Here is a 144,179-nt window from a genome sequence, read left to right as displayed (position 1 = left end):
CCAGGACGGTACTTAACCTCGAAATCAAAAACAGACAGTTGCGCTACCCACCTCTGCTCTATAGCACCTAACTTGGCTGTCTTGAGGTGGCAGAGGGGATTGTTATCAGTCAGGACAACAAACTTTGAACCAAGCAAGTAACCCCTGAATTTTTCAGCAACTGCCCATTTTAAGGCAAGCAACTCCAACTTCATGCTACTATAATTTCGGTCATTCTTCTCAGCCTGGCGTAGTCTGCGGCTAGCATATGCTAGGACACGTCTGGTGTCACCTTGCTGCTGACACAATACAGCGCCTAATCCATGCTGACTAGCATCTGTCTCAACTACAAATGGTTGTGTGAAATCGGCAAAACCCAAAATGGGAGCAGAGGTAAGTTTTTCCTTTAACTGCTCAAAGGAAGAGTCACACTCTGGTGTCCACATATTACAAAACTGGTGACCTACTTTCCCTGTTTTTTTCACACCTGAACATTTGTTGACTAGGTCATGCAGTGGCCCGGCAATCTGTGAGAAGCCTCGAATGAATCTCCTGTAGTAACTACAGAAACCCAAGAACGACTGCAGCTCTTTGGCAGTGGTTGGGACCTTCCAGTTCTTAACAGCAGAGACCTTGGAGGGGTCAGTTCCTATACCTTCTGCTGACACCTGATGACCCAAAAACTTTACTGACTGTTGTAGAAAAGCACACTTCTGCAACTTCACCTTAAGGCCCGTCTCTGCCAGTCTCTTAAACACAGTCTCAAGTCTCTCCAAATGCTGCTCAAATGTCTCTGAAAAAACCAAGATGTCATCTAGGTAGACCAGGAGTATCTGAAAAATGAGATCATTCATAGTAACTTGCATAAGTCTCTGAAATGTAGCTGGACCGTTACAAACACCAAAAGGCATTCTCACGTACTCATACAGACCAAACGGTGTAGTAAATGCAGTCTTAGTCCGATCTCTCTCATGCATAGCTACCTGGTGGTATCCGCTCGCCAGATCTATGGTCGAAAAGAACTTTGCCCCTCTCAGCGCATCAAAACTCTCATCAATTCTCGGGAGCGGGAATGCATCACGTCTTGTCTTTGAGTTGAGTTTCCTGTAATCGACACATAGCCTCAGACAACCATCTGCCTTTCTCACTAGTACTATGGGCGAAGCATAAGCACTAGAGCTTTCTTGAATTACCCCTTTTTTAAGCAGCTTGCCAATATGTTCCCTGACTTCACTGTACTGTGTGGGTGGGATTCGTCTGTATGGCTGTGTTACAGGTATGTCATCTGTCAGATGGATCTCATGTTGTACTTTGTCAGTGTGGCCTAGATCTTCATCTTCTGTTGCAAACACAAAAGAGTACTTCTCCAGTAACAAAGTCAGCTGTGCTTGCTGTTCTGGGCTACCACAAAAATTGAGCTTGCCGAGAATTTCCTGCACATCTGTCGGTGTTTCGGGGTGTTCACTGATACTCACTTGTTCAGTGTCTGCTGAGATTCTCTGGAACTGTACCTCACAAAGCTCATCACTTTTCACACAGTCTACCTGAGTCAAAACCCCTAGCCTAGTCCGTGGCCCTAGCCAGATATCTTCATCAGACATGTTCATGACTCGAACTGGAAAAATGTGATTGCCCGATGAAACCAAAGTAGGCACAACAACCAAACCTCCAGGAACGGGGACACCCACAGACTCCAGCAACAAAAAAGAACCATCCTCACTCACGGTCCTGAGTCCCCTAGCCATAACTGTAGCAGCAGATGAAGCAGGTATATGGACTACATCCTTACCAGCTACCCTAGCGAAAGAGAGTCTGTCTGTTGCATGTACTGCATGAAGATGATTAAAAGCCTCTCTCCAGTTTGAGTCAAACCTCTCCTGCAGTGTGGTGTCAAACTCAGTGTGTACTAGCTCTCTGCATTTTTTGACAATGTTCATCCCTATTAGACCTGGAACAGAGGAAGAGTGTTCAGAATCTTTAACTATCAGAAAACCTCGCTCTGGGATAGTCAGACCCATGGCTTCTACATCAAGCTCCACATAGCCCATATAGGGTATGTCTAATCCATTAGCTGCAGTGATCTTTAACCACTCAAATGCCGGGTGAATGTCTTCACCTTTCACTGACAGGTGTTCCCTGAAAAAACTCTCAGAAATTGTACTGACCTGGCTACCAGTGTCAAGTAAGCAGGACACTGTAACACCTCGTAGTTTCACCTCAACAGTTTTACATTCTCCGACTGCACGCTCTAAGATCCTGCTTCTGTCTGGAGTCTCTTTTGGTGAGCCAGCTTCCTCCCCTCGAGTTGTGTGGCTCATGACAACTGAGGGTGCGAGTTTTCCTGCACTACATAAGAACTAGGTGTTGCGTCCCCTTGACCCCCTCTGGCCTGTGAGCATTTTCTTGCAATGTGACCTATGCCTCTACACTTGAAACAGATAGGCTGACCATCTGGTGTGAACTTTGGCTGGGGTCTAGGTCGTGGCTTGGGCTCTAGGAATGTCTGTTGAGTGCTGCGCTTACTCAGTTCACCTACAGCAAAGGCTAGATCAGCGAGTGTTTTGCCTAACTCTGCTAGCTGTTTTTCTTGATGGGCTACTGCTCTCCGAACATCATTTAATGCAATACCTGGGTCATTGTTTGTTTTAATAATAGAGCACTGGGTTTCCGGAACCTCTGATGTAACTTGGTTGCTCTTTATGACCCTGGGACGATGAGACCTGCTGTCCTCCATCTCCCACAGGAGGGCCTCGTTCCTCACATCTAGAAGACTGCTCTCTGGTTTGTCCCTAACCATTTTCCTGAGTTCACGCCTGAGTGCTGCTTCTCTTAAACCCTCAATAAACCGGTCTCTGAGCACAGTTTTCTCATTAGGTATTACATCTGTGGACTGTTTCACTACAGAGCTCAAAATCTGGGATAGTGCATGGGAGTAGTCACGGAGGTCTTCTCCATCAGTTTGGTTACAGTTGTAAAAGGTCTGCAAAAGCTGTGTGGAACTGCGCTTTTCCCCAAATGCATTGCTCAGGTAAGAGTATAAATCACTGGGCCCCACTGACTGACCCCTCATGCATAGTCGCACCTCTTCCAATGCAGGGCCATGCAATAGAGATAGTATATAGTCACATTGTTCTTCTGTTGTTTGCTCTCTGTATCTTAAAACCCTTTCAACCTCTTCAATAAACTCTTCGACAGATCTCCTGTCTGTACCACACTCCCCACTAAATGCTTGGATCTGGCGTTCTCTTGGAACGTAGATGTATGAACGTGTGGGTGCACTGTTATCACTTGCTCTCTGAGCCCTTGCTTCACCATTTAACCTGGTGAGCTCATCTCGCAGTCTGGCAAGCTCTTGCATGGTGGTCTGCATTTCTTTTGTAGCACCTTCACCTATACCCATTATGCCACCTGAGGTGTGGCCATTATCATTACGTGAACTCCCTTCATCACCAGAATCACTAGACATAATGATATATTAATCTTTACTCAGTCCAGTATAAATGAGGATATTTAGTTCTAAACCTGGTTCAAGGATACTACAAGGACAGTCTTTAACTTGGAGCCTTGCTGGATCTTGGTCTTTGTAGCTGAAGTTAGCGCTGGAGTCCTCTGCGCTGGTACGGCTGAGTCGTGTGAAACAGGAAGCACCAGAACCTCTTAGATGCCCTCACGTCGTCTCTCGCTGGTCACCACCTCCACAGCAGGATGGCTTCAGACTCAACACCAATGGACGTCACCAGCAATCTTCACCACTGCCGTATTTTTTTTTAAGTAAAAATAAGCCACTCTGTTGCCAATTTTAAAAAAAATGTTTTAGCTACACCCCACTCCTGGTACCAAAATTATGTAGCCCGTGGAATTAGATACCACACAGGACACAATTACTTCCGGGGTTCTTGTAGCTTTAATTTTATTGTTTGAACCTTCGAATGCAGATCGTTTTACTGAGTGCATACATTCCTGTGTCTTTCGAGCAAACAGATCATAAATGTTCACAGATGTGGCAAGTTTAACAGAAAAGATTTTAAAAAAAGGGAAATAATAAATACAAAATACGGTGCAAAATACGGCAGTGGACTATGTACGTTAAACAGGGTTTAACAAAGACATGTGGAACTTCCTGAAGATCGCGCAACTTCTCACTCTGTCAGTTACCTTTAAACAGAATTAAAATGCATATAAAACCTTTACATCCCAAATGCAATGGCATGGTGTGGCTTTATTCACGCCAACATTACCTTGTCATGCCTGCAATGGCGAACAGCGGTCGATGGCTCGCGCCCAAAATCACCGAACATCAACTCCAGTAGCGTCTAAAACAAACCATCTTGTCAAATTACCGACATACAATATTGTTTGGAATAATGTTACAGGTATATTTCACAAGATATTTACCCTTACTTACTACGGAGTCAGAGCACTGTCACACCGCAATCTTCAGGCGCTCCACACAAGAAAAAAAAGAAAGAATACCCAAGATGCACTTGGATAACTTGCACGGAGTTACAATAAAAGTCCGTCACTGCCACTTAGTGGTCAAAACATGCAATGACAACCAAAACTATAAAAATACACTCACAATCTGCCTCACAATTTAAATACATCAAATGACATTTTACATGGCTTGACAGTGTAACAATTACATATATTAACAGTTAAACTATACTAAATTTAAGTGGAAAATCATTTAACATATTTAACAGATTTACCACCCGGCTACATATAGAATGACGTCGTTAAAGTTATTAACCACATCAGAGCACGCGCCCTTAACTCGCGCCTGTTCGAGCAGCTTTGTGAGGAGATGGACGCGGAGTTCAGACACCTTCTCTTATACACAGAAATAAGATGGTTATCCCGAGGGAGATCGCTGGCCAGAGTGTTTGAATTACGAGAGCCGCTGCAGAGATTTCTCTCAGTAAAAAAGTCACCGCTGGCAGCACATTTCAGTGACGAGGAATGGGTCGCAAAACTCGCTTACTTGTGTGACATATTCAGCCTGCTCAATGAACTCAATCGGTTACTTCAGGGGGAAATGACAACTGTCTTCAAGTTGGCAGATAAAGTAGCTGCATTTAAAGCCAAGCTGGATTTGTGGGGACGGCGCGTGAACAGAGGTATATTTGACATGTTTCAAACATTCGCGGGGATTTTGGAAGAGACTGAGACCGAGCCTTCATTCTCCCAGCTGGTGCACGATCACCTGTCTTTGCTTTTAAAAGAGTTTGAGCGCTACTTCCCAACCACAAAAGACCCACGAACTGCCAAGGAATGGATCCGCGACCAATTTGTCAACAAACCAGGTGAATCCAGCATGTCTATGCAAGAAGAAGATCAACTGCTGGAGATCGCAAATGGCGGCGGCCTTAAAAGTATGTTCAAGACAACAACTCTGTCGGTGTTCTGGATTAAAGTCACGGTAGAATACCCTGAGATCGCCACAACAGCACTGAAAACCCTGTTGCCATTTCCGACATCCTATTTGTGTGAAGCGGGATTTTCTGCTGTGACAGCAACCAAAACAAAATTACGGCGTAGACTGGACATAAGCAACACACTTCGGGTGCCATTGTGTCCCATTACCCCTAGATGGGACCGTCTTGTTGCAGAGAAACAAGCTCAGGGCTCCCACTGATTTAGCGTTATGGTGAGTTGTATTTTCATGCAATTTATATTTGTTTTGTGTTGTATCTTATTTTGAAGGCATGTTTAAACGTTACCATGGCGATCAGAGAGTGTTAGGGGGCAGAGAGGATGTTACTCATGTTATGTTGTTGGCGCGATGTTACGAGGACGCTGCTAATAAAGTTGCATACGAGTACACAGTGGATTCACGTTTATTATTATATTTAGAAAATACCACAGTTTTTATGCCGGTCGTATCATTTTATTCTGTGTATTTATCCGCCACACCTTAAAGGCCGGTCTGACATTAAACCGGTCCGTGGCGCAAAAAAGGTTGGGGACCGCTGCCCTACTGCATTCCAACCGTAACAAACTAACCCACTGTCCATCAAATCACACCAGACCCAAGCTTTAACCTTACACCAAACAAGCTATTTATTTATTGTATGAAATTATGGAATCAATTATGAATAATAAACATAGAACATTTATGCAACAGCACTTACACTCCCACCAAAATCACTCATTAACTTGGAATGTGGGATTTACTTTTAAACAAAGATTATGAAAGGAACTGATCAAATGGTTTAAGTCTGAATGAATGTGACCTTATGTATGTGACTTAGTTGGCCTCAAGTAAGGTAACTACCTTGTGAATGGGTCTTTCAAGGTGAACTGATCTAGTAAGTGGTTTTCCTTTATCTAGTGTAGTGTCACTGACTAGTAGCTTCACTTTTGTCTTGACTGTGTGAACATGGGCTGTGCGAAGCTCAGGGTCAGTCATTTCTACTTCTCCCACCATTTCCTCTTCACGTGGAAGATTCTGCTGCCAAAGAAAAGTCAGGTCCTTTCAACCAATTAGACTCTCTCAGCTGAACTGCACTTGGTTTATTATCTGGGAGATTAGGTTTGTCCGTCTTGAAAGGAAGTGGGAGTTCATCGTGGCTATCTTCCTTCTGCCTTATATTGTCTTTCACTTTGGACAAAAAGAGAAGGTCTTCCTCAGAAATTGGATTATCATCTGCAGTGATATCTGTGAAATCAGATTCAAGAGTCTTGATTATGTCTGCTGGATTGAGCTCTTTGACTTGAGTTCTGCACACGAAGTATACTTCTCTCTTTAGCTCAACTGATGGCTGCACAGCAGGTGTTACTTGTCGCACTATGATTCTGTGACTGGTTCCTATTGCATCGCCGTAGTCACTTGCTGGAGTCGCACAGCCAACGATGATCCAGCCGAGATCAGTTTGCTGTGCATATGGATGATTTCCTTCACCCGACAGGATCTCCCTTGGAAGAAGGGCTTGTTGACAGGTATAGCCAATCAGAAAGCCTACTTCCCAATCCAATGGTGGTGGAATCTTGTCTGCCAATTGTTCCAGATGAGGCCATTTTAGAGCCGTTTCAGTAGTTAGAATGTGCAATCTGTCTGCTGGAATGAACTCTCGTGTGAAAACGTTATGGCAATGGAATCCTTTTCTCCAAGTTGTATCCTCTCACTTGTAGATTTGACAGTTTCTGACAAGGTATGACTGTTGACCTTGCAGACATTGTGGATAGCCGCAAACTGGCATTCTCTTTGTTTGTGTTGAGGTCTTGAGCCACTTCATCTAGGATGAAAGTCGTATCACTCTGCGTGTCTAACAGTGCATAGACAAGAACTTCTTGATCTGGATGTTCCATGGATGAGACCCAGACTGGTATGATTGAGGGCGTTTGTGTGCTTAGGCCTTCTTGTATGACTGTTGGTAGTTGCTGTTGCAGCCATTTCTTGGGTGCCTGCTTTATCCTTTGAGTTGTCGTCTCCTGTCATAGGTGTCGACCTTTGATGTCCTTTCAACTTGTCATCATGCAAACATGTAGAGTGTGTCTTCTGACGCTTTTCACATGTGCTCTTGTTATTACACCTTATTGAGTGATGACCAGTCTTCAAAACCCAAAGCAAAGCTTCTCTGCGTGCACAAACTTGACATGATCTTGAACTGTCTTTTCACCGAACCCTTTGCACTTGGTGAGAACATGTCCTGTTCTTCTGCATAAAGTGCATAATGGGATGTTACTCTGTGTGTTTGTGGACAGTGTCTTTGCTTGAATGGGTGGGCTATGAAGATGCTTTGGTTTCTCGCTTTCCACACTCTTGAGCCCTTGTATTGAGGATATGGGATTGCAAGCAAGATCTGCTTCTTTTGATAGGAAGTCTACAAACTCTTTGAATGGTGGGTACCCAGCGTTTGCTTGTCTAGCGTCCATCTGAATACAAACAAATCTGGCAATTTCAGTAGGATGTTTTGACTCTCATTGCAGTCATTGAAAACTTTCAATGTATTAATGTGGGGCGTTGCGGCCTCGCAGCTCTTAAGGAAGTCTGCAAATTCTCTTAGTTCTGAACCATCTTTAGAGCTCATTTTTGGCCATCCATGCAGCTTGTCTCTGAAGGACTTCCCAATAATAAATGGGTCTCCGAAACGTCTTTCCAATAACTGACAGGCTGAGTTGTATGCTGCTTCGGTGCCTAGTAGGAAAAACCCTTCAACGACTTTCTTTGCAGCGCCACCTAAGTACTTTCTTAGGTAATACAATTTTTCATTCTTTTGAATGTTTTTCCTGCCGATCAGTGTTTTGAAAGATAGTCGCTAGTCTTTGAATTTCGAAGGCTCTCCAGTGAATAATGCACACTCTGGTGTTGGAAGAGGATTGGCACTTATAGCTTCTGCTAGTATGTTGACCAAATCAGAGCTGTTCTGCACTTGGGGCATGGGCATCAAAGTTGGTGGAGCTTGAGGTACCAGTTGCAGACTTTGGGGACTAGGAGCTTGACTTGTAACTGGTAGAGATTGAGGAATGAATGGGGAACTTGATGCATGGAGGGCTTGGGTTGTGACTGGCAGAGATTGAGGAATAACTGGAGGAATTGTGAGGTTAAGAACTCGAAGTTCTCCTACTGGTTCAACATCATGCAGCAAATCGATTGGTTAAAATGTTTCTTCGACTTGATTGTAGACCTTTACTCGAGCTCTTGCAACGTTCAACTTCTTGACTTCTAGGCGTTTACGCTTTCTACGCTTGTCTTGCATTGCTTGTTGTCTAGCTAGTTTCTCAGATTCAAACTGTGCCAGCCGTTGTTTATCTTCAGCTTCTACCCTTTGAAGTTCTGTTGCTTCCCTTTGTTGTTCATCCAGCACTGCCAAAACTTCCTGGGATGCAGCAGCTTCAGCCGCAGCTTCCTTTCTATTGACTGAGTGGATGCTAGAGTGGGCAGAACCACATTTTGCTCGATGAGACAATGGCCCTGATAAAGAACTTGTTGAGTCTAGGATCGATCCAACAACAGGCCAAGGTTCTTCCTCTTCGATTGGTTAAAATTTTTCTTCGACTTGATTGTAGACCTTTACTCAAGCTCTTGCAGCGTTCAACTTCTTGACTTCTTCTAGGCGTTTATGCTTTCTACGCTTGTCTTGCATTACTTGTTGTCTAGCTAGTTTCTCAGATTCAAACTGTGCCAGCCGTTGTTTATCTTCAGCCTCTACCCTTTGAAGTTCTGTTGCTTCCCTTTGTTGTTCATCCAGCACTGCCAAAATTTCCTGGGATGCAGCAGCTTCAGCTGCAGCTTCCTTTCTATTGACTGAGTGGATGCTAGAGTGGGCAGAACCACATTTTGCTCGATGAGACAATGGCTTTAATAAAGAACTTGCTGAGTCTAGGATCGATCCAACAACAGGCCAAGGTTCTTCCTCTTCATCTGTTGTATGCCCTTCAAGTTGCCTTTCTGCCTTTTGAATAATGAATGCTAAAAGCGATATGCAAGTGTCAACTCTGCGCCGCTGGTCTGGTTCAGGAGTTTGCATTCGACATAACTCTTAATAAATGACCTTTACATCAGAACAGGTGCTTTCCATATTCTCAATCAGCTCATTCAGTTCGTCCTCGGCCTCATCAGTCAATATTTCCTAACCTATTCTTACATGATACCTCCATTTCTCATAGATGATTCTATACCAACGCTGTACACCCTCCAACCTTTCTTCTTGAAGCTCTTTTCCCTTTTCTGTTAGGGTTCGGGTTCTTTCAATTCTAAGTAGCCTTTCCACTTCTTCTGTAGATTTGGTGTCAGTAGCTTCAGGTTGAGCAGGTGGTTTGGCATTTTTACAGCAGGTCTCAGTGCTCGTGTCAGACATCTTAAGATAACTTGAATGGCTATGGAACGTGTGTAACTATTGAGTTTGAATTGGATTTATATTAGGCTATGTGTAAATGTAAGCTACAGTAGGCCTAAATGTGAGTAACTAGGAAGGTTATTAATAACTGTATGAATTCCTTGACAACTGTGTGAAGACTATGTGAGGAGCATAATTTTCTAAATATAGACTTCAATATTGCATCAAGATAACTACTATTATTTAAATTAGCTTGACTTCGAGTTGACTTCAATTTAAAAAAAAAGTTGTGAATTACTTTGGCGCATATATGCAAGTATAAACATTAATTGCAGAGAGAATGTGCTTATTGTCTACCTCATCACCAGTCAAGCCTCCAACTAGGACAGAATTAGGCACTTTAACATTTTCAGATTGAATTACATCCATATTTTAGGCTTTCTTATTACCACAAAATAAACATAGGTAGCTGGTATCAGTTTTCACAGATACAATGCAACAAAGTGTCAAACTGCTCAACTTTCACGTAACAATGAGCTCAAAACCACTCCTGGCTAGCTCGCCAAGTTTTGTGTAGCGCCTCCAGTGCAAACTAGGGGTAGCAGTAAAGGCGCTAACATCTAAGTAGGTTCGGTGAGGGGTTTGCCTTGACTAACTCACGAGAGGAGTTGATGTGTAGTTGAACAGTTGACAATTTTGTTGCCTTACAACAGCAAAATATACACAACGCTGACTTTTACATAAAAGAATTGAAATAAAACAAAATAGAGCTCTTTCAAATAAATAAAATAATAACCAAAGAAAACCACATTCAAATCACAACCCTCAATGAGTGTTAGCAGTTTGAAATGAAAGAAAAATTCAGTTCCTTGTCCTTGAGAGTATGTGTTGGTCCAAGAGTTCAGTTCCTGATCCTGAGTGTACTGAATATACTTCAACGATGACTATTTCTACCCCGGTAGAGGAAATAGGCTAGTGTGTAGGAGTTCTTATCTGGTGTCTGTATGAATGATTCAGGCTTGTCAGACGTTTCCTGGGACAGATCCTACGGTAGGCCACCGCCTCTATGATCGTCCACAGTCTCACTGGGCTGCTCTCGCCATCACAATCTTTCAAATTCTATCAACAACAAAAAAAATCGGAGTTCCAAATACTTAAAACTCGACAGACCTTCGTCTCGTAAGCTCACAGATGAGATTCTGATTATACATAACACTTTGCAGAATTAAAAAATGTCAATACTCTAACTTTCATAGGCTATGTATAATGAAATTCAGTTGTTGGTTCAGGAGCACAATTTCCCGGATGATCACACAAAGAAAAGAGAAAAAAAAAAGAAAGAAGACAACTGCGTGTAGCAGTCTCTACCCTAGCGAGTGGCATAGTGCGCCACTTAAGGAGCGGCATGTCACTACACCTCTAAATCAATGACTATTAATAGCCATATATATATATATATATATATATATATATATATATATATATATATATATATATATATATATATATCCTGTGAGTCAAGTAAATTATTTATGAGACAGTACAAGCCTGTTTCATGCCATAAGCAATCATCAGCTGTCAATAAAGCTACACGGGAAAGAACATGCCATTTACTGTCTCGTCATGCACATTATGTGCACCACGTCTAATGGGGAAGAGAGAGGTGCGACACTGAAAATTTCAAAAAGATCGCTAACGGTCCAATTGGGGGGGGGGTATTTGTCTATTTGCTACAATATATACATACAGCATTGTTTTTTCGAAACCGTCTACGTCAGGGGTTCCCAAACTTTTCCATGCCAAGGACCCCTTAATAGCCGTAGCCTCTTGCTGGGGCCCCCGTATTGCGACATGGCTTAAAAAAAATTACACTGGCAAATATAAAACATCAAACATACAGCTTCTTAATATTTCCTTATTTTTATGAATGCGATATGAATTCAATTTACATTTCAAATAATTTCTCAGTTGTATTATATTCAATATTATTTCTTTTAGTAACCAAACATTCATTGTCATTTGTGCTTTACAATATTCATCAACAGTTCTTTCTTTTAGTATTTTTTTCTTTCTTATTATTCATTTAATTTCCCTAAATTACTATTCAATATTTCTTTCTTTTTTATTGTAAACATTGGACACGTCCTTGCTCTCGTCCAGCTGAAGGGCAAAATACTGGCTGGCTCTCACCTGTTCCAAAAGCTGAACGGACACGTCGTGGGCCATGTCACCTATCCGCCGACTCACGGAATTGTCGGAGTGGTACAGTGTTGATTTTGCTGGCGGCATCCTCACCAAGCAATTCTCTGACAACATCTTTGGTAGCTGATAGAATTAGTTCTTCTCCAGTTGTGTGCGGTTTCTTAGCACGGGCAATGTGGTATGAAGCCAAAAAGGATACATTCAATGCCCGTTCAGAAACCGTAGCTTGCTGCCCGAAAGTAGCCGACTGCCTGGCCAGATGTTGTTCTTTTCGTTTGAGAAATTCTACTGGTTTGTCGGCCTTTGACGGGTGCTTTTGCTTCAAGTGTCGTTCAAGTTTAGACGGCTTCAAACACTCATTCGAGAGGGTATCGAGGCAGAAAACACATTTAGGAATATCATGTCCATTTTTACTTGCGGATGCAAAGCCATACTTTATGTACGCTTGGTCGTATCTTCGCGTTTTAGTTGGCAAGGAGTTCCGTGTTCGTGCATTTTTTGCAGCTGAGCTGCTGCCTCCAATCTGCTCGTTTCTGTCTCCAGTCTGCTCGTCTGACGTTTTTCTCTTCAAAAATGTCTCCATTATTTTAAGCTAGCACCAGGTAACTAGCTAAATTCCACGACCACAGAAAGAAGCTAACGTTCGCTCGCGAGCGCAAGCAGCAGTCGTAAGCTAACTTGTGATTTGATCAACACGCTCGGGCAGCAGTTAGCAGCTAAACGTAATGCTTTGACTGACAGTCAGATAGTTATTTACTGGCTGTGATTGAAAGAAGGGCGGGGCAAAGACCTCATTTCGGTATGGAAGGCTTTATAACAGTTGATATTTTATTTTAAACCGGCACAATAATTTTATGAAATGAATTTGAATTGAAATTTATTTTTTGATATATTTAATTTTATTTTTATTATTAGTTTTTTTTGACTGCATTTTTTATTTTTCTCTCCCGGACCCTCTAGCGCATCCTGGCGGCCTCGGGGGGCCGCGGCCTCCACTTTGAAAACCCGGGGTCTAAGTGCTCAACTAATGAGGAGCGGAATATCAACACATATAGGGAAAAAAAGTTTTAATGCATACGCCCATTTCACGCCGCGGCCATCTTGGATTTTAAAAAAACCAAGCGGTGGGAACTTAGCCACGTCCCCTTCTTACTTCATTGAAAACACTGCTGGAAGCAACATGTCGTACTGCTGTATACCATCCTAAATTCAACTGACACATTAAGATGCCATATGGCTAAATGTTTACTCCTCCTGCTATAATTAGACAGACATTATGTACATAGGCCTACTGTATGCATTGAGCTGCAGAGGTTGCATGTACATTTAACGTTACTGTATGCATTGAGCTGCAGAAGTTGCACCATGTACAGCCAGTTAAATAATATTGGGGTGACCAGTTTCACTGTGACTAAAACATTAGAAGGGAGACAGAAGTTTGACGTTGAAAAATGTTTGCTCCTGTTTGTAGTCGCATTGGTGACTTAATAGCGGAAGAAGATGAAGAGGAACATGAGGGAGATAGGTGAGTTGTTACTGTCAGTACAATACAATTTTTCAAACATGTAGATTACTGCATTGTATAATATATATATTCACTAATTGTAGCATTCCAGCCGGACTTTATTCAGAGGATGCACTCCAATAACGACTGATGGGTCCGTGGTGCGGTATCAGACCATTTATTGCAGCATTTTACTAGTCACACCGTAGACACACCATAGAACCACCGTAAGAGCTGTTCGCCTTCCAGCTAGGTGCTAAATAAATGATGATGATCAATGAATTATAAGTTGTGAATTCGTTCTGTGCATAGCGAACATGACATCGTGTTCAACTTTCAGTTTTATTCTGCCGTTTTCTCGCAGCGGCGCACAGCATCATGGGAGACCAGAGTTTTTCAAATAAAGGTCACATAACAAAAGGAAGTGTAATTCGCTGTTAATATCAATCAGGACTGTACTTTAGGCACCAAATACAAATCAATAATGAGCACCATACAAATGTAGCCCGTGGAATTAGATACCACACAGGACACAATTACTTCCGGGGTTCTTGTAGCTTTAATTTTATTGTTTGAACCTTCGAATGCAGATCGTTTTACTGAGTGCATACATTCCTGTGTCTTTCGAGCAAACAGCTCATAAATGTTCACAGATGTGGCAAGTTTAACAGAAAAGATTTTAAAAAGGGAAATAATAAATACAAAATACGGTGCAAAATACGGCAGTGGACTATGTACGTTAAACAGGGTTTAACAAAGACATGTGGAACTTCCTGAAGATCGCGCAACTTCTCACTCTGTCAGTTACCTTTAAACAGAATTAAAATGCATATAAAACCTTTACATCCCAAATACAATGGCATGGTGTGGCTTTATTCACGCCAACATTACCTTGTCATGCCTGCAATGGCGAACAGCGGTCGATGGCTCGCGCCCAAAATCACCGAACATCAACTCCAGTAGCGTCTAAATCAAACCATCTTGTCAAATTACCGACATACAATATTGTTTGGAATAATGTTACAGGTATATTTCACAAGATATTTACACCTACTTACTACGGAGTCAGAGCACTGTCACACCGCAATCTTCAGGCGCTCCACACAAGAAAAAAAAAAGAATACCCAAGATGCACTTGGATAACTTGCACGGAGTTACAATAAAAGTCCGCCACTGCCACTTACTGGTCAAAACATGCAATGACAACCAAAACTATAAAAATACACTCACAATCTGCCTCACAATTTAAATACATCAAATGACATTTTACATGGCTTGACAGTGTAACAATTACATATATTAACAGTTAAACTATACTAAATTTAAGTGGAAAATCTTTTAACATATTTAACAGATTTACCACCCGGCTACATACTCCCCTGCAAATATAGTCAACGTCCTCGGTGACTACGAAACATGAACTGACTCAAATACTCCCTGCAAGGCCTTTTCAAAGAGAGCAGCACCCAGGCTTGTCAAAACCTTAGAGACCATGTCTGTGCTGACTGAGACTGCATTACAGGCTGACTTTGGCAGATGAAATGGGTTTGAATGAGATCCAGCCATTTCCCGCTTGCTTTTCCTAATGGCAGGTTTAGGTGCATAGGTTCTACGTCCTGCTCCACCAGCATCCTCTGTTAGTGCGGGCCTGTCCCTGTTTTCAATAATGGGCAAGTCACTGTCGCTAACGTTTGGATGCACATCATTAACACATTCTGTTTCTGTGCCACAATTTCTCATATCTGAATAACCTTCCTCAGGTCCTTCACCGTCACTCTCATCTGTGGGTGCTGTCACAGGTAAACTAACACTTTCTGCTGCAAGAGGCAGGTTAGGTACTTGCACAAGCCGGCGAGGGATGACTTCCTCAACAATAACAAAATCAGCCTCAGGTGACTCAGGCTCATCCTCAGCTACAGGCTGTGTAGTGGTCTGTAACCTAGTTCTAGTTCTTGGTTTGGGAACTGGTTTCGCACAAGGTCGCAACTCTGACCTATGAACTCTTTTAATGGGACCTCCCTCAAAAGGTTCAACAGTGTGTGTGGTACCCTGGATGTCAACTACCTTGTAGACTGTTGAGGTCCATGTGTCCTGAATCTTATGTCTACCTGGGGGTCTGTGACGTAGGAAAACCAACTGACCAATGTCCACAGGAGGACAATACACCTTCTCATTTTGCAGTGAGATCCTCTCAGCTGCCTTCTGCTCTGAGTACTCTCTGGCTCTCTCATGTGCCTGTTGGAGTCTCTCCTGATGAACAGACAACCAATCCTGTTTCCTGTCTGACACACACTCACGCCCTAATAAAGCATCTACTGGGAGATGTGGCTGTACCCCGAAAAGCAAATAATAAGGCGAGTACCCTGTGGTGGAATGAGGAGTGACATTATAGGCATATACTACTTCAGACAGATGCTCTGGCCAACGCTTTTTTTTCTCTGGTGGGAGTGTCCTTAACAAGTCATGGAGTGTGCGATTGTATCTTTCACACTGACCGTTTCCCTGTGGCCTGTAGGGAGTTGTCCGTGTCTTTTTAACCCCATAGAGTTTGCACAGCTCTGCTATAATTTCACTCTCGAAATTTCGACCTTGGTCTGAGTGCAGTCTCTCTGGGACCCCATATTTCATGAACCACTCCCTGAGCAAAACTTTAGCTGTAGTGTCAGCCTTCTGGTCTTTGGTAGCATACGCTTGTGTGAACTTTGTAAACACATCGGTCACAACAAGGACATTTTCACGGCCATCTGAAGCTGCCTCCAACACTGTAAAATCAACAGCCACCACTTCTAGAGGTCGGGAGGCCAGGAATGCCTGAACTGGAGCATGGATTTTTGGCTGAGGCATCTTGGTCAAAATGCACCGCTCGCAGTTTTTAACCCAGCTTTCCACATCCTCGCATAGCCCTACCCAAAAACACCTCCCTCTTAGCAAGTTTACAGTGCGCTCTATGCCCTGATGTCCCATGTTGTTATGTACATTTTCTAGAACTTGGTCCCTCAAACAACTAGGCACGAGTAACTGCCACACTTCTCCATGACGTGGGTCTGTGATAACCCTGTACAACAACCCTTCTCGTTGTTGTATGCATCTCCATTGTTTCAACAATCTTTTCACTTGACTAGACAGGGCTGCTCTCTCTCTGGGACATGGCCTCCTCCCCCGATCCCAAAATGCCCTAAACTCTTTTAGGGTGGGGTCACCGGCCTGAAAACCTACCAGCTCCTCTCTGGTATAACCTGGCAGTGTGGGGGTGTTGCCCTGTTTAGTACCTGTCTCACCAGACCTCGACTCCCCAGCACGGATCTGTCTCACTTTGTAACACTCCAGACCTCTAGAGACAAGACCAGGATCCAGAACTGTTCCTCGCTCAATCAGGTTACACACAGTGATACAGTCGTCAAAATCCGAGTCAGGGTCTGTTTCAGGCTCCCCTGCAAACTCCTGCCTAGAGAGAGCATCTGCGGCGGCATTACTGCAACCAGGACGGTACTTAACCTCGAAATCAAAAACAGACAGTTGCGCTACCCACCTCTGCTCTATAGCACCTAACTTGGCTGTCTTGAGGTGGCAGAGGGGATTGTTATCAGTCAGGACAACAAACTTTGAACCAAGCAAGTAGCCCCTGAATTTTTCAGCAACTGCCCATTTTAAGGCAAGCAGCTCCAACTTCATGCTACTATAATTTCGGTCATTCTTCTCAGCCTGGCGTAGTCTGCGGCTAGCATATGCTAGGACACGTCTGGTGTCACCTTGCTGCTGACACAATACAGTGCCTAATCCATGCTGACTAGCATCTGTCTCAACTACAAATGGTTGTGTGAAGTCGGCAAAACCCAAAATGGGAGCAGAGGTAAGTTTTTCCTTTAACTGCTCAAAGGAAGAGTCACACTCTGGTGTCCACATATTACAAAACTGGTGACCTACTTTCCCTGTTTTTTTCACACCTGAACATTTGTTGACTAGGTCATGCAGTGGCCCGGCAATCTGTGAGAAGCCTCGAATGAATCTCCTGTAGTAACTACAGAAACCCAAGAACGACTGCAGCTCTTTGGCAGTGGTTGGGACCTTCCAGTTCTTAACAGCAGAGACCTTGGAGGGGTCAGTTCCTATACCTTCTGCTGACACCTGATGACCCAAAAACTTTACTGACTGTTGTAGAAAAGCACACTTCTGCAACTTCACCTTAAGGCCCGTCTCTGCCAGTCTCTTAAACACAGTCTCAAGTCTCTCCAAATGCTGCTCAAATGTCTCTGAAAAAACCAAGATGTCATCTAGGTAGACCAGGAGTATCTGAAAAATGAGATCATTCATAGTAACTTGCATAAGTCTCTGAAATGTAGCTGGACCGTTACAAACACCAAAAGGCATTCTCACGTACTCATACAGACCAAACGGTGTAGTAAATGCAGTCTTAGTCCGATCTCTCTCATGCATAGCTACCTGGTGGTATCCGCTCGCCAGATCTATGGTCGAAAAGAACTTTGCCCCTCTCAGCGCATCAAAACTCTCATCAATTCTCGGGAGCGGGAATGCATCACGTCTTGTCTTTGAGTTGAGTTTCCTGTAATCAACACATAGCCTCAGACTACCATCTGCCTTTCTCACTAGTACTATAGGCGAAGCATAAGCACTAGAGCTTTCTTGAATGACCCCTTTTTTAAGCAGCTTGCCAATGTGTTCCCTGACTTCACTGTACTGTGTGGGTGGGATTCGTCTGTATGGCTGTGTTACAGGTATGTCATCTGTCAGATGGATCTCATGTTGTACTTTGTCAGTGTGGCCTAGATCTTCATCTTCTGTTGCAAACACAAAAGAGTACTTCTCCAGTAACAAAGTCAGCTGTGCTTGCTGTTCTGGGCTACCACAAAAATTGAGCTTGCCGAGAATTTCCTGCACATCTGTCGGTGTTTCGGGGTGTTCACTGATACTCACTTGTTCAGTGTCTGCTGAGATTCTCTGGAACTGTACCTCACAAAGCTCATCACTTTTCACACAGTCTACCTGAGTCAAAACCCCTAGCCTAGTCCGTGGCCCTAGCCAGATATCTTCATCAGACAAGTTCATGACTCGGACTGGAAAAATGTGATTGCCCGATGAAACCAAAGTAGGCACAACAACCAAACCTCCAGGAACGGGGACACCCACAGACTCCAGCAACAAAAAAGAACCATCCTCACTCACGGTCCTGAGTCCCCTAGCCATAACTGTAGCAGCAGATGAAGCAGGTATATGGACTACATCCTTACCAGCTACCCTAGCGAAAGAGAGTCTGTCTGTTGCATGTACTGCATGAAGATGATTAAAAGCCTCTCTCCAGTTTGAGTCAAACCTCTCCTGCAGTGTGGTGTCAAACTCAGTGTGTACTAGCTCTCTGCATTTTTTGACAATGTTCATCCCTATTAGACCTGGAACAGAGGAAGAGTGTTCAGAATCTTTAACTATCAGAAAACCTCGCTCTGGGATAGTCAGACCCATGGCTTCTACATCAAGCTCCACATAGCCCATATAGGGTATGTCTAATCCATTAGCTGCAGTGATCTTTAACCACTCAAATGCCGGGTGAATGTCTTCACCTTTCACTGACAGGTGTTCCCTGAAAAAACTCTCAGAAATTGTACTGACCTGGCTACCAGTGTCAAGTAAGCAGGACACTGTAACACCTCGTAGTTTCACCTCAACAGTTTTACATTCTCCGACTGCACGCTCTAAGATCCTGCTTCTGTCTGGAGTCTCTTTTGGTGAGCCAGCTTCCTCCCCTCGAGTTGTGTGGCTCATGACAACTGAGGGTGCGAGTTTTCCTGCACTACATAAGAACTAGGTGTTGCGTCCCCTTGACCCCCTCTGGCCTGTGAGCATTTTCTTGCAATGTGACCTATGCCTCTACACTTGAAACAGATAGGCTGACCATCTGGTGTGAACTTTGGCTGGGGTCTAGGTCGTGGCTTGGGCTCTAGGAATGTCTGTTGAGTGCTGCGCTTACTCAGTTCACCTACAGCAAAGGCTAGATCAGCGAGTGTTTTGCCTAACTCTGCTAGCTGTTTTTCTTGATGGGCTACTGCTCTCCGAACATCATTTAATGCAATACCTTGGTCATTGTTTGTTTTAATAATAGGGCACTGGGTTTCTGGAACCTCTGATGTAACTTGGTTGCTCTTTATGACCCTGGGACGATGAGACCTGCTGTCCTCCATCTCCCACAGGAGGGCCTCGTTCCTCACATCTAGAAGACTGCTCTCTGGTTTGTCCCTAACCATTTTCCTGAGTTCACGCCTGAGTGCTGCTTCTCTTAAACCCTCAATAAACCGGTCTCTGAGCACAGTTTTCTCATTAGGTATTACATCTGTGGACTGTTTCACAACAGAGCTCAAAATCTGGGATAGTGCATGGGAGTAGTCACGGAGGTCTTCTCCATCAGTTTGGTTACGGTTGTAAAAGGTCTGCAAAAGCTGTGTGGAACTGCGCTTTTCCCCAAATGCATTGCTCAGGTAAGAGTATAAATCACTGGGCCCCACTGACTGACCCCTCATGCATAGTCGCACCTCTTCCAATGCAGGGCCATGCAATAGAGATAGTATATAGTCACATTGTTCTTCTGTTGTTTGCTCTCTGTATCTTAAAACCCTTTCAACCTCTTCAATAAACTCTTCGACAGATCTCCTGTCTGTACCACACTCCCCACTAAATGCTTGGATCTGGCGTTCTCTTGGAACGTAGATGTATGAACGTGTGGGTGCACTGTTATCACTTGCTCTCTGAGCCCTTGCTTCACCATTTAACCTGGTGAGCTCATCTCGCAGTCTGGCAAGCTCTTGCATTGTGGTCTGCATTTCTTTTGTAGCACCTTCACCTATACCCATTATGCCACCTGAGGTGTGGCCATTATCATTACGTGAACTCCCTTCATCACCAGAATCACTAGACATAATGATATATTAATCTTTACTCAGTCCAGTATAAATGAGGATATTTAGTTCAAAACCTGGTTCAAGGATACTACAAGGACAGTCTTTAACTTGGAGCCTTGCTGGATCTTGGTCTTTGTAGCTGAAGTTAGCGCTGGAGTCCTCTGCGCTGGTACGGCTGAGTCGTGTGAAACAGGAAGCACCAGAACCTCTTAGATGCCCTCACGTCGTCTCTCGCTGGTCACCACCTCCACAGCAGGATGGCTTCAGACTCAACACCAACGGACGTCACCAGCAATCTTCACCACTGCCGTATTTTTTTTTTAAGTAAAAATAAGCCACTCTGTTGCCAATTTAAAAAAAAAATGTTTTAGCTACACCCCACTCCTGGTACCAAAATTATATAGCCCGTGGAATTAGATACCACACAGGACACAATTACTTCCGGGGTTCTTGTAGCTTTAATTTTATTGTTTGAACCTTCGAATGCAGATCGTTTTACTGAGTGCATACATTCCTGTGTCTTTCGAGCAAACAGCTCATAAATGTTCACAGATGTGGCAAGTTTAACAGAAAAGATTTTAAAAAGGGAAATAATAAATACAAAATACGGTGCAAAATACGGCAGTGGACTATGTACGTTAAACAGGGTTTAACAAAGACATGTGGAACTTCCTGAAGATCGCGCAACTTCTCACTCTGTCAGTTACCTTTAAACAGAATTAAAATGCATATAAAACCTTTACATCCCAAATACAATGGCATGGTGTGGCTTTATTCACGCCAACATTACCTTGTCATGCCTGCAATGGCGAACAGCGGTCGATGGCTCGCGCCCAAAATCACCGAACATCAACTCCAGTAGCGTCTAAATCAAACCATCTTGTCAAATTACCGACATACAATATTGTTTGGAATAATGTTACAGGTATATTTCACAAGATATTTACACCTACTTACTACGGAGTCAGAGCACTGTCACACCGCAATCTTCAGGCGCTCCACACAAGAAAAAAAAGAAAGAATACCCAAGATGCACTTGGATAACTTGCACGGAGTTACAATAAAAGTCCGCCACTGCCACTTACTGGTCAAAACATGCAATGACAACCAAAACTATAAAAATACACTCACAATCTGCCTCACAATTTAAATACATCAAATGACATTTTACATGGCTTGACAGTGTAACAATTACATATATTAACAGTTAAACTATACTAAATTTAAGTGGAAAATCTTTTAACATATTTAACAGATTTACCACCCGGCTACACAAATCAATAATAATAAAAAATGTTATGACAAAAGTATATGGGTCATTTACACTCCCACCAAATCATTAATGTTTCGAATATAGAAAATCAAGCATAAACAAAAACAAATGATTTCTCAACTCAAAATGACCATAAACCATAAGTATCGTGGGAAAGGAGTGTCAAGTATTTTAAAACAAAAAAAACGCATCTCAAGAGATGCAAGGCATGTGTTAGTTAGTAACTAACTAGTCACTATCTAGTAACAAGACCAGTTTTTGAACTGGCCCTTCAAGCACTGTCTGCTTGGATCGGAGAAGTGGTGTAACTCCTGTCTGGTGACCCTCCCAAAGTTTGCAGGTGCATAGCTCCGGGGAATGTCTATCTTCTCCATGTTGGTAAGGTCATTTTTCCATCTCTCCCACCGTGGGCGAAGTTCATCATTCAGAGGATCATCCCAACCCCTTCCATGTCTGCACATTTCCTGCAGTACTCCCTTTCCGATGAGCAAGAATGGTGCGACAAACCCTAGGGGGTCATACAAGGAGGCAACCGTAGGCAGTATACCTCGGCGTTTTGCAGGTTGATCCTTGAGATTGACGTTGAACTTCAAGCAGTCTGACTCGATGTGCCATTGGATCCCCAACGCTCTTTCTGAAGGTAGGTCATCCAAGGTAAGGTTAAGATCTTTGATTTCTGATGCACGTTCAGATGACGGTATGCTTTCTATTACAGCTCTGTCGTTGGACACAAATTTGTGGAGTCTAAGGCCACCCAGGGCACAAAGTTCTCTGGCTTCTCGAGCGAGCTGAATAGCCTTCTCTGTACTGTCCATACTTGCGACACCGTCATCGACATAAAAGTCTCTCAGAATGAACTGTGAACCTAGGGGGTATAGGTCTCTGTTCTCAGTAGCCAGGTACTTCAAGCCGTAGTTTGCGCAACCAGGCAATGAGGCAGCACCGAAGATATGCACCCTCATTCGGTACTCTTGAGGTTGCATGCTGAGATCTCCTTTCTTCCACCACAGGAAGCGCAGGTAATCCTGATCCGTCTCGCTCACGTGGAATTGGTGAAACATCTTTTCTATGTCGCACATCAACGCAGTAGAATGCAGTCGGAAGCGAAGGAGAACACCATTGAGATTGTTCATCAAGTCGGGTCCGGTGAGCAGATGATCGTTTAGACTGGTTCCCTTGTATTTGGCAGAGCAGTCGAATACCACGCGCAGTTTGTCTGGCTTCTTGGCGTGGTAGACATCATGATGAGGTATGTACCATTTTTCTCCTTCCTTCCCATCATCATGTACATCCTCTGCGTCACCCTTTTCTATGACATCCTCCATGAACTTGATGTACTGTTCTTTGTATCTTTCATCCTTTGACAGCTTCCTCTTCAGATGGCTGAGACGAACGATGGCAAGCTGTTTGTTGTCAGGTAGGTTGGGTCTCTCCTTAAAAGGTAAGGGCATTTCGTAGTGACCTTGACTGTTCTTCTGGGTGCCGTTTTTGAGTTTGTCCAGGAACAAGATATCTCCCTGGGACACCGTCTTTTCATTCTCCTTGGCATCTTTGAAGTCGGACTCCAGAATGCGAATAGCATCTGCAGGGGTGACTGGCGGGAGCTCCTTCACAGCTACCCGGAAACACTGTCTCGCCACGCTTGGAGTGTCAAGGCACGGTGAAGAGCAACCCACGATGCTCCATCCAAGGTCGGTTCGGATTGCGTAAGGCTCTTCATTTCCTCCTGCTATTACGTCTCTTGGTGCCATTGCCCTCGCACAGTTGTATCCTATTAAAAGACCAATATCACAATCTTGCAGCGGTGGAATCTCGTCTATGACTGCGGAGAGATGATTCCATTGTCTGGCTGTTTCACTTGTAGGAATGTGGGCGCGGTTCACCGGTATACCGTCCTTAGCGTAGGCAGGAGGAATGTCGATGTGGAGGGAAGATCTGTAACCGCGCACACGAAGCCCCGAGACTCGTTGGCTTTTCACGATGGTGTCACGTCCTATCATTGTCGTTAACTTCAGTTTCACTGGACAGGACTCTGCCTTTAGAGCGCTGCTCACTTCCTGGTCGACGAATGTGGCGTCACTCTGTGTATCCAGCAGGGCGAAGACAAGTTTTTCTGTTCCTGAGTTGTTCTTGGACGACACCCATACGGGCACAATCATCGATGTGTTGGTAGACTGTCCAGTCGTGACGGCATGTGACATTGCAGTCGCGGCAGCTTCTGATTCATTAGCGTTGCTTGGGGGAGTGTTTTCCCGAGCTGCAGACGGTTCCCTTTTCACGTGGTTGTCATTGTGAAGACAGGTGGGGTGTTTGCCTTTGCAGGTGTTGCAGGTATGTCTATGTCGACAGTCCTTCGCGCTATGGCCGGGTTTGGTGCAGCCATAGCAGAGCTTGTTCTCTTTCACGAATTCTCTTCTCTCCTCCAGAGTCTTGGCGATGAACTTGGGACATGCATGTAGCCCGTGTTGACTGTCTTGGCAGAACACACAGGGGGTTTTTTCCGCTGGCTGTTTTTTGCTTGTCACTGTCCGTTACAGTTTGTGTACTCAGAACACTCGCCTTGTTCCTCTTAGGGTCCCTGTTATTCAGTTTTGCTGTGCTAGACTCGGAGTTGCGTAAGGCATAAGGTAAGGTGATCGGATTGCATGCGATCGCTGCCTCCTTTGCCATGAAGGTGGTGAAGTCCTTGAAGCTGGGGAATTCTTGATTCCTGTCCAAGGCTTCCGTAGCCTTCCTGTTCCATCGAGATGCTGCCCAGTCTGGCAGTTTGTGGACCAGCTTCATGTTCTCTTCACAGTCGTTCAATATTTCGAGGCTCTTCACATGAGACATTGCATCTTGGCAGGCGTTCAAGAAGTCGGAAAAGTCTCTAAGTCCCTCTGCATCCCTTGGTTGGATTTTTGGCCACTTTGTGAGCCTGTCTCTGAAGGCTCTCTGTATGACGAAGGCCTGTCCGTATCGGTGATTCAGTTTGCTCCATGCATCCTTGTAGGACTCGCCATCGTTTCTGTAGAAGGTCCCTTCCAGTGTCTTACGAGCTGGGCCGCCTACATATTTCCTCAAGTAGTAAAGCTTGTCTGCTGAGGAGATGGCCTTTGAGTCAATGAGTGACATGAATGAAGTTCTCCACTCAATGAACTGAATGGGGTCGCAATTAAATGCCGATGGCTCTGGCACTGGAAGTCTATTCAGGGCTATACTATCTTGGAGGGCCCGGGCGAGGGACGACACGTTTACATCAGGTGACGATGCCGTTATATTGAGGGTTTGGTTGCTGGTAGCTGGGGAGCCGTGAAGATTTCTTTCAGGATCATTAGAGTGGACACTGCCGCCCTGTGATGTTCCCTGGTTATAGGCTTGAAGTCTGGCCCGTGCAGCCCTTAAGTCCTTTTCTGCCTGTAGACGTTCAAGAGCGCGTTTTTCAACTTCAAGCTGCCATCTTTGTTGCTCCTCTAGCGTCCTTCGTTGCTCCTCTAGTGTCCTTTGTTGCTCCTCCAAACGTTGTATCTTCTCCCTTTGCTTATCTTCTTCAAGCAACCCTTAGAACTCCGCTTCCTTTGCTGCAAGCTCTGCTGCCGCGTCCACACGTTTGACTGTTAAAGTGCTGCCTTCTTGGCTGTGGATTGACTTTGACACTCTTCAGACAGTGGCTCCATAGATTGAGCGCGCATAGCCGCCCTTGAGTAGCTCCTTGAGACGTCGTTGTGCTTGTTCTGCATCAAAATCTAAATCGATGTCTACAATCCTCTCGTAGGCGATTTTCTTAATCTCTGTTGTAGCTGCCTCACATGCATCAACACGGCTTCTCATTTCAGCTGAGGGTGTGAAGTGACCTCGTATGTCATTATAGGTGTTCAACACAGCCTCTTTATCCTTCTCCAAAGTATCAAGCAGAGATGCCAGCTCAGTTTCTTTGAGGTCTTTCTTTAGCCGTTCTCTTGACTCACGAGCTCGACTCTTCCATTTTTCGTACGCTGAGAGGAGCTTTCTCTCCTTCTTCCTCTCCTCCTCTTGTTGCAGTTCAAGCATTTTAGGAGTCGAGATCTTCACTCGAGTCGAGCGTCGGAGGCTATCCCCATGTTGTTCTTCAAGTTGACTTTGGAGGCTACTTAGTGTTTCTTCCTTAGTTTGAATTTCCTTCTCTAAGTGTTCTATCTCGGTAGTCTCTAGCGTTTCGTTGAGAGCCTCTTGTAGTTTACTAATTTTAAGCTGTAGTCTATTTATCTGATTCTCTAGCTCTGACTGTGGGGCAGGATTCTCTGTTTCGGTCATATTCAATTCTGCCATGATAAATGTGATGTAATGAATTGTTTTCCTTTACTATAGACTACCCGAAGAGAGGAGCAGAGAACCTGGTATAGCTACAGACTGCTTAGAGGACTACAGCCTATTACTGTAGGCTGACTCTTATATTACTGACGGCAAGGTTATAATATCAATCTCTCCACTGAATACAACATTCAGTTACCATTCAGACTGTATAAATCATGCATTAAAATTTTTCCCCTTTTTTTTACAGTCAACAGGAAGGATGATCAGTAAATGGATAGTAATAATAATTACAGTCAATAAACAAAGTCACTTGATTCACTTGTTACTTTGTGTGAACTTATTTGTTCTATAAAGTCCCATCAGCTTCACATTGAGAAACATCAAATTCAATAAATGTCCATTGTTGTTGATGTCTTTTTCTTCTTAAACCTTTTCTTCTCAAACCACATGTTTATCAATGTTCTCAGTGAAGATGAATTGTTCCTTATCAGTCAATGAAATGTTCCATACCTTTGTCTGACCGTCGCACCAAACCTTTAGCCAGCTGCCTAATGACCGTAAAGTCTCTTTGACTAGAAGACCCATAGAATGGCGCCGAGTTGCTCGACAAAGTGTCCGTTGTCAGCAACACCAGACGTAGTAGCAACTTGGCCCCGTGATTCGTCGTCGTAGACCTCTCGGTGCAGCGTGGCGGCAGGGTTGATGAAGGGGTTAGCTCTTACTGTAGCATTCCAGCCGGACTTTATTCAGACGATGCACTCCAATAACGACTGATGGGTCCGTGGTGCGGTATCAGACCATTTATTGCAGCATTTTACTAGTCACACCGTAGACACACCATAGAACCACCGTAAGAGCTGTTCGCCTTCCAGCTAGGTGCTAAATAAATGATGATGATCAATGAATTATAAGTTGTGAAATCGTTCTGTGCATAGCGAACATGACCATCGCGTTCAACTTTCAGTTTTGTTCTGCCGTTTTCTCGCAGCGGCGCACAGCATCATGGGAGACCAGAGTTTTTCAAATAAAGGTCACATAACAAAAGAAAGTGTAATTCGCTGTTAATATCAGTCAGGACTGTACTTTAGGCACCAAATACAAATCAATAATGAGCACCATACAAATCAATAATAATAAAAAATATTATGACAAAAGTATATGGGTCATTTACACTAATCTTTCAATAGTGGATAGCTCTGTTCTGACACATCATCTTGATAACAGGAAAATGTGTGGCTTTATATTGCTTCCCACATGCATGGCATATCCTCATGTGTCCAGTGAGGTTTGGGCAACTCTACCTGATCATGACTACGACGTGAAGCCCCTTTCTGTGGAAGACCAGCTTGACGCAGTAAAGAAACGCATCGCTTTCCTGGAGGATGAAAATAAAAAGCTGAAAAGTGAGCGTTTTGGTCTAGAACGCTTCCAGTGTGCGCCCAATCTGATCAGGTTTTACACTGGTTTTAAGGATTATCACACCCTCAAAGCACTCTTCCTAGCTTTACGGCCTACTGCAGAGTCCATGGTGCGATGGACTCAAATGCAAAGGAACAGTCATAACCTAGAACACATTTCTGTGTCTGGCTTCCATGCAGAGCATTTATCGCTGATTGATCAGTTTTTTCTGTTCTTGTGCCGTGTGAGGCAGGGCTATTTTGCTCTGGATTTATCTGTACGATTCAATGTGTCGCCGGCCACAGTCAGCAGGAACTGTACGACGTGGGCCAACTATTTGCTCTTTATGTTAGGGACCCTTCCAATATGGCCTAGTAGAGCAGCAGTAGACGAGCTAATGCCACCAGTATTCAGGGAATTCTACCCAAACACAAGAGTGATACTAGACTGCACAGAGATCAACATCGAGACAGCTAGTTCGAAGGTTTTGAACACCATGACATACTCCCATTATAAAAGTAACTGTAACCAGGTTAAAATTAATGTTTTTATTTTATTTTGTTTGAGTATGAAATATGACCAAATCCTGTCTGTGTGCTGTTATTTGTGTTTACTACATTTTATTTTATGTCATTATTTACTTTTATGTGTTTTACAACGACCGTCATATACGTGTACTGTCGCTTTAAGAGAGAGGTCTTATGGGTACACGGAAGACGGAACGCGGGAGAGGCCATTTTTTTGTTTTGTGGGAGGAGTCTCAAGCAGCGATCGAGTCGAGCGACGCGTGTTTCTTACCGGAGGACAGTTTTGCTGGTTGAGGAGAACGTAACCTTGAGTATCCCTGTAAGAAGATACTGCAAGCTGTGGGATAAAATACTTGTTTATCCTTTCTTACATCGAAGTCCCGTGGACGGTTTCTCCTTCTAACGCACACGAGTGAAGTCCGGGCAGTGGTTGAACTTCGACCCCCACGTCCGTAAGAAACACCGCTCCCGCTGGAGGACTGGACGTTTGTCGAAGGGTTTGAAACCAAAATAAATGGCAAGGTGAGCCAAATAGAGTCCTGTGTGTCCCCCCTCCTTCCTTGATCATGATGATGATGATGATGATGATGATGATGAGAGACTGAGGGCCCCCCACAACATCTGGGACCCCACCGAAAATAGAACACAACGCAGAGCTGATGATGGAAGTGACGGGCATGCAGCAGGCTGACCAGCATAGAACAGCATAGGACTGCCCCCGTTACATTGGTGCCGTGACCCTCCTGGATCCTGAGAGTGACATCAGTTGCTCGCCACGGGAGGCTGCTGTCGTCATCAAGCCCCAGACGTCCTCAGGTATTTCTATAGACTGTACGCTCATGTTACAGTGAACTGGAGTTGAGCTGTGTGGACACTGGACAGTCATAGCTGTGGTTACCATGGACTGGGCTTGTGAACAGGACATTTGTATATATTGAAGGAAGAAAGGTTAATGTTGATGTGATTGAAGGACTCGTGTGAATAATCTATTGATCTAAACTACTGGATATGTGCATATGTGATTAATCTATTGGTGAATTTGTTGATTGTGTGTGATTGTTTCAATCTCTTAGTGATTTCTAGATTCAATTATTTAAATGAATTGAGCTTTTCACTTTTTTATTTTATTTTTTATTTTATCTGAGTGTTAGCGGTAGGAACATGGCAGAGGGTGGTTCGTACGTAGGTGGGGGTAACATTGCTGATCAGGATCTTTTGGATCGCCAGTGTGCTATGGAGAGGGGGTACCAGTTAGATGTGGGTGGGGGTTTACGTCTAGGTGTAGGTAGGAGTTTCGGGCAGCTCTTAGAGGGCGGGGAACCAGACACCAGAGCACCAGGACCTAGAGACCCGACCACATTTGGCACTCCTCAGTTCACCTCCACACGCTACGTAGAACGGGCCAGGCCAGGTATCAGCGAAGGCGCTGTGCTAGGTAACAGCGAGCAGCCAGTGGGTGAGTTAGCCATGCTCATTACTCGGTTAGCAGAGAAGATAGGAGAGTCAATCACTGCTAAGCTGCAGGAAACACAAATGCTTAGAAACACACACACAGACAGTGCTAGGTCTGCTGAACAGCGTTTGGAGACAGCTCCTAGTGTTAGAGTAGTAATGCAGACAGACGCTAGGGAGCCTCCTATTTTCAGGGGCGATAGCTCTGATAAGTTTACAGTTCATGAGTGGGAGAGCCTTATGACTTTGTATTTGAGGAAGCGAGCCATTCCAGTTAGTGAGCAGTCACATGAGATTCTAGCTAAGCTTATGGGGAAAGCAGGGGACGTGGTGAGGATAAAGCTGCGCAACACATCTGTCGATCACATAGCCAACCCCCACATTATTTTTGATGTACTGAAGCAACACTTTAGTGACCTCACATACTCGAGCATGCCCCTGGCGGACTTTTACAGTACGCTGCCCAAGCCAGGTGAGGACGCTATGGAGTATTGGATTAGGCTTAATAAAACAGTGGAGGTGGCTGACGAATGCTTGAAGTGGCAGGGCCGTAGTATTGAAGAGCCAAGCCACGAGGTAAGCATGATGTTTATCAAACACTGTCCGGATCAGTCTCTTGCCAATGTTTTTAAGTTCAAGTCCGCAGGGAAATGGTCTGCTAGCGAGATCCAGGAGAGGCTTGATGAGCACATGCTGGAGAGGAAGTCCCGTGTTGCTGCAGGTGGACAACGTGAAGCAGGCGCGGTAGAGCGTAGGTTCCATTCACAGGTTCATGTCCCTGTAGTCGACATGGCTCCCGACTTGAACACGACCGTGCCAGTGGTGCCATCTTCCGTCCCGGCTCATGCGTCATCTCCTATACCATTTTGTGCAAGGTCTCCTACACCGTCTCCCGCACCGTCTCCCGCACCTGTCTCTGGCGGTGATGACTATATGAGGAGTTTGGTGAGCTTGCTAGACCGTTTGGTCACAATGCAGACTCAGGTTCCAGTTAGCGCTGCAGTCCGGACACCGACGCTGACTCAACCGCCAGCTAACGCCGCAGGGCGGGTGCCAGACGCACCACAGAGGTTGTGCAGGGTTTGTAAGTCTCCGGATCACTCCACATTTTCCCACTGCAGCCGGGAGAACCGATGTATAAACTGTTTGTCTCCTGGTCATTGGAAGAGGGGCTGTCCTCACCCTCAGCCGCCCAACCAGCTCCGTTCTCAGCCTGGTGGAAGAGCTGGTCGTCAGTCTCGTCCGTTAAACTACTAAACCCACACCTAGAGAGGGATGGTGTGGGTAATGTAGATGTATCCCTCACTGATGTCTCCGACCTGGCTCACTTGTATGAAGACAAGTGTGCCAAAGCACCTCAGGGTTCGCGTATGGTCATTCAGGCGACACAGAGGATTCAGGCTTTCAGTGACTTGTTCTATGCTCCTGTTCTTGTCAACCAGAGTGTGCAGCTTAATGGCATGTTGGATACTGGCTCTATGTCATGCAGTATCAGTGAAAATGCAGTAGAGAAGCTCCGCTTTGGGGGTGTTTTACCTGAGAAGCAGCAGCCTGAAGAGAACATTGTCTTGATTGGCTGCGGTGGTCTGGAGACTAGGCCTGATGGTTTTTATGACCTCAACATGCAGCTTTATGGTGTTTCCTTTGTCATACCCACTCTGGTCGTGCCCGGTCAGCATGATGATCTGATAGTCGGCACAAACGTCATTAAACATGTGGCCCATGTACTCAAGAATGGTACTGAGTACTGGGACATCGCGTCCAGACAGGAACATCCGTCTAGTCCTGACGTTGAACAGTTCTTGTCCATGTTCACGAATGTAGAGCGCTGGAGGGGTGGTGCAGTTCCTGAGAAGATAGGTACTGTTAAGCTCACCCAGGCCGTGACACTCTTACCGAGGCACGAGCACTTATTCTGGGGCAGACTTCCTGCTAAGGTGCCTATGTCAGCTGGAAGCACTGTTGTTGTGGAGCCGACAGACTCCAAGGCCATGCCACGCAGTGTCCTCGTAGGTCGACTTGTCACACCGCTCTGGGGTGATAGGTGGGTACCCATGACTGTTGTCAATCCATCTGACAAAGCCATCACACTGAAAAGGAACTGCAAGTTGGCTGATGTGTTTCCATGCTTGGCGATTGAGGACTTTAATGTTTTCCAGGGACTGCAATCAGTTGCAGGGAGGCATGAGTCCAACGCCACAGATAGTGCCTGTCCCCCTGTCCAGCCGGCTAGGAGTTTGTCAGAGCTCGGACTCAGTGACATTGACCTCAGCTCCTGTCAGGTTAGTGAGGCATGCAAGTCCCAGCTCACTCAGCAGCTCACCGAGTACCATGACATCTTCTCCAGGGACTCTCTGGACTGTGGCGAGGTCACAGGATACACACATCGCATCCATCTGGTGGATGAGCGCCCCTTTCGCTTGCCCTACAGGAGGGTTCCCCCAGCCCACTATCAGAAGTTGAGACAGGTTCTCACTGATATGGAGGAGAAAGGGATTATCCGGAAGTCCTCGAGCGCATACACTTCACCGCTGGTTATGGTGTGGAAGAAGGATGGCGGGCTTCGGATCTGCACTGATTTCAGATGGCTGAATGCTCGGACCTTGAAAGACGCTCATCCCTTGCCACACCAGTCGGACTGTCTTGCCGCGCTGGGTGGTAACTGCCTCTTTAGTACGATGGACCTCACCTCTGGCTTCTTCAACATCCCAATGCATGAAGATGACAAGAAATACACTGCTTTCACGACTCCCCTTGGGTTGCATGAATACAATCGCATGCCACAGGGCCTTTGTAATAGCCCTGCAGCCTTCATGAGAATGATGATTGGGATCTTTGGGGATCTGAACTTCACGAAGCTTTTGTGCTATCTTGATGATCTTCTTGTCTTCGCGCCGTCAGAGGTTGAGGCTCTGTCGAGGCTCCGCACTGTGTTTCAGAGGTTGAGGGAGAACAACTTGAAACTGGCTCCGAAAAAGTGTCATCTGCTGCAGAAGCGGTTGCGGTTTTTGGGCCACGTGGTTGATGGCGGAGGTGTGTCTGTCGATCCCTCCAAAGTAGAGGTCATCTCCAACATGACAGTGCAGGATCTCATGGAAGGTGATGGGTGCACGCCTTCTGTTCGTAGGATCAAATCTTTCCTTGGTATGGTATTTTACTACCAGCATTTCCTCCCGAACTGCTCCTCCGTGGCTAAGCCCCTGTTCGCCCTTACAGCTGGACAAAAGAGGAGGGGGAGGTCGGCTAAGGATAAGAAGCCCCATGGCAGCTTCCGTAAGCTTACCTCCGCAGACTGGACGGTGGAATGTGGGGAAGCATTTGATCTGTTGAAGACGATGTTACTGGAGTGTGTGGTGCTTGCCCATCCAGACTTTGAGGTGCCTTTCATTTTGTCGGTCGATGCGTCTTTGGACGGACTCGGCGCGGTGCTGTCTCAAGTGCCCCGAGGAGAGTCCAAGGCCAGACCTGTTGGTTTTGCAAGCAAGTCCCTCAGTGCCTCACAGCGGAAGTATCCAGCTCATAGACTGGAGTTCATGGCGCTGAAGTGGAGTGTTTGTGAAAAGTTCAGCCACTGGCTGAAGGGTCAAAGCTTCACCGTTTGGACAGATAATAATCCGCTGACTTATCTCCTAACGAAGCCGAAGCTTGACGCGTGTGAGATCCGCTGGGTGTCTAAGTTGGCGTCTTATACTTTCGATCTCAAACACCTGCCAGGGAAGAAAAACGTGGTGGCGGATGCCTTGAGTCGCGACCCTTTTTCCAAGCCCGTCAGTCAGAGGCTACTTAGGGAGCCCTACCCGGCCCTTGTTCAGGAAGCCGACGGGGTTGAGGGGGACTCTGTGCAGGATGTTTTCAGACTCAGTTGCCAGTCCCAAACAGTGAGTAGTGCGCGATCTGGGTTTGCTGGTGATGCAGCTGAGGTCAGGGCTTTTTGTCAAGCCAAATGTGACTGGCCTGATGCATCAGTATTCACAGCAATCAGTTTGGTCCAGCACGTTCAGCATCTGTCGGGTGGTCAGGATACACTGCCAATGTTATCCACCGAGGAGCTCAGGTTGAGTCAGGAGCAGGACCCCTGCATCTCCAAGGTGTTGCCCTTTGTCGCTGTTCGGAAGCGGCCATCGAGACGTGAGAGGCATGGTGCTGACCAGAAGGTCCTCAGGCTGCTGAAACAGTGGGAGAAGTTGGAAGTCAATGATGGTGTCTTGTACAGGGTGCCAAAGGACCCAGTGTCCAAGCAGAGGCGGTCTCAGTATGTTTTACCTCTGAGTCTGAAAGACAAGGCACTGTCTGGCATCCACGATCACGCTGGTCATCAGGGCCAGGACCGTACTCTCTCTCTTGCAAGGCAGCGTTTTTATTGGCCTGACATGGAGAGGGATATCAGAGCATATGTCAGATGCTGTCGGAGATGTGTGTTTGGGAAGACCCCAGAGCCAGCTGCTTGCGCGCCCCTGGAGAGCATTAAAACCTCCGCACCGATGCAGCTTGTGTGTATGGATTTCTGGTCCGCTGAGGACAGTAAGCAGCGGTCGGTCGATGTCCTAGTGGTTACTGACCACTTCACTAAGCTTGCTCACGCGTTCCCCTGCGCCAATCAGACAGCGAAGCAGGTCGCCAAGAAACTCTGGGATCATGTATTCTGTGTTTACGGGTTTCCGGAGAGAATACATTCTGACCAGGGCACAAACTTTGAGAGCAACCTGATTGCAGAGCTTCTCAGGTTGGCGGGTGTAGCGAAGTCCCACACGACGGCCTACCATCCTATGGGTAATGGCGGGACAGAGCGGTTTAATCGCACGATCGGGAATATGCTCCGTTCCCTTCCGCTTCAGCAGAAGCAACAGTGGCCTCAGCAGATCCATTCTCTCACGCTCGCGTACAATGCCACTGTTCACGAGACCACGGGTTACGCGCCTTTCTTCCTGATGTATGGGCGTGTCCCAAGACTGCCGGTGGATGTTATGTTCAGGCAGGTTTTGCATGACCCTCACGTTGTTGATTATGACTCTTATGCTCAGTCTCTGCTTTCCTGTCTAAGGAGTGCAATGGAGATCGCTCAGAAGCACTCCACGGCTGAGCAGCAGCATCAGGCGCGACAGTACAACAGACATGCCAAGGGCACTGTCCTGTCTGTCGGGGATCGTGTTTTGGTTGCGAACCAGAGTGAGCGAGGGAAGAGAAAGTTGGCTGACAAATGGGTGAACGGAGTGTACACGGTTGTCGGTGTCAACCCCAATATCCACGTCTACAAGATTCAGGATGCAGAGGGGCACGCCAGGGTGGTGCACAGGAACCGTTTGTTGGAGGTCAACTTCTTGCCCCTTCCTGAGTTAGATCAGGGTGAGGAGTCCAGTACAACCAGTCAGTTGCTTGACTGCGCAGGGTCCGATGAGGAGGACAGTGCAGATGGCCTGACGGTTTCAGGGGATGCAGTGGGGCTAGCAGTCTCATCACTTGGAGACTCACCTAGATCTGAGTGGGCAGAAGCGGAAGAGTTCATTCCGTCTAGTCTGGTAGTCAGTCCTGTGGGGGCCACTGCTCAGTCTCCACCCAACACACACGCACCACACAACACACATGCACCACACATAGAGGCATCACACTCACTCGATGTAGGTGTTATATCTCACACTGATTCGCACACAGGGGCACCACACTCACTCGATACAGATGTTGCAGCTCGCACTGTCTCACGTACACAAGTAGAGAGCGATGGTCGGGTTAGGACACGCACAGGGAGGGTGGTGAGGTCAGTGAACAGGTTAATAGAATCTATGGCTCAGATGCCATTTCTACGGAGTGTGAGGGTTTGAACTTTGATGGAGGTTGGAGTCATTCAAACTAGTTTAATGTGAGTTATTAGGTGTCTATCAGACAGGGTTGTTTTGGGCCAAGTGCATGGTGTGGCGTATCAGGCGTCACATTGATCTAAGGGAATTCTGAGACTTGATCAACCTCATTATTTTCAGGACCTCGTAACCGAGGTAGCTCCTAAGTTGACTGGAGGACTAGGTCCTTCTTTTCACTTGTGCCAGTAGTCAGTGATGGGCTTTTCCTTTCCTCTTTCTCTTTTTATCCTGCTGTCAGGATGTTGGTGAATTTCAGGAGGGGTGAATGTAACCAGGTTAAAATTAATGTTTTTATTTTATTTTGTTTGAGTATGAAATATGACCAAATCCTGTCTGTGTGCTGTTATTTGTGTTTACTACATTTTATTTTATGTCATTATTTACTTTTATGTGTTTTACAACGACCGTCATATACGTGTACTGTCGCTTTAAGAGAGAGGTCTTATGGGTACACGGAAGACGGAACGCGGGAGAGGCCATTTTTTTGTTTTGTGGGAGGAGTCTCAAGCAGCGATCGAGCCGAGCGACGCGTGTTTCTTACCGGAGGACAGTTTTGCTGGTTGAGGAGAACGTAACCTTGAGTATCCCTGTAAGAAGATACTGCAAGCTGTGGGATAAAATACTTGTTTATCCTTTCTTACATCGGAGTCCCGTGGACGGTTTCTCCTTCTAACGCACACGAGTGAAGTCCGGGCAGTGGTTGAACTTCGACCCCCACGTCCGTAAGAAACACCGCTCCCGCTGGAGGACTGGACGTTTGTCGAAGGGTTTGAAACCAAAATAAATGGCAAGGTGAGCCAAATAGAGTCCTGTGTGTCCCCCCTCCTTCCTTGATCATGATGATGATGATGATGATGATGATGATGAGAGACTGAGGGCCCCCCACAACATCTGGGACCCCACCGAAAATAGAACACAACGCAGAGCTGATGATGGAAGTGACGGGCATGCAGCAGGCTGACCAGCATAGAACAGCATAGGACTGCCCCCGTTACATAACACTACACTGAAATCACTCCCTCAGGGTCAGTTAATCTGGTAAGTAATCTATACACAGGATGTATTTCTGATAAGGAGATAACTAAGAGGTCAGGTGTTCTGGACCTCTTAGAGTCAGGTGATGAGGTCATGGCCGATAAGGGCTTCCTTATCAAATACCTGCTCGATGAAATAGATGTAAAACTTGTCATCCCTGCATTTTTAGGCCCAAGTGGACAGTTTAGCTGTGATGAACTCACAGACACACAGAGTATTGCTGGCTTGAGAATACACGTCGAACGGTCAATAAGACGCATAAAGGAGTACCACATTTTTGATGGAGTCATACCCCTTTCACTAAGTGGAACAGTCAACCAACTGTGGACTGTGTGTGCTCTCCTAACAAATTTTCAGGGAACACTGTTTTAAACCTTTGTTAAATTCAGCTGACAAGAAAATAGTGAACACAAACCTTAGATCGATTGAAACATATTTAACTTCATTTCAGTACAGTCCCATTTTTTAGCCCACACCTTGAGATGAGCAATCACTATCTTAGTTTAGTAAACAATTGATGATTTGAGTTGGTAGCGAGTTCCAGTTTATTGCTACAACAGAATGACAGTTGACCGAACATATTTTAGTTTAAAATTAACCAACAGTTTTGTTAAAGTTAAAGGACAAAGAATTAAAATATTGTAGATGGGACAATCTAATGTATAAATATTGGATGTACAGTATAAAAATGAAATGTATCTTATTTTTTATTTTATTGTGATTGTAGCCCAGTGCTTAATTGAGCTACTGTATGAAGCTACAATAAATAAGATAAATAAATAAGTTACAGTTCATCTGATAAATAAGCTATATTCTCTTCATGGTTATATACACTGCTATTTACAATGGTTACAAGTTGAGTGTATCAGTTATACGGTAAGCCCTAATGCCAGTTCGCTCATGGGCCTTGTTTATTTCAAGTGTTTACAGTATGGTTGCTGCCCATTGCTAATCTTTTCCTCTATCTGGATGAATATGTCATTCATCCCTTTTCTTTGTTTTCATTGGTCACTGTTTTTTTGTAACTAGCCAACCCGTATGTATGCTAAGATAAGGGGCGGGACATAGAAGTTTGACGTTGGTGATTTGAGGTAAAGCGGTCAGAAAGCTAGACGACGAAGACGAATGAACCGAAGCTTCGCTGTGTTGTAACGTTAGCTGTTTGTACACAACGTTGGATCAACGGATTGTGACTCCTGTGGACTCGTGTGTACTTATAGGATATCCCGGAGGTAAATACATGTTTCTGGAACTATTGTGTAAAACTGTGACTACTCGTTCTGGTGTTAGAAGAGTGTTATAAGCTAATCGCGGCTAGCGGTTAGCCTAGCCGCTAGGCTAGCTACCGATTCATTCATATTCATGTTAGCTAACGAGTGTTGCTAACGCTAGCTAAGTGACAAGTTGCTGCTAGGTTAAAACGAGCTGGTATTTGGACTTGGTCATTTAGTCTATGCTGTTGATTCAGGATCGACAGTCGTGGTGTGTGGACCAGTGAAGGAAGGAAAGCTCTTCGGGTGGACAACAACGGAAACCGTTTCTCTTCTTGGTGCCTGTGACTGTTCGTGTTGCTGTGTGTGTGAGGATTCTTTGCGCCATTCGTCGCCTCTACTTCTCCGACCTGCGCTCACGGTGGAGCGCCTGTCGCCATCCCCCCCCTCATCTCTGCCTCTTTTCAGCTCTCTTCTCTTCTCCCAGCCTGCTTTGGCTACTCATCACCCTGGCCCGGGTTCCGTGAGTACCGGTACCCATCCCAAGTCTGCACGTGCTTTTATTTATGCTTGGTCGGTCAGTAAACAAGCGAAGTGGCCCGGACAGTTTTTAGGCCAGCGTTCACTTTCAACAACAACAGGCCTGCAACGGTAACCGCGGTGACGGACTGTTACAGTGTGTGAGTGTGTGTGTGAATGGGCCGGCCATTTTCTTTTATTTGTGATACATGTACATATTGATTGTACATTGAGTTGACTTGATTTTGGGAATTACTTTGATTATTGATTAGAATTGGAATAGGCTTGTAGCCTATTTGTTTAATTGGATTTTGTATATTGTAGATTATTGTGATCTTTCTATTATGTTCATTCACTAATTAATACAAATACACTTTCTTTATTAACCTTTGTGTGATTAATAAATATTCGCCATTGGTATTTGTATTTAAAGCAAAAGTGTTGCGTCCTTAATTAAATAGATAAGATCCTAAAATATAATTACATTAAAGGTACACATGGTATATTAAAGGTACACATGGTATATTAAAGGTACATAAGGAAGTTATTCTAACCACTTCCTCTAGTTGATGGAGGCACTAAGCGTCAAATTTACATAGTTTATCACTTCAGGTAATAGCGCCCCGTATTCATTAGAAGAACTCAGGCCCCGCCCACATGGGAGGGGTTACATGATTAAAAAGCTTCTTTGAATACAGCCCTGCGTGTGTGTCTCTCCTCACTGGCACAGGAGAGGCAGAAAGTACTCGAAAAAGAAAAGATCCAGCTTAGTTTTCATATTGTGGTAAATGACGGTAGGTGCTCGAGGTTGGTAGTCCAAACCATGTTTGCTGCTGGCCCCGGCTGCATTGATTTCCGATTGAGTAAGAAGGGGGCGTGGCTAAATTCCCACCACTTGGTTTTTAAAAAAATCCAAGATGGCCGCGGCATGAAATGGGCGTATTGCAGGACAGGCCTGTTTCGTGCGTGTCGCAGTGTTTATATATATATATATATATATATATATATATAATGTGTGTGTGTGTGTGTGTGTGTGTGTGTGTGTGTGTGTGTGTAAAACAACCCATTTTGGATTTTTTATTAGTCCAAAACCGCCGTCCACCTATTTCCTTTTATTTGTTTATGGGGAGTACTACGTGTTTGTTGCTGTAGCGTTATAAAGCTTAGTGGTTATTCTTCAATAAGCCCTGTGATGAACTGGCGGCCTGTCCAGGGTGTCTCCCTGCTTGCCGCCCAATGCCTGCTGGGATAGGTTCCAGCATCCCGCGACCCTGGGTAAGGATAAGCGGTTTGGATAATGGATGGATATTCTAATCCGCTCAGCTCATAGGACCCTTTGGCTCAACTATACGCTAGAAAGCTAACGTTAAGCTAGCAAGATTCAAAGTCAATAGCATTGCGTATGGTGGACAAACAGTAAATATAATTTGACAGTATGTTAAACAACAAGACAACCTAGCTATCCAGCCATGTCCAACCAGCCATTATCCAAACCACTTGTCCTGCTTTCAGCGTCGCGGGGGTGCTGGAATTTATCCCAGCAGTCATATTCCCCAAATCAATATCAGGATTTTCACGAACAACTGATAACCACGTAGAAGACGTGGTTACACGGTACTTCATGCCGCAGTGCATTAATTTAGAACGGTGAACAGACAGTTTCACTGGAACTACTTCCATTATCAGGAATTAATGGACACCCTGCAGCTAATCAGAATCGAGTATTCACATGGTATAATTTATACTATAGAATACAGATACACCTAGAATTATAGCCACTTATAGAATTTTTGGCCACCAAGAATCTTGACATTTGAAATACAATTTCTGTTTGAGGCTATGATTCAAAAAATTGGAAGATACTTGTAATATATAAAATATGAAGTGCTGGAAACGCATTAAACCTTTATCAGCTAATAATTAATATTTGTGTTTAAGCAAATCACACTCTTGATTTATTGGTGATTATGTGTTCAAACTGGAATTTGATAGGATAATTAATGATTCCTTTGCTGGTCTCATGTAGGTGACGCCGGACTTGTGTGATCACGTGATATGCATGAGCCTATCATCCCCCTCAATGTGCTTGTTGAGTGTCCGCAGCCAGTTAGCGCCGGTTAGTCCTGCAGGAAACCAGCAAGTGAAGAAAAAAAAACTCGGGGAGTGAAGAGGGAAGAGAGTAGAGCAGAAAACAGTTTTCTGGTTTATTTAGCAGTCACTTCCCCTTGGATTAACTGTGTGCGTGAAAAAAAACAAAAACAAATACAAAACATACTTACCCAGTCTTGTACCTGCCAATAAACAGGTCAGTGGAATTTCTGCCTCCTCTGTGTTTAATCAACACACCTTGGCGACGGCTATCGCACCGGAACCACTCACCTACACCTTGCCTACAATGTGAATATCATAATCTAACTTTCACATGAGATCAGCTGAGGAATTAAACAGTATGCAATGTATTATACAATATAATATGGTGTCTTTACCTGTATATTAACTTGCGTATTCTGAAATTCCTCTGTGCTTTAAGTGTGCCACTCCTAAGATCTTCCCTGGCCCAATCTGCCCCCTCACTAAATATTTCCTGCAGGCGCCACTGTTTGAAAACAGGATTAAAGTAAAACGTCATTATTGTCTAGATTTCTTCAGTAACAGTAGAAGCCGTTTTAAAAGAAGACATCAGTAAACAAATGTACCAAAGAACTGGCTTTGATGAATCAGAATGTAGCTTTGATTCAAATTTTGCTGGCAGGATATTACGTATGCAAGAAGATAAATGACCCATGTCCAGCCAGCAGAGAGTAATTCTGGCTTCAGGTGTTTCAACAATGGGAAGAGGTGTCTTGTTGATTTACAGCACATTTTGAAATGAATGCGTACCTGTGGGACAGGCTCTCTCTCTCTCTCTCTCTCTCTCTCTCTCTCTCTCTCTCTCTCTCTCTCTCTCTCTCTCTCTCTCTCTCTCTCTCGCTCTCACACACGTAAGAGCAGTTCCCTTTAACCAGGGGCACGCCATGTGATGACATATTGAGGAGGGCTGATGCATCAATCAAGACAATGGAGATGATCCAGAAGCTCATTCATTGTGTAAACAATGGTGTGAATTCCCCTGATGGAAACCAGCAAACGTAATAAACACCTTTTTGGTAACGCAGAGTCAACAGTAACAATGCCATTTGGTATGCTTCCTCTCACAGCAATCTATTTATCTCTTGGACATTTATAAACGCAAACATCTCTTGTAACTCGTCATCGTGCTACTATTTTAGGGTAAGCATCAACGTAGAAACTGAGATTACATGTTTACGAAAATAGTTTGCACAAGACAAGCGTGGCAATGTAACTCTCCCACGGACAATAGTGGTGGTGGTTTCCCATATTTATCTCCTCTATATCTGTTCTCAATATCGAAAGCATGCACACAATACCCTTCCATGACGCTGCTCCTACAGTTGTGCTTACAGCTTGGCAGTGATGAAAAATGGCCAATATTTCTAAATACACCATGTGCGAAACTTCGGGCCACCGAATGTATCAAATATGTCCAAAAATAGATTTTACACTGCTGTATAGAGAACTCTTGTATATATGAAAATGCATTCCTTTGTGTCCAATGTGACCTACAGGAGATGCCTCGAGCCATGCTAATTTTCACTGTTAAAAATCTTTGACCAAATTTATGGTTATTAATTTTCCATCTATAATTTACCAAAATTGTTGTTAGTAATATTCGTGAACACAATAATGAGGTTATTCCCATTGTTTCCTTTATGATATTGAGGGTTCAAACAAAATTCAATAGTATTGTTTTAATTCGCTTAATTCTCCCTCTAATTCTTTTAATTTGTGTTTTACAATTAAACATTTTTCATAACTATTGTGCTTTTAGAGTCGTGATGGGATGCAAAAAAAAATCTTTGCACCTCATAATTTTCCCCGGGAAAGTCGTACTTAACAGAAACCATTAACATGAGCAAGTAGCTACAATAGCGTTCGTAACATACGCGCGCGCGCGCACACACACACACGCACGCACACACACACACACACATACATAGCGGTTTTTTTTGTATTTTTTTCGGAAAACGTCAATGGTGTTGATATAAAAGTACTCAACGGATGAAGAGCGGAATATCAATACCAGTATAGATAGGAGAAAAAAAACGTATACTACATATCAGTACAAGCTCATCAGCTGTCTATATATATTGTAACGATCACGGATAAATAGGTTGGGTAGCCCTTGTCTAAGGGGTCGGACCCATTAGTCGACTGGTTAACGTTGTCGCCCGCGGGGCGGGAGATCAGAGTTCACGTCCCGGCTGTGACGGTACGGCCGGGACGCCCCCGAATTCGCAACATTGGTGTTAGAAGTGGGATGATGAGACCGTAAGGTAATCGGAAGCGTGTGCGCCCAGAGGTGTGAGGGAGCTGATATGCTGAAGCGCGGGGACGCGCTTCCCGGAAGAGGGGGGTAGTGTAACGTACACGAATAAGTAGACACGTTAGCCCTCGGCTAACGGGTCGGACCCTTTAGTCGAGTAGTTAACGCAGTCACCTACGGTCCGGGAGCCCCAGGTTCGCGTCCTGGCTGTGGCGATTCCCGAAGGAAGGGGGCAATGTAACGATCACGGCTAAATAAACTCTCTAGCCCTTGGCTAACGGGTTGGACCCTTAAGTCGACTGGTTAACGTTGTCGCCCGCGGTGAATATCCGAGTCCGCGTCGCGCCCCGGCTGTGACGGTCCGGCCGGGGACGCCCTTCCCGAAGGAAGGGGGCAATGTAACGATGAATTGGCTTGGTAGCCCTTGGCTAGTGGACTGGTTAATGTAGTCGCCCGCGGTGCGTCCTGGCTGTGGCGGTCCCCTCCATCGGATGCGCTTCCCGGGGGGGTTAGTGTAACGACCACGAATAAGTAGACTCGGTCGGATCATTTAGCAGAGTGGTTAACGTTGTCGCTTGCGGTGCGGGAGCCCCAGGTTCGCGTACTGTCTGTGGCGATCAATCCCGAAGGAAGGGGGCAATGTCACGATCACGGACTAATAGGCTTGGTGGCCCTTGGTTAACTGATCCGATCCTTTAGTCGACTGGTTAACGTTGTCACCCGCCGTGCGAAATACACGAGTTCGCGTCCCGGCTGTGATGGTCCGGCTGGGCTGTCCTCTGAATTCGTTAATAGCGTTTTTCTAACACTCAAAGTCGCTTTACAATAAACGGGGGGAAACAAGACAACAGATAAACATAGCACAAACATACAGGGTTGGATGGGAAAGGGGGCTACGAGAGAGAGAGGCGGTAGCCACACACGACGCCAGCAGTACTCGCCGACTTAAACAGATAAAAAGGGCAAGAAAAACCAAAAAGCCACAGCACTGTGGACGTTGATTTTCTGTAGGGGTTTACTCCCTTAGCCTATTCCTCTCTCGAGGTATCCACTAGGCAGTGGCACTATTTAACCCATAGCTGGGGGCTAGTTCATGGGCATCAGTGAATATCCACACACCGCTGGGCCTGCGTACCGCACGTCTAGGGGCCAGACCTCCTCCGAGTCCCTTGTAGTTCAGCCAGGGTCCAAGGTGTACCCAGTTACCATGTGTCGCCACGAGGAGGCACTACATAGGGCTTGGTGTTGGAGAGGCTATGTACTTGCAGGGAGAGACTTACGTGCTCGGCTCCCCTGTTCGCATTTCTGCCAGCAGTGAAGGCTGAGAGTGAGACGTGACAGGCACAGAGCACTACACCAACTAGACGCTTCACAACAACCCCACTTCTTACACAAGAATGACACACACACACACACACGTATATATATGGGCGGGGCGCAGTGGTTAGCGCGGTCGCCTCACAGCAAGAAGGTCCAGGTTTCGAGCCCCGGGGTAGTCCGACCTCGGGGGTCGTCCCGAGTCGTCCTCTGTGCGGCGTTTGCATGCTCTCCCCGTGTCTGCGCTGGTTCTTCCGGGTGCTCAGTTTCCTCCCACAGTACAAAGACATGAAGGTCAGGTGAATCGACCGTACTAAATTGTCCCTAGGGGTGTGTGTGTGTGTGTGTGTGTGTGTGTGTGTGTGTGTGTGTGTGTGTGGGTGTGTGTGGGTGTGAGCGATGACCTGGCGGAGTGTCTCCCCGCCTGCCGCCAATGACTGCCGGGATAGGCTCCGGCATCCACGCGACCCTGATAGCAGGATAAGCAGTTCGGATATTGGATGGATATACGTATATAACTTTGTTTAAAGAAACACTCAACGGTAGGGAAAGTGCTCAACAAATAAAGAGAAAAATAATCCAGTGAGTCAAGTAAATTCTTTATAAGACAGTACAAACCTATTTCATGCCATAAGCAATCATCAGCTGTCAATAAAGCTACACGAGGAAGCATGCCATTCATCAAAAATGGTATGTTCTTTCCCGTGTAGCTTTATTGACAGCTGATGATTGCTTATGGCATGAAACAGGCTTGTACTGTCTCATAAATAATTTACTTGACTCACTGTATATATATATATATGTGTGTGTGTGTGTGTGTGTGTGTGTGTGCGCATATATAGATACATAGATATAGATATTGTGTGGCGGACACTAGGGGCTATGCCTCTCACCCAGCAGGACTGTGAGCTGGGGGCGTGGTTTACGTTCCCGGGCTCGCCGGCGCAGGGTTGTTCCTGCTGCAGTTGGTTTTTGGAGTTGAGGAATAAACATCAAACTCGCCTTGGTCTCCTGTGTTTTTCCTCATTTCTGCCACATTGGTGACCCCGAATTGAACATGTTTGGAGCAGAAGATGTGTGTGAATCCACTTAGGCCACGCCGCCCCAACTCTCACAGCCGGCCGTTCTCGCCGCGGCTGTGAAACTCCCAGAGTTCTGGCAGAGCGACCCGGCCTCGTGGTTCCAGCATGTCGAGGCGCTGTTCCACCTGCGTGGAATCTCCGCGGACGACTCCAGATACTATCTGGTCGTCGCTGCGCTGGACCAGCAGTCCACACGCCGGGCCATGCAGCTGTTGCGCGCCCCTCCGCAACACGATAAATACGTCGCCCTCAAACATCTTCTGCTCCGGAGGTACAGTCTATCTGCCGCAGAGAGGGCAGATAGAATCCTCTCCCTATCCGGTTTGGGCGACGGGACGGCTGTGGATCTCATGGACAATATGCTGTCGCTGCTAGGCTCAGACGAAGGTGGGTTCCTTTTCCCGAACGTTTTCCTGCGCCAGCTCCCGTCTCCTGTGCGCGCGGCTTTGGTTAACTCCCCGTGTCTGGCCGCTGGTGACTGCCGAGGTTTGGGTGAGGAGGCCGATCGGGTCCTGCTGGCTACCAGACGGTTCTCTGTGCAGAGTGTGGCATCGGAGCCTCTGCAGCCGACGTCGGAGGACGCGGACCCGGCAGTGGTGGCTGGAGTGACTGCCCGGAGACGGCGCGGGAGAGGCCTCTGTTTCTTCCACCAGCGGTTCGGCGGCAAAGCGAGGCGCTGCGTCCCTCCGTGCACGTTTGAGGCGCCGGGAAACTCCAGGGCCAGCGCTCAGTAGCAGCTGTGGGCGCTGGCGGACGTAGTGAGCTGCTCTTCATTAAGGACACGATGTCAGGAAGACGGTTTCTGGTGGACTCAGGCTCGCAAAATAGCCTACTCCCTCCTGCTAAGACAGACAGGTCGGCCGAAGGCGGCGGCCCACAGTTAAGTGCAGCTAACGGTTCGTCCATTGCGACGTTTGACACAAGGTTGGTGACTGTTTGCTTCCACAGGCGCCATTTTGAGTGGGACTTTGTAGTGGCCGCCATTACTGTTCCTATTATCGGCGCGGATTTTCTGTGTGCTAATGGTCTGCTGGTTGATGTTGCAAATGTAACCAGGTTAAAATTAATGTTTTATTTTATTTTGTTTGAGTATGAAATATCACCAAATCCTGTCTGTGTGCTGTTATTTGTATTTACTACATTTTATTTTATGTCATTATTTACTTTTATGTATGTTTTATAACGACCGTCATATACATGCACTGTCGCTTTAAGAGAGAGGTCTTGTGGGTACACGGAAGAGGGAACGCGGGAGAGGCCATTTTTTGTTTTGTGGGAGGAGTCTCAAGCAGCAATCGAGCCGAGCCACACGTGTTTCTTACCGTAGGACAGTTTTGCTGGTTGAGGAGAACGTAACCTTGAGTATCCCTGTAAGAAGATACTGCAAGCTGTGGGATAAAATACTTGTTTATCCTTTCTTACATCGGAGTCCCGTGGACGGTTTCTCCTTCTAACGCACACGAGTGAAGTCCGGGCAGTGGTTGAACTTCGACCCCCACGTCCGTAAGAAACACCGCTCCCGCTGGAGGACTGGACGTTTGTCGAAGGGTTTGAAACCAAAATAAATGGCAAGGTGGGCCAAATAGAGTCCTGTGTGTCCCCCCTCCTTCCTTGATCATGATGATGATGATGATGATGATGAGAGACTGAGGGCCCCCCACAACACCTGGGGCCCCACCGAAAATAGAACACAACGCAGAGCTAATGATGAGAGTGACGGGCGTGCAGCAGGCTGACCAGCATAGAAAACCATAGGACTGCCCCCGTTACATTGGTGCCGTGACCCTCCTGGATCCTGAGAGTGACATCAGATGCTCGCCGCGGGAGGCTGCTGTCGTCATCAAGCCCCAGACGTCCTCAGGTATTTCTATAGACTGTACGCTCATGTTACAGTGGACTGGAGTTGAGCTGTGTGGACACTGGACAGTCATAGCTGTGGTTACCATGGACTGGGCTTGTGAACAGGACATTTGTATATACTGAAGGAAGAAAAACACACGAAAAAAAAAGGAAAAAAGGTTAATGTTGATGTGATTGAAGGACTCGTGTGAATAATCTATTGATGTAAACTACTGGATATGTGCATATGTGATTAATCTATTGGTGAATTTGTTGATTGTGTGTGATTGTTTCAATCTCTTAGTGATTTCTAGATTCAATTATTTAAATGAATTGAGCTTTTCACTTTTTTATTTTATTTTTTATTTTATCTGAGTGTCAGAGGTAGGAACATGGCAGACGGTGGTTCGTACGTAGGTGGGGGTAACATTGCTGATCAGGATCTTTTGGATCGCCAGTGTGCTATGGAGAGGGGGTACCAGTTAGATGTGGGTGGGGGTTTACGGCTAGGTGTAGGTAGGAGTTTCGGGCAGCTCTTAGAGGGCGGGGAACCAGACACCAGAGCACCAGGACCTAGAGACCTGACCACATTTGGCACTCCTCAGTTCACCTCCACACGCTACATAGAACGGGCCAGGCCAGGTATCAGCGAAGGGGCTGTGCTAGGTAACAGCGAGCAGCCAGTGGGTGAGTTAGCAATGCTCATTACTCAGTAAGCAGAGAAGATAGGAGAGTCAATCACTGCTAAGCTACAGGAAAAACAAATGCTTAGAAACACACACACAGACAGTGCTAGGTCTGCCGAACAGTGTTCGGAGACAGTGCCTAGTGTTAGAGTAGTAATGCAGACAGACGCTAGGGAGCCTCCTATTTTCAGGGGCGATAGCTCTGATAAGTTTACAGTTCATGAGTGGGAGAGCCTTATGACTTTGTATTTGAGGAAGCGAGCCATTCCAGTTAGTGAGCAGTCACATGAGATTCTAGCTAAGCTTATGGGGAAAGAAAGGGACGTGGTGAGGATAAAGCTGCGCAACACATCTGTCGACCACATAGCGCACCCCCACATTATTTTTGATGCATTGAAGCAACACTTTAGTGACTTCACATACTCGAGCATGCCCCTGGCGGACTTTTACAGTACGCTGCCCAAACCAGGTGAGGACGCTATAGAGTATTGGATTAGGCTTAATAAGACAGTGGAGGTGGCTGATGAATGCTTGAAGCGGCAAGGCCGTACTATTGAAGAGCCAAGCCACGAGGTAAGCATGATGTTTATCAAACACTTTCCAGATCAGTCTCTTGCCAATGTTTTTAAGTTCAAGTCCGCAGAGAAATGGTCTGCTAGCGAGATCCAAGAGAGGCTTGATGAGCACATGCTGGGGAGGAAGTCCCGTGTTGCTGCAGGTGGACAACGTGAAGCAGGCGCGGTAGAGCGTAGGTTCCATTCACAGGTTTATGTCCCTGTAGTCGACGTGGCTCCCGACTTGAACACGACCGTGCCGGTGGTGCCATCTCCCGTCCCGGCTCATGCGTCATCTACACCATTTTGTGCAAGGTGTCCTACACTGTCTCCCGCACCTGTCTTTGGCGGTGATGACTATATGAGGAGTTTGGTGAGCTTGCTAGACCGTTTGGTCACAATGCAGACTCAGGTTCCAGTTAGCGCTGCGGTCCAGACACCGACGCGGACTCAACCGCCAGCTAGCGCCGCAAGGCGGGTGCCAGACGCACCGCAGCGGTTGTGCAGGGTTTGTAAGTCTCCGGATCACTCCACATTTTCCCACTGCAGCCGGGAGAACCGATGTATAAACTGTTTGTCTCCTGGTCATTGGAAGAGGGACTGTCCTCACCCTCAGCCGCCCAACCAGCTCCGTTCTCAGCCTGGTGGAAGAGCTCGTTGTCAGTCTCGTCCGTTAAACTACTAAACCCACACCTAGAGAGGGATGGTGTGGGTAATGTAGATGTATCCCTCACTGATGTCTCCGACTTGGCTAAATGGTATGATGACAAGTGTGGCAAAGCACCTCAGGGTTCGCGTATGGTCATTCAGGCGACACAGAGGATTCAGGCTTTCAGTGACTTGTTCTATGCTGCTGTTCTTGTCAACCAGAGTGTGCAGCTTAATGGCATGTTGGATACTGGCTCTATGTCATGCAGTATCAGTGAAAATGCAGTAGAGAAGCTCCGCTCTGGGGGTGTTTTACCTGAGAAGCAGCAGCCTGAAGAGAACATTGTCTTGATTGGCTGCGGTGGTCTGGAGACTAGGCCTGATGGTTTTTATGACCTCAACATGCAGCTTTATTGTGTTTCCTTTGTCATACCCACTCTGGTCGTGCCCGGTCAGCATGATGATCTGATAGTCGGCACAAACGTCATTAAACATGTGGCCCATGTACTCAAGAGTGGTACTGAGTACTGGGACATCGCGTCCAGACAGGAACATCCGTCTAGTCCTGACGTTGAACAGTTCTTGTCCATGTTCACGAATGTAGAGCGCTGGAGGGGTGGTGCAGTTCCTGAGAAGATAGGTACTGTTAAGCTCACCCAGGCCGTGACACTCTTACCGAGGCACGAGCACTTAGTCTGGGGCAGACTTCCTGCTAAGGTGCCTATGTCAGCTGGAAGCACTGTTGTTGTGGAGCCGACAGACTCCAAGGCCATGCCACGCGGTGTCCTCGTAGGTCGACTTGTCACACCGCTCTGGGGTGATAGGTGGGTACCCATGACTGTTGTCCATCCATCTGACAAAGCCATCACGCTGAAAAGGAACTGCAAGTTGGCTGATGTGTTTCCATGCTTGGCGATTGAGGACTTTAATGTTTTCCAGGGACTGCAATCAGTTGCGGGGAGACATGAGTCCAACGCCACAGGTAGTGCCTGTCCCCCTGTCCAGCCGGCTAGGAGTTTGTCAGAGCTCGGAATCAGTGACATTGACCTCAGCTCCTGTCAGGTTAGTGAGGCATGCAAGTCCCAGCTCACTCAGCTGCTCACCGAGTACCATGACATCTTCTCCGGGGACTCTCTGGACTGTGGCGAGGTCACAGGATACACACATCGCATCCATCTGGTGGATGAGCGCCCCTTTCGCTTGCCCTACAGGAGGGTTCCCCCAGCCCACTATCAGAAATTGAGACAGGTTCTCACTGATATGGAGGAGAAAGGGATTATCCGGAAGTCCTCGAGCGCATACGCTTCACCGCTGGTTATGGTATGGAAGAAGGATGGCGGGCTTCGGATCTGCACTGATTTCACATGGTTGAATGCTCGGACCTTGAAAGACGCTCATCCCTTGCCACACCAGTCGGACTGTCTTGCCGCGCTGGGTGGTAACTGCCTCTTTAGTACGATGGACCTCACCTCTGGCTTCTTCAACATCCCAATGCATGAAGATGACAAGAAGTACACTGCTTTCACGACTCCCCTTGGGTTGCATGAATACAATCGCATGCCACAGGGCCTTTGTAAAAGCCCTGCAGCCTTCATGAGAATGATGATTGGGATCTTTGGGGATCTGAACTTCACGAAGCTTTTGTGCTATTTTGATGATCTTCTTGTCTTCGCGCCGTCAGAGGTTGAGGCTCTGTCGAGGCTCCGCACTGTGTTTCAGAGGTTGAGGGAGAACAACTTGAAACTGGCTCCGAAAAAGTGTCATCTGCTGCAGAAGCGGTTGCGGTTTTTGGGCCACGTGGTTGATAGCGGAGGCGTGTCGGTCGATCCCTCCAAAGTAGAGGTCATCTCCAACATGACAGTGCAGGATCTCATGGAAGGTGATGGGTGCACGCCTTCTGTTCGTAGGATCAAATCTTTCCTTGGTATGGTATTTTACTACCAGCATTTCCTCCCGAACTGCTCCTCCGTGGCTAAGCCCCTGTTCGCCCTTACAGCTGGACAAAAGAGGAGGGGGAGGTCGGCTAAGGATAAGAAGCCCCATGGCAGCTTCCGTAAGCTTACCTCCGCAGACTGGACGGTGGAATGTGGGGAAGCATTTGATCTGTTGAAGACGATGTTACTGGAGTGTGTGGTGCTTGCCCATCCAGACTTTGAGGTGCCTTTCATTTTGTCGGTCGATGCGTCTTTGGACGGACTCGGCGCGGTGCTGTCTCAAGTGCCCCGAGGAGAGTCCAAGGCCAGACCTGTTGGTTTTGCAAGCAAGTCCCTCAGTGCCTCACAGCGGAAGTATCCAGCTCATAGACTGGAGTTCATGGCGCTGAAGTGGAGTGTTTGTGAAAAGTTCAGCCACTGGCTGAAGGGTCAAAGCTTCACCGTTTGGACAGATAATAATCCGCTGACTTATCTCCTAACGAAGCCGAAGCTTGACGCGTGTGAGATCCGCTGGGTGTCTAAGTTGGCGTCTTACACTTTCGATCTCAAACACCTGCCAGGGAAGAAAAACGTGGTGGCGGATGCCTTGAGTCGCGACCCTTTTTCCAAGCCCGTCAGTCAGAGGCTACTTAGGGAGCCCTACCCGGCCCTTGTTCAGGAAGCCGACGGGGTTGAGGGGGACTCTGTGCAGGATGTTTTCAGACTCAGTTGCCAGTCCCAAACAGTGAGTAGTGCGCGATCTGGGTTTGCTGGTGATGCAGCTGAGGTCAGGGCTTTTTGTCAAGCCAAATGTGACTGGCCTGATGCATCAGTATTCACAGCACTCAGTTTGGTCCAGCACGTTCAGCATCTGTCGGGTGGTCAGGATACACTGCCAATGTTATCCACCGAGGAGCTCAGGTTGAGTCAGGAGCAGGACCCCTGCATCTCCAAGGTGTTGCCCTTTGTTGCTGTTCGGAAGCGGCCATCGAGACGTGAGAGGCATGGTGCTGATCAGAAGGTCCTCAGGCTGTTGAAACAGTGGGAGAAGTTGGAAGTCAATGATGGTGTCTTGTACAGGGTGACAAAGGACCCAGTGTCCAAGCAGAGGAGGTCTCAGTATGTTTTACCTCTGAGTCTGAAAGACAAGGCACTGTCTGGCATCCACGATCATGCTGGTCATCAGGGCCATGACCGTGCTCTCTCTCTTGCAAGGCAGCGTTTTTATTGGCCTGACATGGAGAGGGATATCAGAGCATATGTCAGATGCTGTCGGAGATGTGTGTTTGGGAAGACCCCAGAGCCAGCTGCTTGTGCGCCCCTGGAGAGCATTAAAACTTCCGCACCGATGCAGCTTGTGTGTATGGATTTCTGGTCCGCTGAGGACCGTAAGTAGCAGTCAGTCGATGTCTTAGTGGTTACTGACCACTTCACTAAGCTTGCTCACGCGTTCCCCTGCACCAATCAGACAGCGAAGCAGGTCGCCAAGAAACTCTGGGATCATGTATTCTGTGTTTACGGGTTTCCGGAGAGAATACATTCTGACCAGGGCACAAACTTTGAGAGCAACCTGATTGCAGAGCTTCTCAAGTTGGCGGGTGTAGCGAAGTCCCACACGACGGCCTACCATCCTATGGGTAATGGCGGGACAGAGCGTTTTAATCGCACGATGGGGAATATGCTCCGTTCCCTTCCGCTTCAGCAGAAGCAACAGTGGCCTCAGCAGATCCATTCTCTCACGCTCGCGTACAATGCCACTGTTCACGAGACCACGGGTTATGCACCTTTCTTCCTGATGTATGGGCGTGTCCCAAGACTGCCGGTGGATGTTATGTTCAGGCAGGTTTTGCATGATCCTCACGTTGTTGACTATGACTCTTATGCTCAGTCTCTGCTTTCCTGTCTAAGGAGTGCAATGGAGATCGCTCAGAAGCACTCCACGGCTGAGCAGCAGCATCAGGCGCGACAGTACAACAGACACGCCAATGGCACTGTCCTGTCTGTCGGGGATCGTGTTTTGGTTGCGAACCAGAGTGAGCGAGGGAAGAGAAAGTTGGCTGACAAATGGGAGAACGGAGTGTACACGGTTGTCGGTGTCAACCCCAATATCCACGTCTACAAGATTCAGGATGCAGAGGGGCACACCAGGGTGGTGCACAGGAACCGTTTGTTGGAGGTCAACTTCTTGCCCCTTCCTGAGTTAGATCAGGGTGAGGAGTCCAGTACAACCAGTCCGTTGCTTGACTGTGCAGAGTCCGATGAGGAGGACAGTGCAGATGGCCTGACGGTTTCAGGGGATGCAGTGGGGCTAGCAGTCTCATCACTTGGAGACTCGCCTAGACCTGAGTGGGCAGAAGCGGAAGAGTTCATTCCATCTAGTCTGGTAGTCAGTCCTGTGGGGGCCACTGCTCAGACTCCACCCAACACACACGCACCACACAACACACATGCACCACACATAGAGGCATCACACTCACTCGATGTTGGTGTTATGTCTCACACTGATTCGCACACAGAAGCACCACACTCACTCGATACAGATGTTGCAGCTCGCACTGTCTCACGCACACAAGTAGAGAGCGATGGTCGGGTTAGGACACGCACAGGGAGGGTGGTGAGGTCAGTGAACAGGTTAATAGAATCTATGGCTCAGATGCCATTTCTACGGAGTGTGAGGGTTTGAACTTTGATGGAGGTTGGATTCATTCAAACTAGTTTAATGAGTTATTAGGTGTCTATCAGACAGGGTTGTTTTGGGCCAAGTGCATGGTGTGGCGTATCAGGCGTCACATTGATCTAGGGGAATACTGAGACTTGATCAACCTCATTATTTTCTGAACCTCGTAACCGAGGTAGCTCCTAAGTTGACTGGAGGACTAGGTCCTTCTTTTCACTTGTGCCAGTAGTCAGTGATGGGCTTTTCCTTTCCTCTTTCTCTTTTTATCCTGCTGTCAGGATGTTGGTGAATTTCAGGAGGGGTGAATGCAACCAGGTTAAAATTAACGTTTTATTTTATTTTGTTTGAGTATGAAATATCACCAAATCCTGTCTGTGTGCTGTTATTTGTGTTTACTACATTTTATTTTATGTCATTATTTACTTTTATGTATGTTTTATAACGACCGTCATATACCTGTACTGTCACTTTAAGAGAGAGGTCTTGTGGGTACACGGAAGAGGGAACGCGGGAGAGGCCATTTTTTGTTTTGTGGGTGGAGTCTCAAGCAGCAATCGAGCCGAGCCACACGTGTTTCTTACCGTAGGACAGTTTTGCTGGTTGAGGAGAACGTAACCTTGAGTATCCCTGTAAGAAGATACTGCAAGCTGTTGGATAAAATACTTGTTTATCCTTTCTTACATCGGAGTCCCGTGGACGGTTTCTCCTTCTAACGCACACGAGTGAAGTCCGGGCAGTGGTTGAACTTCGACCCCCACGTCCGTAAGAAACACCGCTCCCGCTGGAGGACTGGACGTTTGTCGAAGGGTTTGAAACCAAAATAAATGGCAAGGTGGGCCAAATAGAGTCCTGTGTGCCCCCCCTCCTTCCTTGATCATGATGATGTTGATGATGATGAGAGACTGAGGGCCCCCCACAACACCTGGGGCCCCACCGAAAATAGAACACAACGCAGAGCTAATGATGAGAGTGACGGGCGTGCAGCAGGCTGACCAGCATAGAACACCATAGGACTGCCCCCGTTACACAAACCGCCGTTTAATTGATGCTGTGTCTTTCGCCACTGTTCCGTGCGAGACAGGGGGAGCCGGGCCGTTAACACACGCTAATTTTTTAGCATTAGGTGATGTTTTTCAGCGTTTGCTGGCGGATTTTCCATCGGTGACTACGCCTGCCTTTTCCACCGCGGTTACTAAACACGGGGTAGAACATTTCATTCCCACTCTGATACCGCCAGTTTTTGCGCGCGCGCGGCGCCTCGACGCGGTAAAATTGGCTACAGCCAAGGAGGAGTTCGCCATCATGGAGCGTCTGGGTATACTGAGGCGTTCCAACAGCCCGTGGGCCTCGCCGCTTCACATGGTGCCTAAGGCGGATGGGTCGTGGCGGCCCTGCGGCGATTTTCGCCGCCTGAACAACGTCACCGCCAATGACCGCTATCCCATCCCACACATACAGGACTTTTCCATACGCCTGGCAGGTACCACTATTTTCTCTAAGGTGGACCTGGTGCGCGGCTATCATCAGGTTCCCGTGCGCGCAGAGGACGTGCCCAAGACCGCAGTGATCATCCCGTTTGGGTTTTTTGAGTTCATGCGCATGCCTTTTGGCTTGAAGGGGGCAGCGCAAACCTTTCAGAGGCTGATGGACTCGGTGTTGCGTGACCTTGCTTTCGTGTTCGTTTATCTCGACGACATATTAGTGGCCAGTCCGTCAGCTGAAGAGCACCTGGCGCACCTGAAACAGGTTTTCCGTCGTCTGGACGAACACGGCCTGATAGTCAACCCGGCCAAGTGTCAGTTTGGACTGCCGGTGATTGACTTCTTGGGTCACCGCATTTCGCCGCAAGGCGCGGTCCCGTTGCCTTCTAAGGTGCAAGCGGTGGCGGAATTTCCCCGGCCAGTCTCTGTTAAGGCATTGCAGGAATTCTTGGGCATGGTGAATTTCTGTAACCGTTTCCTCCCTCGCGCTGCCCACCTCCTTCAGCCACTTTACGAAGCCCTGCGGCTTAAGAAGGCTAACGACCCTGTCGACTGGACTCCCGAACAGGTCCAGGCCTTTGACGGAGCTAAGTGCGCCCTGGCTAACGCTGCCCTCCTCCCCCATCCCACACCCACGGCGTCCATAGCTTTAACAACCGATGCGTCTGACATAGCCGTGGGGGCTGTGGTTGAACAGCGTGTGGCGAATGCGTGGCAGCCACTCGCATTGTTTAGCCGCAAACTGCGGGATAGCGAGCGCAAGTACAGCGTTTTTGACCGGGAGTTGCTGGCACTGCACCTTGCAACCCGGCATTTCCGCTTCCTGCTGGAGGGTCACCCATTCACGGCTTATGTGGCTCATAAGCCGCTGAATTTTGCCATGTCCAAGGTGACTGAGCCGTGGTCTGCTCGTCAACAGCGCCACCTAGCGGCGATCTCCGAGTTCACAACGGACATTCAGCATGTGGCCGGGAAGTCCAACCCTGTTGCTGATTGTCTGTCGCGTGTGCTTGTGTGTCCTGTGCACCTCGGTGTGGATTTCTCCGCTATGGCTGCCGACCAGCCCAGCGACCCGGACGTCCTTGCCCTTGGGTCAACGCGTACCGGTCTCAAGCTAGAGGACGCTGTGATGCAGGAAGGCAGTCCTGCCCTCCTCTGCGATGTCTCCACCGGCCGTCCCCGCCCCGTTGTTCCAGTGGCCTGGCGCCGTCGAGTTTTCGATTCGATTCACTCCCTCTCGCACCCTGTATTTCGGGCGTCGGTGAAGTTGGTCGGTTCCAAGTTCGTCTGGCCTGGCCTCCGCAAGGACGTCAAGGGGTGGGCAGCTGCATGTGTAGCGTGCCAGCGCGCTAAGGTCCACCAGCACACTAAATCGCCCCTCGAACCGTTTCCGATCCCGGCCAGACGTTTCGACCACGTGCATGTGGACCTGGTGGGCCCTCTACCTTCTTCACAGGGTTTTACGCACCTGCTCACAATGGTAGATCGGACCACCAGGTGGCCAGAGGCTGTCCCTCTATCCTCCACAACATCCTCGGATGTTGCACGCGCTTTTCTTTCCTCCTGGGTCGCCCGTTTCGGCACTCCGTCAGATATCACCTCAGACAGGGGCCCCCAGGTCGTGTCAGAGCTCTGGTCGGCACTTGCGCGATCCTTGGGTGTGCAGGTACACCGCACTACCGCGTATCACCCTCAGGCTAACGGGTTGTGTGAACGTTTTCACCGGTCGCTCAAGGCAGCGCTGCACTCTCGGATGGTAACTGAGTGGATCGTTTACCTTGGGTTATGCTCGGGTTGCGTTCGGCTTCTAAGGAGGACCTCGACGCGTCACCCGCTGAGCTGGTGCTCGGTCAGCCGCTCCGCGTCCCTGGGGAATTTTTGCCTGGGAGTTCCGCTCCTCGACCCCGTCCGGCCGTTTATCCTTTTTTGTCCGACAGCACTCGGGTTCCAGGCCCCGTTCACCAATGTTTTCCGCGGTCGTTCGTGCCTGCGGAGCTCATGTCGGCTCGTTTTGTTTTTGTACGGCATGATGTTCACCGCTCGCCCCTCCAACCCCCATACGATGGCCCATTTCGGGTTCTTGAGACGGGTCCTAAGGGTTTTGTGCTAGATATGGGTGGGCGTAGGGAGCGTGTCACGCTTGATAGGCTTAAACCGGCGCACAGGGTGGCAGGCGAAGTTGTGTTTCCGGCCCAGGTTCCCTGTCGGGGTCGTCCTCCTTCCAGGACCCCGGCAGTGTCTTCACGGGTTCAGCGTTCTGCTTCTCAGCCGGCTTTGGACTGTGTTTCACCTACTGTTTCGGCTGAGGGACGGCGCAGCCGTTATGGCAGGCTGCTTAAGCCTCCAGTGAGACACTAATTTTCTTTCCAGGAGTCCCTTCTGGGTGTTGGGGGGGGGGCTGTGTGGCGGACACTAGGGGCTATGCCTCTCACCCAGCGGGACTTTGAGCTGGGGGCGTGGTTTACGTTCCCGGGCTCGCCGGCGCAGGGTTGTTCCTGCTGCAGTTGGTTTTTGGAGTTGAGGAATAAACATCAAACTCGCCTTGGTCTCCTGTGTTTTTCCTCATTCCTGCCACAATAGACCCTTTTACAGCCTACGTCATCAAAAGTATGCGCGCGCATTTAGGCAACGGAAGTGAAATGCTACCCCCAAGTCTCCCATTCATTCACAGATTCAGACGAGGAGATTACAAAGTTTATTCAGAAGTATAACCACCATCAAAATGTCCGGTTGTTGTGTGTTTGGCTGTACGAATCGCTACTGTACCAACAGCGGACCGAAGTTTTACCGAATTCCGACGGGATCACGGCCATTTCAGAGCAACCGGAGGCGCCTGTGTTTGCAAGCCATCAAACGTATTGATGAAAACTGGACTGAGGACACGATCCAAAATGCTCGCGTTTGCAGTGGCCATTTTATATCAGGTAAATTATATATACACTCTTTGGTTTCACTGGAATTGCAATTAACACTTAATCTCAGTCAAAATTAGGCTGTGGCTAATTTTGCATTTTTCCACTGCAAATTAATAACATCCACAGCTGGAACTCAATCAACAAGACACTGTGTGTAGTTTATGATAATGTGAATTTCATGCCCCGTTTATCATGACTGAGTTACAGGGAAAGGCACATTTTGATGCGATGAGGGGAGAAAATTACAGTAAAATAGCAGCAGATTTCATGTTTGCACAACTCGGCCGATATCATTAACCCTGAGCAAACTAGAAAAGCAACAGGACAAAAAATACTCACCCTGCCATGCAGGTACAATTGGCTGTGAGGACGTAGTTCTCGGGTTTGTTTATGATGACCCATGCCTCGTACATAGCCGTCTTGTGTTCTTGTCTTTGACCTGGCAGGACTTCGGATTTCAGGACACAAAACTCAGATTCTATGTCATGGTATTTTACATTTTGTACGTGACCACAGACAACATAGGTGTAAGCATCCAGTGACTTGTATGCCCGTAACTTCTCTCTTGTGTATACGCTCGGTTTCTCCACCAAATATGTATTGTAGCGAATTCGGGGGACAACGCAACCACAGGAGCTGCCGCGGCCGGGAAGCGAACCTGTATCGCCCGCACCGCATGAGACATCGCTAACCGCTCGACTAAATGGTCAGAACCGCCAGCCAGCGGCCAGCGTGTCTTCTTATCCATGCACGTTACACTATACATATCTGGCCACTGGATATTAGGCCACTTAGTAACGTCTTCCTCCCACTCGGTAATACCACACGGATCTGGAAGTCGGTTGTCGTTCGCCAAAGTTAATTTATTCAGGTAACTTTCGCGATCTTTTGTCGTTAATCCCCTTGCATAGTCTGACAAACTAGCTTACTCCGCCATACTTCCGTTGCCTAAATGCGCGCGTATCCACACCTAAGTTATCACTGTTTACAAACAATAAAAGGGTATATATTGTAACGTGCATGGATAAGTAGACATGTTGGTCTTTGACTGACGGGTCGGACCCTTAAGTCGACTGGTTAACGTTCTCGCTTGCGGAGTGGGAGCCACGGGTTCGCGTCCCGGTTGTGGCGGTTCCTGGACTGCCCCCCGAATTCGCTACATATAGTATATATACACACACACTGGAAAAGCGGTTTACATAGCAGTACAGGCCTGTTTCGCGCTGATGTGATTCAACAAAGAAAGACACAGTTTACGTTGCCCAGCGTAACGCCCCTAATTTCGGTTGGACAGCAACCAATCAGATGAGGATAAATTCAAACATATCAACCAATGGGGTCGGTAGTTACGATGCACAGCCACCAATGGTGAGGTAGAAAACGTTACAACCAATGGGGCAAGGGACTGGGACTTGTTTTGAAAAGCATTTAAGGACCAGGGCACTGTTGAAATAGCGTACATTTAAAATATAACAAGGTAATTTATGTACATCATAAAGTGAGGTGGTGTTGGGACACAGTTGGAAGGACAGGCAGTTAAAATATACATAAAAAGAAACCGTCTGATAAATGTCACATGTGTATCATCTAATGGGGGGGGGGGAGTAATAAAGACGTTTTACTTATAGTTATAAAGGAGATATTTTTTTCGCTGTCTACAACTGGTGGCCAATTCTTTTCTATTATTCAAGGTGAACATATCAGGTCTGCAAATGATAAAATACCTTTCTTTGTGTATGTGTATATATATATGTATATATATATATATATATATATATATATATATATAGCCAGATATACAAGGTATTACAATAGACATTTATTTGCATTAAAAAAACAAACAAACAAACAAAACCCCAACAAAACACTACTGTCTTTTCTAGTTACCAGGGCCTTCTAAGGACACATTTGGTTCAGTCACACTCACACAACACAGTATATCTACTTAGCAGTAGACCTCAATTAGTTATCGCAGTCTGGTTGGTGACCAAGACCCCCGAGGCATTCCCACGCCCCAGCTGGAGCTTCCACAGACAGCGTGGCTTTCACAGTCATTCAACCGGCAGTGTGTTTTACATCAGAAAGTCCTTACCAAGCAAGGGCTTGAACAAAACTGTGTGTGAAAACACTAGTCACAGAAAACATCGTTTGGAAAACCAACAATGAGTTTACCCCAGATAATCTGCAAAGAAGGCTCTGTTAGCCACACAGTGGTGAATGCTTGGTGAGATCTCATGGTGGAAAGAGAAAACATGTCTCCCCACTATTTTCTATGAAGAGGAGCAGGATATAAAGGGTGTTTACAAGTGTATATAAATATCTTCTGTGGATCTTGTTTTTCACTGTTAAACTCCACTGGACAGTTTGCATTATTGTGTACACCGACTGTTGATTTGGAAGTTTTTAAAATAAACAGGCATCATGTGGTTTTGTCCCCCAGAGCCTGCACAGCGTGGACTGGACTAACCTCTGGGAGACTGCTGATTTATGGGTGTACACTTGGAACAGTTTCTCTTTTAAGGCAGTATTTGATTTGCTTGGGAATGATAATTTAGATCAGTGCACTGCTTTCACCACAACACTGCCAGGAAAATGGAACGATACATCATTTAAAAGGGAGTCCTTTTTTTATAATGCAGGCTTTTGTAAATATTTCATCACCTGATTTGTAAGTAAATCACATTTTCCTGACTTTTATAATGCTCTTCTATTCCAGTTACACAGCGCTGACACACTTTGTGCAGTAATATCTTTTTTTTCTTTTCACTATCATACTGATGTGCACAGTAATATATTGTCTAATAGTGAAACCAATGTCATTCTCACCAACTTAAGACAGTGTTTCAGTGAAAATAGTTTTATCTTGATTTCAGTCAATGCATGAACAGTGTAATCACTAGCTCCATGAAATGTGTTGCTTTATGGATCAATTTGTTTTAACATTTCTGTGTCTTTCAGAAGCAATGGCCCTCTTGTATGAAGTTATCATGCTGCAAGTCCTCTTGCCCTGGGCTGGCAGGGTTAACGCTTCACAGTTTACCCTCTTGTTGTCTTTACCTAATACTTCCATGCCCTTCAGTGTGGGTAGGATTGGGGCAGGAGCTCTCATTGCCATTGATACTGTGAACAGGAGACCGGATGAAAGGTCAGTGCCATATGCCCTCAACCATTTCCTGCAGATACACCAAGCTGTGCTGCTCAGTGTGACAGTTCAAATCTCTGAACGCATTACAGCTTGTCTGGCTCAGCTAGCTTTAGGCAATGCCTACTGGCTGCCATCTGGCAAGCATTTGATTTTTGCTTCGTGTAACCTGTCAGAAGATTTAGGGTACTACTACTACTACTACTGCTTCTACTACTACAACGGCTACTACTACTGCTACTATTACTACCACTACTACAACTACTACTACTACTACTGCTGCTACTACTACCACTACTACTTCTACTACTACTGCTACTAGTGCTACTAGTGCTACTACTGCTACTACTACCACCACTACTACTACTACTACTACTACTACTACTAACAGTACTACTACTAGTGCTACAACAACAACTACTACCACTACTACTACTAATGCTACAACTACTGCTACTACTACTAGTAGTCAAGTCATGTCAAGTCAATTTTATTTGTATAGCCCATTATCACAAATTACAAATTAGCCTCAGGGGGCTTTATATCAACACAACATCCTGTCCTTAGACTCTTGCATTGGATAAGGAACAACTCCCTAAAAAAGAACCCTTTAACAGGGGCAAATAATAATGAGAAACCTCAGGGAGAGCAACAGAGGAGGGATCTCTCTCCCAAGATGACAAACGTCAATGGATGTTGTGTTTACACAATTTACAGAATACAATATTGAAAGAGGATAACAGAATTATAATGGAATTATAAGATATATGAAGAATATGATGAGGAGGATGCCAAGCAGTGTCCAGATGCCACCGGAACAGCCCAGGGCCCGAGCATCACCAGAAACGTATTAGCCAAACGTCTGAGTGGGAGGAGGATATAACATTAATATTCTACTACTATTATTACTGCTGCTATTGTTGCTACTACTATTACTACTACAATCATTACTACTACTACTACTACTACTACTACTACTGATAATAATAATAATAAGAATAATAATGACAATAAATAATATTAATAATAATAATGATAGTGATAATAACACAAATTATAATAATGTAATACTAATGCTTATAAACTTTATTCATATAGCACCACCTTTCATACATGAAATGCAGCCAAAATGCTCTAACAAAGGATACAATTTAAATCCATCACAAACAGAAAATAATACAATAAGAGTCAGTCGGAAAGTGCTTTAGAGTCAGCAACAGGGAATTAATGTTGAAAACAATTTCAGACCATAGAAGATGATAAAAGTTAAATATCACAACAAAAATGAATGTGAAAAATAATGAAATAAATATAATTATGATCACATAGAAGATAGTGCAAATGAGAGGATTAAAGGCAGTTTTAATTAAAAAGAAACATGCAGATACTTTATATCTGTCTCCTCCGACTTCAGCGTGTTACAATTTCAAATGTCATTTCGTTTTTTGCTTTTTTTTGTTTTTTTTTGTTTTTTTTTTGTCTTTCTCAGGTCACAGCCTGGAGTATGACTATGTGGATGATGAGTGTTCAGATGTGACTGGTCCAGGAAAGATTGTTGAGAGGCATCAGAAGAAGAATTACAGTGCGTTCATTGGTCCCAGTTGCTCCCATGTGAGAATCTTCACTGTTATGTATTTGAAAGAGCGAAACTCGCTTCACTGCACACAGGTCTCGCTAACTGACGTGCCTCTTCCCTCACTGCAGGTGTGTGCCGTTGTTGCCAAGCTGGCCGTCTTTTGGAACATACCTGTCATCAGTCCCACGTGTGCCAACCAGCAGCTACTGGACAAAACGGTGACATAACAATGGTCCAGCACTACAGATTTGCAAGAACTTATCTATATCATACTGAAATGATTCCCCCCCCCCCCTCATTTCCTTTGGAAAACAGGGCTATCAAACACTTACCCGAGTCTTTGGCCCTTTCACCAAAATGGGCTCCTTCTTTGTGAAGATCTGTGAGACGTTTGGTTGGAGTCGTATTGGTATCATACACGACCCTGACCGCGTCTGGAGAATCCCAGCTGAAGGAATCAGGTAGATATGATAAGGACAGAGCTACATTAAAAAAAGAATGCAAAATAAAAGTAAATTGTATTATATAGTATGTTACAATTAACAATAATTTCTGTAAGCAACAGATGTTAAGCTCTAGAGACGTTCAATGACTCACCTTGTAACAGTTATCCAACTTCTAATTTGATGCCAACAATTATGCTTTTACAAATCTATCTGATGTGTTTGTTTGTTTTAAAAAAAAAAAAAAATATATATATATATATATATATATATATATATATATATATATATATATATATATATATACACTACCGTTCAAAAGTTTGGGATCACCCAAACAATTTTGTGTTTTCCATGAAAAGTCACACTTATTCACCACCATATGTTGTGAAATGAATAGAAAATAGAGTCAAGACATTGACAAGGTTAGAAATAATGATTTGTATTTGAAATAAGATTTTTTTTACATCAAACTTTGCTTTCGTCAAAGAATCCTCCATTTGCAGCAATTACAGCATTGCAGACCTTTGGCATTCTAGCTGTTAATTTGTTGAGGTAATCTGGAGAAATTGCACCCCACGCTTCCAGAAGCAGCTCCCACAAGTTGGATTGGTTGGATGGGCACTTCTTTGAGCAGATTGAGTTTCTGGAGCATCACATTTGTGGGGTCAATTAAACGCTCAAAATGGCCAGAAAAAGAGAACTTTCATCTGAAACTCGACAGTCTATTCTTGTTCTTAGAAATGAAGGCTATTCCATGCGAGAAATTGCTAAGAAATTGAAGATTTCCTACACCGGTGTGTACTACTCCCTTCAGAGGACAGCACAAACAGGCTCTAACCAGAGTAGAAAAAGAAGTGGGAGGCCGCGTTGCACAACTGAGCAAGAAGATAAGTACATTAGAGTCTCTAGTTTGAGAAACAAACGCCTCACAGGTCCCCAACTGGCATCTTCATTAAATAGTACCTGTTAGAGCCTGTTTGTGCTGTCCTCTGAAGGGAGTAGTACACACCGGTGTAGGAAATCTTCAATTTCTTAGCAATTTCTCGCATGGAATAGCCTTCATTTCTAAGAACAAGAATAGACTGTCGAGTTTCAGATGAAAGTTCTCTTTTTCTGGCCATTTTGAGCGTTTAATTGACCCCACAAATGTGATGCTCCAGAAACTCAATCTGCTCAAAGAAGTGCCCATCCAACCAATCCAACTTGTGGGAGCTGCTTCTGGAAGCGTGGGGTGCAATTTCTCCAGATTACCTCAACAAATTAACAGCTAGAATGCCAAAGGTCTGCAATGCTGTAATTGCTGCAAATGGAGGATTCTTTAACGAAAGCAAAGTTTGATGTAAAAAAAATCTTATTTCAAATAAAAATCATTATTTCTAACCTTGTCAATGTCTTGACTCTATTTTCTATTCATTTCACAACATATGGTGGTGAATAAGTGTGACTTTTCATGGAAAACACGAAATTGTTTGGGTGATCCCAAACTTTTGAACGGTAGTGTATATATATATATATATATGTATATATATATATATATATATATATATATATATATATATATCCGGCACAGTGGTGCAGTGGTTAGCGCGGTCACCTCACAGCTAGAAGTTCCTGGGTTCGCGCCCCGGGGTAGTGCAACCTTGGGGGTCATCCCAGTTCGTCCTTTGTGTGGAGTTTGCACGTTCTCCCTGTGTCTGTAGGAGTTTCCTTCAGGTGCTCCAGTTTCCTCCCACAGTCCAAAGACATGTAGGTCAGGTGAATCGGCCATGCTAAATTGTCCCTAGGTGTGTGTGTGTGTGTGTGTGTGTGTGTTGGCCCTGTGATGGCCTGGCGGGCTGTCCAGGGTGTCTCCCTGCCTGCCGCCTAATGGCTGCTGGGATAGGCTCCAGCATCCTCGCGACCCTGAGAGCAGGATAAGCAGTTTGGGTAATGGATGGATGGATGGATGGATATTCCATTTTGAAAGGGAACCTGTTGGTAAATGTACTCCTTTCTTGTAGGTACCAAGCTCAGGTTAATAACATCACCGTGGCAAAGTTTGTAGAGTTTGATGCTCCTCTGGTCCAGGACCGAACGTACCGTACACACACTCGCATACTGATGGACGTAGCTCAGGTGTCCCGCAGTGAGTAATGCATCTGATATCTGATAAGCACTTACCTTCACTGACCTCTGCTGACCTAAAGTGGTGAGGCTAAGTGTCAACGGTATGGATGGTAGTTGTGGTTAGTTACTGTTATGAATTAATAATAAAAAAAAACGTGTCCTTTTGATCACAAGCACATTTATAGTCTCTAAAAGTGATTGCTGTTAAATGTGACTGATACCAGTGGATGCCTGGTGGGCCCTGCTATGTTTCTCCTGTTCTTCCACAGTTATAGTCATCTCATTGCAAGGAGAGGCCGTTCGGAGGTTTATGATTCAGGCCCACAGGAATGGGCTGATCAACGGGGAGTACATCTTCTTCTGTTTCGAACCTTACCAGCTGGAGGAGATGTTTGGCAGATTTGACTGGAGAAGAAGTTCGCAAACTGAGAACATGGGTTGTAGTTTGTCTAGATATTCTGCCATCTCAATTAAATTCATTTTTGCATCCTTTTTTTATACCCCCTGAATTTTTAAAGTAACATTAAATAAATAATAAAAATAAAAAACCCTAGGTCTTTGTCTTTGTAACCTTTCTTTCAAAGCATTAACTCTATAATGTATGACATATATCGCTCAGCCCTAGAGTTTATTTCAAACACTAGTCTTGGGTTTGCAGGAGATGAGGATGACTCCGTGGCTAAAACAGCATATCAGGCTTTGTTCCTCTTGTCTCTGTATCAGCCTGATGATCAGAGGTACTGGAACTTCTCCGCTGAGGTCATCCGTCGCTCCAAAGAGGATTTTGGTTACAGATGTGCAGCTGGTGAAAAGGGAGGTCTAAAACAACTTGTCACTTTTTCAGTTACTACTAGTTGTTCGGACCGAGATAGGGACAGTCATTATTTGTGACTATCCTTTTGCAGGTGTCCATGTTTGCAGCCATTGCACATGACTCTGTGCAGCTTTATGCTCAGGCTCTGAATGAAACATTGGCTGAGAATGGAGACCCTTATGATGGCGTCACCATTACCCACAAAATGTGGAACAGAACAATTAAAGGTGAGTTACACTACTCTATTACATACAAAGCCAAATTAGGACTTTATCTCCAAATGGTATTGATACAACAACGACATAAAACTGGTTGAATTTGCTTGGTCTGTGTCTTGGCGTGTCTTCAGGTATACAGGGTGAGGTAACCCTAGATAGCAGTGGAGACCGAGAGTCCGCCTACATGATGAAGCACATCCAAGGGCACGAGGGGGAATTCAAAGTCACAGAATGCAGTCTTTTACATTTTATTTATACCTCAGTTTAAAGCTCCACCCCTCTCAATCAACTTTCTTGCCTTCCTCTTCTATAAATTCCTCCAAGGTCAAGGTCAACTTTATTGTCATTATGCAAGATGCATAATGGCATGAGGTAGTAGGCCGTCCAAGTGCTACATCACACAGAGTCATAGTCATAAATAGCAAAAGACAAATATAAGACATAGTGGGGAAAGTATGCAGTAAAAGTACACTACTCACTAGTTACTTGTTATAATAGCATTTTATTCATAGCAAATGTCACTTTTTCCTTTTCTCATATTTTCACTTTTTCCACTTTTTTCTTTTTTTGGGGGGGGGTCCTCCAGGTGCTCCGGTTTCCTCTCACAGTCTAAGGACATGTAGGTCAGGTGAATCGGCCATACTAAATTGTCCCTAGGTATGAATATGTGTGTGTGTGTGTGTGTGTGTGTGTGTGTGTGGGCCCTGTGATGGACTGGTGGCCTGTCCAGGGTGTCTCCCCGCCTGCTGCCCAATGACTGCTGGGATAGGCTCCAGCATTCCTTCGACCCTGAGCAAGGATAAGAGGTTTGGATAATGGATGGATGAATGAATATCACTTTTAATTTAATTTTGTAATAAGCAGTTACCTAAAATTGAAAAATTATTCAATACTTAAGTGCTAATATTAACTGAAGCGGCCGACATGTTAAGTCATTAATGTTCTAACCTTGGTGTAGAACATGTTAATACATGGTTGGTGGTTGGTTTAATGACTGACTCAGTATGCATGCCTGAAGCGAGCTGTCTAGACAACCATTTTCATCATATTGTCACTTTCTTCTCACTAGGTTTCATGGCTTATCATGTTAGTAGAGCGAAAGACATTGTGGGCTATTTGCCTGGATTTTAGTCATTAGCTGAGAGAAAAAAAACAAAACAAAAAACAGGGTTAAAGTAATATTTCAAAGTCATCTGAAATTAAGTATAGCCTAGGTGAGTTTTCATTAAAAAAAGGTTAATTTACTTTATCCTCCAGGGCTCTACAATTTTTCGTATCTATTAAATATCTGTAATATAGGTATCGTTTATATGTATTTTTTATTTGCATTACCATAATTGTATAAATAAATAATAAAAATAAATTGTATAAATTATATTCATCCATCAGAGGCATTGAGACCATAACTATTTCCCATAAAATGCCAAAGTTTTAAATAATTTCTCAATCTGTAGTGTATCTTTCGTTTGAAACTTAATGTGGTAACATCTGCTGTACTTCTACTGAGTATGTTCTTGCTAACCATGCAAAAATAAATACTGAAGCTCTCAAATTTCTCCCCAAATAGGTTATAGCAAACTACTTCTGCACCAAAAAGGAGTATGAACCTGTAATGGGGGTAGAAATCCACTGGCCTGGGGGCAGGAAAAGCCCACCAAAAGACACACCTGAATGTGGCTTCACAGGTGAATCCTGCACAGGTAACATAATGTAATATGTTCTCATATAGCGATATTTACATAGATTGTAATTAATTGTAATAATAATTGATGATGCCAAAGAAAGAAAGAAGCATAGATTGTGCTATCATCATTTACTAGCGAATGAGATAGTACTTTAGGAAAAAAATGTAATAGTTGTCAGTGGTGCTCTTACGGCACCTGGAGTCACTATAGAAACTAGCATATGACATGTAGCTTATATTTTTTCTTTCTATCCACATGCTGACATGCAGGTTTGTCCTACTTGGTCCAAAATAGACATGGCCTTTTGTGTGTGTGTGTGTGTGTGTGTGTGTGTGTGTGTGTGTGTGTGTGTGTGTGTTCATGCAGTTTTTCCAAAGTGTTCCTGCAGTAGTAATAACTTACCAGCAGAGAGCAGTAGTGCAACACGGATCCTTCAGCATATTTGACCGTTTCATTCCCTTTGAAATGTGGCGTTCCGGACAGTGTGTGCTCCAGAAGTCAAAGTCAGTTGTGTGTGCTTGCCTGGCTACAGCCTGACGTGGCTTTCATTACAACAGAAAGGGTGGCGAGTGAATTGAGATACAAACTGGGATAGCATCAGATTAGGAAAGATAGACAGACTGGAAAGCCAGACGATAGGGCAAGGAATAAGAAGGTACAATGAATTATTCACTTGTGCCTCTGCGGCTCAGAAAAACCAATTTTTGTGCTGAAGCGTTTTTTTTTTTTTTTGAATACGGTTTTATTACACTGCCTTAAGCTTTCAGGTTGAACTCAAGGAAGCATGTGTGAGATTACTGCAAAGAGTTTTACCCCTCTTATCATCTCTTATACGAAGAAGAAAAGAAGAGCGCTACTTGGCTGTAGGTGAGCTCCCAAAAAAGTTTTTTTTTTTAAAACTCGCCAATTATCTTTTATATTTGAGGCCTTTGCGGTGGATTTATTATGCGTATAATGGTGCTTGCTATGAGACTTTCACCAGTTTTCGTAATCAGTCCTTATTGTCCTCGAGGAAATGTAGGAAATTACAAAGGTTTGTGTTCTCCATTAAAGCTAATGAGGATTATGGGAAGGCCCCCTTAACTGTGGACAACCACATCGAGTTCATCAGGGAGGATGTGAAACATGACAGGTTAGCCTTCCTAGACTGTGAAAATGCAATTGGTGATGGGGACATTTGATTGTTGATGTTTAGCTTAAACCAACACGTACTGATCAGTACTTAAGGTTTGACTCTCATCATCCACTGGAGCACAAACTAGGAGTCATTAGGACGTTGTACCACCGAGCTGACAACACACAGCAGCCGGGGAAGGGGATAAAGCCCACATTAAGCAGGCCCTGATTAAGTGTGGTTATCCTAATTGGGCATTTGTCGAAGCCAGGAAGACGCCCAAACAGTGTACCAGCCAATCGAAGAGAGGAGAAGGACACCAGCTGCCTAAGTGTTAACCAGAGGTAATTCCGTATGTCGGGGGAGTGTCGGAAAAGTTGAGACGTGTATTTTTCAAACACCGCGTCAGTTGCTTTCAAACCCCAAAACACGCTGTGCCGGAAGTTGGTACACCCCAAGGACTGGGTCCCCCGCCACAAACGGAGCAATATAACGACCAGGATTTCACTCCTACCTAAAACGACCATGGGCGGTCAAAATGACCGCCGGTTTTTAAACTGCCCAATTGAGATATTGTGGCAGGAATGAGGAAAAACACAGGAGACCAAGGCGAGTTTGATGTTTATTCCTCAACTCCAAAAACCAACTGCAGCAGGAACAACCCTGCGCCGGCGAGCCCGGGAACGTAAACCACGCCCCCAGCTCACAGTCGTGCTGAGTGAGAGGCATAGCCCCTAGTGTCCGCCACACAGCCCCCCCCCCCCCCGAACACCCAGAAGGGACTCCTGGAAAGAAAATTAGTGTCTCACTGGAGGCTTAAGCAGCCTGCCATAACGGCTGCGCCGTCCCTCAGCCGAAACAGTAGGTGAAACACAGTCCAAAGCCGGCTGAGAAGCAGAACGCTGAACCCGTGAAGACACTGCCGGGGTCCTGGAAGGAGGACGACCCCGACAGGGAACCTGGACCGGAAACACAACTTCGCCTGCCACCCTGTGCGCCGGTTTAAGCCTATCAAGCGTGACACGCTCCCTACGCCCACCCATATCTAGCACAAAACCCTTAGGACCCGTCTCAAGAACCCGAAATGGGCCATCGTATGGGGGTTGGAGGGGCGAGCGGTGAGCATCATGCCATACAAAAACAAAACAAGCCGACATGAGCTCCGCAGGCACGAACGACCGCGGAAAACAGTGGTGAACGGGGCCTGGAACCCGAGTGCTGTCGGACAAAAAAGGATAAACGGCCGGACGGGGTCGAGGAGCGGGACTCCCAGGCAAAAATTCCCCAGGGACGCGGAGCGGCTGACCGAGCACCAGCTCAGCGGGTGACGCGTCGAGGTCCTCCTTAGGAGCCGAACGCAACCCGAGCATAACCCAAGGTAAACAATCCACCCAGTTACCATCCGAGAGCGCAGCGCACAGCGCTGCCTTGAGCGACCGGTGAAAACGTTCACACAACCCGTTAGCCTGAGGGTGATACGCGGTAGTGCGGTGTACCTGCACACCCAAGGATTGCGCAAGTGCCGACCAGAGCTCTGACACGAACTGGGGGCCCCTGTCTGAGGTGATATCTGACGGAGTGCCGAAACGGGCGACCCAGGAGGAAAGAAAAGCGCGTGCAACATCCGAGGATGTTGTGGAGGATAGAGGGACAGCCTCTGGCCACCTGGTGGTCCGATCTACCATTGTGAGCAGGTGCGTAAAACCCTGTGAAGAAGGTAGAGGGCCCACCAGGTCCACATGCACGTGGTCGAAACGTCTGGCCGGGATCGGAAACGGTTCGAGGGGCGATTTAGTGTGCTGGTGGACCTTAGCGCGCTGGCACGCTACACATGCAGCTGCCCACCCCTTGACGTCCTTGCGGAGGCCAGGCCAGACGAACTTGGAACTGACCAACTTCACCGACGCCCGAAATACAGGGTGCGAGAGGGAGTGAATCGAATCGAGAACTCGACGGCGCCAGGCCACTGGAACAACGGGGCGGGGACGGCCGGTGGAGACATCGCAGAGGAGGGCAGGACTGCCTTCCTGCATCACAGCGTCCTCTAGATTGAGACCGGTACGCGTTGACCTAAGGGCAAGGACGTCCGGGTCGCTGGGCTGGTCGGCAGCCATAGCAGAGAAATCCACACCGAGGTGCACAGGACACACAAGCACACGCGACAGACAATCAGCAACAGGGTTGGACTTCCCGGCCACATGCTGAATGTCCGTTGTGAACTCGGAGATCGCCGCTAGGTGGCGCTGTTGATGAGCAGACCACGGCTCAGTCACCTTGGACATGGCAAAAGTCAGCGGCTTATGATCCACATAAGCCGTGAATGGGCGACCCTCCAGCAGGAAGCGGAAATGCCGGATTGCAAGGTGCAGTGCCAGCAACTCCCGGTCAAAAACGCTGTACTTGCGCTCGCTATCCCGCAGTTTGCAGCTAAACAATGCGAGTGGCTGCCACGCATTCGCCACACGCTGTTCAACCACAGCCCCCACGGCTATGTCAGACGCATCGGTTGTTAAAGCTATGGACGCCGTGGGTGTGGGATGGGCGAGGAGGGCAGCGTTAGCCAGGGCGCACTTAGCTCCGTCAAAGGCCTGGACCTGTTCGGGAGTCCAGTCGACAGGGTAGTTAGCCTTCTTACGCCGCAGGGCTTCGTAAAGTGGCTGAAGGAGGTGGGCAGCGCGAGGGAGGAAACGGTTATAGAAATTCACCATGCCCAAGAATTCCTGCAATGCCTTAACAGAGACTGGCCGGGGAAATTCCGGCAACGGGACCGCGCCTTGCGGCGAAATGCGGTGACCCAAGAAGTCAATCACCGGCAGTCCAAACTGACACTTGGCCGGGTTGACTATCAGGCCGTGTTCGTCCAGACGACGGAAAACCTGTTTCAGGTGCGCCAGGTGCTCTTCAGCTGACGGACTGGCCACTAATATGTCGTCGAGATAAACGAACACGAAAGCAAGGTCACGCAACACCGAGTCCATCAGCCTCTGAAAGGTTTGCGCTTTCCCCTTCAAGCCAAAAGGCATGCGCATGAACTCAAAAAGCCCAAACGGGGTGATCACTGCGGTCTTGGGCACGTCCTCTGCGCGCACGGGAACCTGATGATAGCCGCGCACCAGGTCCACCTTAGAGAAAATAGTGGTACCTGCCAGGCGTATGGAAAAGTCCTGTATGTGTGGGATGGGATAGCGGTCATTGGCGGTGACGTTGTTCAGGCGGCGAACATCGCCGCAAGGCCGCCACGACCCATCCGCCTTGGGCACCATGTGAAGCGGCGAGGCCCACGGGCTGTTGGAACGCCTCACTATACCCAGACGCTCCATGATGGCGAACTCCTCCTTGGCTGTAGCCAATTTTACCGTGTCGACGCGCCGCGCGCGCGCAAAAACTGGCGGTATCAGAGTGGGAATGAAATGTTCTACCCCGTGTTTAGTAACCGCGGTGGAAAAGGCAGGCGTAGTCACCGATGGAAAATCCGCCAGCAAACGCTGAAAAACATCACCTAATGCTAAAAAATTAGCGTGTAGAGCCGAAGTCACGGAGAAGACCGTAGGTTCACACTTTAGCCGTGTAGGCAACTTTCTTTAATCCACGGTAAATCAGCGAGACAAACAAAACCCACAGCTCGACTGAGCGGAGGTGGCAAGAATAACCAGAAAACTGGCTGGACAACCATAACTTAACCCTGCGTTAACCTGCCAGGGCAACCATGACTTAACCCTTAGTTCCTGGGTTGAATTCTGTCCCCAATACGTGTCCACCACATGAGCCCCCCCAGAATTCGCCCTAGTAATCGAAGTCAGGCAGGCGTGGGTGGACGACAGGCCGTCCGCGGCGGCTCCGGATAACAGGGGCCGGAGTGTCTCTGGGAGGCATTGACGCGGGCCTGTGGAGGTCGGCCTGAGGAGCAGACGAGGCAGCTCGGGCCTCCACGGGGGGAGGAGGCGGAGCCGGGGGACGACTGCGACGAGGAGGTTGGGCTAACTCCAACGGCTGCGTCAAGTCCAGGTGTGCGGGTTTAACTCGGTCCACTGAAACATGCTCGGCCGTGCCCCCAAAATCCACCACCAGGTGCTTAGTTCCCCGTTCCAGGACGCGGAAGGGGCCGTCATAAGGGGGTTGCAGAGGGGGGCGGTGTGCGTCGTGACGGATGAACACGTAGTCCGCTGACTGCAGACCTGGGGGCACCTGGGACACCGGAGCGCCGTGTTGGGCGGTAGGGACGGGTGTGAAAGCTCTGACCCCGTCCAGCAAGGAGGCTCGTTGGTCCACAGCTGACCAGGGACGCGTTGCATTGGGCATGAAATCGCCTGGGACTCGCAGCGGCGTGCCGTACACCAGCTCCGCAGAGAAGGCTTGTAGGTCTTCCTTCGGGGCGGTCCGCAGGCCCAGCATGACCCATGGGAGCTTGTCAACCCAGTTGCAGTCCTTGGGAGTAGCCCGAAGCGCAGCCTTCATGGACCGGTGGAAGCGCTCACATAGGCCGTTCGCCTGAGGGTGGTAGGCGGTAGTGCGATGAAGCTTGACGCCCAGAGCCTCACCCACAGCATTCCATAGCTCTGAGGTAAACTGTGGCCCGTGGTCAGATGAAAGGTCGGAAGGCGTACCGAAACGTGAGACCCACGACCCAATAAAAGCCCGGGCCACATCAGCAGACGTCGTGGATGCCAGGGGAACAGCTTCAGGCCAGCGCGTAGTCCTGTCCACCACAGTGAAGAGGTAGGTGAACCCATGGGAGGGGGGTAGGGGACCAACCAGGTCGACGTGGACATGGTCAAATCGTCTCTCCGGCACTGCGAAGCGTTCCAGGGGCGCCTTAATGTGGCGGTGTATCTTAGCCCGCTGACAGGCAACACACGAGTCGGCCCACGCTTTCACGTCTCTCTTAAGTCCCTCCCACACAAACTTAGCAGAGGTCAGGCGCACGGATGGCTTACCGCCTGGATGAGAGAGGCCGTGCACAGCTTCAAATACGGGGCGTCTCCAGCTGTGCGGGACGATGGGCCTGGGCTGTCCTGTGGAGACGTCACACAGGAGGGTGACACCTGTGTCGCTGAAAGGAACGTCCTGCAGGCGGAGCCCCGTGTCGGAGGCCCGGAGACGGAGGATGCTCGGGTCCTTGGCCTGGTCAGCAGCCATCTGTGCATAGTCAAGGCCTAGGTGGACCGCTCCAATCACTGCCCTAGACAGGCAGTCAGCTACCTGGTTAGACTTACCAGCGACGTGCTGGATGTCGGTAGTGAATTCCGAAATGTAGGAGAGTTGTCGCTGCTGGCGAGCGGACCATGGCTCGGCCGTCTTGGACATGGCAAACGTGAGGGGCTTGTGGTCCACGTACGCAGTAAACTCGCGGCCCTCTAGCAGGAAACGGAAATGCCGGACGGCGAGCCAGAGACCGAGGAGTTCCCTGTCAAAAGTACTATACTTGCGCTCTCGGGGTGTAAGCTGGCGACTGAAAAAGGCCAAAGGCTGCCAAGCCCCCCCCACCCACTGTTCGTGAACCGCACCAACAGCATAGTCCGATGCATCCGTGGTTATGGAAATAGGCGCTGTAGGTGAAGGATGCGCTAGCAGGGTAGCCTGGGAGAGCGCAGCTTTAGTCTCGGTGAACGCACGGTCCCGCTCTGCTGTCCAGTCGACCGCCTGGTTGGGGGACATGCCTTTCAGCGCCTCGTACAGTGGCCGGATGATAATGGCGGCTCGAGGAATGAAGCGGTGGTAGAATGTCACCATCCCGATGAACTCCCTGAGCGCACGAGCTGTTTGGGGGCGCGGAAAGGCCGCCACCGCTTCCACCTTTGAGGGCAGGGGGACTGCCCCGTCCCCAGTGATGCGGTGCCCGAGGAAATCCATGGCTGTCAGCCCGAACCGGCACTTCGCCGGGTTGACGATCAGCCCATGCTGGCTGAGGCGTGTGAAGAGGGCATGAAGATGGGACAGGTGTTCTTCCTCGGAGGCGCTGGCGATGAGTATGTCGTCCAAATAGACGAAGATGAAAGGAAGGCCACGGAGCACTGGATCCATCAGCCGCTGAAAGGACTGGGCCGCGTTTTTGAGTCCAAATGGCATTCGTAGGAATTCAAATAGGCCGAATGGGGTTGTCACCGCTGTCTTGGGGATGTCTGAGGGGTGCACGGGAACTTGATGATAACCACGGACCAGGTCGACTTTTGAGAAGACGCATTTGCCAGACAGGTTTGCAGAAAAGTCCTGGATATGCGGGACAGGATAGCGGTCAGGCGTGGTGGCGTCATTTAGTCGGCGGTAGTCCCCGCATGGGCGCCAACCTCCATCAGGCTTAGCGACGATGTGGAGTGGGGACGCCCACGGGCTGTCAGAGCGGCGGATGATCCCCATGCGTTCCAGGTGCTCGAACTCAGACTTGGCAATGGCGAGTTTGGCGGGGTCGAGACGCCTGGCTCTGGCGTAGACCGGGGGCCCCTTCGTAGCAATGTGATGCTCCACCCCATGCTTAGCGGTGGGTGCAGAGAAGGTAGGCTGGGTGAGGTCAGGGAACTCAGCGAGGAGGCGGGTGAACTTGTCTGCCTCTGAGAGAGAGTTGGCTAGACCTGCATAGGCCGCTTCCCTCCGCGTACATGCGAAGGAGGAGAAGGTTAAGGCATCGACCAGACGGCTGTTCTGAATGTCCACTAGTAAACCGTAAGCGCACAAAAAATCAGCTCCGAGGAGGGGAAGCGTTACATTGGCCATGACGAACTCCCACGTGAAACGTTGTCCACCAAAACACAGTTCTACAGACCGCACGCCGTAGGTGTGGATAGGGCTGCCGTCAGCCGTCGCCAACTGGGGGCCCCGCTCCCCGCCCATGATGTCGACGTCAGTAGCAGGGAGCACGCTTCTCTGTGCGCCCGTGTCACAAAGAAATCGCCGACCGGAGATGGTGTCGAGGATGAAGAGTAGCCTGCTCGTATCGCCAACACTCATGGCCACTACTGAGTGTTGGCCCTCTCGTTTCCCGTCGGCCTGTAGTTGCAGGGGGAACGGCACCGTTTAGCTTTCGCACCAAATCGAGCGTGGTACATACAGAGTCCAGAGGGCTTGTAGCGGTCTGATGCTGTGGCGCCACCGTCGGGCCACGCCCGCGATGTCGGCGGGGGGCCAGTGAAGGTAGGAGCCAGCACCCCGGCATGGGAGGAACGTTGTGTAGCGACGAAGAATCGGTCAGCCTCCTTTGCCAGCTCACGGGGATCAGTGATGGTGGAGTTAGCGAGCGCAGTCTGGACGTGGGGCGGCATGTTGCGCAGAAACAGCTCCATAAACAGGAAACATGGCTTTTCTTGACCCAGTAGGTTTAACATCCTGCTCATTAGCTCCGATGGTTTGCCATCTCCCAAGCCCTGAATTGCGAAGAGGCGACGTGCTCTCTCCGTTGCAGACAGTTCAAAAGTTTCAAGGAGGAGATGTTTAAGTGCGGCGTATTTACCATCGGCCGGTGGGTTGGTTATGAAACCGCTAATCCTGGAAGCCGTAGCGCACCCCAGCGCTGCCAATACGTAGTAGTACCTGGTCTCGTCTGCTGTTATGTCTCTGAGCGCGAACTGTGCCTCAGCCTGCGCGAACCATGTAGCCGCGGAAGACTCCCAAAACTCCGGCAGTTTAATTGCAACGGCGTTCGTAGCCATAATGTGTGTGGTTTCAGAAAACTTATCCGAAAACCGACGTCGGGGTCACCAGTGTAGAGCCGAAGTAACGGAGAAGACCGTAGGTTCACACTTTAGCCGTGTAGGCAACTTTCTTTAATCCACGGTAAATCAGCGAGACAAACAAAACCCACAGCTCGACTGAGCGGAGGTGGCAAGAATAACCAGAAAACTGGCTGGACAACCATAACTTAACCCTGCGTTAACCTGCCAGGGCAACCATGACTTAACCCTTAGTTCCTGGGTTGAATTCTGTCCCCAATACGTGTCCACCACAAGCGTGTGTTAACGGCCCGGCCCCCCCTGTCTCGCACGGAACAGAGGCAAAAGACACAGCATCAATTAAACGGCGGTTTGTAACATCAACCAGCAGACCATTAGCACACAGAAAATCCGCGCCGATAATAGGAACAGTAATGGCGGCCACTACAAAGTCCCACTCAAAATGGCGCCTGTGGAAGCAAACAGTCACCAACCTTGTGCCAAACGTCGCAATGGACGAACCGTTAGCTGCACTTAACTGTGGGCCGCCGCCTTCGGCCGAACTGTCTGCCTTAGCAGGAGGGAGTAGGCTCTTTTGCGAGCCTGAGTCCACCAGAAACCGTCTTCCTGACATCGTGTCCTTAATGAAGAGCAGCTCACTACGTCCGCCAGCGCCCACAGCTGCTACTGAGCGCTGGCCCTGGAGTTTCCCGGCGTCTCAAACGTGCACGGAGGGACGCAGCGCATCGCTTTGCCGCCGAACCGCTGGTGGAAGAAACAGAAGCCTCTCCCGTGCCGTCTCCGGGCAGTCACTTCAGCCACCACTGCCGGGTCCGCGTCCTCCGACGTCGGCTGCAGAGGCTCCGATGCCACACTCTGCACAGAGAACCGTCTGGTAGCCAGCAGGACCCGATCGGCCTCCTCAGCCAAACCTCGGTAGTCACCAGCGGCCAGACACGGGGAGTTAACCAAAGCCGCGCGCACAGGAGACGGGAGCTGGCGCAGGAAAACGTGCGGGAAAAGGAACCCACCTTCGTCTGAGCCTAGCAGCGACAGCATACTGTCCATGAGATCCACAGCCGTCCCGTCGCCCAAACCGGATAGGGAGAGGATTCTATCTGCCCTCTCTGCGGCAGATAGACTGTACCTCCGGAGCAGAAGATGTTTGAGGGCGACGTATTTATCGTGTTGCGGAGGGGCGCGCAACAGCTGCATGGCCCGGCGTGTGGACTGCTGGTCCAGCGCAGCGACGACCAGATAGTATCTGGAGTCGTCCGCGGAGATTCCACGCAGGTGGAACAGCGCCTCGACATGCTGGAACCACGAGGCCGGGTCGCTCTGCCAGAACTCTGGGAGCTTCACAGCCGCGGCGAGAATGGCCGACTGTGAGAGTTGGGGCGGCGTGGCCCATGTGGATTCACACTCCTCTTCTGCTCCAAACATGTTCAATTCGGGGTCACCAATGTGGCAGGAATGAGGAAAAACACAGGAGACCAAGGCGAGTTTGATGTTTATTCCTCAACTCCAAAAACCAACTGCAGCAGGAACAACCCTGCACCGGCGAGCCCGGGAACGTAAACCACACCCCCAGCTCACAGTCCTGCTGGGTGAGAGGCATAGCCCCTAGTGTCCGCCACAATATTAATTGATTGCATATGTTAGTATGTCTGTTAGGAAACGACTGACACCAAAATTAACATTTTAACAACTTTAATATTATTTTTACACAATTTAAACTTCAGAGAGATGGTCCAACCTGAATAGCAAAATTGAAAAAATGAAAATATTACCTGAAAAACCAAACGGAAAACACATATTGCTAATCTAACAAACGCAACGAGGCCTACAAAACGTGAAACGCAAAAAAAGAACTTACAATAAATATTGAAACAGTCCCAAACAACGACCGGAACTTATAAACTACTAGAGAGACCATGGGCAACCATGGTTTTAAACTCTACATTCTGTCAAGATAAATACCCAATTGCGATATTAATGCATTGCATATTGTAGCATGTCTGTTAAGAAGTAACTGACACCAAAATTAACATTTTAACAACTTTAATACTAATTTTAAACGATTTAAAATCTCTGCTGTCCAACGCCTTTAAATACTGCAACGCCTCAGTGGTAGTCATGGTGCATCTGAAACGGTGGCTGTGAGCAGACATGTCGGAAATAATCAAAAATCAAGTTTAGACTATTACTCAGCACTGGAGAATGCTAGTGTGATCCTAGGATGGAGCAATTAACTTCGCGAAGGAAATGATGCGACCAACATACGTCATAAATAGTGACATGACACGCATGATGACGCACGGTCATTTTGACCGCTCATGGTCGTTTTAGGTAGAGCTTATCATAACTTTGTGTGTGCAATTGATCTAAAAATAATTTTAATGCAAATACGTGCAATTTTAGGAGCATTCAGGGAGCGGCAGGTCTGTATCGTATTTTTTTACAAAGTTATTAAACTTTGAAAATCCAAAACGATCAAAATGAACACCTTGGTCGTTCTAGGTGCCAGGAGGATTGCCGTGACTTGTACATCGCGGAACTAAACAGACGCTGTCCAAAAGAATGGCACAACACAGAAAGAGCTAACACATCAGGCCAGGACTCCGCAGTCTACACCCATCTACAGGCCAGTGGCCACTCTATCAAGGATGAGGATTTGCACATCCTTGATAGGGAGGGACGCTGATTTGAACGGGGAGTCAAAGAGGCCATCTATGTTAAGAGGGAACGACCTTCCCTGAACGGGGGGGGGGGGGCTAAGCGTACATCTGTCGCCATCTGTGATTGCAACCACGCCCCGATCCTCTGAGAGTAGTACACATGGCTATTGTAACCCTAGTTGAGTTAGTTAGTTATTGTTACTCTAGGTTTGCATATGAAACCGATCATTGGGTTCAGTCTTATGCCACTGTATTGTTTGTAAGGGTAGGGATACCTGCAGTCAGTAAACGCTGTGTCCAGATGAACTGATTCAACATTCTGTGATTTTTTTACCTGGAGGGCATACACAAAGACATTTTCACCCAATATTAAAATTAAAAGAGAAAATGGTAAATAGATTATTTTATTCTACTACTGGGGATAATCAATCCATGTTTTGATGTCAAAATGAAAAAGATAAATGAAAGCTATCAAAACATTTTGCACTTAACATTAGCTTAACATTTTAAGAGAGGACTGGACCGAATCGACTCCATTACAACTACGGTAAAGCATAGCAACGGAGAGCTAATCAGGAAAACATAAGGCTGCTATTCGAAAAGTAGAAACAGGCGGAAACACTGATGAGAGAAGCATCACCACCACTTCCCTTTCCGCTTTGTGCCAGAGTGGTACACATGGAGCCCCCCCCCCCCGGTGTCCATAAGGTGCCTCTGCACTGCAGAGCACTGCAGGCCTGCCCTGCCTGCTTTGATTGAAGGGTGGTCCATGCCTCTCATTACATAGGGCTCAAATATGGCAAATGGAAAACGCAAATGGAAAAGGCAAAACTGTACAATGGAAAGGGAGGGGATAAAATGAAAAAAAAATGCTGCTTTATTTCTTGCAGGTAATTTTCCACTTTCAGTTTTCTTTTAGATGTCTTTTTTTCCATTTTTCACTGCTGTTTTTCAATTCAAGCTTTTCCATTTTCAAACTGCCATTTTATGACACCCATTTGTCATTTTATGATATTTGTTTGTCATTTCAGTATCAATTATCATTTTTCAGTTTTCTTTTTAGTCTTGATGTTTAAATATGGGCTGATTATCTTTAAAAAAATTTATTTATGGTCACCTTTTTCAATGTTCTTAATGGGAGAAAATTTCCTCCATAGAGAGGCTCCAACTGCACTGGGTTATACTCACTTGAACTTGTTTAACTTTCATTTAGCCCAGTGAGCTATCACAGCTATAAAGGTGACTACTACTACTACTTTCGGCTGCTCCCGTTAGGGGTCGCCACAGCTGATCATCCGTTTCCATCGCTTCCTGTATTCTGCATCTTCCTCTGTCACACCAGCCACCTGCATGTCCTCCCTCACCACATCCATAAACATCGTCTTTGGCCTTCCTCTTTTCCTCCCCCCTGGCAGCTCCATATTCAGCATCCTCCTCCCAATATACCCAGCATCTCTCCTCCACACATGTCCAAGCCATCTCAATCTTGCCTCTCTTGCTTTGTCTCCAAACCATCCAACTTGAGCGGTCCCTCTAATATAATCTTTCCTAATCCTGTCCTTCTTCATCACTCCCAATGAAAATCTTAGCATCTTCAACTCTGCCACCTCCAGCCCCGCCTCCTGTGTTTTTGTTAGTGCCGAGTAGACACCTTTATAGCTGACAGCTATAAAGGTGACGACTCATGAGAATTTGACTTTGAAAGGTCATGGAGTGCATCCTTATGTTTCAGAGAGAAGACTTCTTGTCATCATGGGGATGATTGCTGGTTTGTTATTTGCAGGAACAACTGGTGTTTGTTTGCTCTACAGGTACTCCACAAATATGCACACAGACTCTTCTCTCTCTCGCTTTCTCTCTCTCTCTCTCTCTCTCTCTCTCACACACACACACACACACAGGCATGCACACATAATTATACATACAGAGCGCACTCTTGAATATTCATAATATGTTCAATCATTATGAGTTTTTAGGCAATATTCCAATACTAGAGAAAATCTTCAACCAATCATACCACTCTAATTCAGAGTACTTCTGGAAGCCATGTATTTCATTATCTGTTTGGCAGCAATAATTTACCTTTGAACACAGTAGGTATCCTTATTTTTTTGAGGGGAAAAAAACCATTTCCTTTTACAAAGCATCACCTTTAATGTATTCTTTGAAGTAGGAGCAATTTTGCAAGTATATGATTTTGCACCATGGCACAGTTGCATGTTTTCTCCAGATTTATGATTACATGGTGAATTTATTTCACATGGCTGAACATGAAGCAGCCTGAGGTGATGAGAGCTAGTATCGGCTTTAAGCTGTTGATCTGTGCAAACCAAGGATAATATAAAGAGAGTAGCGCTAATCAGATTGTACAACTTTACCTTCATGGATTTTGTTTTGGGCGGGTGAATTATGTAAATGACAGGTTACGGTAAATGCTCTGTAATTCCTCAGGTTTTTTTTTTCTCGTCAAGCATTTTAAGAAGTCTAGGTTTTGAAACAAAGTTTACACGAAAGCAAGTCTCTGTATTAGAGAAACCAAAATTTAATCAATTGCCAGTATACTGCTATATGACGAATTGTCACATCTGATGCTGTTTTAGCACCAAGCAAATCTACCGCGACTATGCAGCATGGAGGTTTAGTAGTTAGCCTCACAGTAGGAGGGCCCTGTGTTCATTTCTTTGCTTTTGCCCAATTCTAGCTGGGATAGACTCCAGCCATCAGTGACATAAGATAAAATAGACTTTATTAATCCCTGTGGGGAAATTTATCCTCTGCATTTCACCAGTCCCAACACACACTGTAGCTAGGGGCAGTGGGCAGCCACCGTGCAGGCCTGGGGACCAACTCCAGATCTTCTTGACATGCCTTGGTCAGGAGTATTAACCTATATATGCATGTATTTTCAACACAAAATATGTAAGCAGGTACAGACAATGGATTGATGGCCCTAACACAAGCACCTTTCTTCCTGTACTACAGGAAATACATTCTACATGAGTCTCCAAGAGAGTTTAATGTTGTGGAAGATTGACCCCAGTGAGGTGACAATCATGGTGTCCTCTTCAACTGACAAGGTGCAGATTATTTGTGCAGGCATGCACTTTGTGCATATCCATTCTTGGCAGCTCCTCCTTTTTTCATTTGGTGCTTTACACTCATTAGTTTCTGTATCAGTTTCTCTCTCTCTGATCAACATGAATGAAAATGACGATCCATTTTTCCTATCTCAAAACCAAGGCTTGTCACACCTCCTTGCAGTCCATGTTTGGCGACACAACAGATGCGCCAGCTTCCCACAAAACGGGCATCTACAAAGTAAAAGAAAGTTTATTTGAAGATTTCATTTTTTTTCATGCTTTGATTCATCCTGATAAGATTGAAGGATGAAGGAGAGTAAAGGATTCATTTAAGTGTGAAATCTGGTTCTTTTGATATTGAAATCCTCAGCAAAGAGCCAGTTAGATCTGTGCTTAAACCATTTATTGCTGTTTGATTTATCATGCTGATTAGTTGCCAGCGTTAATTTTTGTTCTGGTTGCTCCATTTTTCAAAAGCCTTTGCTTCTTGACTATTTAAGGAGAACATTTGCTGGGTGCGTTTCCTGACTGTCAAGAATGTGTGTCTAAATGGGGAGCTACTTAGCGAGCTGAAACAGGTGAGCCAAAATTGTTAAAAGAGCAGAAAGCTTGTAAAAACCTAAGCAGCCGTCTTGAGATTCTGTGTCTACTTAATGTGGCAGACGCACTGTTTGTTTGTGTGTGTGTGTGAGAGGGGGCATACAAATTGTGTTTGCTTATGCGACGTTGTGCAGCTTTTGTGCATGTGCTATTTGTTTTAGTGCAGAGAACTGAGCCATCCAAATGTCTGCAGCTTTATCGGCGCTGGTCTAGAGGCCCCACAGCTTTTTCTTATTACTGAGTACTGCCCTAAAGGAAGCCTGCAGGTGAGCATAAACAACCACCCGCCTCCCCCACAGACATGCAAAGCATTTATCTTGGCCTGTTTCCAAAAGTTTATACTATTGCATGACTTTACGGTTCACTACCTGCCTGTCTTCAGGACATTTTAAAAAACAGCTCCATCAAGCTTGACTGGACTTTCAAATATTCCTTGATGCTGGACATTGTAAAGGTATCAGTGAGTTTTTTCATTGTTGTTTTGCTCACCTGTTTTCATGTTTGTTTTATTTTTTTCTTTTCTTGGATTATATATTTTATTAGAAGGTGTCTCACTTTGAAATGAAATTACAGAGTGCTATGACTCTGGTGTTGTGGATGGCCTGTATATTACCTGTTAACGCACCCTGAAACACATGACTTGACACTCTTAACAACGTTCACAAACAACAGTCAATGAAACTGCATTTCCTCATCACAGAGTATCAATCAAGATGTCAGGTCTTGTTTCCTGCAAATCAAGAATTGATGGTCCATGACCCAATGCGTCTTGAACATGATGGTGTGCATCTGTGTTCGTAGGGGATGGACTATCTGCACCACAGTCCATTGCGTTCTCACGGTCACCTCTCTTCCTCAAATTGTGTGGTGGACAACCGTTTTGTCTTGAAGGTGACAGCCTATGGCCTGAACCAACTCAGACAAACCCCATCAAGCCAGGACGACAACATCACCTTTCCCCAAGCAGTGGTCCAGTGAGTGTTCAAAAACAGGGGGTCGATCGGGAGAATTAAATGAACAGATAATAAAGACAAGCAAGGGGGGGTGGAAAAGAATTGCAGGGAATTAAGGCAGAAAAATAAAGAAAGGATAGCGTCTGGGTAGCGTAGAAGTTTATTCAGTTGCCTACCAACATGGATATCGCCGATTCGAATCCCCGTGTTACCTCTGGCTTGTTTGGGCGTCCCTACAGACAAAATCGGCCGTGTCTGCGGTTGAGAAGCTGGATGTGAGTATATGTCCTGGTCGCTGCACTAGTGCCTCCTCTGGTCGGCCGGGGAACCTGTTTGGGGAGCGGGGGGAGGGGGACTGGGAGGGAATAGCGTGATCCTCCCACGCGCTACGTCCCCCTGGCAAAACGCTTCACTGTCAGGTAAAAAGAAGCAGCTGGCGACTCCACATGTATCGGAGGAGGCATGTGGCAGTCTGCAGCCCACCCCAGATCAGCAGAGGGGGTGAAGCAGTGACCGGGACATTTCGGAAGAGTGGAGTAATAGGCTAAATACAAATGGGGAGAAAAAAAACAAAGAATCTTTTCATTGTCAGTGGAACAGAGAACTTCCAAGTGTTTATGTGAATCAATGAATGACTGAATTTCTGCAAAACTAACTGGATCTGGCATGTTCCCGTGTGTCTCATCAGCCTTGCTGTGGCGCGCCCCCGAGCTGCTGAGGGACCACATGCCCCTGTCTGGCACCCAGAAAGGGGATGTTTACAGCTTTGGCATCATTGTTCATGAACTGGTCTACCGATGTGGCCCGTTCTATATCCCAAACTGCAAGCTTAGCTCACAAGGTGGGCCTGATGCATGTGTGAGTGTATTCATGTGTGCAAGTATTGGTAGGTCTGTTAGTTGGACATGACCACAAAAAAAAAAAATCAAAAATAATCTGAGTCAAACCAATATATAACATGCCAGAGAAGAAACTGCTACTGACAAAGGTAAGTATTCTGCGTATCTATTCTATTCTACTCTTAGTATGCCGTCTTTGAAAAAAAAAAGATGATAATATTAATCTTAAAGAACTGAAAATGAAGCATCTTATGACCACAATAGAGTCAAAGAGACATCATACGCAAGCTTGAGAATACAAACGAGAAATTGCTTACGCCTGTAGGTGGAGCCAATGACGGCAACCAGACCAAGGTCGATGAAACGGTTTATAAATAGAACCTTTGCTTGAATATTTTTGGTTGCACTTCATTCCTAATTTTATCATGTTTATCTGCTTAGATGTGCAGCATGTCCTTGGTTTGTTTTGAATGTGTACATGTACGTGTGTGTGTGTGAGAGAGAGTCTTCAGAAACACCTTGGTTTCTGGCTCTATTGATTTTTTATTTGCATTTCTGTGGCTCTTTCCTGTTGCCTCGCTCCTCCTCTTCTCCTCCACCACCCACAAAAACACACACATTCCTGTCTTCACTCACACACACGCACGCACACGCACACACACACACACACACACACAAACACACCTATCCTTCTGCAGAGATTGTAGAGCGGGTGAAAGCAGGTGGTTGCAGTCCTGTGCGACCTCACACAGACCGGGTCTTATGTCCAGAGGATGTGGAGGCTATGATGACCTCCTGCTTGGAGTGAAAGGCCCATAGACAGACCTGACTCTTCCTCCCTCTGCCTTGCTGTCAAAAGACTCTGCCTCAGCAGGTGAGAACTCTGACATTTCATTGTGAAAAGTTTTCTTTACAGGTATAAATGGTCACCTTCAGGCCTCCATAAAGTGACAAACTCTATAGAGCTGCCAGCATTAATAACCCAGCTCTCCTGTTTAATCTGCAGAACTGGAATATGATTTACTGTATCTTACCCCTGAAGTAATTATTAAAGCAACACATTTGTAGGTGGCTGCACAGTTTGTATTAAACTATTCTGCTTTAGCATTGTCACTCCCTCCAGGAATTAGACCAGACCATGAGTTCTCTGCCACAGATGGATTTATTTGTCTACACCGCTTTTCTTCCTTAAATCCACCGTCAAACTTTAAACATACAAAATGCACAGAACAACAACATATTACTATCGCATAGTACAAGCTGTAAAACATAAATATAAAAATGCACAATGACGAACAAAAATACAAATAAACATACCTCGCTGGCTGCACCAACCTCAAGGGAATGAGTCCACTTAAGTATAAATAAATTAAATCTTCGAAGAAATGAACACTGAAATAAAAACTCCCGATTTTAAATGGAGTACAAAACCTCTTACTCCTGTCGACTTCTTAGAGGAGCACTGCGCCACAACAACAAAATATGTCCCCTGTGCAACACAAACTGCACACCCAGTTCTCGTGCAGCTCCAATACAAACAAAATCAAAATTCACGAAAATAAATCATATAAATAATGTGAGAAAACACAATATATCAAATACTGACATAAATAATATTTATGGTAGTTAAACTCCCACCAAATCACAGTTATGGTGATTTCACTTCTGAATGCTTCTGTTTGGACCAATTTGATTATGAAAAGCTCTGCTTCCTGTCTCTCCTCAACAGTTGTGGCTTCACTTGTTTTAGGCTTGAGACCCTTGATCCGCTTGGCATGGCGCTTGAGACAAGCAATTGCTTTGACAGCTCTTTTCCAGTCAGAAAACTTTGACAGGCGGTCTAGCAACGTCCTGTCTTCCTTCACTTTGGTGTTAAGCACCTAGGTTTTTCGGAGTTCCGGATCGTTGTCAATGACCTCTCCCACTGTAACATGTCCTATGGGCAGCTCCTTTTCCCATAGAAAGTCTGGGCCAGTAAACCAATTTGAAGCCACAAGCTCATTTGTCATTAGGGTCCTCGAAGCATGATCTACAGGATTATCTTCGGATCTTACATATCGCCATTGTTTGGGATCTGTAGTCGTCTTGATTCTTTGGATTCTGTTCGCCACAAAGCAGGTGGTTTGAAACCGTCTGGCATCATTGTTTATATAGCCAAGTACGATCCTCGAGTCTGTCCAAAAGTATTTCTGAAGACCATCTATTTCTAGCTCATTTCTGAGCATAACACTTGTCCTTGCTGATACCACAGCTGCAGATAACTCAAGCCGTGGTACTGTGGTTACCTTGGTGGGTGCAACACGCGCTTTCCCCATGACTAGCGAGCAATAGACATCTCTGTTGGTGTTGATAGCTCTGAGATATGTACACTCCCCATAACCTGTGATGCTAGCATCTGAGAAGTGATGAAGCTCATACTGCTTGACATCTATGAAGTTCTCTGGAATATAGCACCTTCTGATCTTTACCTTAGACAGGTTTTGAAGATCTTATAGCCATGATTCCCACTGTTTTCTGAGCTCTTCTGGGAGTGGCTCATCCCAACCAAGTTTGTCTCTACACATTTGTTGCAAGATCTGCTTGCCCAGGAGGATGAATGGTGCTACAAACCCCAATGGGTCGTAGATGGAAACTACTGTGGATAGCACTCCTCTTCTGGTCATCGGGTGTTCTTTGACAATAACTTTGAACTGGAAGTCATCAGAGGACACAAACCATTGAACACTGAGAGCTCTTTCCATGAGCAGCTCTCCTAAGACCTTGAGCTTGACTGGCGGTTTGGTTCCAGGTGTGACTTGCCTTACAATGATGCGATGACTAACTCCAATTGCATCACCTTCATGTTCACATGGTTCACCACAACTCACTATGCTCCAACCTAAATAGGTTTTCTGGGCAAAAGGTTGGGTTTCCTCCCCACACACAACCTCTCGAGGCACTAGAGCTTGTGGGCAATTATACCCAATCAGCAGACCAATCTCACATTCCATTTGCGGAGTGATGCGTTCTGCTAGATGCTCCAAATGAGGCCATGCCTTGGCAGTCTCTGGAGTTGGGATGTGTGTCCGATTAGCAGGGATGTATTCACGAGTGTAAACTGTCGGCACTGTGATCTTCTTAGAGGAGAATAGCCCTCTTATTTGTAAGCCTTTGAGTCTTTTGCAGGGTACAATCGACCCTTTTGATGACAATGTTGACAGTTTCAGCTTCACGTCTTCTGTGTGTGTCTAAAACATCTGCCACTTCCTCAAGAATGAATGAGGAATCGCTTTGGGAATCTAGTAGAGCGTAGACAAGTACTTCCTTGCTTGAATCACTCTGAGTTGACACATAGACAGGTGTTATTGTCGAAGTCTGGGTACTATTGCCGTCTTGTACAACTCTGTTGGATGTGGTTTCATTGGTGACATCCTGTTGTAGTGTTGACTTTGGCTTTCTTTCCTTATTGTTACTTATTTCCTTAGATTGTTCTCTCTTTGGTTCTTGTTCTGGTTTTGAGCGGTTTTCATTTACGCATGTGGGGTGATGCTTTGAGCAGGTGTCACAGACCATCCTGTTACCACAGCTCTTGGAATGATGGCCAGGACCCAAACAGCCGAAACACAGTTTCTCACTCTGAATAAACTTGACTCGGTCAGCAACTGGCTTTTCAATAAATTTGCGACACTTGTGCAAGGGGTGTCCTATCTTCTTACAAAATGCATATTTGACTATGTTCCTTTCACTGGTGTTGGTCGTGAAGATCTTGGCACCTACAGTTTGTTTCTTGGAGAAGACTACATTTTGACTCTTAACCTTGGCTTTGTCAGGTTCACCTTGCCGTAGTGCATGGTAGGACATTATAGGATTACACACAATACTAGTATTGTCACGATACCAAAATTATTACTTCGATACGATACCTGCCATAAATACCTCGATACTCGATACTGAACCGATACCACGGTAAAATTCTAAAATATCTGGAAAAGAGTGTTCATCTCTACCCAGGAAACTCAAGAAGCCTAGCCTCCAAGAACAACAGACGGTCACTAACGGCTCCAACGACTCTCATGACCACTGAACAATGAAGTCGAAAGTAACACCCCCAACGACCGTCGCTGCTAAACAAATCCAAATCAGTAGCTCCGATGGCGATGGGCGCGGCTGGACACCAGAGCACAAGAGAGCCACGCATATCAATAGCTCAGATAATGACGGGCGCGGCCAAACATCGGTACACAAAAGAGCCACTCATATCTATGGCTGTTAGCGACGGGCGTTGGTAAACATCTGATCACAAAGAGCCACGCATATCAATAGCTCTGACAACGACTCCTTGAGGATAAATACTGAGTCTCATCACCAGCCTGTCAGACTAGCTTGGTCTAGTCAGAAAGGCATGAACTGAGGAAGCCTCTTGGATGAGAGGCGAAACGTCTTCACGGATATATACCAAGTCCAGTTGCACTTGATTCAACTCCTTTGGATAACCATGACCTGGATGAATGAGAACATTCACAGACATCTGGAAAAGAGATGAATAATGGTCCAGCTCGGTCTCACTATCGTTTAACTGTCACCAGCTTGTTCCTGTCCTACTTTTTGAGCTACTACTACTACTTTCGGCTGCTCCCGTTAGGGGTCGCCACAGCGGATCATCCGTTTCCATTTCTTCCTGTCTTCTGCGTCTTCCTCTGTCACACCAGCCACCTGCATGTCTTCCCTCACCACATCCATAAACCTCCTCTTTGGCCTTCCTCTTCTCCTCTTCCCTGGCAGCTCCATATTCAGCATCCTTCTCCCAATATACTCAGCATCTCTCCTCCACACATGTCCAAGCCATCTCAATCTTGCCTCTCTTGCTTTGTCTCCAAACCGTCCAACCTGAGCGGTCCCTCTAATATAATCGTTCCTAATCCTGTCCTTCTTCGTTACTCCCAGTGAAAATCTTAGCATCTTCAACTCTGCCACCTCCAGCTCCGCCTCCTGTCTTTTCGTCAGTGCCACTGTCTCCAAACCATATAACATAGCTGGTCTCACAACCATCTTGTAAACTTTCCCTGTAACTCTTGCTGGTACCCTTCTGTCGCAAATCACTCCTGACACACTTCTCCACCCACTCCAACCTGCCTGCACTCTCTTTTTCACCTCTCTACTGCACTCCCCGTTACTTTGGACAGTTGACCCCAAGTATTTAAACTCAGATGTCTTTGTCACCTCCACTCCTTGCATCCTGACCATTCCACTGTCCTCTCTCTCATTCACGCATAGGTATTCCGTCTTGCTCCTACTGACTTTCATTCCTCTTCTCTCTAGTGCATACCTCCACCTCTCCAGGCTCTCCTCAACCTGCACCCTACTCTCACTACAGATCACAATGTCATCCGCGAACATCATCGTCCATGGAGACTCCTGCCTGACCTTGTCCGTCAACCTGTCCATTACCATTGCAAACAAGAAAGGGCTCAGAGCCGATCCTTGATGTAATCCCACCTGCACCTTGAACCCATCCGTCATTCCGACCGCACACCTCACCATTGTCACACTTCCCTCATACGTATCCTGCACCACTCCTACATACTTCTCTGCAACTCCTGACTTCCTCATACAATACCACACCTCCTCTCTCGGTACTCTGTCATAAGCTTTCTCTAAATCTACAAAGACACAATGCAACTCTTTCTGGCCTTCTCTATACTTCTCAATCAACATTCTCAAAGCAAACATCGCATCTGTGGTGCTCTTTCGTGGCATGAAACCATACTGCTGCTCGCTGATCGTCACCTCTCCTCTTAACCTAGCTTCTATTACTCTTTCCCAAATCTTCATGCTGTGGCTGATCAACTTTATACCTCTGTAGTTGTTACAGTTCTGCACATCGCCCTTGTTCTTGAAAATCGGTACCAGTATGCTTCTTCTCCACTCCTCAGGCATCCTCTCACTTTCCAGGATTGTGTTAAACAATCTAGTTAGAAACTCCACTGCCATCTCTCCTAAACATCTCCATGCCTCCACAGGTATGTCATCAGGACCAACTGCCTTTCCATTCTTCATCCTCTTCATAGCTGCCCTCACTTCCTCCTTGCTAATCCGCTGAACTTCCTGATTCACTATCCCTACATCATCCAACCTTCTCTCTCTCTCATTTTCTTCATTCATCAGCCCCTCAAAGTATTCCTTCCACCTTCTTAGCACACTCTCCTCGCTTGTCAGCACATTTCCATCTCTATCCTTGATCGCCCTAACTTGCTGCACATCCTTTGCAGCTTGGTCCCTCTGTCTAGCCAATCGGTACAAGTCCTTTTCTCCTTCCTTAGTGTCTAATCTGTCATACAACTCACCATACGCCTTTTCCTTTGCCTTTGCCACCTCTCTCTTTGCTTTACGCTGCATCTCCTTGTACTCCTGTCTACTTTCTTCATCTCTCTGACTATCCCACTTCTTCTTTGCCAACCTTTTCCTCTGTATAATTTGCTGTACTTCCTCATTCCACCACCAAGTCTCCTTGTCTTCCTTCCTCTGTCCTGATGACACACCAAGTACCTTCCTAGCTGTCTCCCTCACTATTTCTGCAGTGGTTTTCCAGCCATCTGGCAACTCTTCACTACCACCCAGTGCCTGTCTTAACTCCTGCCTGAACTCCACACAACAGTCTTCCTTCTTCAACTTCCACCATTTGATCTTCGGCTGTGTCTTCACTCGCTTCCTCTTCTTGGTCTCCAAAGTCATCCTACAGACCACCATCCGATGCTGCCTAGCTACGCTCTCCCCTGTCACCACCTTGCAGTCTCCAATCCCTTTTAGATGGTGCCTTCTACATAAGATATAGTCCACCTGTGTGCACTTTCCTCCACTCTTGTACGTCACCCTGTGTTCCTCCCTCTTCTTGAAATATGCATTCACCACAGCCATTTCCATCCTTTTCGCAAAATCGACCACCATCTGTCCTTCCACATTTCTCTTCTTGACTCCATACTTTCCCATCACCTCCTCATCACCTCTGTTCCCTTCACCAACATGTCCATTGAAGTCCTCTCCAATCACCACTCTCTCCTCCTTGGGTACCCTCTCCACCATGTCGTCCACCTCATTCCAGAATTCTTCTTTTTCATCCATCTCACACCCAACTTGCGGGGCATATGCGCTGATAACATTCAGCAATAAACCTTCAATTTCCAGCTTCATACTCATCACTCTGTCTGACACTCTCTTCACCTCCAGCACGCTCTTGACATACTCTTCCTTCAGAATTACCCCTACCCCATTTCTCCTCCCATTCACACCATGGTAGAAGAGTTTGAACCCACCTCCGATACTCCTGGCCTTACTCCCCTTCCACCTGGTCTCTTGCACACACAGTATGCCTACCTTTCTTCTTTCCATCATGTCAGCCAGCTCTCTCCCTTTACCAGTCATAGTGCCAACATTCAAAGTTCCAACTCTCACCTCCACATGCCTACTCTTCCTCCTCTCTAGCTGCCTCTGGACATGCTTTCCTCCTCTCCTTCTCCTTCGCCCAACAGTAGCATAGTTTCCACTGACACCCTGCTGGTTAACAGTACCGGTGGCGGTCGTTGGTAACCCGGGCCTCGACCGATCCGGTATGTAAGTCTTATTTATGATCCGCATATTTGATTTGGCAAATATTTTACGCCGGATGCCCTTCCTGACGCAACCCTCCCCATTTGTCCGGGCTTGGGACCGGCACTAAGGATGCACTGGCTTGTGCATCCTCAGTGGCTGGGTTTGTCCTACTTTTTGAGCAAATTACATTAATAAATTAATTCTCCAGAGCAAGTATGAGCATAATCTCTTCTGTTTGTTAACATATTTGCTTTTGCTTAACAAGCCACTTTTCTGTAAAATTTCAACTTTTGAACAGTGAACACATTGACAGACTGACACATACAATTAAAAGACTATTTTCTCCTCTTTATTTAAAAAAAAAAAAACCAAAACATGCCACTACATGGTACATGCCATTACACTATGGTGGACAAACGTCAGTCAGACAATTAGTCATTTGCAGTACCATTCTCAGTCCGTTTTTGCTGATTGTCAATAAATAAATTACCTTTAAATGGCCAAATTAGGCTAGATCAAGGTCAGTGTTAAAATTACAAACAAATTACTATGCTAGTCAGTGGGCCATCTGATGGAGTCTACCCTAGGTCAAGGCTGCTGAGTTAATGGAACGTCGTTCATGGCTAACAAACTAATTTGGACTCAATACATTCTGGTGGTAGGCTATGGGTTCTACTGAGTGCATTTCAGGTAGCCTATTGTAGCATTCCCAGCCGGACTTTATTCAGACGATGCACTCAATGATGATAACTGATGGGCTATGGTGCGGTATTTCCACCATTTATTTACATGAACCACCACAGACACACCGTAAGAGCTGAAAGCAAAATAAAACACAATCATAGACTCATACATGCGACCACGTTTCCACCATCGCTAGCTACCGTAACAACGTGCATAGCACTGCTAGCATTAGCTCATTTAGCTAACTTCTAAATCCGGTTACACAATACATAAAAATAACACCTCATAACGAACTCAAATTACACAGTCATTCTACACACATACCTGTTTGCCTTCCAGCTAGGTGCTAAATAAAAAATGATAAACAATATTCTTCACGAACAGTCCTTGGCTTTCTCATGGCATGCGAACGTCAGTAATTTTAACTTTCCTTCTCGTTTCTGCCGTCAACTTGCGCACGCGCAGTAACATACAGAGGAGACAATAAAAGGTATGTGTTGCGCTTACACCGCCCCGAGCTGCCTCCCCGGCACGTTCAAGCCACTCCCCCAGCTCGGACGTGCCGGAAACATCCGAGCGCTCGGCTCGCGCTCTGAGGAGACGAGCGCTGCACTGCACCAGATGTTTGCCATCATCCATCAGGCACACCTGTGGCAATCAGGCAGCCTTCTACAAGAAGCCTCCCAGAACGTCTCTCAGTGCTTCGACGTACTGAACCCTGCGGTGAAGTTCTGATAAGCCCTCCAGCGTTCCTTGCTTTTCTGTTTATTCCCCAGTGTCTTATCTTCGTGTCTCTGTTTCCTCCCAAGACTCTCCCTCCGCGATTTCCACGGCTCCCCGCGTCTCCCTCGTCCCCAGCGACCTTCACGTTTCTCCCCGGACCTCTCCTGCGATCTCCCCCCTTGTCCCTCTACCTGGACCCCTCCTTTCGGACTCGACTTCCCGGATCTCGGACCTGGACTTTCTCGGACAACCCCTCTTGGATCACGGACTGGACTTTCTCGCCAGGTGCACGCACATTTCTTCAACACCTCCTGGTCATTTACATACCGCACCACACATTGGCTAAAAACACTCACACATAGTTATACACGCAAACCACGGGACACCACACATAGTTTATTCACACATCCCACTAACAGAACGCCTTTTTTTCACCATACATTTCCCTCCCACAATAAAACCCCCCTTTGTAGACTTAGAAGTCATCTCGTGTCTGTCTGTCTTGGGTTTCGCCACACGGGTCAGGTTCTGGTGCGCGAGCATAACAGAATGTAAACAATAAAAGTGCAATTCACTATAAAATCAAATCTGGTACATGGCACTCTATAACAAATTCAATAGCATATAAGTCTAATAAACAAAGCACCATATAATAAGCTCAATCACTTGTCTTAATAATATCAAATATAATATAAAGTAATATGGGTAATTTACACCTATCTTATATCTAAGAAATAATTGACAAAAAGGCAGACTACATGCCATGATAAATGTTACCAGAACTGATTGAATATTAAATAGATCGTTTGCAAGTTATGCTAAAGTCAACATTACTAGCGTGAACATTGCCCTTCCATAAGCTAACTACAGTATGATCACTGTCGCTATGCCTCGTCAAAATTCAGTGTTGGAAAAAAAGGTTGCCTGTCATAGAACACACCACACTCGTTTCACTTATATAGCCTATAGTTAGTGGATAAGATTGGGGCTGATCATGTAATGGTGTTTTCAATCACATTCGCTAACCTGTCGGTCTTTGAATTCTTTGTAAAGGCCGGGATGTCTGTCAGCGAGGTGCTTTGCCATGTTGCCTCCCTTTGTCTGAACGCCTTTGTAACATGTCTTACAGACGGGTCTCAGTGTGTCTGTGGGCTTGCCCTCACTATCTGCGAAGTATCCGAAATAACTCCAGACTTCACTTCGCCCGTCTTTTTTGTCCACAAGCTGAGGATTGTCGGCAAGCGCTTCCGAACCTGTCGCCATCTCTCGTTCCCTCTCTCACTCACAGTGATAGTGCAGTATGGTATGTACTCCCGTAGGATTTTTGTGCCAAAATTGATTTTTTTTGCTGTTGGCTTCTATAGGGACCAAACTGTCAGAAAATGATGGGTGCCAATTTTCAGACCCCCACCCCCTTTCTGAGCGCCCCCTATCCAAAATAGATGGTTCAATATGTGAAGAAAAAAAAACGTAATCCCAAGAAAATAGATAGCATAGTTTTTCTATTGATTCTGTTACCTCTAGGCATGCTTAAGAACATACTAAAAATCTAGGAAAATCTACCTCCTGGAAATGCATCATTTTCAAGATGGCATCAAATATGGCTGCCAGGAGCTTAAAATGGCTATATCTCAGTTTCTATTCAAGCTAGAAAGCTGACTTTGGTGTCTAATCTTAGGTTTTTGGGCTAAATGAATTCAACTGAATCAGTGAAATTTACATCATTTACTTATTTATTGTCAAATCCAAGATGGTGTCCATCCTACGGCGATGTCCCATTGTACTAAATTAGGTGGGAACATAACTGTCATATTTAATGTGAAAAATGGAAGACATTTATTAAACATGTTTCTATTATGTAAATAACCACACAGTAGTCAAGTAATCCAGTAAGACAGGTTTATCTTTCAGTTAAGCATACTGTATGATGACAAGCAGCAGTAAAAAGTTGCACTTAGTATCCAATTGAAAAAAAAGTTACTCTATGTTGCGCCAGTAGATAAATAGAGAGTAAGAAAAAGCTGCTAAATTCCCCAAAAACATCTACAACAAAACAAAACAAATACAGGTGATGATAAAGGAATTTAAATAATACTTGATCTATTCATCAGCATTGTCATCTTCTGGAATGTACTCACTTGTTGTGTTTGCACAGTCTCCACCATAACATTTGCAGAGAGGAGTGCAAGGCAGGTGATTCTTTGAGCAGCTGCACTGTCCCTTGCAACCTACTTTGCAGCCACATTTGATTAGCTCAAGTACTGCCTGTGGTGCAGGGAGGGCAAGACACCTGACTGGAACATATCCGCCACTCACTGAACTCCATCGATTCTGTTCGATTGGTGGAAGCTCAGGTTAATTTGTCTTGTATGACTTATCTCGCATTGTGACATAATTGGAACGTAGGATATGGGGTAGCAATGCAGCACGAGTTGGAGGTAGCATCTCACCCTCCAGGTTCTTTGATCGGAATAGTTCCCATCTGAGTGATGGCAGGGTTGTTGGACCTTTTGAGCTGTAAACACAGCACACAAAATTCTCTAATGCCTTCACCAGTGATGGGAGCTCACCATTGATAAGCTCAGGGGGAATGGAACCCTTGCGAAGGTCCTTGAAGCAGTCAATGGCAGGATCATCATCATCAAGCTTCAGGTATGCGTTGATCCACGTCTTTTTGGAGATTCCAACAAATTTTCCCCCCCAGTCAGCACCAGAAAAATTGTGCAGGCCAAGTAATCCCTGACATTTCTGACGTCCAATAACTTGAACACGCTCAAAAACATTTATTTCCCGTTTCTTTGCACCTTTGCCTGTTGAAAATGTCAGAGAAGTTGGAGTTGCAATGCATTCACATACTAAATCAAGTAGCAGTAAGAGGACATCAGTGTCGGGTGACCAAACACATATGTCTCGTGAGGCACCATTGGCAGCAGAGGCAAGGACTTGATGAGGTATTAGGGCATCAGCCTCTTCATGTGTGTGTGCCTCCACAAAATCACGTCCCTTGATGAAGGTGTCATAGATGACAACCTGTAGGAAAGAACTGTCCATTGAGAAATACTCTAGCAGTCCCTGGCCCAACTCACATGTCAGCTTCTTCTTGGTCGATGATGCAGAGAGGAGATCCTTGATCGACATAATGAGCTTCATCTCTGGATGGATTTCGTATTCTACAGAAGTAGTTGCTCTCTTCTGTCGAGTTTTCTTCTTTAATGACTCATCCATATATCGATCAAAGACAACTCGACCCTCATGATAGCCAGCCATCATTATTTTGATGCGTTTGTCAAATGCATCCTGAAGGTCTGACAGCTTCCACATGGTTGGTGTCTTTTTCGTGCTCTGAAGCACACCCATGGCATCAACTATTAGAACTTTGATAGGGACACCTGGAGGATCTTCTTGCATTGGATCAGGCTTTGGGACAGCTTCAAGGAGCTCTGCCTTGGCATCTTCAATTGCATGCATGAAACTAGCTTTGTCTGTAGGGATCTACAAGGTTCCATCCACAGCCCACAGAGAGCGGGGAACCATTGACATCTCATAGTCTCCAATTGTCTCCTCAAGTTTGGGAACTAGACTTGGTCGACTGCCTTGGATGATGAGAAAAATTCCAAGCAGTTCACGTTCCTCACGCAACTTGATGACCTTGTCTCCAACACGTACCTTTGTTTTCTCCATCCAGTTTGAAAGGGTCTTCAACTTGAGTTTCTTCATTTTGTCCCACACAGAGTGTTGACGTAGCGATCAAATGTTCAGAAACAAACTCCTCAAAGCGCTTCTGACGCTTTTCCGCAAACTGGAGAATATCATGCTTTGCCGCATCTGTCACAAGCGCTGCTGAAACAAGACTCTTTAATGGTGTTTTTTCTTTGAATGGATTGCCTCCACAGTGCAACTCAATCAAGTCGCGTAGCTTCAGTGCATTTGTTCTTGACCTCAATGCAATCTCTCCTGAGAGATGATAATGCTCTGTCCTTGAAGTAGATGTGGAAGCTTTTGGGAAGCTCTTGAGGTACTGATTCACTAGATCAGCAAGATGAGGTGTGGCAATGATCAGCTGGTCCAGAGCTGCTTCATCTCTACGGAGTCCTACCATCCCACCATGTCCCTTTAGCTTCTTGATTTCCTGCTCGAGTGTCACGTGTCAGGAAAGAACCCAAAAGCAGACGGGACAACCAGGTAAGGGAAGAATCAAGTCTTTATTGAAGTGACCGATCTCGGGGGTAGAGCAGGAGTTGGCTCAGTGGCAGGTAGGCAGGCAGAAGTCCATGAATGGCGACGTTCCAGCGAAGACTGGTCCATAGTGGAGGCCTTTTAAGGGTGAGGGCGATTGCTTGATGGCCAGCTGGCGTGCCGGGGTGAAGGGGGGGGGGTCAGCAGGTGTCAGCTGGTGTAGCAGGTGTCAGCTGGTGTAGCAGGTGTCAAGGGCGATCGCTTTGATGTCAAGGGCGAGAGGCTGTGACAGTACCCCCCCTTCGAGGGGCGCCACCAGGCGACCTACCAGGCCCGTCAGGGTGCGTCCTGTGGAAGTCCCGGATGAGGTTCGCGTCCAGGACAAGGCGACGAGGGACCCAACACCTCTCCTCCGGGCCATATCCCTCCCAGTCCACGAGATACTGCAGGCCGTGACCGCGGTGACGAGAGTCCAGGAGACGACGAACGGTGTAAGCCGGATGATCGTTGATCATACGAGGAGGTGAGGGCGGGGGGGCCGGAGGAACTAGAGGGCTAGTAGAGACAGGTTTGAGGCAGGACACATGGAAGGAAGGGTGAACCCGGAGAGTGCGGGGCAGCTTCAGATGGACCACAGAGGGGTTAATGACTTTGACAATGGGAAAGGGACCAATATACCTGGGGGACAGTTTTTTAGCGTCCGATTTCAAGGGTAGATCCTGGGTAGAGAGCCATACCTGGTCACCGGGGGAGCAGTCCGGAGCAGGGGTGCGATGACGATCTGCCAAGCGCTGGTAATGGCCGGAGGCCCTGAGCAGTGCAGCACGGGCTCACCGCCAGGTCCGACGGCACCGACGGACATGGGCCTGGACAGACGGAACCGGAATGTCTACCTCTTGAGAAGAAAAAAGGGGAGGCTGATAGCCGTAAAGCCATTGAAAAGGGGACAACCCAGTAGCAGACGATGGCAAGGTGTTATGGGTATATTCTACCCAGAGAAGTTGTGAGGACCAAGAGGATGGGTTGGCAGACACCAGACAGCGGAGAACAGTCGCCAATGTCTGGTTGGCCCTCTCGGCCTGGCCGTTGGTCTGAGGATGGAACCCCGATGACAGGCCGACGGTGGCACCGATGGCAGAGCAGAAAGCCTCCCTATAGAAGCCAAAATAGCAAAAAAATAAAATTTGGCACAAAAATCCTACGGGAGCTGTTTTTTTGACATAGCATACCGCACTATGACGTCAGCCTGCCTGCAGCTGCTTCGCTGCGTGTGAGTGAAACAGTTAGGCACGCCCACTAGCCTCTGGCGCAAGGAGCATGACAGAGTTGGAGCAGCTCGCTGCACAGACACACAACGTTATTTTAATAAAAGTATCGATACTAAAAACCAAGCGTATCGTATCGGTTTTTGTGTGAGGGTATCGTGATACTTTTCTAGTATCGGTACACCATGCAACACTACACAATACTAACTTCCATTGTTAGGAACGTCACAAAATAGCTGAAGTTTGGGAACCTCCAGTATTCCAGTTGGTATAGCGTGGCCTTTCGGTTCCATCTGGTACTCAACCAGTCAGGTAGTTTGGCAGTCAGTTTCTGATTCTCAATGCCATCATTGAGAACATTTAGACTCTCATTGTGAGCCATGGCAGATTCACAACTGCGTAGAAAATCCACAAACTTTCTTAGATCAGCACTCTCCCTTGAGCCTATTTTTGGCAAGGCATGTAATTTGTCTCTGAAGGCTTTAGCAATCACAAAAGGTTCACCATATCGTTCGTTTAGCAGATTTCATGCTGCGTAATATGAATCTTCTGAATCATTCAGAAAATTACCTTCTAAGGCCTCTTTAGCTGCTCCTCCAACATATTTTTGAAGGAAAAATATTTACTCTGTCGTTGGAATATTTTTCCTCTCAATTAGTGTCTGAAAGGATGACTACCAGTGATTAAACTTGAGTGGATCCCCACAAAAGATTGTAGGCTCTGGTATGGATAGTCTGTTTCCTGATATAGCCTCAGCCAAAACCTTCACAAGCTCTCCTGTGTCATCTTGAAGCACATTTCTTGGAGCCACATATTTTGGCGGTTGTGTGTGCTGATACGCAGGGTTCACCTGATTACTTGCTTGTGCAATTGTAGGATGTTCAGAGTTCTTTGGTTTACGTTCTTGGTCTGGATAGAACTCATCTTCATCATAGACTTGAAGCCTTGCTCTGGCTGCATTCAGCTTTTTCATCTCCTTCAAACGCTCAAGCTCTCTTTTCAAATTTTCCACAGACCTTTGTTTTGCAGCATTCTCTTCTTGCTGTTTCTTTAAGAGAGCAGCCTCTTGTCTCTCCTTTTCTATCCTACGTTCAGTCTCTTCCTTTTCTGCTTGAAGACGATGAGTTAATGCAGCTGCTTCTTGTTCTGCAACTATCTGCTTATTCTCAGCTTAAAGTCTTTGCAGTTTCTATTGTTGGCTCACTTGCTCAGCTATAATCTGCAATACAGCTTTTGTAGCTGCATACTCGGCAGCAGCCCCTTGTTTTTTGACTGACGATGTATTAGAACGAATGGAATTAGCCTTAGAACAATTGGAGGCAGGAGGTGAAACACTAGAAGTTGAAGATGCGAACCCAAAGCTGGAATCGTGCCAAATCAGCTCTTCCCTTGTTCCTTGAATTTGAGACTGAGCATTTTTTACAAAAATGCTGGTGACTGATGTACACTTGTCCAGCTTGCGGCGCATGTAATGAGCTTGGCTATCAATTCTTTGGTAATCATCATAAACACTATTTAGTTCAGAAAATTCCTTTTGAATAGTGTTAATGTGTTCTTGTAGGATGTCACTGGGATCCTGTTTTATCACAGATTTTCTAGCCACCTTAATTAAAGCTTTCCAGCGTTCATAAATGCTGTCAAAGCGAAGCAGGAGCCCTTGTGTTTTTTGTTTTTGCAATTCCTTTCCCTTTTCTGTTAATGTGCGGGCTCTTTCACTTTTATGAGGCTCTGAACTGTACTGCTTGTTATACAATGTTAGACTCGTCTGTTTGCTCTGGCTCTGCAGCTTGTTCTGTGGCAGCTGCTCCACACTGAATCCTCTCACTTGTTTGTGACATTTCAAATTATTTGGAAATTATTCGTAGTCAGTTAACTTGTCTTGCATAAGCAGTGTAGTTAAGAAAACATTTTCACAAAATACTTAAGTGAATCGGCTACACTAAATTAGGTCACTTTTCAAAATACCCTTATTGGAAGGTCAATTATAAATGCTTGAAATTATTACAATCACTTATAGCTGACAAAGGTCCTTAAGACAACACTTAAATGAACTTGCATTGAAAAATATAAACCTATGTATACAAACATTCCTTCAAAACATCAGCTTACTTAAATGTACACATTTTCCCACGTAAATAAATAACCTTTTTCCTTTTCTTCTTTCAGTTAAATGATGAATGATCAATAGACCAAGTACCAATAAATCAATTACATCAATGCCCCTTCAAATCTTATGAAACACTGTTAATGTTGCATATGTTTGGAGTCAGTGGCGTGCTCAGTCCTCTCTGTAGTTAAGTAATATATTTGTTGGGTGCTCTTTGGTCCAAGGTTAGTAGTGCCCTATGCCCTGAAGAAGGCCCGAGCCGCTACGCGTGGGCATTTTTAGGTCCTTTTTGGATATGTCTAAGTTTCAATAAAGACATTTTTAATTACACGGAGTGCCTTGTTCAGAGAGATGTGTTCTCTTTTTCTCATCTGACACTGTTAATGTTATTCGGCTTCACACAAGTCTCGTAGTTTTTCCCAATCCTTGTCACCCTTCAGACATAAACTTTAATGTCTGACTTTTGGACGTTTTCATGAAAAAACTGATGAACTTGTATGTCCTTAACGCTTAACAGTGCCTTATATGTATTCCCGTCTTGACAAGCTGTTGGACACAAGCAGGTCGGGGAACGTTCAAGCAGGTCCGAGTTTGACTGTCACTCCCTCCAGGAATTAGACCAGACCATGAGTGCTCTGTCACAGATGGATTTATTTGTCTACACCGCTTTTCTTCCTTAAATCCACCGTCAAACTTTAAACATACAAAATGCACAGAACAACAACATATTACTATCACATAGTACAAGCTGTAAAACATAAATATAAATATGCACAATGACGAACAAAAATACAAATAAACATACCTCGCTGGCTGCACCAACCTCGAGGAAATGAGTCCACTTAAGTATGAATAAATAAAATCTTCGAAGAAATGAACACTGAAATAAAAACTCCCGACTTTAAATGGAGTACAAAACCTCTTACTCCTGTCGACTTCTTAGAGGAGCACTGCGCCACATGGAAAACATCACGTACAACAACAAAATATGTCCCCTGTGCAACACAAACTGCACACCCAGTTCTCGTGCAGCTCCAATACAAACATAATCAAAATTCACGAAAATAAGTCATATAAATAATGTGAGGAAACAAAATATATCAAATACTGACATAAATAATATTTATGGCAGTTAAAACCATATCATCATTAGATTCATTTTGGCTAAATAGTGTGATGGCTAAGTAAAAATGACACAATCGCCATTCAAATCAGTTCCCTGCAAGATTCGTTTTTCGCGAACTATTTTGTCTGCCACGGGGCACAACACCTCTCAGGATATATAGGGATGGCTTTACGGCATTTATTTCCTGTTTCCGACTTGAATGATTAATACTGTAACGTGCATGGATAAGAAGACACGCTGGCCGCTGGCTCGAGGGTGTGACCCTTTAGTCGAGCGGTTAGCGATGCCTCCTGCGGTGCGGGCGATACGGGTTCGCCTCCCGGCCGCGGCAGTTCCTGTGGTTGCATTGTCCCCCGAATTCGCTACATTGGTGTCAGAAGTGGGATGGAGCGACCGTAAGGCCATCGGAAGCGTATGCGCCCTGAGGCGTGAAGGAGATGATATGATTAAGCGCGGGGACGCGCTTCCCGAAGGGGGGGGTGTAGTGTAACGTACATGGATAAGAAGACACGCTGGCCGCTGGCTCGCGAGTCTGACCCTTTAGCTAGTTTGTCAAACTATGCAAGGGGATTAACGACAAAAGATCGCGAAAGTTACCTGAATAAATTAACTTTGGCGAACGACAACCGACTTCCAGATCCGTGTGGTATTACCGAGTGGGAGGAAGACGTTACTAAGTGGCCTAATATCCAGTGGCCAGATATATATAGTGTAACGTGCATGGATAAGAAGACACGCTGGCCGCTGGCTGGCGGGTCTGACCCTTTAGTCGAGCTGTCAGCGATGCCTCCTGCGGTGCGGGCGATACGGGTTCGCCTCCCGGCCGCGGCAGTTCCTGTGGTTGCGTTGTCCCCCGAATTTGCTACAATACATATCAATTTAGTAGTATAGGCAACAGGCATGGCCGTAAGTCCATGAATACTGCGCTGGCATCTAGCGCTTTACCTGTGCCCCCGTCCATAGGGTTAGTGGTTGTGTCAGGAAGGGCATCCGCCATAAAATGTTGCCAAATCAGTATGCGGATTGACAAAACCATACCGGATTAGTCGAGACCCAGGTTAACAACGGCTGCCATTGGTACTGTGCCTTCATAGGGTACCGATGGAAACTATAAAATACACTGTGGTGACCCCTGAGAAACAGGGAACAAGCCGAAATAAGAACTTAGTATCATTGCAATTTTACTTATGTATATATATATATATATATATATATATATACATACACACATGCATACATGTATGCATACATTTACCAATGAGGGACATATAAATGACTTTGATAGGGTGCTTGGAAAGTTCGATGAGTACTTTGTGCCGAGAAGGAATGCAATACACGAACGTGCATGTTTCCATCAGCGCGTGCAAAGACCGGGAGAGAAAACGGAGACTTTTATCAGGGCTTTGTATGAACTGGCGGAGCATTGCGACTTCGGCGCAAGCAGAGATGAGAATATCCGCGACCGAATTGTTGTTGGAATACTCGACAAAGATGTCTAACGGAAGTTCCAGCTGATGAAGGAATGACCTGACACTAGCGCTGATCATAGAGACGGTCAGGCAGTCTGAAGAGGTTGCTTCGCAAATCAGCATGCAAGGAGATACAACTAGGGTGATACACGAAGTCACTCACAAGCGCAGCAAATACACCAAACACCACGGTAAGCCAAAATGGGGAAATAATGGACAATGTGGAAAGTGTGGGAAACTGCAGCACAGTTAAAGATGAAAATTGCCCGGCTAGAAAATCCAAATGCAATACGTGAGTAACCGGGCAAATTTCCGCCAGCTGCGGGATTCAATCCAGGTTGAAATTCAACTACAAGGTGACATCGCCGACCGCTCGACTAAAGGGACCGACCCCCTAACCAATCGGCAGTGAGTGTTTTTCTTGTTTATAGTAGTCACCCTCTCCCGAAAGCGCGTCCTTTATTATTCCCACGCTCCCAAGAGACTTATGAGGATCTGCACGCTTCAAGACACTTCCCGATCCCACCCCTGCCACCAATGTAACTGAGCAAATTTCTGCCCGCTACGGGATTCGATCCGGTGTGAAATCCCCCTACATCCCTGACAGCTCGACTAAAGCGGCCGACCCGAGTCGTTTTGTAATCAGCACCACTTCACTGGTTCCGCCTTCTCAGGCACCACCTCAGATGACAGAATGGGCAGGGGCGTAGCAGCGAGGCTTGGTGAAGTGGTTTCTTGAATATGTTCTCAAGTGGTTTGTGATCACTCCCGACGTGTATCTCTCGGCCATCTATGTACTGATGGAACTTTTCACATCCATAGACGATGGCTAACAGTTCCTTTTCAATTTGAGCGTACCTACGCTGACAGTCTGTTAGAGCTCACGACCCATATGCCACAGGTCTCTTGTCTAGAAGTGTGACTGCACCCATTCCTTCTGAGCTGGCATCTACTGATAGTGTCAGCGGCTAGTTCATGTCGTATAACTTCAGTGATGGTGCGTTAGGAATCCTTTGAATTTTGCGAAGCTTCCTTTTGTTTGTCTTCCCAGTGCCACGCTGTGTTGTCCTCTAGCAGCTTTCTGAGTGGGGCACTGACCTCTGATAGGTTGGGAATGAACTTGGCGAGGTATTGGATCATGCCCATGAACCTCAACAGTCCTGCTTTGTCTTCAGGTGGAGGATACTGCACCACAGCTCTCACCTTTTCTTCACCTGGTTTCAGTCCATCTGCACTCAGTATGTGACGGACGTATTTTATCTCCGATGTCCTGATCTTGCATTTCTTCCTGTTCAGTTTGAGATTATACTTTCACTCTCTGCAGCAGGTTGCTGAGTCGTTGATCATGTTCTTCCACTGTTTCTCCCCAGACTAAGAGATCATCAATGACGTTGACCACGCCATCCAGGCCTTCGATCATCTCAGCAACAGCTCTCTGGAACACTTCTGATGCAGACGAGATGCCAAAGGGCAGACACAAGAACCTGTACCTTCCTATGGGTGTGTTGAATGTGCAGAGCTTGGAGCTTTCGTCGTCTAGCTCTATCTGCCAGAACTCTTGGTTTGCATCAAGGACAGAGAATACCCTTGCTTTTGGTATGTTTGCTACAACCTCTTCGATTGTGAGCAGTGGATAATGCTCACGCTTGATCGCTCTGTTTAGGTCTTAGGTACATATGCTGATTTTGTTTGGCTGGACGACTGTTACCATGCTAGTGACCCAGTCTGTTGGTTCTTCCTGTCTCGCTATCACTCCCATTTGTTCCATCATGTGGAGCTCCTCGACTATTTTGTCCTTTGGAGCAAGTGGAACTTTCCTTGGAGCGTGCACAAGGGGAGAGAGTGTGTTGTCAACTTTTATGTGGCGTCCTGGAATGCAACCCAAGCCACTGAACAGATCATCAGTCCTTCAGAATTTCATCCCCTTTTGTTGTGACTTCGTAGACTCTCTTGACCATGCCTAGATTTTGACATGCAGTTCGACCCAGTATGGCTGAAGCATCCTCATCAATGATCTGGAACTCAACCTTGTGTCTTTGTCCTTTGTAAACACAGGTGATGGACTTTTGACCTACCGGTGACATCTCGTGGCCAGAATAGGTAAGTAGTTTGCAGGTGGATTGTTTAACTTTTCTTTCAGTTCAAGTGCTTTAAAGACTTTTGCTGACATGCTGTTGCACTCTGCACCAGTGTCTAGTTTGAATGTCACATCTCGGCCGTTTATCTTCAGCTTCTCAGTCCATTTTTCTTTGTCACTATCCATCTCTTTTTTGACTACAGCATTAATCTCTTTCAGTTTTCCAGTCATTTCTACTTCTGCTGTGCCTATGGACATGCTGTCATTTTCTTCATGTTGTTCAACTACGTACACTTTTTTTCTGGTGGCTTTGAGTACTTTTGCACATTTTTGCAAAGTGGTTCTTTTTTTTCGACAAGCTTTGCACGTTGGACCATAAGCTAGGCATTTTCTTTGTTTGTGTTTGTAACCACATCTGTTGCAGTCTACATTAATTTTTCGTTCATCGTGAGTTTTTGCTATACTCCTGTCATATCTTCTCTTATCTTTCACTGCATTTATTTTGTGCACTTCAACTTCGTTGATCACGTTTAGCTGGTTAAAGGAGATTTCACTGGCGCGACTGACTTCTACGGCTCTGCTCAACGTGAGGTCCGTCTCGCTCAACAACCTAGCTCTCAGCTGATCGTCTCTTATGCCGCACACTATTCTGTCCCTCGCTAGGGAATCATCCAACTCAACGAACTCGCAGTCTTTGGCCTTGCTCTTGAGATCAGTGACGTAGGCGTCAATGCTTTCTGTTTGACCCTGCGCCCTTGTGAAAAATACGAGGCGAATGTAAGGTACGTTTTTTTTTTGGGCTCACAATAATGTTGAAACGTCGTCTTTAATGCAGCTATTTTTCCTCGTTCAGCTTGCGCAAAAGTAAAAGTATTGTAGACCTTGATAGCCTCCTCTCCTGCGACGTGCAGGAACGTTGCACACTGTACCTTTTCATATTTTTTTGCGATACCACTCGCGACTAAGAACTCGAATTTTTGGATCCAAACTTTCCAATTCTCGGCCAGATTCCCCTCTAGACTAAGACTCGACGGTGGCTGTAACTGTGCCGTTCCACGTTTCTTCTGACACCATGTAATATAGTTTTGTAATACATACAGCTAGCTTGCAGTTCAACATGTGTCCGTTTACTGAATGCATGACAGCGTACACTTTATGACATTCCACGTCATAGCTACGGAAGCTCAACAGGTACATCACACGGCTGACTTTCCAGTCTCCACGGTTTTATCATAGCAAGGTAGGGCACTGTTTTTTTTAATTTTATGTAAGGCAGGGCACCTGACTAGATATGTTTACAAATTCAAATGCCCCGGATCTAAGGACCTTTTCGAGGAGGAGTGACTCAATGAAAATCAATAACACTTCTTTTAGTTTAACTCGGAACAATAGCCGGCATTTATTAAACATGAACTATTCAACACACGGTTTGTGATTTCTCACTTTCTTTTTCAATGTCCTTTCAGTTGCAGTAAATCAAAATGCGTGTGTAGCCCAAACATATAAAATAAAAGTACCTATTCAGAGCTCTGATAAAATAAACCCAAAATAAAATCCAAAGTCCATCTACCCGGGTAGTATGCTTTTAAAGTGTGGTGAGATCTCAAGCGCTTATCTGTGTGACGAAATGGAGACAGCACGGAATTGGAACAGTTCGTGTTCGCAGTGAGATGCTCCACTTCAGCCCTCTGTTCCTCGGCTGCGCACTCGTCTGTCCAATGTCTAGCGGTCCACTGGATCGTCTCAATTTCTCGCATAAACAAAAAACCCAACCTGCATAGCAGGTCAATACTCAATTACTCTTTAGAAAATAAACATTACCAGATCTGGAATTAGTATCACTCGATAATCCGTATTCACGAACGCATAGTGACTTGGAACTTTCAATCATATCTTTTACTCATGCGAGTTCAGACGCTAGCTTACAACACAGTAATACAGGTTCACAATGGCTCTGCATCGCGCTTCAGTTTATTAGACTAAAGTTAACCTCCGATTGGTTTTTATTTAACTTGTACGCATCTTATCAAGACATTTACTCATTACCAAGGAAATGGGTCGAGCTAACAAAAACAATAGAATACAGTAAAGTCTTTCAACCAGAACCTTGCATGATCAACATATGGAATACATTGACTATGCTAGCAACGCACATGGCGAAGTTAAGGTAAGACACTCACCGGAGAAAATAATTATAAGTTCACGGAATCCTTCTAAGAACTCCGACACATTTTGCTGTATTACTTGCTGAAAAGTGCATTCTTGAAAGAGAACTCATTAACTAGCTCTTAAATCTCATATTGTCACTTTGTATCTCTTGTAGTTGAATTCGTTTTTGCTCCAGCTCTGCTGAGCACGACTTTCATTCTTCTTCTTTGCTGTAAACACTCTAACAGTTTCTACTATCTGCAGCATTACTATTGCCATCTACTGGGCAAGTGTAATATGCAGGGAAAATGCATAGTTGAAAATGGCAAGGAAACTAAATTAAATCATATATAAACTAGGAAATAACCTAACACTGCATGTTGGCTACTTTATGTGGGTTACAGTTAGAAACACTATATTTCTAAAAGCATGTAGCATATTAAAATATGTACTATGGCACATTGTGAGGTCTAGCGTGTAATTATGTGCTTCTGGTAAAATGACCCATTCAAATTTTGTATGTCCGTGGCAAAAATCGCATTTTGACCAAAAAGTCCATGACAAGCCGAAACGGTGATGACCCCTGATTTGATGTTATAGAAATAACACAAAAGAGGGGACATGTCATATAAGGTAGTAAAACGCTCTTGCGCATATACTGTGTGATATACGTTATACTGGAAATCATAGGGGCTACGTAACTGCGGGGGAGTTCCGGAGGAAGGTACGTGAGTGTTGTTGTGTTGCCTGACGGTGGTTCATTAAAACTGACAAAAGCTAAATAAAGCCTCCACTGCAATTATTTACAAGTTCAGCTGAGATACAACCCTTTGGAACATGTAATACAGACAAACATAAAGCAACCCAACAACAAGCAAGTAGCAACCAAGCTGTTGCCGATACTGCTAGCCAAAATCACGGCAAGAACACTTTTTTTCGACAAAGATAACACAATCTGCTTCTCAAAGTCACATTAATATGTATTTAAAACATCTTAATAAACTAACCCTATCAACAAATTAGGTATATGTGTAGTTTTAGTTCTCATAGATGCTACAGACTGTCGCTAATGCAACGCGTATGAAAGTACGGTGTACTGCACAGGACTTTAGTACCTATTGACATATATAAAGGAACCAAAACAAGGCAAGAGCACCACCCATCGGCCAACTCTAGACAACTGCCCAAGTTTACCCCTCTTTCTTTTTTTCTCTCTTTTTTTCGATTTTCCCTCGTTTTCTCATGTCTGTATGAAACAAATGCATGTATTAGAGTCTCTGTGTCAGCCATGGAGAGAAAAGACCGAATTTTAGCTATGTTACATAAGTGAAAAAAGGCAGTCTTGTTGATTTCTTTAATGTGCTTATCAAAGGAAAGGCTGGGATCAAACGTAACACCAAGATTTTTGGCTGCCACACTTTGTGAAACCACAGAGTTGTCGATTGTTATCGTTATCTGATCAAATTGGTGTCTGTGTCTAGCAGGGCCAATGACCAGCATCTCGGTTTTATCCGAATTTAAAAGCATAAAGTTAAGTGACATCCAGTTTTTCACAGTAGCCACGCAGGCCTCTAAGTTAGTCATTTGAGTATGATCACCAACCCTTATAGGCACACACAGCAGAGTATCATCAGCATAGCAATGGACATTTATTCCATAACTGCGTATAATTTGGCCAAGAGGTGTAATGTAAAGAGAGAAAAGTAGAGGGCCAAGAACTGAGGCACACCATATTTAACATCAGAAATGTTTGATATATTACTATAGCAGACACAATGTGCTCTTCCAGATAAGTAGGACTTAAGCCAAGAGAGAGCTAAGCCAGAGACACCAAAATTACAATGTAATCTATCTAATAGTATACTGTGATTAATGGTGTCAAAGGCTGCACTGAGGTCCAGTAGTAGAAGCACAGAAGTGGAATCAGAGTCGATAGCTAGTAAAAGATCATTCACCACTCTGGTCAGAGCAGTTTCAGTGGAGTCGACAGGGCCTGAAAGCCGACTGAAAAGGTTCATATAGATGGCTTTGTTTTATATGGGTCGAAAGTTGTTGATACACTCTCTAGTAATTTAGAGAAGAATGGAAGATTAGAGACTGGTCGATAGTTATTGAGACCCTGGATCAAAGTGTGGTTTTTAGTAGTCTCAAAAGCTGTAATAACTGGGACTGTCAGTGACTCATTGTGTAGATATGAATTTAGTAAGACAGGATCTGCAGGAGTAGATGGAGTTGAAGAACTAATTTTGTTTAAGATCCCATCAACCTTATTGCAGAAAAAAAATCTAGAAATTCATGGGCTGTGAATGGTGAGCAACTAATAGACAACTGTTTTTTAGTAAGTTTAGATACAGTGTCAAAGAGAAATCTGGGGTTATGTTTATTAATATTTATTAAATGAGAGAGATATTGTTTTTGCAGCAGATAAAGCACGCTTGTATTTCAATAAACACTCGTGCTACGATAGGTAAAAAACTTCCAATTTTGATTTTCGCCATTTACGTTCCAGTCTCCTGCAGGTCCGCTTAAGAGCACGTGTCTCATCATTAAACCAGGGTGTAGGCCTCTTTAGTCGCCTAGCTCTGGTAGTGAGAGGTGCAACTGAATCGAGGAGACTAGAGGGGGCCACATTTAAGTCAGTAGTGAAATTTTCAACAGAGTCAGTTACCACAGTGAAAGGAACCAAGACTTCAGACAGCTGCTGGCCAAATGCAGCTACAATGGAGGGACCAATATGGCGAGTGGCAATTACATTTGTACCAACATTAACCAGGCAGGCCAATAAAGCTTGAAATTTGATGAGAAAATGATCTGACACAGCAGATGTGGTTGGCAAGACATTCAGATCAGAAACAGCTATCCCTTTAGATAAAACCAAATCAAGGGTGTTACCACTGCAATGAGTCGACTCTTGAACAAACTGAGTGAACCCAAAAGTATCAACTAGTGCCAGAGGATCAGCAGCCTTATTCAGATGAATATTGAAATCACCAAGAATTAGAATCTTATCAGAGTGAGCAACAAGGCCTGAGACAAATGCTCCAAATTCTTCAAGAAATAACAAGTAACAGCCAGGAGGCTGATAGAGTATCACAATTCGGACTGAGCCGAGTCTATTCATGGCTGAGGGAGATGGACCAAGAACAAGAGACTTAAAAGACTAGAATTTAGATTCAAGTCTAGAAGTCAGATTGAAAATATATTTATATATTAAAGCAACACCCCCACCTTGTTTATTTGCCCCAGCTACATGGGCATAAGGATAGTCAGTTGGGGAAGCTTCATTTAATTAAGGGAAGGAAAACATTTGGTTTCAGCCATGTTTCACATAACCCAATCCTATCGAAACTATGTTCAAGAATCAGATCATTTATTAGTAAGGCTTTGGTAGACAGTGATCTGATATTTATGAAACCAAATTTAAGCATCTTGTGGAAGTGATCAGTAGTAGGCAGAACTTTAGAGCTACCAATAGGTGAAAGATTAATTGGAATTAGACACCTTGTTGACAGTTTTGGGAACCAACGCTTTGGATGATATGTGGTCACATTCCTGATAACATTAGCTGTTTGGTTCTGTAGATTATTAGGTACTTTGTTGCACATTTCACCACTACCAGTAGTAGGAATAATTACTAGATTACTGTCATTCACACATTTAGGAGAGGAGACCTTGGGAGCAATACAGCAGGGTAGGGAGACAGTCTCAATGTTATAGACCAAGCCATCAGACTGATAAAATACACTATGAAAAATTCCCTGACTAATCATATTAATTAAACTACTTGACTCCACATCCGCACTAGATTTAAACCTAGCAGGGTCTCTAATCACCCGCAACCTGTTGAATGACAAGTCCCTAGTGTCAAACTTAACGTAGACAGCTATCTATATTGCTACACAAAAGAGCAGTGCCGTCCCCAGTAGGGTGAATGCCGTCTACTTTCAGCAGGTAAGGGCGGCCCCAGAAAGAAGGCCAGTTATCAACAACGCCAAATCCCTGCTCATTACAGTAATGAGTCAGCCAGCGCTTCATTGAGGTGAGCCTACTATACATCTTATCATTACCCCTCACAGGTAAGGGACCAGAGACAATTAATCGATGCCTGCACATATTTCTGGCAAACTCAAGCATTCTGACTAGGCTGGCTTTTGTGATCTCTGATTGCTTCATCCTAGCATTATTGGTGCCGGCATGAATAACAATGTTGCTGAAAGTAGTGGTGCTGTGTGCCTGGGTTCCCTGACTCTCCCTCCGTGATGCCAGCACCCTAAGATTATCCTCTATGTTGGAGACTCTGGCCCCAGTGAACCAAGGCTGGGGAAGCTAATCTAACATTGCGGGTAATGGAGTCTCCTATCACTAGCGTGCGCTGCTTTACTCTGTCGCAGGCCCGTAGCCAGAAACATATTTTGGGGGGGGGTCGGGCAACACTGCTGAAAGCTACCGGTAAATAAAATTCCCACACTGTATACTATAGCCTAATACCCAACCGTACGGTAAATGTCAACGTATTAATGGCCCATAGATAATCATCAATGCATTAATAAATAAAAGTGGGTCTTACCTTATAAAAGCAGGTCCAATCGTCTTTTTTGTCTGCAAAAGATGTCCAGTACCTCTTCCGGCATCACCACAATGTCTCTGTGCTCCGAGAGCAATGTCAGTCCATTAAGCCGTCTTTCCGTCATTGTACTGCGCATTTTGTCCTTGATCCTTCCCAGACGGGAAAAACTTCTCTCGACATGGGCACTGGTGACAGGAAGCGTGGTCAAAACGCGGAGAAGCTTGAAGATGCTTGGAAACAACTCACTGTTACAGGCATTTAATGCCTCAATGGCATTTTGTGGAACATAAGTTGTATCTTTCCATTTATCCCGCCAGGTGTCAATTTCTGACTTTACAACTTCCAGATGCGGTGACACTTCATCAGGATACAGGTTGGAGAGCGCTTGAGCTGAGCTGTCGTTCAGCATGCTGACCTTAGATGGCAGTAAGGAGCAGAGGTTGGAGATCACATTTCTGTGTTTGCTGAAGCGTTCCTTCATCTGTGATGAATAAAAGTCAAGCATGACTATGAAAAGCTTTTGCCGGTAGTGATTTTCACAGGCCTTCAATGGATCCTCATTGCAGTCCATGCCTCTTCATGGTCGAAATTCAACCCCATACTTGGCTGCTTGGGAAGAGGTCTTTTGGAAAATCTGTCTGAACTCCATCTCAGAGTTAGCCCTAATCTCATCTACCTGCTTAATAACAGCATCAGCAGCTGAAACGCAACTCACCAAGTCACAATTTTCCTTCTGAAGGAAGGTGGACAGGTGGTAGGTTTTTGCAAGCATCTTCTCACTCACATTCATGGACAGCATGAATTTTGCATTGTCAATTGAATTAAAGAGCTGAGTGGCTTTGACAGATGTGTCTCCTGTGAAGGTTTCACTGATTTTCTGCAGGCTGAATCGCACAGGGTCTAAAAGCTCGTTGAATGTAAATATTGCGTCGTGGCGTTCGACCCATCTCGTTTCACACAACTTCGTCAGTCGCGTTTTCTTGCAGCCGGGTAAAAGACATTCCGTCTCGTGTCGCAGACTGGCAGACCGCAAAGCCGAATCATGGAAAAAAGTGCAGATTTATGAGACAATTCCAAAGCAATTTCGCACCATTTGTACAATGCAGCACTTGTTTAGGACCAAATTCAAACTGTGGCTGGCACAGTGCACATAAACTGCTTGCTTGTGCTTCTCTTTGATTTTAGCTTGGGCACCATTTAAACAGACACTCATGGCAGATGCGCCGTCGTATCCCTGGCCACGTAAAAACTGTAAATCAACGCCTGCATTTGTCAACTGACTTTCGATTGAATTGGCGATTGCCTCCCCTGTTAACTTCTCGATATCAACAAAGGACAAAAAATCCTCTCTGATGCTACATTGGCTGTCATGCTGGTTCACGTATCTGACACAGACAGAAAGCTGCTCCTGCCTTGAAACATCTTTCATTTCATCTGCCAACACAGCGAAACACTGCACGGAGTTTACTTTCTGCACCAATTTGTTTGTTATCACATCTCCAATTATGCTGATTATTTCATTTTGTACATCAGGACTGCAGTAGCTAGCGTTTGCTGCACATTTACTCAAGTGTTGTAACAGTACTGTGTCGCCAGATGTAGCCCTAAACCTGAGTAAAGCCCTGAAATTTCCGTCATTGTGAGTTGGCTCATTCAATGTCACTGGTCCTGAATCAATATCACCTCTCAGGGCGAGTTCTTGGCGACCGCAAAAAATCAACGTTGCAATGATGCTTTTGAGTTTTTCTCTTGTTTTCTTGGACTCGCTTTTTTCTCTCAGAATCTAGCCTCAGTGAAATTGCATCCATTTTATTGTTGAGAACCATTTGGAAATTGTCCGCTTTCAAACATGCATCCTTGAGATATGCCTTTTGTGCATGGTCTTTGAACGTCTCTAAAGCATGTTTCCAGTCTGAGAAGTGGACATTAATTAGCTTGCCAGCTTTTCTGTGCCCTCCCTTGCCCACATGCTCGACTGCAAACGCAACACAGTGCTTACAAAAACAACCGTCGGACCTTGTTGAGTATACTAGCCAGCTAAACTGGTCAATCCAATGACGTTGGAAACGTAGTTTACCTCCTAGTTTTGTAGGGAATGTTTGTCCGATATTGGCCGTCCAGTCCAGTGAGTATATTTCTCTTCTCTGTTCGTCTGATATTTTCCCACCAATATAATCCACAAAGTCGTGTGAAAACGTTTCCGAGGTAGAGGACGGCGGGTCTGCTAACTCGGGCTCCGTTTCCGAGGAGGAGGGCAGTGGGTCTGCTAACACTTGCTCCGGAAAATCGGTAACGTTAGTGACCAGATCATCTGTAATGTTCCTTTTTTTTCTTTTTTGAGTCGGGACACGTTGAAACAAAAAAAATCCCTGATTTTACGAATATTAACTTTACTGCTCTTGCCTGATTTACAGGTAGCTTTCGGCGGCCCCATTGCTTTTGAAAAGCAAACTATAGATCGACCATAGCTAGCATAACCAGTGGCAGGTTGCTTAGCTGACTCGTCAGACCCCTGAGCCAATTAAAACCGTGTGATTTTATTTGTTTTACGAAACAGACCAATAAGATACATCATGTTTGGAAACAAGTTAACTGACAGGTTTAACGCCTGTCAGTCACGATATATGCAGCGTATGAGTAGGCTAGAGGGGCGGTGACAAATAATCAAAACGATAACTAAATAATTATTGGTGCCATTTCAGACGGGCCGTGGGGTTTCGGGGGGGGGTTCAGACACGAAAACCACCTACCTGGCTAAGTGCCTGCTCTGTCGACAGGAGGGGGAGAAGCACGATGGCCGGTAGAACTACCAACAGGGCTGGTGAGTGGTGAAAACCGGTTTGCAGTCGGGAGGGGTGACTGCAGACCAGGCCACACGAGCGATGGCTTGCTCTTTCGAGCCTTCCCACGCAGGTAAACAGAGACAAACTCCGCCGCATCTGCCGGCGAAGCTGATTTAGTGCTAACAATAGCAGGTCAGGCCAGCCCCGGGGCTAAGGCTATCTGGAGTGCCCGTCACATCTAACGTAATCCTAGCCGAAAGCAGCTGCTCTAACTCACGGACGCGTCTCTCTAGTAGAGACAACCTATCTGTAACTACGGAGCAGTCACCACAAACCATCGTTTTAACGAGGCTGCTTTGACTGCGAATGTAATATAGCTAACTGCTAAGCTAGGCTAAGCTCAAAGCTAGTAACAAACTAGGAACGAGAAGCTACCTACTAAACACAAGATTCGTATGAGAAAGAAAACCAGAGAATCTAGCGATAAGTGAACTAAGCACAGAAAATAGCTAAATCAGAACAAAATAAAGAGGTTTAGAGCAGAATATAGAGAAGAACTAGTAAGAAAATAAAAGTTGTCGGTCTCACGAAGCCGCCGCTCACGAAGGCGAAAGCTGGAAACAGCTGGCAGTGATCAGTCAACTCGGTGGAAGTGGGCGGTGAAAGTCAACCAGCCGTCAGACTGAGGAACGACAAACTAAACCCAACCATTTAACAAATACCAACGCAAGTACTTGTGGTGTATGTGTGGGATGGTGTTATGTGTATGCTGTGAGTGTGTGTACTTTATGAAGGTACATATTTATTAGTGTCAATACTCTGCACTTGTTGGGCTTAACTATGTTCTGTTGTTTGTATGCTATTAAGAAAGAAAAAAAAGCTCTTCAATTGTCTTTGCAACAGTGACGTTAAAGACATTGATGGAATCCAGAAAGTTACCTGGTGCCACTTTAATGGCAGAATTTACACCGGTCTACTGTAGTGCAACATGAACTCCCACAGAAGAAGAATGTTCAAAACTACTGGAGCGCCACAGCCGTCGGCCACGATTGGCCGACTCCAAAAGTGTTACCATGGTTGTCTTAATAGAGGTCTTATTCGATTTGGGCAGCGTTAAATGGGCCTGCTGAGTTTGTAATGAAGTAGAAAGATAGACAGCGAAAGGGGCTTATTTAAACAGGCTACAGATGGCAGCTCTTAATTTCACTACACCAGCCAGACCAGAGGTGACAATCTGAGAGAAAGAGAGCGAGAGAGAGAGAGCGAGAGTAGGTAGGTACGAAAGAAAGAAAGAAAAAAAAGAAAAGGAGAGAAAGGGCGTTAGAGGAGGGCCACTTCACACTGCCCCAGGAGACAGCTTCTGTCAGCTTGTATCAAAACAGGTATTAATCCTGAACCTAGATGGGGTGGTGGTGGTGTGTGTGTGTGTGGGGGGGTGTCCAAGTCGCCGGGGGATTGGAGGAAATTTTGGCTTTGTAGAGATATTTAGATGAGATATAGAGAATATGAGACAGAATGGAAAGTAGAAAAAGCAAAACATAAATCTAAGGCACACATGCCACAGACAGAAATGTCCCCTGAGATTCCTCTGTAATGTAGCATTAGTAAGACAGGTCCAGACTGCAATAACAGGTTTCAAAGTTCAACTCTTTATTCTTTATCTCTGCATTAATTTTTTTATTTAAAGTGTTATCTACAAACTAAGCCGTGGATTCCGGTCTTTAATGTGCACGTGTGTGTGTGTGTGTGTGTGTGTGTGTGTGTGTGTGTGTTTGTGTGTGTTGTGTCTTCTTGCTTGCATGTGTGGTTGTCTCATCAGTGGAAGTGACAACATTTTGGACAACCTCCTGTCTCGTCTGGAGCAGTATGCCATGAACCTAGAGGAGGTTCTGAGTGAACGTACGGCCCAGCTCCAGGAGAAGAAGCGTGCCGAGGGCCTGCTCTCCCAGATGTTGCCAAAGTAATGAAAAATGAATAAAGGGTTTATTAGTTAGGTACTGGATCATGCGTGCTGTTTTTACTGCTACTAATGCTCTGTCCATTCAAAATCCAAGTGGCCTCACATAGCTACTTGATATCAATCATCCAAAGATGTTCTACTTCAAAATATGCCTGATCATTAATTCATCTGTGGGTACACTTTGTGTCGCAATCCTTGTATTTTCAGGTCCGTGGCTGTGCAGCTCATCGCTGGGAAGATGGTGCAGGCCGAAACCTATGATTGTGTTACAATCTATTTCAGTGACATTGAGGGATTCACAGCCATGTCGGCACAAATCACACCCATGCAGGTGACCCGCATCCTGACCCTTAAGGACTAATAGCTTTTCCTCTACAAGCTGTACAAAGATGTAAAATTCAATATGCGAGGACAAAGAAGGGGGATGTGTTTGAGTCCTTCAAAACCACAAAACACAACTGAGTCCTTTGAATAAAATTCTTACAATTATAGTCATCAAATTACATGAAAAATAACAGGTTTTATGTATGGGAAATGTAGCTTTTTTTGTTTTCATGGCTATGCTCCATTTCACAGCCCAGCTGCTGTGAGTAATGACAGGTATAATGGAATGTGAATGAACCAATGGAGTGACACCTGTCTCGGCTGCTAATGGGGAATTTAGATGGAAACTGTAGTATTATTAGACAAATTTTTTCTGATCTTGAACTTATGTAATAAAGGGCCAATGTGACACTGCCCTGCACTCATTTTATACACGGATAAAATTTCAGTAGTAAAAATTGAAAAAGGTTTGTCCCTGCTAGGTATTTATTTATATCTGTCTGCTCTGTATATATATATATAAACCCCAATTCCAAAAGGAACAGTATGGAACATGCTAATTAAAACAAATGGAAGTGATTTGTCTGTGATGGACTGGCGGCCTGTCCAGGGTGTCTCCCCGCCTGCCGTCCAATGACTGCTGGGATGGTGTCCAGCATCCCCGTGACCCTGAGTAAGGATAAGCAGTTTGGATAATGGATGGAAGTGATTTGTAAATTTACTTTGACTTATATTCAAAGAAAAACAATATAAAATCTAGGTATTTCACGTTTTTTCTTGTCATCTGAATTGTTTTTTTGAATATATATGTTTATTGATGATTTATCATGTTCCAAAAAAGTTGGGACAGGAGCAATGTAGGACTACTAATTATGTGACAAGGTGAAATCCCAAGCTGATGTTAAACAGGTTAGGGAATCATGTTATAGTATTCCAAAGAGGAAAAGGACCATCAGCATCAGGCCCAAAAGCCAGTCTCTGTCATGGTATGGGGGGTGTCAGTGTCAATGGCATGGGGGAACTTGCACTTCTGTGAGGGCACCGTTAATGCAGAAAGATATGTACAAATTTGGGAACAACATATGCTGCCACCCAGACACCGCATCTTTTCCAGGGACAGCCCAGCATTTTCCAGCAGGACAATGCCAAACTACATGCTGTCTGGATTAGAAGTGCATGACTACAGGGAATCCGGGTGGCATGGTGGTCTATTCCGTGGCCTACCAACACAGGGATCGTCAGTTCGAATCCCCGTGTTACCTCTGGCTTGGTCAGGCATCCCTACGGACACAATTGGTCATGTCTGCGGGTGGGGAGCCGGATGTGGGTATGTGGCCTGGTCGCTGCACTAGCGCCTCCTCTGGTCGGTCAGGGCGCCTGTTCAAGGAGGAGGGGGAATGGGGGGGAATAGCGTGATCCTCCCGTGTGCTACATCCCCCTGGTGAAACTCTTCACTGTCAGGTGAAAAGAATCGGCTGGTGACACCACATATATCAGAGGAGACGTGTGGTAGACTGCAGCCCTCCCTGGATTGGCAGAGGGGATAGCAGTGACCAGGACGGCTCGGGATAGTGGGGTAATTGGCCGGATACAACTGAGGAGAAAAAGGGGGAAAAATCAACAGAAAACAAAAACAAAACAAAAAACAAGTGCATGACTGCGTAAGCAGAAAGTACCTGTGCTACATCGGCCTGCCTACACTCCTGACCTGCCTCTGATTGAGAATGTGTAGCATATTATGCAGCACAAAATATGGCAACGAAGGCCTTGTACAATTGCACAGTTGAAGACCTGCATAATGGATGAATGGGGGAAAATTCAGGGTTCTTGCTAAACTTAACCAGCTGGTGTCTTCAGTGCCCAAACACTCAATACGTGTTATTAAAAGAAATGGTGATGTTACACAGTGGTAAATATTCAACTGTCCCGACGTTTTTGAAGTGTATATTTTCAAGAACACAATTAAATTCACAAGGCAAAACATAAAATAATGTGTTGTTTTAGTATTTTCTTTAGTATTTTCTTCTAGTACAGGATGCATAGAATTTACTAATCACTCCTTTTAGTTTTTATTAGCATTTTCCATACTGATCCCTTCTTTTTGAAACTGATGTTGTAGATATAAAGTGTGTGTTCAGAACAACAAATAATTTTGAACTTCCCTTCAGGTGGTGAATCTTCTGAATGATTTGTACACATATTTTGACAATATCATCGACAATCATAATGTTTACAAGGTAAAGTTGAAATATATTTTCATTTATTGTGTTAGTAACAATCCTTATGAACAATACAAAATTTCTGAACTTTTGAGTTTGGGATATCATTTTGTTCTTGTCTTTCAGGTAGAGACCATTGGAGATGCCTATATGGTCGTATCAGGTTTACCTATCAGAAATGGGAATGACCACGCTAAAGAGATTGCACTAATGTCTTTAGCGATAGTCCATGGTCTGAGCCAATACAAAAGCCCACATGCACCACATCAGCAACTAAAGATCCGCATTGGGCTACATTCAGGTATGAACTTTTTTTTTTCATTCAACTCCAAAGACATTGATACACACATCATCTTTTTGTTCATTCCCATCAGTGGGAGATTATACAACTTTGCTTATGAAATGATATTCCACAACAAAACCTAATAGCTCAATGGTGCAGTTAGAACATTAGAAATAGAAAAGTTTGAGCATTTGGGTGGTGTGGTGGTCTATTCTGTTACCTACCAACACTGGGATCGTCAGTTGGAATCCCCGCGTTACCTCCGGCTTGGTCATTGGTCACGGCCTGACACAATTGGCTGTATCTGCGGGTGGGAAGCCGGATGTGGGTATGTGTCCTGGTCGCTGCACTAGCACCTCCTCTAGTCCGTTGGGACTGGGGGGAATAGTGTGATCCTCCCACATGCTATGTCCCCCTGGCGAAACTCCTCACTATCAGGTGAAAAGAAGTGGCTGGCGACTCCACATGTATCGGAGGAGGCATGGGGTGGTCTGCAGCCCACCCTGGATTGGCAGAGGGGGTGGAGCAGCGACCAGGACTGCTCAGAAATAACGTAATTGGCCGGATACAATTGGGAAGAAAAAGGGGGATAAATCCCACCCCCTGCCAATTTTTTTTTCAAAAAGAAAGGTTTTATTTGGCCATCTGTCAACAAAGCATTATTCCCTGGTTGTTCTGTATTTCAGGACCTTGTGTAGCAGGAGTGGTTGGTCTGAAGATGCCTCGCTACTGCTTATTTGGGGATACAGTCAACACTGCATCCAGGATAGAGTCACATGGAGCACGTATGGATCTTTTATATTATATTAAAAAAAAAACAATAAAGACATATTTTCCCTATCCCCCATTCACATTTTGTTGGGTATCTAATGCAACTTGATGATGCAAATACAGAAAATTACAATATCAGATAGATTGGGAGGTCAGGGGCTGACAGTCAGGTGTGCAGGTAACACTCATAAGTAAGTAGGTAGGTCAAAATGTAGGTTGGTCGCTACAAGATGTAGCTTCTTAAGAAGGTAGGCCAGTGGGTAGGTAAATACAAAGGTTGGTAGGTAGCTAGTTAGGTAGTTGGACGCATATGTGGTCAGATCACCCAAGGCAGTAATGTGTTCAGTTTTCCTTAAATGCTCCACAGCATTAAAGATCCACATCAGCAGCTCAACAAAGGCTCTTCTGGACTCATTTGGGATGTTCCACTGCCAACTACGAGGAGACATCCCCATGAAGGTACAATTGAAGCCCTTGTGTTGAAGACAGTGTTGTGGATTTATATTTGGAACTGAAGATTGCATTTATTTCACCTACCAATAAAAGCAGTTCAAAATTAACATCCATGGTTTCAGCTTTTTAAATGGTTTTTAAACCATTTAGAAGTTAGTGTAAGCTATATATTTTTTAATCTTGCAAGGAAGATGAAAGAAATGGAAGAAAAAGTAGTCCAAGGGGTTAGTCATTTTCACTTTCCGTTTACTTTTAAGGGGGTAATAATGGTCTTACACTACATGGCATTATTGTACAACAGAGGTAATTTTAGATTATTTGTCTCTCACCTGAAATGGAGGATAAAATCAGCATCAACTGTTATAGTTGTTATAACTTAAGTTGTTATAACTGTAGTTAATTTACTTGCTTAATTCTCTCTCTCTCCCTCTCTCTCTCCTTCCCTCCCCTCTCTCTCTCTTTCTCTCTCTCTCTCTCTCTCTGTTTTGCTGCAGGGAAAAGGACTTGTGAGGACATTTTGGCTTTTAGGAGAGAGACAGTAAAACCCGATATTGAACATTTTGTATGAGGTTATAAAAGTTATATAGAAGGTTTTTAAAGCAAAAGAAAATTCACTTTTGTAATACAGCCCTTCATGGACAGTTATGCAGCCATTGTACTTTTTTGTATCTTCCTATATCTAACACGAGTCATTATGGTACACAGTATTATTAGGCTGGAACATGAGGCTTATTTTGAAGGACACTGTCAGACAGAGTTTTTCTCTCATTGTCCAGTGAGAAGCTATCAAGACTGCACTTAGGACAATGATTCTGAGAGGCCATATATTGTGATTTTCACTGCATTTACGTTTTCATTTTTTTATTTGATGGATGCTTTTTTCCAAAGCAATCTTACATAAAGGCATTATTAATGAGTCAATAATGTATCAACCTACAGGCATTTTAGAGCATTAGTTAGTTACCATATTGTGGTGAACGTAGAAGCAACGACAAAGGTAACTTTGCAGCCCCTTTATTGAACTCACGCAGAAACAAGAACTTACGAGAAATGTGACACAATACATGGGGGTCATCTACTCGAACAACAAAGTTGTTCAGGGTTTCAGTACCAAGGTTACACAACACAACAGAATGACAACTACAATTACACCACAACAAATAGTAATCACACATAAAACACTTACAAAACATTTAATAACAACTGACAATCTGCACGCACTGCCTGATGGGTAAAAAAGGACAGCACAATTCTGACGGGGTAGCGACTTCGCTACATTACCCCCTCCAGCGTGTCGCCTGTCCTCAGCCGACAACAAAGTCCCTATAGCGAAGGGGAAGCTGTCTCCGCCGCCGCGGGGGCACGGGTTCCTGTTCCCCACTGTCCGTCCGGTTGGTAGGGCCTGTGGGTGTAGGAGGGACCGTCCCAGGTGGGCTAAACTGATCTAAAGGTTCTTCAACCAAGGGGCGGTAAAGTGCCAAATGGTCCCGGTGCAGAACTACCACACGCCCCCAGACACACAGTTTCACCCGGTACAACAGTCCATCACGCTGGGCCAAGGTGGCCCACTGGGAAGAGTAGGCCTTGGTCTCCACCAACATGGCAGAGACAGCTTGCCAGTGGGGGCGTACCTTGGCGTCGACCCACTGTCCCATCCTGGCCAGGGTGGGATCACTATCCTGCGCTGTTTGCCACTCCTGCTTGTCCATTGCCATCAGCCACGCCTCCTCTGGCTCAACTTGCCGCGTGGTGGACACTTGGAGGATTGCTCTGTCTCGCTCCTCTTGGTGCTCACAATGTCTGCAATCCTTGCAGGGACGATGGGAGAGGGCATCTGCATTGCTGTGCAGGCGCCCAGCTCGGTGCTGGGTCTCGAAGTCGTAGCTCTGCAGCTCTTCAATCCACCTAGCCACTTGGCCTTCGGGCTCCTTAAAGCTGAGCAGCCAGATCAGGGCCGCATGATCCGTCCGCAGGAGAGAGGTCTGGCCATAGAGATACGGGCGAAAATGATTGAACGCCACGACCACCGCCAAGAGCTCGTGTCGTGTAACGCAGTAATTGCGTTCAGGGTGGCTCAAGACACGACTGTAATAAGCCACCACTCTCTGTCCCCCAGCAACCTCCTGAGACAGGACGGCCCCCAGCCCCACATTGCTGGCGTCTGTGTCCACGATGAAGCGGCACTTAGATCAGGAAGGGCCAGGATGGGTGCAGTGATCAAGGCGGTGCAGAGCCAGGCAAAGGCGGCTGCACAGTTGTCGTCCCAGTGGAACTCCCGTCCCTTCTCGGTGAGACGGTGTAGGGGACTGGCAATGGAGGCAAAGTTGCGGACAAAATGTCGGTAGTAGGAGACGAGCCCCGTGAAGCTGCGCACCTCGCTGACGTTTCGCGGAACTGGCCATTTCTCGACCGCCTCCACCTTAGTAGGATCAGGGGCCACGCCCTCTGTCCCCACCACATAGCCCAAAAACTTGGTCTCACGTCGAAGGAGATTGCATTTCTTGGGGTGCAGGCGCAGGCCCGCCCCCCGAATGGCTTGGAAGACCTGATGGAGGTTCACTAGGGCCAGCTTGAAGTCAGTGGCATGAACCAGAAGGTCATCGAGGTAAACCATGCACCGGTTGCGGGGAATGTGAGTCAGCACCCTCTCCATTAGTCTCTCGAATATGGCGGGGCCATTGCAGAGACCAAAGGGCATCACACGAAACTGCCAGAGTCCCTGACCGATGGTGAAGGCCGTCATGGGTCTGGCTTCTGGTGCCAGCTCCACCTGCCAGTAACCGCTCCGTAGGTCAAGTGAGCTGAACCACTGTGACCCTGCGATGTGGTCCAGAGCATCGCCAATGCGGGGCAAGGGGTAGCAGCCCTTGCGAGTTGCATTGTTCAGCCGACGAAAGTCCACACAGAACCTCCACATGTCATCTTTCTTTTTGACCAGGATGGCAGGGGCGGCCCAAGGGCTATTGGATGGCTCTATCACCCCGGCCGCAGCCATCTCTAGAATCATCCGTTCTGCAGCTTCACGCTTGGCAAGCGCTAACCGGTAGGGTCGCAATGTAATGGGCGGGGTTGTACCAGTGTTGATTGTGTGCTGCACCAGGTTGGTCTGGGTGCACTCCTCTTCGCGTGCAGCGAAAATCTCAGTGAACTGTTGGAGCAGGTCTTTCAGCTGTTGACTCTGCTGAGGGTCCAGCCCTTCACTGCTCCGCTGATACAGATCCTGGATGGCGGCAACAGTGTCCGGCGAGGGTGTCTGAGGAATGGTAGCCTCAATGAGGGTCGTCGTCATTGTTGGTGGGCCGGGCAGTGTCGTCACCCCCTCGGTTGGCAGTGGAGGTGGGGGCGGCGGTGGCGGCATGGTGACAGGTGGAGGTGGTTGGATGTGGATACGTCCCACCTTCCTCTCTGGACAGCGCCGGAGGGCCAGGGTCTCTGTGCCGAGGTGAATGGCATTACTCGACACATCGACCAGAGCCCCCCAGCGAGTCAGCAAGTCCAGCCCGATGATGCAAGGGTCTTGTATTTCAGCCAACCAAAACTCGTGTGTGGCTGCAACTTTCCCTGCCCGCACCTGCAGTGCTCTCTTACCCAGCATGCTGGTTAGTTCCCCAGTCACAGTTCTGATTTTACAGGTGGTGGGCCTCCACTCTGTCTCTGGCAGCACCCCTGGACGCACAATGGAGATGGTGGACCCTGTGTCCACAAGGGCCCAGCAGCAGTGTCCACCAATGGAGCAACAAAGATAGACACCGTGTGCGTGGCTCACTCTGCCGATCTGGGAAGTTCTTAATGGGGGATATGGTCGGTTGGTGTCGGCCTGGTTGCTTTCGGCGTGGTGACGGACAAGCCTGGCAGACGACCCCTCTTTCGACATCTCCTTCATCTGCGTGGACCTCAGCCTGACACACTCGGGGTCTTGGTTGGTTGTGTGGGGCCATCACAGCCTCCACCCTCTCTGCCTCTTCCAATGCAGTCTTGACGGCTGTAGGTGCCGTGATGCGGAGGTGCTCCTTCAACCTCTCTGGGGTGAGCCCGTGGATGAAGGCACTCAGGGCTAACTCGTCACGAGCTGCTGGATTAAAGGTGGGGTACGATGTGCAAAGAAGTGCATGTCTGCTGCATAGGTTCCCAGAGTCTCGCCCTCTTGGCGGCGCCGGCGGGCCAGTCGGTCTCGCATGCTGTCAGTAGAGACCCGTTGACCAAAGCGTCGTCCTCAAGCAGCGGCCAGTGTCTCGTAATCCTGCTGTTCTGATGGCATAAGGTCATGGCATTGGTAGTGGGTGGGTGGTAGCCGGCGGTGACGTGGTCGGCGTTGAAATCAAAGTGGGCCGCGACTTCTCGGTGGCAGTTGCCACCTCCGAATCGCTGAACCGGCCGGCCGTGTCAGGTCCTGAAGGACGGGGGGGCGCTGCCTCCGTCAGCCCTTCCTCCGCGGGACATCTTCTTCCGAGCGGCGATGCTCTTTCCCCAGGAAAGCTCTTTTTCCAGACACTCGACGAAGTCCTCAATCTCGCGGAGCTCTACATCGAAGCGTCTTCTTGACGTTGCCATTTTCGATTTGTGGGTATTGGATGCAATCCCACTTCTGACATCAATGTGGCGAACGTAGAAGCAACGACAAAGGTAATTATGCAGCCCCTTTATTGAACTCACGCAGAAACAAGAGCTTACGAGAAATGTGACGCAATGCATGGAGCTCATCTACTCGAACAACAAAGTTGTTCAGGGTTTCAGTACCAAGGTTACACAACACAACAGAATGACAACTACAATTACACCACAACAAATAGTAATCACATAAACACATAAAACCACATAAAACACTTACAAAACATTTAATAACAACTGACAATCTGCACGCAGTGCCTGATGGGTAAAACAGGACGGCACAATTCTGACGGGGTAGCGACTTCGCTACAATATTATAGCCAATGGCACATGTTATGTCAAGTGCAATTAGCATTTATGGTAGAAATAGGTAGATCACCAATATTGACAAGGGCAATGGGGGATTCAAATTAGAAATTAGAGGCCATTTATTGCTCAAGGAAGGCTTTGAAAAGTTTGAAAGTTTTTAGGACTTCCTTGAATGAATTAAGTGAGTCATTAACCCAGATGGAAGACAGGGTTTGATTCCATCATTTTGGGGCCCTGATGAGAGAAAATACCGGACCTAGCGCTCAACCCTCAATGATTGTAATCTCATTCCTTTAAAATCAGTTTGGTTGTGCAACACTTGTCTCAGTTCTTTCAAGTTAAAAGATCAGTGTGACATTCATCACCCATTTCGAAACATATGCATTCCTTTCCAAAATGATCAACAACCGCGAGTGAGAAATACATCACTTTGTTTGACTGGTTTCAAAGTGTCCTGTTGACAGTGCTCTTATGCTGCGAAGTGCACTTTTCCCACAATAAAGAGCCCTGTCAATACAAAGATTTGGTGCTCTGTGTCAATAACAGCATGGGAGGACCTTTAGTGATACACATTTATATCAGTGCTTTACTTGCAGAGCTCTAATTGTTTCATTTTCATTTACATTTTTATATTTATATATCACAGCACTCCTTTAAGTTAAATCCCTATGATGTATATGCAAATCAACTTGAGGTTTACCAAATTGATGTTTCTCTGCTGGTCAGTGTAGAAACACAAGATAGACACATGAAATGGAGTCCTCACTGAAAGTCAAGTCAAGTCAAGTCAATTTTATTTGTATAGCCTAATATCACACATTACAAATTTGCCTCAAGGGGCCTTACAGCAACACAACATCCTGTCCTTAGACTCTCACATCGGATAAGGAACAACCCCTTGAAAAAAAAGCATTTAACAGGGAGAAAAAATAGGAAGAAACCTCAGGGAGAGCAAAAGAGGAGTGATCTCTCTCCCAAGATGGACAACATGCAGTGTATGTTGTGTTTACAGAATTTACAGAATACAACACTGAATGAGGATAACATAATTATAATGGAATTATAAAATATATGAAGAATATGATGAGGAGGATGCCAAGCAGTGTCCAGATGCCACCAGAACAACTCAGGACCTGAGCCACGCGACCAGCATCCTCATGTAAAAAAAAAAAAAAATACTCACACATCTTAGTGTGACAGGGATATAACATTAAAACAGGATAACAAAATATATGGATTTATAAGATATCCATCCATCCATCCATTAGCTGAACCGCTTATCCTGTTCTCAGGGTTGCGGGGATGTTGGAATCTATTCCAGCAGTCATTGGGCGGCAGGTGGGGAGACACCCTGGACAGACTGCCAGGCCATCACAGGCCATCAGGCCATCACAGCTGCCAGGCCATCACAGTTTATAAGATATTTGAAAAGAAAATGTGATGAGGGGGATGCCAAGCAGTGTCTAGGTGGCAACCACCATCACCATGGAGACCTGGGAGGAGGACAGAGTGCACATGCACACAAGGGAGACTCACGTCACACCATTCACACAGAAAAAGAGAAAGGAGAAGACATCATTCAGAGAGAAAAGACATTTGAGAGAAGAGAACAGTTTGCAGTAGTCAATTTATATGCTATTATCTCGTCGGCAGAACAGTGCTTAGTAAATTTATTGAGATGGAAACTGAACCGCCATGCAGTGCAGGTTGTGAAGCACTCAACTTAAGGGCAACTAACTGTAGGCTAAGGCAAAAGAGTTTTAAAGCCCTGTTTTTTTTGTTTTTTTTTTAAAGTAGATATGAGACATATGCATAGATATGAGTTCTGCAATATAAGTGATGATTAGACATTGTGTAAAAGAAATGCTAAGAGAACACAAACTCTCCTTCTTGACCATGGACTGAATTTTGACAGAAGGTAACTTACTGTTGTGTATTTTATCTTCCTTCCAGCTCTAATATGCATTCAGTATTACTGTTTTAATTTATCCCAAACCCTCTTTCATATGTTCCATTTCATCCTTCCAATCGCCGCCCTGATCTGGCCTAACTTTTTTTTTTTATCTTCATTTATGTGATTAGGCTGGTTTTGATACCAGAAGAATGTTTTACCATTAGCATGTAAGAAGGGAAAATTAATGTGGGCATGACACAATTTGTTCCTCCAATGAGATTAAAATAAAGGAGGCAGCTGGATAAGAACGTTAAACACTGTGGTGATGTAGCTTCAATATACGCAGCCACTTCAAGTATATGGGTGGGATCTTTGAGTTTCATGACATGAACACATCGTGGATATTATCAGAGAGGCTGTCGTTTCTGTCTGTCTTGGAGAAGATAACCATGTCTATTAGACAGTAACTCACAGGTGAAAGATTTCTTGAAGGATTTAAACGGGAATGTGTGAGGGCTAAACCGTACAAGGCCCACTGCAGGTCACAGCCTTCTGCAGGTTGTCAGTCAACTGTTATTCAGGTGCATCAGCAGGGCCAGTGTGATGGAAACATGATTTGTGCAACAGTTAATGGAAGGAGAGGAACCGTATAAAAGTCTAATTTATGACCTGGTGCCAGCTGTGGTCAGAGAATGAGCAATATGGACAGACAACTATATAACTCCAGGTTATTCTGTTGTGATTGATAGTTTTTGTTGGGGGACGACAGCTGTAATAGCAAATTTAGAATATAGAATACCCTCTTTAATATTTATTTTAGCCCTTGAGCCCTTAGCCTGCGCTATACGTGAGAATGCAGGAATAATGGGTATCTCAGTGGGCGGACATCAGCTCAAAATTAAATTATATGCCGATGATATTCAATTGACATTATCTGATCCACTGGTTGAAAAATCCATTGATAGAATTCTCTGTTAGCATGGTTAAAATTATATACAGGAGGTTATGTACGATGGGTACCTCTCTCCCATATGTCCATTATGGAAAAATCCGCTCTTTTCAGCAGGTGGAAACCCATTGATCAACCTACCTATGCAAGGACATAATATGCATCAAATATGTCAAATTGTGAAGGAAAATACCATAATTCAATTTTCAGAAATAATAACAAAATTCAGTCTGAATGAATCCTCTTTTCTCTTTTATTTACAGTTAAAAGCTATCATCACAAAAATAAATTCAAAGGGTACCTATATAGGTTGTGATGTACAGCTCAGTAACAGCCTAAAAAGTCTTCCAAATGAGAGGGGAGTGGTTTCAGGCATATGTAAGCTTCTTCTCCTCTCCTCCCCCAATAGCAACATTTAGACACAGAAAAGATGGGAGCAAGTCCTGGGTATGTCCCTCACCCCAGTTGAGTGGGGCAGAATTTGGAGGCACTCAGTATCACTGTACAGATGCACAAGATTTAGGGTAATACAATTAAAAATACTACACAGAGCATGCATCACCCCCTCTAGACTTAAAAAAGATGGATCAAATCCTCTCAGGCTTATGCTGGCATGGTTGCGGGGAGGTAGGCACCTTTGTGCACTCTCTATGGCTCTATCCAGCTGTTAAGACCCTCTGGGATGTAGTTAGAGATACAGTTTCAAGGATATTGAACACGGATGTAGCTCTATGTCCAGCTACATGCTGGCTGGGCATTCAGCCCAATGTCATTCACTGTACATTTGCACACAAAAAGCATTAGCATGCTTTGCAACAAAATGTACAATTCTTATCAATTGGAAAGTTAGAAAAGCCAATTGTTTTAACATAAATTAATGGTTGGTGGACTTTCTGAACCTTATAAGCATGGAAGAATCTGCATCTTCTCTGTTACATCGGTATAGGGGAGGGAATGGCTTATGGGACACAATAAGTTCATTCCTGGAGACACAAAATCTTGCCATTTCCTTTTGTAATATAACAAGGTCATTGTTGGACTCACAATATTCACTCCTGGTCTCAACCATCTTTTTTTCTTTTAAATTTATTTCTGATTTTTCCCTTTTTTCTCCCAATTTAGTTGCCAATTGATCCCTATTTTAATTCAAACACCCACCCTCGTATTGCATGCGTTCGCCAACTGCATCTCTCCGGCCGACAGTCTCGAAGGAGACGCCTCCCCACTTTCGTGACAAGGCGACTCCAAGCCGAACCACTGTTTTTCCGACACACACAGAGACGCATTCACATGACGAACACAAGCCGACTCCGCCCCCCTCCCGAAGACAGCGTTGCCAATGATTGCTGCTTCATCGAGTCCGGCCATAGTCGGATCTGACGAGACCGGGGCGCGAACCCCAGTCCCCAGTGGGCAACTGCATCGACACCAAGCCGATGCTTAGACCGCTACGGTCTCAACCATCTTGTCTGTTCCTGTGAAGTAATGTTTGTTAAAAAAATAAAATAAATTGTATTTATGTGTTGGAACAAAGCATGTGTTGATGATGTAAGATCATGTGCATGCATGTTTCCCTATGGACACACCATATGTTAAATAGGAAACACATGCATAAAATAATAGAACACTGTAACCCTCCCCCTCTCTCCTTCCACTGTTTTTTTTATTGTCTGTGTAATTGCCATGTCCTTGTAGTATCATACTGTCTTTCTTGTGTGTTTATTTGTCATGGAAAATCTCTCATAAAATCTCAATGGAAAAAAGAACATAGATTTGGGAGCAATATTACGTTTATTAAATGTTATAGATGCATTGTGGCTTTTTTCACTCCAATATACAGAGGCGCTCGCTTGATTATTCTTATGGACATTTAAAAAGCAAAATGTTGTCTAATAACAGATGTAAATGGATCTTGATAGCATTCTTGAGAGATAGTTACAGATTGAAGTGCCTAAATTTTTTTTAAAAAGAAATTATGATCTTCCCTCAGAGAAAAGGAAAACAATAAAACATGAATATTAATAAAATATGCAAATGAGGTAGGGTGTACGAGTTCACATGGGAACTGGTGGCGGCGCAGTGGTGCATTGGTTAGCACTGTCATCTCACAGCAAGAAAGTTCTAGGTTTGAACCCCAGGGTTGTCCAATCTTGGGGGTCATCCCAGGTCGTCCTCTGTGTGGAGTTTGCATGTTCTTCCTGTGTCTGCGGTGGGTTTTCTCCAGGTGCTTCAGTTTCCCCCACCATCAAAAAGACATGCATGTTAGGGGTAAAACTCCTGTCTATGCCCTTGACTGAGGCAAAGCATGATGAACTGGAAATTGGTCTCCTCGTGCTGCACGGCAGCTGCCCACTGCTCTTAGCTATATAGCTGGGATGGGTTGAATGCAGAGTGTAATTTCCCCACGGGGATCAATAAAATATCTCAAAATCCAAAAACAAAAAAAACATTAGGGCATTGAGGCCAACGTGGTTCATACGTTCATTTTCTGCCTGGTGGTTGCACCAGTGTTTGTCCTACTCAAGCATGAAATGGGACTGAATTGTGATGACAGTGGGGTGATGTTTATGTTGGCAGCTAATCAACCATTTCTACAATCATTACTACAGTAGAACAGCATGCCCATATAGCTTGATCTAGTTTGTAATGCACTGAGTTGCCTGTGTTGACTTTGGTCTGAGGATGCCGTTTTTACAAGGGTGGGAACTGTTTACTGCTGAGTTGATGGCACAACAGCCAAAATGGCTTCTACATCCTTGCTTGTAGAGGGAGGCAGAGATTGGAGAAATCATGGATTTCAGCTTTAAGGTCAATCCATTGCAGATCGTGTTGAGAACATGCCGATACATCTCCTCTCTGGTTCTCCACCAACTCTGAGGGCTTTCAAATGGTGCTCCAGGACAATATGTATCTTATCTGATGGAAAGACAGAGCGATTCTTCAGAGGTGATGGGTCATTCAGAAGGAGCTATTTGAGGGTAACTAATGGTAGATTTTGTAAAAGGCCAAAACAAATGTCTCTTGGGCGTAGCGATCAATCATGTTATGTTGTTTTGGGAGCAGACTCAACCAAATGGAAGAAATTACCAAATCTGTTGCGAGAAGAGCCAATGCTGTTGTGCTCAGGAGCCAATTCATGTCCAGTCAGGTTGTGATCATTTCCAGTGAAGGAAGACAGACATCGTCAGAAAAACAAAAGTGTGCCCTTGAATAACAATTTGAAAAAGACCGATCTAACTTACTAAAAATAAAATTAACAAAAAAAAAACAAAAAACTCCAACCAGACATGTCTATAAAGAACACATGAAATGAGTCAGAATGACGGACTACCTATTTTTGTGTCAGTGAAGGCTTATACTGCGCTGTAGAATCATTTTTCATTGCCACCATTTTTATAATGACATGAGTAATCACCGCAAAGGGCTTGCTGTATTTGCCTCTCGGTAAAAAACAAAGCCCAGCAATCAACGTCTGCTCACTCCTCTTTCTGATACAAAGGACCAGATGTGCTGCCAGGTCTGCCCTCCTTATCGAGTACACTTGCATTAAACATATGAATGATCAGTCTGGAAAAACACTAGTCATAGGGCCACTGTGGCTCTCATTGTATCCCTCATTAAAAAAATCCCCTCATGTTTAATTAGAGCATGTTCGCCACACTTGAGATACCTTAGTCTCTGGCACAGGCCCAAGGTATTCAGGAACGGCAGCACTAGGATGAGCTCTAATGAACAGTGAGTGACATGAAAGGGAAGCATGAGAGCTGCTGTCAGGATGTATGCACCATATACACACTGTACAAATGAACCGTGTGTGAATATAGATTTTTAGATTTTGTTGAGTGATGTGTGCAAAGGAAAAATTAAAAGAATTTCTTAATAAAAAAGGATGAGAGGGTTAAACTACATTATCTTCCTATATTAAGGAATGGAAGTTGGTTTAGCTAATGCTGAGGCTATCTTAGATGAACCTTTGTATCAGTGAGCACTGACAGCAGAGCGCAACTAGACCGAATCTCTCTTGAAATTATGATTGTCTGCATTGTTTCTACAGTGCGTATGAGCCTCAACGCATGCATTTTAATAAGCCCTCATTCTCACATACACACTTATTTATTGTACTGTGAGGAAGGGGGCTGCTTCTTTTTACGATGACTATTGTTGCATTCATCCATTGCAGCCCACCTTTCCCGTCCCTCTCATTACGATGTAGAATAAGCGGATGTGAAGGCTTATACACCTGCAGTGTGATACAGGCATGAGAACAGAGGATCGTCCATCTTCCTTGCAGGTTGGTGTCATGCTTTATGTTATTTTTCAATATAATCTAAGATGTACACCAATTTTGATATTTTTTAATCAGAAAGCACGCCTGACATCATATTCTAAACCAGAACTTATTTAACATTGAAATTTTAAATAAACTAGTTGAGCATCTTACAGTAGAGGAAGGCAGAGAGCTCTAAGAATGGCTTTGCCTTCTTCTGAATATTTTGATGATAAATTATAATATGTCTGTTTGAAGTTTACAGCGCTATGAAATTACACATTTTCATTTTTCTTGCACTTACAATACATCAGCAAAAAAGCCAATTTTGGAATATTTGACAGTACTTTACATGTATGGATGGAAGTGAAGGTCATTGTTGTCTTGTTTCACCGCTGTTTATTGTAAAGCAACTCCGAGTGTTAGAAAAGCACTTTATAAGTTTGATTTATTATTATTGTTTTATCATAGCTTTTACCACCAATATCACTACACAAGATTAATTTATGCTGCTGCAAGACCTTTAATAAAATATAAGATTTATTTATGGACTTTAGCTCTGAAAACTATACTTTAACACAAAATACTTAAAATGTTGTACTTCAAACTATATTATCACCAGCCATTAATCATGCTGAATAATTAAGCTTTATCTAAAGTGATGGTGAATGAACTTGACAAGATGACATTGATCAAAATCGTTCACAATGGTTAATCATGAAAGTGAAGAATAGTTATTGTCTCATATTGATAAATGTAATGTGCCACCACATGATTTGCACGTACAATTCTACTCCTAATTCCTAAAACATGAAATCAAAGCATGCTGGACTTGCTCTCTGTTGCGAGTATCGCCAGAATGACTCTGATGTTCTACTTTTTTTTTTTTGGATAATAGCAGAAATGAAGTATTGTGGAAAAATAATGAGGATTAATGAAATCATAATACTCTTGCAGACATGTAGCTCTGCTAGGATTAGCATAGCCACTACAATGATGAAGAGGTTATGGTCATTTTCAGAACTGCCAATGCTAAGATAAGGAGACAGTCAACTTAAAAATCAAATTTTGCTATGCAATCTCTCAGAAGGCAGTGAATAAGGCATTATCCATTAATAAACACTTGTAGCTTTTTAGCATTTGCATGTCTCTGACCACAAAATATTGAAAATGATTAATCATGGACATTAAAGATACATCCAAACTTTAGGTATGGCAAATACATAGTAAAAGTATTGAGACAGCCAGGAAATGAGAGACATGAAGAAAGGAGAGTTTATTCCAAGCACATAACAGTGTTGACGTGTGTGCATATTTGCAAGGACAGGCAGGTTGACAGACAGGCAACCAGGTACGACTGTCTGTTGGTAATGAAAGCCCATGAACATCGCTGTGTGAGGTCAGGACCAGGAGCCTTCAGGGTGGACATGGCCTGGTTGTGCTGTTGGAACATGCTCATAGTAAACACACATATTTCTCTAATGATACTGCAGTGGCCTTTCTGATCAGTTCCTGACCTTTGCATTTTTGTTCAACGTTCTCTGCTGGAGTCATTATGTTCTGGCAAGAGCATGCATACCGACAGACCTGAGCTGAAATAAAGGTTGCCTGGAGAGGATTTGTATATGGTTGTGGAATTTAAAACAGATTACACTCATATGCTTCTGGAATGATCAAAATGAGTGACATTTTTCCATCCCATAATGGAGAAATAATATTTTCAATTAACAAATGGCCACTTCACTATCTGCAATGTAGATGTAGATGTTGCATGACTTAAAATTGATGTACTGATGTCAGGAGTTTTAGGCGTTAACAGAACACATGCTTTACATCACATCTGAAAATATCTTTCAAATTTATTTTCTTGCTGAGTAAATAGACGTAATGTTAGCGATGTGGTCTGTTTGGAAATTGCAATGTTTATGTAGAACTGAAATGCTTAATCTATATAACAAAGTAAGTCAATTTACATTATAACAGGGAAAGGTTTTCTCTTTATCATTTCCTCACATTATTCTGTAAAGCAGTTTTTGCAGTTGGTCTAGTGGTAATATAGTAATAGGTTATGAATAATGTTTCTTATTTTATATGAATAAGAGCAATGACCCGAGGCTCATTTGGTTTAGAATAACTTTCCCCTTCATGGTAAACTGCTAGAATTTATGATAATAATAATAATAATTATTATTGTTATTAAATATTATTTAATTATACATATATAAAGTATAAATTATCGATCGATCGATTGATCCATTATCTGAACTGCTTATCATGCTCTCAGGGTCACGGGGATGCTAGAGCCTATTCCAGCAGTCACTGGACAGCAGGCGGGGGGACACCCTGGACAGGCCACCAGACCATCACAGGGCCAACACACACACACACACGCATACACACACATTCATACTTAGGGACAATTTAGTATGGCCGATTCACCTGACCTACATGTCTTTGGACTGTGGGAGGAAACCGGAGCCCCCGGAGGAAACCCACACACACACGGGGAGAACATGCAAACTCCACACAGAGGACAACCCAGGATGACCCACCAAGGTTGGACTACCCTGGGGCTCGAACTACTCTATAATATCATTATTATTAATTATTATCATTAATTATTATTATTATTATTATTATTAACTTTGTTAAATTAAACACTCAACGGGGGGAAAGTACTCAACAAATAAGGAGCAAAATAATGCAACGAGTCAAGTAAATTCTTTATGAGACAGTACAAGCCTGTTTCGCACCACAAGCTTGACAGCTGATGATTGCTTGTGGCGTGAAAGAGGCTTGTACTGTCTCATAAAGAATTTACTTGACTCACTGGATTATTTATTTATTTATTTTTATGAATAAAAGCAATGACCTGAGGGTCATTTGGTTTAAAATAACTCTCCTCTTCATGGTAAACTGCTAGATTTTTTCAGCATCTCATTGAATTATAAGTGGGCCATCCTTGTTTTTGAAATAGCTTAAGCAAAACTCAGGCACAAAATGCTGCAGGTTCTGTCATTTCTTGTAACCTTAGGTTTTCCTTTTTTGCTATAAACTATTACATACCACATCTGTTTAAAAAGTCCAACATTCACTCTTAATGAAACTGTTCTTGGTAGGCAAAAGAGTACGGTGCACTAAATCCTAAAATGAAATGTGCAATACTTTAATCCCTGAAGATAACTTAACTGCTGGATAGTATAATATGCTTGTCACTGACTGACTGTCATGTTGATGGCAGTTTCCAGTCGAACAGCTTTGGTGACAGCTGACTCGGGGGGAAGAATTCGGCAAAGGTCCATAGAGACACAGAACAAAACAGACTGAGTTCATATAAACTCTTATCTTGTTATGCTTGACATTTTTCCAAAACACTGCCTCCAAGCTCTGATGCTGGAATCATTATTTGATGCCTCATTGGTTGTTTTTTTTGTCTTGGTTCAGATCACACATGCCAAAAGTAATCATACATCATTCTACTCAAACTAATGAGGATTGTTTAGACAAAAAGTGCATCTGGTTTGGCTCAGCACACCCAGCACAGAGATAGTATTCAAGATAAGACCCCAGCATCAGAACTATGGCTTATTATGCTCATGGTCTCTCTGAGTGATCTCACCTTACAGTGGTTAGGATTCATATATCAGTCTAAATTACAATTTAGAAATTGACTAATGACGAATTTCTGAGGCAAAATTTGTAGATAAACTTATAGAATACTTAGTGGTTAATTTGCCCTTTCTCAGTAATTATGCCATAAATAATAAGATTTGGGTGGCATGGTGGTGCAGTGGTTAGCACAGTCGCCTCACAGCAAGAAGGTCCTGGGCTCAAAGCCCACGGTTGTCCAACCTTGGGGATCATCGCGGGTCCTCCTCTGTGTGGAGTTTGCATTTTCTCCTCGTTTCTGCATAGGTTTTCTCCGGGCGCTCCAGTTTCCTCCCACAGTCGAAAGACATGTAGGTCAGGCGAATGGACCATACTAAATTGTCCCTAGGTGTGAATGTGTGTGTGTGTGTGTTTGTCAGCCCTGTGATGGACTGGTGGCCTGTCCAGGGTATCTCCCCGCCTACTGCCCAATGACTGCTGTGATAGGCATCCCATGACCCGACTTCAGATAAGTGGCTTGGATAATGGAATGGAATGGAATAATAAGATTTGTGGCAAACTTGCATGAAATTATTTGCCTAATGCAAAGTCTGTGTATGTGTGTTTTGACAGATTTTAATCAGACCATGGATAACAGCACCTACGGCTTGAATGGGGATGCCAATAATTCCCTCCAGAGTGAATTTCAGCCCTGCACCACATCGAAGAATCAGATTTCTCGCATGCTCCTATATGCCTTCCTAACTGTGGGCATTATCTGCACAGTGGTGGGCAACTTCCTGGTTGTCCTCTCTATTGCCTACTTCAAACAGCTACAATCATCCACTAATTCCTTTGTAATGTCCCTGGCAGTGGCAGACTGTCTTGTGGGCCTGGTAGTGATGCCCTATAGTATGATTCGGACCATGGAAGGTTGCTGGTACTTTGGAGTCCTCTTCTGCCACCTTCACTCTAGCCTGGATGTCATGCTCTGCACTGCCTCCATATTTCATCTCAGCTGCATTGCCTTTGACCGCTATTATGCCGTCTGTAACCCATTAGTCTACTCCTTGAAGATGTCCCAGTGTCGAGTGGCTCTCCTGATTGTAGTGTGCTGGGCCGTCCCCATGCTCATCTCATTTGGCCCCATAATGCTAGGCCTCCACATGGCTGGCATGGACATCCCTCTGCCCGAAGATGTCTGTGTATTCCTGGTCAACCGCATCTACGCTGTCGTGGCTTCACTGGTGGCCTTTTATTTGCCCATGGCCATAATGTTGGTGGCCTACTGGAAAATCTACAAGGCGGCTAAACGGCAGGCCATGCAGATCAGTGCCATGGAAAGCCAAATGGCCGCTGGGGTAAGCAAGGATTCCAGCAGGAAGCAGAGACATAGGAATACTATGAAGAGAGAGAGAAAGGCAGCAAAGACCTTGGGGATCATCATGGGTGTTTTCTTGTTATTCTGGATGCCATTCTTCACAGTCAATATTGTGGACCCTTTCATCGATTACGGCACGGCGGCAGTAGTTTCGGACGTTTTCTTGTGGTTGGGATACATCAACTCATCTCTCAATCCCTTCCTGTATGGTTTCTTCAACCGTTCTTTCCGTAGGGCATTCCTGATGATCATGAGCTGTGGGATATGCCTGCCTGGATCTTCTCCAGGTATAGACCTATCACAAACAAGGAAAGAGGGTAAAGAACGCACAGATCAGCCATAGAATAACATCTGTTTGGCTGCATCCTGATTTTCATTAAAATAGCTATAGATATGGGCATCTGGGTGGCACGGCGGTCTATTCTGTTGCCTACCAACATGGGGATTTCCGTGTTACCTCCGGCTTGGTCGGGCATCCCTACAGACATAATTGGCTGTGTCTGCGGGTGGATGGAAGCCAGATGAGGGTATGTGTCCTGGTCGCTGCACTAGCGCCTCCTCTGGTCGGTTGGGGGCACCTGTTCAGAGGGGAGGGGAACTGGAGGGAATAGCGTGATCCTCCCATGCGCTACGTCCCCCTGGCAAAACTCCTCACTGTCAGGTGAAAAGAAGCGGCTGGCAACTCCACATATATTGGAGGAGGCATATGGTAGTCTGCAGCTCTCCGGGATCGGCAGAGGGGGTGGAACAGCGACCAGGGCAGCTTGGAAGAGTGGGGTTATTGGACGGGTACACAATTGGGGAGGGAAAAAAATGAAAAAAATATTATGCACACATAGAAAGGCAGAGAATAGTAAATTGATCCCCATGACGAAGGCTTTGAACAACAGTTCCTATATAAAGGATCATACTGCTTATTTCATATACTTTTGGTGTATAATACTGACCATTTCAAAATGTGAAGTATTATTCAAGGAATGAAAATAATTGGAAGATTACAAATGTGACAATGCTCATAAAACAAATGACTATTGAATCTTTTACAAAAAAATGTTTTCATTTTGCATAGAATCCTAGCGGAATACAATTTTGATCAATCTAAGCCTGAAACCTGAGCAAAGCCCAAGTAATTATTTTTTTTTCCTAGATTGTTTGTAGGCTGTGCACCTCATTCAGTGTTGTTGTAAGAAAGCAGTGATTAGAGTGTAATTTCAAAGCTATATATCCTTCTGTGAACAAGCTTGCTAAATCAAATTGACATCTGAAATTTGAAAAATTATGTTTTGTTTAGATTAAATGGTGCTTATGAAATGATTAATGTCTTTGGCAGCAGGAGCTGTGTCCAGTTGTGGCACTGACCTGTCCAGCTGTGTCTTTAAAGAATAATAAAGGGTGAAATAGGCCACAAACTTGCCATTCATATTTAATAGCTACTAACTATGGAACTCAACAACAGCAAAAAAAAAAAAAACGGGAAAATAGCGTTAAAGTAACTTTTACTGTAAACATCAAGACAAGTATGTAGTGTGCTTTTGTAAAGTGTTCAAGAAACCCAATGTACAGTACATATAAAATTGGTCGGAGACAAGGTCTTTCATCAGTTACTTCCCATAGCTGAGCGTTGCTGACACGAGAGGAGATTCAGAGCTCACATGCGCGCCACAGGTGAAACAACGATCAGTACACAAGCCCATCCGTTTTTGTTTTTGTTTTTGTTTTGCATTCTAACCCAGTCAGGCCTGTAAAATGACTGACCACATCCTGTAGAGCAGCAGTCTTTAAGTGTGATTGTGGGCACCATAGAAGAGGAGGGTCACATGGTGGGTTATTAGCACATCTAAAGTTTTTGCCAATGTATTGTGCTACAGTGCATTACAAGAAATCTTCAAAATGAGACAAATGACAGAAAAAGAATGAAATTCATTCACAACGGTCAGCTATTCTCTGTTATTTCCACTATCATCTTTTTTAATATATATTTATTCTCCCCGGGACCCCCCTTTTTTTTCTCCCCAATTTTACATTGGCCAGTTACCCCACTCTTCCGAGCCGACCCGGTCGTTGCTCCACCCCCTCTGCGGATCCGGGGAGGGCTGCAGACTACCACATGTACTTACCACATCATGTAGTCTCCTCCGATACATGTGGCGTCGCCAGCCGCTTCTTTTCACCTGACAGTGAGGAGTTTCGTGAGGGGCACGTAGCACATCGGAGTGTCGTGTATCTACAGGATAACTGAATTATACAACGATCAAGGTGTATCTTGGTCTTCCTATTTTATTTGCTAGACCGTAGTAACATTACAAAACGACTGCGTTAAGCAGACACGAAAACACATGAGTGACCCTCTTGCTCTGTCCTCTGCCAAGGGGCGCACACCAGAGTGGCGCGCGTACATTTATACAACTTACACAACCAATAGACATCGAGGGTCACAGGTCAAACATAAAATACATATTACTGCAAATAAAAACATTTGCTTTCGTGTGTATCTCCATACACTACACTCCTCCCCTGAAATCTGAACCCAGTACATTTACAGTACAACAACATTTATTTTTATTTTTATTTTTTTTACATCTTTTCAACATTACATTGTTATAACAACAACTGGGTTCTCACAGATTTAATCTATCAGGCGGCTTCACATGCCGCTGCGGCCTCTGGACACCCTCTGCAACTGAGGAGGGAGCAGTATCACTGGATCCTTGCTGCACAACCCTCTAAGTGGATTCTGGAACGTTTACAGGCATTGTTACACATGCATGTGATACATTTGGAACAACCCTCAGATCAACATCAGATTCATCTGACCCATTACAGTTCTCAGTCTCAGTATTGATCATTTGATTGACGTGTCTCTTGTACACCTTTCCATACACTTTCACAAGATATGTGACAGGACCAAGTGCCTTTACAAGGCACCCAGGCACCCACTTAACACCTTCCCCTCCCCTGTGGTTTCGAACCAACACCTTCTGTTTTGGTAGGAAGTGTCTGACTTGTGCCAACTTATGTGCTTGCTTGGACTGTTGACTGTTATGTCTCTGTTGCATGGACTCTGCGAAATTAGGTTTGGTGAGAGACAACCTGGTTTTGAATTGACATCTGAGAAACAATTCTGCAGGTGTTTTCCCTGTAGTAGACTGTGGTGTACTATAACGGAATAGGAAATTGTGTATGCAGTGCTGCAACGTCATATTGCTACTCTTTCCCTTTTCAAGAGCTGTTTTCAGGTTCTGCACCAAACGCTCTGCAGCCCCATTAGAAGCTGGGTGGTAAGGAGAAGTCTTAATGTGTTTCACCCCATTGTTTTTTCAGGAATGTTTCAAACTCAGCAGATACAAATTGTGGTCCATTATCAGACACAAGTTCATCTGGAAGACCCCAAGTGGCAAAGTATCCCCTCAAAACTTCTATGGTCTTTTCAGATGTAGTGCTACTCATCAAAGCTGCTTCTGGCCAACGTGAAGAGCTAGCAGTGACCACTAGGAAGTTTAACTTTCCCTTCTGAGCATATGTGTATCCTCTGCCAGGGATGGTTAGGCAAGCTCCAATTGTGAACAGGAGCTGTGGCAGGTTGGTGTCTGTTTAACTGTCATTTCTGGCAACTGTTTACCAGTGACTCTATGTCAGAATCAAGGTTTGGCCACCAAAAGTGACTACGGGCTAATGCCTGCATCTTTACCATTCCCTGATGATTTTCATGCAACTCACGTAACATCTGTGGTCTTAACACCTCTGGTATGATTACCCGGAAACCCCACATCACACAGTCAGATTCAACAGTCAGTTCAGTGTTTCTTATGACGTATTATATGGCTTTAACTCATCTTCATTCAAATGCTTTGGCCAACCATTCAATGTGAAGTGCTTCACTCTCTGTAGTACTGCATCAGTCTTTGTCTGTTTTGCAATCTCTTGTGAGGACACTGGCACTTTATCCAAGAATGAGACCCTAAACACAGAACTATAATCCGAGTGTAACAGCCATTTATTTATTTGTGTGTTTATTTTGAGTCAGTTCACCTTTTGGTAAGTAGGTGGCAGTTTCTTATTGTGGGAAGTGCATTTATACTAGTGGGTTAATGAGGTCAGGTGTGGATGCTAGGTGGAATACAGGTTTTTGAAGGCGTCCGAGGCGTCGAGGATAGAGTAGCAGTATAAAGTTACTATAGGCTACCTAACTGGGAGAAAGATTAAGTTTGATGTACTTGAATGCAAAGAAACGCTGCAAAAGAAGTGTGAGTAATAAATGAAGAAGCAAATCAACGGTAACGTCTGGACATTGCTTGTGTATGCAACAGCTGATGCCGGCGCGCGTCAATTACTTTCACTGGCATGCACCAGTGACTTATTGGAAAGCCACTTACAATAGGCAAAAAACTCGCTTCCATGAACTTTGAAACGATCGTCACGCATTGCCTGAGCGTGAATGAGGACGGACCACCTGTGCATGCTGGAGCCGCGGTGCGGGACGAGGGTTGCCGAGGTGAGGGACGCCGACGGTGGGGCCAAGCGGGTATCCAATGCGGCAGCGGATGTGGATTCAGCGGGATCGGTGGGGACGCCGATAATAATTGATTCTTCCTCATGAGGTATGAGTAGCGCTACACAATAATTAATGGCCATTTGACTCTGTGTGCACACATTTTTGAGCGTAAATCCAAGCTTGGTGGCTGAAAAGAAAACAAGCTGACTTTGACTTCACTTGACTTGCGTTTCCGGGTTCGCGCGGGACCGTTGCAATGGCAGACGTAAACAACGGCGATAATTTGCTGGACTGGCCTGCTGAGGCTACTGGGGCTGCTGCGGCTATTGGGGCTGCCGCTAAAGGCTTGAATGATCATGGCATGTCTGATATTGATTCAAATGAAAATGGGGAAATCAAGTCAGATAGGCCAAAGCGGATTGTTAAGTTAAACAGCAAGGCACTTTGTGAAAAAATCGAAAAGTTACAAAGTACAAGAAAGGTTAAATTAAACAAAGCGCGTAATCTAAAGAAAATTGTGGGAGAGTTGATGACAGAAAATGATTGCGAACCTGAGGTAAAATGCACTTTTGCTAAATGTGTTGCTTTGTGGGATGACGTTAAATCATTGCATAATTCATTGATGGGTTTATTGAATGGTGATGAACTTGAAAGACAACAAACATGGTTTAAGGCAACATTGATGATGAATAATGACTTTATTAATGATGTGCAAAAATGCTTGACAGAAACTATCAATAATGGTGATTAAAAATGGGTCATCGCAAGTCGAAAACAATGACAGCGATGAAAATGAGGTCATTGATGATATTCACCCTGAAGATAGTGTGTCAAATGTTGCTAGTAAGCATTCGAGCAGACACATCGCTGGCAGCAGGGAAAGCAGTAGTTCTACAGCATCTTTACGCATTAAAGCAGAGGCTGAGAGAGCTGCACTTGTTGCCCGTGCAGCAGCTCTGAAGGGGCAGCATGCGTTGGAGGAGCAGGAACAGCAATTACGGAGAAAAAGGGAGCAGCTCAAGCTAGAAGCTGAAATAGCTGCAACAGCTCCTAAACTGGAAATCCTTCAAGCTTCAGGCAGCAAGAGTGTATCCAAAGCTTCATCTGATGGGATGAATTCCTATCTGGAAAGGAAAGCTCAACAGCATTCAACTTCCAAATCTCTCAACCCCATGGCAAAGCAGTATGAACCTCTCTCAGGAAGCTCGTTAAGGCACAAAAACGAGTCAACAGCAACGCGAAATGTTCCATTTTCAAGTGGTGCACATCCTAAGGAGACAAGTAAACAGCTTAAAGCTAAACCAACTCAAGAGGCTCATGTCAATACAAGCTATCATGAAATAGCACAACGTGTGCTCTCTGTTCCTCATTTGCAACCATCACTGGATTTCACACAACCTATGCAACTGCAACCTGAAGAGGAAGCATTTGGAGGCATCTACAACATAATGCAGAGACAAAGTGAGATTACAGCAGCTCTCATTCAACAGCAGCGCTCAATGTCTACCAGCTAGAGACATCCCAGTGTTTGACGGAAATCCTCTTGAATACAGAGCTTTCATACGAGCATTTGAGCATGGTGTGGAAGACAGAGCCAGCGAAGCTGACAGCTTGTATTTTCTGGAGCAGTTCACTAGGGGGCAGCCTAGGGAACTCGTACGCAGCTGTCAGCATATGGTTCCTGAACGCGGCTAT

At 45.6% G+C, this 144,179-nt stretch overlaps 2 protein-coding genes across 2 annotated transcripts; both read left to right on the top strand.

The window, feature by feature from the left end:
* The first annotated feature begins 60,367 nt into the window (after positions 1-60,367).
* On the top strand, positions 60,368-121,538 carry si:dkey-37g12.1 (atrial natriuretic peptide receptor 1). The gene is given in 29 exon segments (XM_056280495.1): positions 60,368-60,545; positions 62,027-62,157; positions 62,251-62,340; positions 62,438-62,583; positions 64,569-64,693; positions 64,944-65,090; positions 65,333-65,505; positions 65,580-65,715; positions 65,838-65,929; positions 67,274-67,406; positions 80,556-80,634; positions 81,424-81,467; positions 81,806-81,911; positions 82,048-82,141; positions 82,404-82,481; positions 82,665-82,791; positions 82,824-82,957; positions 83,305-83,472; positions 83,989-83,992; positions 84,145-84,297; positions 84,994-85,094; positions 85,096-85,169; positions 116,806-116,946; positions 117,154-117,277; positions 119,439-119,507; positions 119,616-119,790; positions 120,459-120,557; positions 120,911-121,002; positions 121,491-121,538. Coding segments are annotated over 29 exon segments (3,261 nt in total).
* A 15,720-nt stretch (positions 121,539-137,258) lies between these two features.
* LOC130112975 (5-hydroxytryptamine receptor 4) lies at positions 137,259-138,335 on the top strand. The gene has a single exon (XM_056280494.1). The coding sequence runs from the start codon at positions 137,259-137,261 to the stop codon at positions 138,333-138,335; it is 1,077 nt and encodes a 358-aa protein (XP_056136469.1).
* The last annotated feature ends 5,844 nt before the right edge of the window (positions 138,336-144,179 follow it).

The sequence above is a fragment of the Lampris incognitus genome, chromosome 5 (assembly GCF_029633865.1).
Source record: "Lampris incognitus isolate fLamInc1 chromosome 5, fLamInc1.hap2, whole genome shotgun sequence".
Classification (NCBI taxonomy): Eukaryota; Metazoa; Chordata; class Actinopteri; order Lampriformes; family Lampridae; genus Lampris; species Lampris incognitus.
Note: the sequence above shows the minus strand (reverse complement) of the source record. Positions and strands in the feature narration are given on the sequence as shown.

Bases quoted from the DNA above. Each gene is read 5' to 3' on its own strand.
- LOC130112975 (XM_056280494.1), top strand. From the start codon at position 137,259: ATGGATAACAGCACCTACGGCTTGAATGGGGATGCCAATAATTCCCTC.